Raw genomic sequence first — 141,330 nt, forward strand, 5'->3', positions numbered from 1 at the left:
GCTCTGCCTCTGCCCGCCCCCTTCCAGCCCCCCCCCCCCAATAGTCAGGGTGGGTAAAGGCTGTCCAATTGCATGTCGCCTGATTCCCGTCAGGGGTCAGAGAATGTGGAGGTGCTGGCACGGGTTCTAAAACACGTGCCTTTCTGCGGGCCTGAGCCGGGGCGCTGTTTGTACTGCACATTCCTGACCACCCAGCCATGCAGCTCTCCCCTGTGCACGCCCAGGGTTTCGCTTAACTCGTTGAGTGTCTCGCGATGAGCTCTGCGTCGCAGGGACCGTGGGCCACGGGGGATTCTTGGCGTCCTGGATAGAGGCCAAGCCCTCCTGAGCCTGGGGTGCGAGGCCAGGGCCAGCGTGGTGTACAGTTACGTAGGCTCCAGCGGGAGAGGTACCCTGGCGCGTGGGAGGAAGAGGCTGCCTCCGCCCCCTGCCTCTCCAGCTTCCTCCCTTGAATCTTAAGTTTCACCCACATGGAGCCTTTTTAGGGTTTCCTTGCTCCTCCTGCCAAAAATGCCCTCCCTGCCCTTCCAGCTGAGCACACAAACAAACCCAAACCCCTGTTATAGAAACACCTGCCTGTGAACAGCAGCAATATATTTACACATCGCAGCCCAGATAATTTTAAAATTGGCTGTACCCCTACCACTGCCATGGGCAAGCCTACTAAGTAAAATTTGAGATTTACTGTTGGCAGTTCTTTTTTTTCTTTTCTTTAGAACAAGTCTCCTTGTGCAGAGCATGGTATGCAGGAGTGACTTTCGTGCTTTCTTCTCCTCTTCCCAGTGTAAGGTTACTAGTCTGCCCTGTGATGACGCTCATTTCTTCCTGTTTACATGCAGTGGTAGAGTCCCCATCTTCGTTGATGCAATTTAATTCTCAGATTAGGTGAAACACTAACTAGGATTCAAAGTCCGAAGTGTAGAAGAAGGCGTACCCAGAGATGGCTTATTACCATCTTAATTCTCTCAGCCTTTGTCTACCTCCCTGCAAAGGTGATGGATTTCCCGTTGTTTGTTCATCCCACGTTTTTTATAAAACTACGCAGCTACTTATGTGTGAATATTTGATTCCCCCTTCTTTCTTGTACAAAAAGCAGTAATCTTTTTTTTTAAAATATATTTTATTGATTTTTTATAGAGAGGAAGGGAGAGAGATAGAGAGTTAGAAACATCGATGAGAGAGAAACATCGATCAGCTGCCTCCTGCACATCTCCTACTGGGGATGTGCCCGCAACCCAGGTACATGCCCTTGACCGGAATCGAACCTGGGACCTTTCAGTCCGCAGGCCGACGCTCTATCCACTGAGCCAAACTGGTTTTGGCAAAAAACAGTAATCTTTTTATGCCTTTCTTTTTCACTTAGTAGTATATTATGGAGACTGTTCTATAATCAGTTTAGGGAGATCTTCATATATATATTAATTGCTGTGTAATATTCCACTGTTTGGTTGAACAAACTCCTATATGTAAATACTTCAGCTGCTTCTCATAATTTACAAGTCCTGTCACGTTGAAGAACTTTGTGAGATTTTTTTCCCCAGTGTTTTCCATGTTTCTTGTTCAGTGTATTTATGAGTATTTTGCTCTCACATATGGAATTTTACCTCCTGACTGGCTATTGTTCATGGTTTTGAAAGCCGTTGGTTGTTGTGTTAATAAATCCTGCTACTTTACTGAGTTCTTGGTCGTTTGAGTTAGTTTTTGAGATCATTTCTCGTGGTTTTCCAGGCATATGGCCATATCAGCAGAGATCTTTTGCTTCTTTTCCCATTCTTACGCTGCTCATTGTGACACAGTAGTGGAGAGAGTGGGGACCTGACCTCATGGAGGGTGCTGCTGGCCTTTCCCTGTGGGCTAAGATGGTAGGCTTTAAGATTCTGTGGTCTGTGTGTTTTCGCTGAGGCAGCATCCATCCATTCCTATTTCATGGAGTGTTTTTATTAGAAGTAGGCTGTTTCATTTTATTGAAGGTTTTTTAGTATTTCTTTGGCAATGATTACGATTTTCTCCTGAGATCTAGTAATAGGCTGGAGTATTATATTCATGGATTCTAAAATGTTTTTACATTTCTGGAATAGGTCCCATGATGTGGGTTTTCTTCTTTAATGTGGCAGTTGACCTGTTTTGCTCATGTTATATTAAGATTTTTTTTGTTGATATTCATGAGTGAGATTAGTCCTTATGTTTTTGTGTGCTATATTTACCTGGTTTAGGTGTCAGTATTATATTTGCTTCAGAAAAAGAAATGGATTTTTTTTTTTTTAATTTCCTGTGCTCCGGAATCATTTAGTGTCATTGGGATTATCAGGTCTTTGAAGGTCTAAGAGAACTCCTCTGTGAAATTCTAATAAAATTGAATAGTGGAATTTGATTATGTGAAACTTTAAGGATTAAAAAAAAATTTTTCACCATGGGTTATATGTTCACAATTATAAGTATAAAACAATATGCTAACCAGAAATTTATCTAACACCAATGTCATTTCCAGAGATTCCTTTTAACTGGAATCTTGCAAAATGACATCGATATAAAAAACATGGGGCCTGCCAAGACTGGAATCATTCTGCATTAGTGGAAGCAAAGCTACTCTAGAGCTTTGCCTTTTTTCCTACAAAACTTGCTAATAGAGGCCAGGCAGGTAGCACAAAGGGGTGAGACCAGCTACCTGGGTGTCAGGTACTAGGGTGCAGTGGGGACTGTGGCCAATTGGAGGGCAGCTGCCTTCTCGCTGCCGACCGAGTGTCACGTCTCAGCAACGTCTTAGGAATGTGAGCCTGACGTTGCCAGAGCTCCAAAGTTAGAGCTCCACATTTTTTTATGTGAAAACTTTTGACTTTTAAGATTTGTCAGTTAATTCAGAAATTAAAAACATGCTGGAGGCCAAACATAACAAGAGTCTGAAAAACGTGACCCCGTCCGCTCTCCTGAGGCCGTGCAGATGGTGCAGTTGGGAAGCTGTGAGCAAGCTGTCTTCGTTGGGTCTGCTGTCCCACTTTCTGTCGTGAAGAGGAAGCTCTGAGATGTGTCAGACCCGCCGAGGCCGTGGAGAGAGACCCCGCGTGCTCTGTGCTGGAAAGCCCAGCGTGGGAAAGCCGCATGTGTGTACGGATCCCCCCCAGCAAGGTCCCGGCCGTGCAGAAGTGGTGCCCTGGGGTGACTCAGTCCTCTGCCCTCCGCCGTCCAATCCCCAGTTGGCATGTTCCCCCGTCTCTTGTCCGGTCTTGTTATCATCTCTGTGCCCTGTGCTCCTCACGGCCCGCTCATCCCAAGGAGATCTTGCCATCTGCGAAACTATGTGGCCGCAGGCCCAGCTGTCAATATTTATTCGGTGTGTACACGGCTGTTTTGACCAGTTCCCTAGTAACGGAGTGAGGAAGACTCACTGAGTGCCTTTCTCTGGGGCGGGAAAAGTGCTCCCTTCCGCCCCGCAGTGGCCCTGGTCTCTGACCTCATGGCTTCCTAAGATATTTGGAGGCTTTTGGCTTCTCCCCTCAATACCACACATTCCTAATTATTTGTGTTCTTCTTAAGCCACCCCGAGAGCTGCTTCGGATTATTGAGTTAACGCGGATGATAGAAACCGAGCGCTGGTTTCCCAGTCCCTTCCTCCCTCCCCCCGAGGCCTGCCGTGGCGCTTTGTAGAGCCTGTTTTTGCCCTCAAGCTGGTTTAAGCCAGAGTCTGATTTGAACGTGGATCTAGTGAAACTGACTTTCCTCCGGGGGGCTTATTCCCAATGAAGAAAATCAGGAATCGGACACTTTATTCCTGCACGTGCCGGAAGTGTGTCGTTAGCCGAAGGAACTTCTATGTGGTGCAGTTTGTCTAGAGCAGCGGTTCTCAACCTGTGGGTCGCCAACCTGTGGGTTGCAACCCCTTTGGGGGTCGAACGACCCTTTCACAGGGGTCGCCTAAGACCATCACAAAACACATATATAATTACATATTGTTTTTGTGATTAATCACTATGCTTTAATTATGTTCAATGTGTAACAATGAAAATACATCCTGCACATCAGATATTTACATGACGATTCATAACAGTAGCAAAATTACAGTTATGAAGTAGCAACGAAAATAATTTTATGGTTGGGGGGGGTCTCCACAACATGAGGAACTGTATTAAAGGGTCGCGGCATTAGGAAGGTTGAGAACCACTGATCTCGAGAATTAAAATTGCAGGGGCTTGCTTTACGGATCGCGCTCAAGCACATTTTATGGGAAAGAGCAATCTATGAGGCTACGTAGCTCTGTCCGAGCTGAGTGAGGATGTTCCCTCTCGCTCGATACCGCGGAGAAGTCAGGATACCGTGACCACTCCTGTTGCCATCGCTGTGGCATCTGTTTCCAACAACACGGCCCCGACTTCCCCATGGTGTCGTGCCCATCGAGACGCCGACATGAAGCTTTGTTCAGGACTTCCATCCCAGACACGAAGTCCTGCCCTCCCTCCTCGGATGCGTACATGAGACTCATTTCTCTCTTGCGAGCTCTCCAGTTTTGCAGGCTGATTTCAGAGGGTGACCCTGATTCTGTCACTCCGGAGGCCCCTCAAACACTTCCTTCTCATTTTCCTAAACGACCGATGACGCCGTGCAAATCCGCTGTTCTTGCGGTCCCACAGCTGTGACTGAGTGATCGTGTAGTTGTCATTCAGACCGAGTTGGCCTGGTGACACCAGGTAGGCTAGGGCATCAAGGGGGACTCATTTAATTCATTCCACCCGGAGGACAGAACAGTGAACAAAACCTGCAGAAATGATGAGTATTTTATTTTATTTTTTTTAATATATTTTATTGATTTTTTACAGAGAGGAAGGGAGAGAGATAGAGAGTTAGAAACATCGATGAGAGAGAAACATTGATCAACCGCCTCCTGCACACCCCCCCACTGGGGATGTGCCCGCAACCCAGGTGCATGCCCTTGACTGGAATCGAACCTGGGACCTTTCAGTCCGCAGGCCGACGCTCTATCCACTGAGCCAAACCGGCTTCGGCGAAATGATGAGTATTTTAGTCAGAAGCTGCCCATGCAGTCTGAAGCAGGGATGTAAACCGAGTGCGCTTGAACTCTCTCCACAGCCCGACTATAGGAAAATGCCTGTTAAAATAGGGTTCCCGTTTCCCCAGCAGATTAGGTCCCCTGATGGGGCGTTTCCTCAGAGGCCTGAGCGAAGCCGTTGTTCGCTGAGCGTTTACTCGGCGCTCAGAGTGATCTCGTGCCGCCGCGTGTCAGGCCGCCCTGCACGCTTGGACGCGGTTATGACCTCCCATTTTAGAGACGAGAGCATCGAGGCTTGCAGAGGCGGTTGACTAACTCGCCCAGCATCCCATAGTGGCGAGTGGTCACTGTGTCTCTCTGCCCCCGGAGGGTTGCGCTTGGGGTGGCAGCGCTTTCTCTAGGAAGTGCACGCGTGCCTGTGGGCCGTGCTGAGGACATGTGCTCAGATCCAGGCTGTTGGACGGCGTGGGCGGGCAGGATGGCGCAGTGGTCACACACTCACCGGCCATCCAGAGGGAGGACGGCCAGGGACCTGAGACGGAAGGTAACAGCACTGTTAGCTGTCGTTCTTTTTATTTTATTTTTAAACATGTTTTGTTGTTAATCCTCACCCAAGGATATTTTTCCATTGACTTCTAGAGCAGCCGTGGGCAAACTACGGCCCGCGGGCTGGATCCGGCCCGTTCGGCTGTTCTATCCGGCCTGCGGAGCCGAAAGAGCGGAGGGTTCTCTTGCTCTCCCCTCCGCTCCTTCACCAGCAGCAGTGTTAACATGTATTAGTTCACACAAACACTCCATCCATGCTTTTGTTCCGGCCCTCCGGTCCAGTTTAAGAACCCATTGTGGCCCTCGAGTCAAAAAGTTTGCCCACCCTGTTCTAGAGAGAGTGAAAGGGAGGGAGGGAGGGAAAGAAGAGAGGGAGAGAGAGAGTGAGGATGACATTGATTGCTTGCCTCCTGCATGTGCCCCCACTGGAGTCGGGAATGGAACCTGCAACCTAGGTATATGCCCTTGATCAGCAATCGAACCCGCTACCCTCCAGTGTGCAGGCTGACGCTCTAACCACCAAGCAACACTGGCCAGGCTGGAGTCATGATTTTCAAGAGGCTGACTCCTCTCAGAGTGCAGTAAAAGCCAGGCCCTACCGAGGGGTCATGGACAGAGAGCTACCCTTCCTCCCCCCGCACATTCCCAGGCCTCTTTCTCTCTCCGGTTATTATATTACCTTCATCCTAGTGTGACAGCTCAGCAGCCACTGTCCCGGGAGTGGCTGCTGAGCCACTCAGGCCTGCGCGTGGGGAGGGCGGGCGGGCCAGGCCAGGCCTCACTGCCTCCCCCCGGATCTCAGCTGCCTTGCTCCCCAGAGACCCCGTGGACTCTCCGAAGCGATGACACATGCAGCGAGGGCCCAGGGCTTCCTAACTCAGGACATCTGGCTTTTCTCAGGGAAGATATTCTCTTCCAGCTGCAGCCTTCCAGCCGGCATCTCAGATTTCCAACAGGCCGCCCTCAGGGACGAGGCGTGAGGTCACCGCTCTGGCCAGCGTCTCTGGCTCTGGCCAGCCCCCTGATTTCCTCCCGGGGTCCTGGGAATGTGAAGAGAGCTCCGCCACAGGTTCTGGTTGGGGTGTGAGGTGGGGCAGGGGACGCACAGGTCCAGCTGGGATGCAGCTGAGATCCGCCTCCATCCTGCCTGCCCCTGCCAGGCGGGCCTCCCCGTCCCGGGCTGATGAAGTGTCCAAAGGCTTGGTCCTGAGTTGCTGTGGGCGCACAGAACAAGCCCGCAACCTGGCACGGGAACGCCGGGGCTCAGGACCCACGGCCTGGCTTTGAATGTCTGGCCCAGCTTTTGGGGTCTCAGGTGCCACATGTCTGTGCTGGGCCAGCTGGTTGCACTGAACTCGCTGTGTGCTGGAAGGTCCCACTGGGGACGAAGGAGGAGAGGCAGGCTGTACGGGAGAGGGAGCTCTTCATGGCGGTTATGAGCCTGCTGCCGCCAGCTGGGGACGGTTACGTAAGGCTGTGGGAGCTGCTGCCTCTTTATTCTCTCTCCTTCCCTCTTCGGAGAGGCAGGGATGGGCTTGCGGAAGGTAGCGCGCCTGTGGCAGCAGGATTATTTTTGGAAACGGGGGAATTTGGTCACATGACTGCAGTGTTCATTCATGAGATCTGATGGATGGAGCGGACTGGGCATTCCCTGGGGCCAGTGTGGGGGTGGGCTTGCTTCTGCCTCAGCAGGTTTAGGAAAGAGAAGGCTGAGCCATGGGAGTACGCTGGGTTGGAGTCATTTTTCTCTCATTGCCTTAAGTCAGCGGTTCTCAACCTGTGGGTCGTGACCCCTTTGGGGGTCGAATGACCCTTGGACAGGAGTCGCCTAAGACCATCGGAAAACACATATATAATTACATACTGTTTTTGTGATGAATCACTAGGCTTTAATTATGTTCAATTTGTAACAATGAGAATACATCCTGCATATCAGATATTTACATTACGATTCATAACAGTAGCAAAATTACAGTTATGAAGTAGCAACGAAAATAATTTTATGGTTGGGGGTCACCACAACATGAGGAACTGTATTAAAGGGTGGCGGCATTAGGAAGGTTGAGAACCACTGCCTTAAGTTATGGATATTTTCTTTGAGTGATTCTTGATTTTAAAAAAAAAACTAGGAGGATTCACTTTCTTCAGAGCCAGAGAATGGTATCACCTTAAAAATGGCATTTATTGCCCGGCCAGTGTGGCTCAGTGGTTGAGCGTCATCCCATGCACCATGAGGTCGCTAGTTCTATTCTTGGTCAGGGCACATGCCTGCGTTGTGGGCTCGACCCCTGCAAGGGGCGTGCAGGAGGCAGCTGATCGATGTTGATATATTGATGTTTCTATCTCTCCTTCTCCCTTCCTCTCTCAAATCAATAAAAACATTTTAAATTTAAAAAAATGGCATTTATTGCCTTAGCCGGTTTGTTCAGTGGTTAGAGCATCGGCCCGTGGACTAAAGGGTCCCAGGTTTGATTGTGGTCAAGGGCACCTACCTCAGTTCCAGGCTTGATTCTCAGCTCTGGGGCGCGTGCGGAAGGCAACCAAATTGATGTGTCTCTCTCACATCGATGTTTCTCTCTTCCTCTCCCCCTCCCTCCCACTCTCTAAAAATCAAAGGAAAAATTTCCTCAGATGAGGATTAACAGGAAAAAAGGGCCCTTTTTTTGGGTGTGTGCATATGTGCACATGTGTGCATGTCTGTGTGCACATGCATGTGTATGGGAGGGCATGAGGGTGTGGAAAGGGATAGCAAGGCAGGGAAGGCATGCATGACCGGCCCATGAGTGCAGTCCCCATTCCGCGCCTTAAGTCATTCTAGTGGGAACCGTGACCGCATCTGCCTGCAGGGTCCTGGCCTCTCCCTTCTGAGGGGCCCTCCAAGCTCTCATAGGAGTTCACAGAGGCATAACCGTCGTCCTGGAGACCATGTGGTATCTCCTTCCCTGGGCCTCTGTTACCCCAGTGTGGCTCTCCCTTTCTGGCCGTGGCAGCTGGTACTGGCTCCCCCACATCCTCTTTCCGTTCTGCGTGCCCTCTCCCAAGATGCGCCTTCCCTGTGCAGCGGGAGTGAACATCGTTCGAGTGAATGAGAGAGGCGTCCCAGTCCTGCCTCCGTCATGATCTGAGATAAAATTTGGAGCCAGTCACCTAACCTTGGCTCACCCTGCCTCCTCCCCAGGCCAGGGGGGTTCTGCCCAGCTCTGGCGTGGACTTGCTTTCCCGGGACACGTGGCGTGAGGCGTGAGAAGGCGCAGGGAGCAGGGCAGCAGGGCAGCGGCCGCTCCTGGGCGGCCTTGCTCTCTCTCCCACCTGGCGCCTCCCGCAGACCTGCAGCCCATCTGCCACTCACCCGCCGCCGTCTGTCCGCCTCTGCCGCGCTATTTCCACTATTAGCCTCTTGCGCGGTTATTTCAGGCGCTGGCCTGGCCTGCTGGGACTGCGGGGAGGTCAGAGGAGGTAGGAGAGCGATCAGACGGAAGGGGAGGAACAGACCTGCAGGGCCGCCCCTCAGGTGTCCGCCAGCCCCACAGGGCCCTGGAGGTGGGGCCCCAGCTTTAGGCCGGCTGGCTGGGTGTGCGTGTTCTCCCCCGGGCTGGAGTGGAGGCAGTGGGGTCTTTGCATTGAGTCCCTTTGCCCCTGTTATGGCAAGATGGCTGTTTCGAGAGACAGTGGACGTATGTAGGAGAATGGCCAGTGGTCAAGGACTCCATGGAATGTCTGATTCGCCACTAGACTGTGAGTATCTTTTTTTATCCTCACCTGAGGATATTTTTTTTATTAATTTGAGAGAGAGAGAGGGAGAGGAGAAACATCCTTTAAAAATATTTTTTAATTGATTTTTAGAGAGAGAGGAAGGGAGAGGGACAGAGAGATCAGTTGCTTCCCGTATGCTCCCTGACTGGGGATTAAACCTGCAACCTTAGGTATGTGCTCTGACCAGGAATCGGACCCACAACCTTTAGGTGTGTGCGGCCACGCTCCAACCAACTGAGCCACCGCGGCCAGGACTAGACTGTGTGAGCATCTGTAAGTAGAACGTGACTCACAGAGAGAGCAGCATCCATTCAGACCCAGGTTCACGTCCTGGGCCAATTCTTTCATCTCCCCGAGCCCCTTTGCTCTCCTGTGAGAAGCAGACAGTGGTCGTATTTATAGGTGGTGAACCCTAAACGAGGCCACGCATGTACCTGGCTGAGCCCAGCGCCAGGCCTGTAGCTCACTTCACAGCTACGGGAGTGCTGGGCGGCCTGCACTTTGATATGGCACATGTCTCAGCACCGTCCACGCAGGCAGCAGTGGGCTCAGGCACGCAGCTGGAGGACGGCAAGAAAAAGAAGCTCCCGGCCGGAGAGCGGGAATCCCCAGCACCGGTCTTACCTGAGTCGGGGTCCTTGGTGAGCAGTGCCTCAAGCAGGCATCCAGGTCCCGGAGTGTTTCCCATGATTCCAAGGGGCTCCTTTCCCTTGGGGCCCACCCACAACCTGCCGTGGCCTGGGGTTGTTCCTAAGATCATGTGTATGTTCTGGTGCTGAATGCTCATGGTCCTTAGAGCACGTCTCAGTAGTTTAACCCTTTGCGGTCGTATTCAATTTGGACCTGGGTGTCGTATTGGTCGGAATTAATTTCCATTGAAAGAGCAGTGATACATACCATGCAAGATGATGAAGGAGAAACAAGATTTATTAATTCTTTTTTGGAACTACGTCACTACTCGTAGAATCACTACAAACGTTATCACTTTCTACGTCAGAGTCAGCATTCAAGGTGCCAAAATAAAACTCTTCATCGTTACTTTCAGATTCGCAGTACACTTCTTTCGGTAACTTTCTTTTTGCCATTTTGGAGGATTATTTTGAAATATCTTAACAAGCGAGAATGCCTAATTACAGTTAAACGTAATTTGTAAAGCTTTATTTGAAATTCTGCGAAGTATCTCCGAAGCTTGTCGATTTCTTCACTCTCAAAAGACGACTGACTCGCCACGGGGTTTTGCATGGCGAGTGTGGGACGACCGCGTTTGTTTATATTGAGTTTCGACATCTCCGATTTGTCGGGGCAAGGTTTTGGTTCGTGACAAGGCCGCTTAGCCACTTAAGAGCTTTCAGAGAAATTATGAACTGGTACACGAATGAATAGAGTTAAGATTCGTTACGGTTCCTTGCTGTGGTGGCTGAAAGCAGACATACGACCTGAACGGTAAAAAAGCTTTGGTGGCTAAGAGTAGACAAATGACCGCAAAGCGTTAAATATATATATAATTTTATTGATTTCAGAGAGGAAGGGAGAAGGAGAGATAATTAGAAACATCAATGATGAGAGAGAATCATTGATTGGCTGCTTCCTGCACGTTCCCTTTTGGGGATCGAGCCCGCAACCCGGGCATGTGTCCTTGACCGGAATTGAATCTGTAACCCTTCAGTCCGCAGGCTGACGCTCTAGCCACTGAGCCAAACCAGCTAGGGCGAGTCTCAATAGTTTTGATTAGTCTCAGGCCTGCTTCCTAGGCCTGACAGGCCATCTGCGTTCATCATGTCCGCTTCAGCGAGCAACTTGACAACCAGGTGGCGGGACCCGCATTTTATAGAAGAGAGACATCTTGGAACCTGACCAAGAGGCTGCAGTCAGTAGGTGGTGGCTGAGCTGGGACTCAACCCAGGCCTGCCTGGTCCCCAGCGTTGGATCGAAATCATTTCTGCTGAGGCAGAAAGGGGGGCTGGGGGGCTGGGGGCTGTCCTGAGCTGCCCTCTCCCGGGGTTTGGGGTGACACGGGGGCTCCTGAAGCATCCTGTGTCTGCAGAACCAAAGGCCACGGTGGGAGGCAAACTTCTGAGGTCCTTCCCTCCCGATTCCTGTCCCCTGGTTAATCAGTCAAGCACTGCTCTAGGGACGGCTACAAGGGACTTAAGATGGAATCAAGGTTATTGATTACAAGACTTGAAGATGGGGGATTATCTGGGATTATCTGAGTGTAAGCAGATGAGCCCTTAAAAGCAGAAAAGGAAGGCAGAAGAGGCGGCTGGAAAGCTGTGGCAGGAGGGAGGGTAGGTTCCAAGTGTGAGAAGGATTTGAGGCACCGGTGCTCTAAGATGTGGGGGCACAAGCAGGGACTGGAGAGAGGCCCCAGGAGCTCATGGAAAGTGTGGGAGGGAACGTGGGCAGCCTCGGGGAACAAAGACCAGCTCTTCCCCCCTACTGCCCCCCACCCCCACCCCAAGGGAGATCTCAGTCCTGCAAACCACAAGAAACCGATTGTTTGCAAACCAAACTGATTGTTTGTGGACATCCTGAATAAGCTTGCATACAGCCTGCTCACCTATAGGGCTGTGAATTGACGTGTGATTTCAAGCCACATGTATGGCAATTTGTCACAGTAGCAATAGAGGGCTGATAGGATCTGGGTGAACAATACGTAACAATACGTCCTGTTTTGGAAACTTTTGCTGTATTGGGACCTGTTTGTCCAGAATTGCTGAACTGTGGCAGGAAGTCACAGTCCGTAGGTTTCTTGGATGCCTCTGCCCAGAGAAAGGAACCCTTGAGCTCAGGCACCTCGCTGGCCAGGGAGGGCCACTCCGGCTTCCCCTTGTCCCCTGTGGGGCCTGCAGCCTGGAGCTCGGGTCTGGTTTTCTCCTCACGACCTCTGCGCTGGTCCCCGGGGAAGCTCCTTTTGTAGCCCGTGGGAAGGAGGTGATCTGTCTTCGGCTCTGTCTACGCAGTACCACTTGGCTCTCCTTCCTGCTGGGAGTCGGTCGCCTGTGGGTGGGTGGGAGAGGGTTCATGCTAACAGCAGCCGGGACATGGGGGAAGGGCTGACGCAGAAGGCCCCCCGCAGCTCTGCCTTCCCCGATTTTGGGGTGCCTGGCGTGGCTTCGCTGCAAGGCGGCTGGCTTGTTGATGAGGCATCGGAGGCCCAGAGGAGTGGCACCACCTCCCGTGTCACACGGTTCTTTGGGTGTGAGTTTAGTTTCCCAAGCCCCAAAAATCCCATCCGGAGGGGTGGGGGGCTTGCACACGTGTGCTCTCAGCAAGTTGAATTCGGCAACGAACTAGAATCAGCCTAAGCAGCCTGCCCCGTCCTCTGACCACCGGGGGCTGGGAGTCATTGGCCAGGGGCTGGGAGAGTGAGGCCGGGATCCCAGACACCCATCCCCACCCCCACCCCCCACCCCCCAGCACCAGGCAGGATTCTCAGCTGAATGCAGAGCTGCCCCTGTGTGTACTTTCTCCCACCGCTTTCCCGGCCCCTCTCTTTGCTGGGACATGGACCAGGTTGCAGAATTTCTCACTCCTCTGCTAGGAAACAGTCCTCCTGCCTGCGGGCTCCCCGGCAGAATTCAGCTTGTGGAACAGAGGCGCTTTCATTGCTCCAGCCGGCCACCCTCACTTTACTGGATCCTCCTTTGTGTCATGCCTGGAAGGAGCATGGGCTTGGAGCGCCAGGGTTTGCTGGCGCCAGAGCTCACCGGGCCGCACACCGCGGCTTTGTTCCTGAGTCCCGCGTGGAGCCTTGGAAATGCCTGCGTGGGTGAGAGTGAGGGGAGGCAGGAAGCACGGCAGGCGGCCAGGTGCCCAGATTCCTTTTCCCATTGGGGTGTCATCACTTGGCTCAATCCAGGCCTGGATTCCCCCTTTTGCTGGCTGTGTGACCTTCAGAAAGTTACTCACCCTCTCTGAGCATTCTTGGCCTCAGCTGTAACCGTACCCAGCTGAGAGGGGCAGGTGGCAGCAGTTACAGCTCCCAAAGCACTGGACGGCTTTCTAGCCTCAGGGAGAGCCTCGTCGTCTTCGCACCAAACCCCTTGTTGCCTTCACGATGCTTATTCTGCAGATTCACTCGGGGCCTGCCAGGTGCCAGGACCAGCCCATGCTCCCAGGAGCTCATACACCACCCGTGACAGTTGAGTGCCGCACAGATGCTGAAGGAGGCGTGTGTGTGTGTGTGTGTGGGGGGGGGTGTCAGATACCGAGAGGCTCTTCCAAGTTGCACCCCGGGAAATAAATGCCACTGGCTAGGTGTCTGCAGAGCAAGGTTTCCCGGCGAAGGAGGCTGGGAAATGCTGGCATAGGGATATTACGTTGGAACCAAGAGAGGGGCCAGACTCTGAGAATCTGGACTTGCTCACGTCGATGGCAGTGGTTGTTCTGAGGAGTTAATATGTACCTGGCACGGAGGTGAGTGCCTTCCGTGGATTCTCTCACTTTGCAGAATCCGGTCGTTGGGGTATGCCGTTCTTTGTAACTACTGCTGTCGATGGACATTTAGGTTGTTTCTTGATTTGGGGGGGCTGAGGGCTGGTCCTTTCACTTCAAGGGGGGGCTTCTCAGGACAGTGGACTATTACTCAGCCGTAAAAAGGAGTGGCGCTCTGACTCGTGCTGCCAGATGAAGGAACCCTGAGGACCTTCTGCCACGTGAAGTAAGCCAGTCAGAGAAGGACAGATACCATACGATTCCATTCAAATGAGCCGCTGAGAGTGGTGGATTCATAGAGATAGGAAGTAGGCTGGCCCTCGCCATTTTGGTTTAGTCGATAGAGTGTCGGCCCAAGACTGAAGGGTCCCAGGTTCGATTCCGGTCAAGGGCACGTACCTCGGTTGCAGGCTTGATACCCGGCCCTGGTTGGGGTGTGTGCAGGAGGCAAGCAATCGATGTGTCTCTTTCACATCAATGTTTCTCTCTCTGTCTCTCCCCCCTCCCCCTTCCCTCTTCCTCCCTTCCACTCTCTCTAAAAATCAATGGAAAAATATCCTTGAGTGAGGATTAAAGAAAAAAAAAAGTCAGCTGGTTGGTTGTGTGGGGCTGGCGGAGGGGAGGAGGGGGAGTTGTTGAAAGGGGACCGAGTTTCACTTCTGTAAGATGCACCGCCTTCTGGAGGTTGGTTGCACAACGGTGTGAATGTACTTAACACTACCGAGACGTACCCTTAATGATGCTTAAGACGGCACTTTTTAATGTTACGTTTCAAAAATCATAATAAAACAAAAATGCTACTTTGACAGAAGAAAGTCGTGTGAGAATTAAAACGCACAAATCATGCAGAATAAGGTCTGGAGTTGTCATCATATTCTTAAGGGAGGCCCCCAATTTCTCGCCGTCTCTTAAGGTGGGGGCATCCTTAAAGTTCCTGGAGCCTGGATCAGGTATCGAGGTGGAGAGGGTTTAAGAGAAGCCTGGCGTTACACATCAGTCAGCCCTTGAATAACACGTTTGTGCAGCCTGTCGCGGTAGATCGATGCGTGTCTTCCACAGACCGGGCACGCACAGCCCAGGGGTCCTGGGTATCTTCCTTCCGGGGGAGGTGTCATCCCGTGAGTTGTGGTCGTGTGTTTATTTGCTCAGCGCCGCTTCCAGGCGGGTTTCAAGGCAGGTAGCGAATGAGACCGGGCGCTGCACCGACCCCTGGTCATTCGGGTGGAGCTTCGCCGCAGTCCTGTTGCCGAAACCGAAACCGAGGCATTTGGTTGGCAGGACCCCGGCTCAGCTCGCAGCACGCAGTTGTCAGAATTTGCAACCTGAATGCACATCATCTCGGGGCCCTTGTTTCCTGAGGGTTTTGCCCCTTGTTTCAGACTCTGCGTAACCGTGCTCCTCTCTGCACTGTCCGTAGACGCCCCGTGAGGAAGCCCCGCTGGTGTGCCGGACCCACCGGGGGCCGTCCGCCCGACGGCGCCAGTCTCCGGCAGCGGGACCCCCGATGGCAGTGGGCACCTCCCCGTGAAACCTGCCAAGCTGGACGCCACAGCTCTGCACGCCGACACTTTGGCCACCCCTGTGCCCTCTCCGGAGGCGTGCCAGCATGCAGTCCTAGCCTGCAGCCCGGGCCTCCCCGAGGAGCACTATGTGAGCGAGGCTGCGGAAGATGCTCCCAGCTACAGAGGGTACCGGGATGCCTGCACCATCACAGGTAGGGCCCTTTTCCTGCCAGGAGGCAGGGAGGGAGGGGGGGAGGATTGGGAAGGGGGCGGCCACGGGACTGGGAGAGGAGCGTGGTGGGTGGGGAGGGAACCACCAGACTCTGAGCTTCGGGATGGTGAGATGGGCCATCGGGAACTGGCCTGAGATGGAAACAGCCCTTCAAAGACTTGTCCACAGGGATGCTCGGTGCAGTGTGGCCCGTGCCCCTCTCTCCGAGGCTCTGTCTCAGACACACGGTGGGTGTCATGGGAAGGAGACACGGTGGCGCTGTCGGGTGCAGGCATGGGGACTGCACGCAGGGCCCTGTGTACACTGGCCAGATTTGCCCCCATCGGTCCTTCCGGTGCCTGTCAGTCACGCCTTCCAGTGTCCCGGGAACAGGGTAACCCCTCCCCGTGCAGGCGGCGTCGCCAGTCGGCCCCTCACGCCAGCACCCCTAGGGAGGTGCTTGGAGCCCGCGCCAGGGGACCCCGGTGGCCGTGGTGCAGGCTGGTGTGTGGAGCGGCAGCCAGGAGTGTAGTTAAGTTAAACCAGTCGCATGCGCCCTGCAGTTTGCTTTGTTCCTCAGTGTTGTCTGCAGGGTTTGCTGTCACCCTCCTGTTGGAAGTAAAGCCCAGTGACAGTTTCACACCTGCAGGTCTGCCGCATTCTGACCGTGGCCTGGCAGCGTCTCAGTGACAGGTGCCCCGGCCCTGTGACCCGGCTCCTCTGCGCCCGCCCCACTCCGGGCGCACTGGCCTCCTCGCTCGTCCTCAGACCCACGGAGCCTCCCTCCTCAGGGCGTCTGTTCTGGCAGCCCCCCGGCATCTGGGTCGCCCTACCCCCCCCCCCATGTCCCCATGATTCCCTCTTCACTTTCTCCGAACGGCATTTCACTGGAAATGTGAGCACCCTGCAGAAGAAGGTCCCCCGACCTCTTCCCACCTCCCTTTCCGCTTTGTCTTTCTCCCCAGACTCAGCCGTGAGCTGCACTCGCAGAATGTAAATAGACTATAAACTAACCTCAGGGCAAGGACCTGTGTGCTGCGGCAACAGTGCCTGCATGTGGCCGGTGCTCAGGAGACATTTGTTGGGTAGATAAATTGTCATTTAATTATTACTGCATCCCCGTGAAGGGGTGGGCGGGGGGCGTTGTCCCCTTTTTACAGGTACAGACTAAATCACGAAAGGTTCGGCATCCTGCCCAAGATCCCTGAGGGGGTGGGACACGCATCCAGGTCACAACCCTGGGGCACGTGTCCTCTGTCATCCAGGAGTTTAGTCTAGTTGGAGTGGAAACTGGGTGTGCACTGTGGTTAGTACAGTGATGGGCACGGGCACACGGGAGGACCCCAAGGAGGGTGCCTGGCCAAGCCTCAGAGGGGAAAAGCTAGAGAAAGACCAGGAGGGCTTCCCGGAGGAGGCGGTGTCCCAGCTGCATCTTCATTTGCCCAAACATGTGAACTAATCCCTGGGATTCGTGCGGTGTCTGTGCCAGTGAAATCCAGGAAACGCCCAGCCTATTGGGCAGGTTCGCTTTCTCTGAACGTGACAAGCGAGGGCGAAGACATGGCCGAACGCAGAGCTGAAACCTCAAACCGTGCGGGGCATGGGGACGGGTGTGCCTCGCGGGACACCTGTGGCCAGCTCTGCTGTCACGTTTGGCGGCGGCTCGGCAAACAGGAGGGCAGACACGGGCAGGGTTACCTGTTGGAGGTGCCGGCAGCCAGACCCTGCAGATCACGCTCAGGTTCAAGTCTCAGTAGACGCTCGTTGAGAGAAAGACACGAAACGAAAGACATTCCGGGAGCCACGGGAGGATGCCGAGGGCTTGGCCACGGCCGGGCCGGGGAGACCACTTGGCATCTGGCCTCCGCTAAGGACACTCCGCCCCCTGTTCCCAGGGAGCGCTGAGCTGGACAGGAGACCTTTTGTTCCTCTCTGATTTTTCGGCAAAGCCCAGTGCCCATCACCCTTTTAACCCCTACCCGGGGATATCACATTTTCGGGTGCGTCATCTTCTGTGTGGGGCGGTTTTACAAGATGAGCCGATAAGGTGCCCGGGCCGCCGGGAGTTACGTAACCCATTGTGCGTCCGGGGCAGGTCCCGGGCTCAGGATTCGCCCCGACAGGCAGGCTGGGAAACGCGCGGAGGAAGCGTGGGAGTGGCGGTGCCGAGGCTGCCCGGCTGGGCTCCCGCGGAGAAGAGCCCCTTCCCTCTCGGCATCGCCTGTGGAGCGTCTTTCTGCACATGGCCTTGGTGTTTCCGGACAGGCAGCCCGTGGGGGCCCGGCCTCGGCCAGGCCTGTGCCAGGGCGAGCCCGTGCGGACAGACTCTGGCGGTAAGTGTGTGTGTGTGTGTGTGTGTGTGTGTGTGTGTGTTTGCCTGTTGGGCTGCTGTTTTCGCTGTGATGTGGCCGGAAAGGAGAAAGGACCACAGTGGCCATCGTTTCTCTCCTGCTGTGTGCTGGCCACGTTGTCCTCGAACATGTGACGGGGAAATGGCCAGGTTGAATCACGGACGTGCAGAGCAGAGGGACCTCAGTGGCTGCTCACCCTCGTCCTCTCATCCAGGCTCGGGAGGCAAGGGATGGGGGGCCAGGGGACCAGGTCTGAATTGGGACCAGGCCTGCCGGACTCCCACTCCGTTCCCTTGACAGTCTTTGCAACGGCTGAACGGGGTCTCCGAGGTCCCCGCGATTTTCCTAAATCCTGTGTCTTTATCCTGGTTTCTTAGAGCCCTGGTTGGTGTCTGGGGCGCCAAGGAAGTTTCCAAAAGGTGAAGAATAGCATTAGACTATGCCTCCCTCCTTCCCTCTTTTCCGCCCTCACCTTTAAAAAAACAAAAAAAACAAAACACTACCTGTGCTTGGCCCTGGCCCTCTGACCCACCCACCCCCGGTGATGGAGAGCTTGCTAAGCAGTTCTGCTCTGGCTCGTCTCCCGGGGGTGGCGGTGGGGCTGGTGTTCCTCCTCGCCTCCTCGGAGCTGATCAGAGTCTGCGGCTGAGCCATCTGGCTTCTGTCCTGTCTAGATGCCGTCCCCCCAGGCTGTCTGGGCCGCAGAGCAGTGAATCCCTAGGAGGGTGAGCTCTTCTTGTCCCATGTAGTAGTTTTCGGTGTCAAGTCCTACGAGACGTTGCATGAAAGAAGCTATGGAGATTCTCTGAGTGTGTGTGTGTGTGTGTGTGTGTACCCATGGCTTCGGGTGTTTTCTGTGATTCTGTTCAGCCAGCGTCTCTTCAAGGCCAGCTTTTTCTGGGGGCCCCGGAGAACTGGTCAGGGTCCCGGAGCCCTGGAGGTGGGCACAGGTGTGAATGACCAGCTGTGACCCGTTGAGAATGGCTCCGAGTGCCTCTGGGGCCAGCCCTGCTTGGGCGTCCTCTTGTTCATGGGACCACCGTTTAGGATTTGTTCCCTGTCTCTCCTACGTTAAGCTGTCAAACTCGAGGATTTGTTGTCTGCCAACATGCGCAAATAAAATATCATGGACTTCTTTTAAGAGTTAAATTTAAGGTCTTGCTCATCAGTTCCTGTCTAGAACAAAATTCTTAATGTCTTTTCCATTGAAAATTTACCATCTAATTCAGTGGTTCTCAACCTTCTGGCCCTTTAATACAGTTCCTCATGTTGTGACCCAACCATAAAATTATTTTCGTTGCTACTTCATAACTGTAATGTTGCTACTGTTATGAATCGTCATGTAAATATCTGATATGCAGGATGGTCTTAGGCGACCCCTGTGAAAGGGTCGTTCGACCGCCAAAGGGGTCGCAACCCACAGGTTGAGAACCGCTGACCTAATTCCTACTTACTTGACTAAATCGGAACAGGAGAGAGTGGATCGTTGAAATGTCCCTTTTTTCACGGAGGGAGAAGATATGAATTAGAGTTTCGGGCGGAAAAACGTCATTCTACATTTGTAACTTAGAAATGTTGCAGATGTAACTGAGAAGTGTGTTTTGGCTGCTTCTCTCCATGGAATGACCCCTGTTTAACAGTTGATTCCTTTCTGCAGTGGCGATGCTGGAGTGGGGGCCCTATTATGTGGGTTTCTAGAGCTCATAATCTTTAGCAAAAACACAAAACACGTCTCTTTAAACGTGTTCTAACTGATTTTGGCATCTACCAGCTTTTTGTCTCCCCTCGGTTCCTCTTCATGAGGTAAGGGAGTGGGACTTTGCCACACTTGGTTTTTGACATAAAATGGAACATTTGGTGAAAATGTATTAGTGAGATCCTTGACATTTGATGCGGGCGGGGGGGGGGGGGAGGAGTAAAGGGGGGGGCTACATTTCCAGGTGTTTGATGCATTATCTTCCTCCTAATTGGTTTTTGTTCTGGATTTGCAACAAGTCTTGAATGTATCTAATATGTTGGTGTTAATCTTTGCTCCCTTCAAACCACTTTGGGAAGCTGACAACTAATACATTCTAATAAGAACATCGAAGAGTAATCTTATTAAAGAACGAATCAGGAGTGCTGTGCAGGCCTTCAGAACATGGACCCCAGCCACACATACTGGTAGCATTCCCGATGGTGTTCTTTAAGACGCCAAGTATCATAATGGATTGACATTCATTTGATTTGCAAGTACAGGCGTGAGGGTCACCCCGGAAACACAACCGCTGTGTCAAGGGCTCTGTCTCTTCTCAACGTGACCAGATCGGGGTCCAGAGGCCGTTGCTGGGCAAGGGGCCAGGCACGGGCCTGGGCCTTTATTTAGCCCCCCTGTTCTTCCCACACAACCGAGTTCTGCTGCGGGGCTTCCCGGGGATTCACCGAGGAGGGTGCAGGGGCTCCCCTGCCGGGATCAGGCCTCCCAGGTGGGTCTGGGTGGGCCCCTGGCCACACGGTTCACTGGTGACTCGGACTCATGGCCCCGTGAGGAACTTGGAGTCAGAAACTTGTCGGTGTTCTCTGAACCCTGCTCTCTCGTGTGAACACTGGCAAGTGGGCACGCCAAGCTGAAACGGTCATGAACTGAAACTTTATAGCTGTAATTAGACCTGGAATGAATCAGATTTCATAAATCCTTTATTAGGGTTGTCCAGAGAAACAGAACCAACAAGATACACACACACACACACACATGCACGCACACACACGCACGCACACACTTTTATTATAAGGAATCGGCTCACCTGGTTATGGAGGCTGGCGTTTTGTAACTTCTTCTTTATTAATCTGAAATTAATAGATCCCGAGCCCAGCTAAACACATACTTTCACAAGAACCAGTGCAACGCCTCACTGTGATGTAAAGGAGACACTAAAGGAGGAGGCTGGAGCCTGGGTTTCCGTTGTAATTGCGAGGACCTGCCCAGGGCCTCATTGGGACGTATGCGGGGCAGCCCCTGCAGGCACAGTTGCTGTGAAGGTGGCAGCCGTAAAGGCAACTAGTTGTACTTGGCCGTTCAGGGTCCAAGAAGCGGCCACTGTTTCCGGCAGTCCCCGCTTGAAGGATGCTCTTAGTGTCTGCTGTTTGCTTGTTGGCAGTGCTCTAAGGCGGCGGTCACCCACGGTGGTCCGTGGACCACTAGTGCTCCGTGAGTTCCAAAAGGTTGGCGACCGCTGCTCTAAGGGACATGCTTGCGCGTGTATCTCTTGGGTCACGTCTCCTGCGCGTCTGTAAGCTGACAGAGGGGTGGATGTGCATTTAGGATCTGGTGCACATACGTCACAACACGGCCCCGAGGGAGCCTGCCCGGGCGAGTGCCGAGCCCCCGCTGCGAGGCAATGGCAGTTTCCGGCAATTTCTTGCCAAATCTGGGTATTATCAATCCTTCTCCTCTTGGTTAATCAGATAGTCACGAGAAATGGTATTTCATCTTATTTCCTACTTTTACATGACGAAGGCGCCTGTGCCTCCATTCTGTTGTGTTTCATTTTCTGCCAACAGCTTGTTTTTGTCTTTGCTCATTTTTTTTTTTCTAGTGTGTTGTTGGCCTTTAAGAGGTAGAGTTGCATTTCTGTTGTGTGTACAGAGGGCGGGGCGTTGTGCCAGCTTGAGATTCTTTTCTTTGTCAGAAGAGGGAACTGTCTTAAAAATAGTTCCACAAATTTCTATGTAACCATGACTCCCTTTGATATTCCTAGGAGAAGTGCAGGGTGCGAAGAGATTGTGTAAAGGGGATTTCTGACTTGGCATTTCCGAGGACGCTTCTCTGGAAAAGCAGCATTTAAGCAGAAGTCCGAAGGACATGTAAGAGTTAGTGGGGTAGGGAGGGAGGGAAAGAGCGTTCGAAGCAGTGGAAGCAGCATGAGCAAAGGCCCTGTGGTAGAGAGATACTACCATGATGATAATAGCTGACATTGATAGAGCACTTACTAGATATTGTCCTAAGTGCCTTTTATATATCTCACTTTGTTTAATTCTCTTATCTTAGTCATCTATGGCTGTGCAACACATTTCCCCCAAATTGGGCAGCTTTTAAAACAACACTCGCCTTTGTGGAAAACAGTCTGGCAATTCCGCAACGGTTACACGTAGTTACTGTGTGACCTACCGATTCTACTCCTTGTTATAGACGCAAGAAATGAAAACATAGGTTCACACCAAACCTTATGCGCAAGTGTTCCAAGCAGACTAATTCCCAAGAATTGCCAAAAGGTAGAAGCAGCCCGGGTGCCCGTCAGTTGAGGAGTTGCTAAATGAAATGTGGAATACGCATACCGTGGAATCCTGACCTACCGTGGAATCCTGACCTACCGTGGAATACTGACCGGCAGTTTGCAAAGACAGCGGGCTGCAGGGGATGTCTGTTCCCACACAGTTGAGCAAATATGCGAATTCCTCGCGTCAGGACTTGAGTGGTGATGGATGTTGCCAGAGAAGTCGTACTTTTTGTTTTGTTCAGAAAATGTGGGAGAGCGTCTGGGCCCGCACCCCGGGCGCCCTGGGCATTAGCAAATGTCTTGCTCTTCGCCGGCCGAGATGCAGAAAACAGCCTCGCGCCTGGTCTCTGGTTGGTAGTCCTCCCAGGGTATGGACGTTGAGCATCTTGTGGTGTTTCCTCGAGGAATTTTTTTTTGCTGTGACTTGAGATAAATGCCTCTTAATCGTTTCTATTTTTAGTTCATGGACTACTTACCTCCGTAACCTTAAATCAGATGATTACTATTTATACTTCAGTTACCAGCTGTAGAGCGGGCTCATGATGGTGCCTCACTGGATGGCTGCGAAGATTGCATGAGCTCCTACTCGCAGAGTCCTCAGCATGCTGTGGGCACGTAGTAAGTGCTCACTTATCAGTTTTTTTTGTCACTATTGTCTGCCTCTCTCATCAGTCTATCATCAGTCTATCTGTCTGTCTACCTTCCTCCCTGTCATCTCTCTGCCTGCCTCTTTGTCTGTCATCATCCGTCTGGATGGCCTGCAGGGAAATGCTGGGATTCCTGCTGCTGGGCTGTGGGTGGAGGGGGTGGGGAGGGCTGGCAGCGGGCGGAGATATAACGTCGCCCTTCAGTCTCCCTCCTCCCCACACTCCCCTGCTTCCCGGCCCTTCCCCGTCGGCTGTCTTTCTAGTCTCTGAGCCTGGACCCAGGGCCCGCCTGCATGTTCTGGGCCCAGGCGCGTTCTATTCTTTCTTCCATCAGCACTCCCCACCCGTGTCTCAGAAATGTGCTCACTTTTACTCACCGGTGACTCTTCTCTCCTTCCGCCTTCCTGCCCATGGGGTTCGTTGCCGTCCTCTTCATCTTCTTCCTCAGAGGCTGGCTCACCGTTGTGAGATGCTGCAGCTCGCACTGGGCGTGGCGGGGCCGAGGCCGCGGGGTGTGGCCTCAAGGAGCACAGGCTGGCCAGCTGCGGAACCTGCTGGGGAGGCACGGTTCGCTTCTCTGTTCGTCTGATGCAGTGATTCTCAACCTTCCTAACGCCGCGGCCCTTTCATACAGCTCCTCATGTTGTGGTGGCCCCCAACCATACAGTTATTTTCGTTGCTGCTTCATCACTGTAATGTTGCTACTGTTATGAATCGTCATGGAAATATCTGGTAGGCAGGATGTATTTTCATTGTTACAAATTGAACATGATTAAAGCATAGTGATTCATCACAAAAACAATATGTAATTATATATGTGTTTTCTGATGGTCTTAGGCGACCCCTGTGAAAGGGTTGTTTGACCCCCAAAGGGATCGCGACCCCACAGGTTGAGGAACGCTGGTCTAATGGGAATCATGGGTTTATAGGGGAGAGCAAAGGACCCATTGCCATGAAAATACTTAGAAAAGCCTGACGCGCTGTCAGAAGCCCAGCAGACCCTTCTGCAAGGGTGCAGCTCCTCTCGGGTAACACGCCGTCACAGCCCTGTAGCGCTTGTCTCAGAAGTTCCCTGATGAACTCTGGTGGTTTGTGCTGGAACTGTTCTCTTTTCTCTTATGTATTCTTTTTGTTAGATGATGAGGCGTGTCGTGTGTGTGTGTGTCTCTGTGTGTATGTGTGTGTCTCTGTGTGTGTGTGTGTGTGTGTGTGTGTCTTTTTTGCTTTGGCTTCTAGGAAGCTCGATTGCCCGAGGTTTTCATTGAGGAGCAATTCTGGTAAAACTGTCCTTTGCCAGCTCCCTCCTCTCTCTCTTTCGTAAACATACAGGTTGCTCGTTTGTGCTTATTCTAAAGCAGTGATGGCGAACCTTTTGAGCTCAACGTGTCAGCATTTTGAAAAACCCTAACTTAACTCTGGCGTCGTGTCACATATAGAAATATTTTTGATATTTGCAACCATAGTAAAACAAAGACTTACATTTTTTTTTAATATATTTTATTGATTTTTTACAGAGAGGAAGGGAGAGAGAGAGTTAGAAACATGGATGAGAGAGAAACATCGATCAGCTGCCTCCTGCACATCTCCTACTGGGGATGTGCCCGCAACCCAGGTACATGCCCTTGACCGGAATCGAACCTGGGACCTTTCAGTCCTCAGGCCGACGCTCTACCCACTGAGCCAAACCGGTTTCGGCAAGACTTACATTTTTGATATTTTATAGATTTAAAGGCCATTTAACAAAGAAAAATCAACAACAACAAAAATGAGTTCGCGTGTCACCTCTGACACGCGTGTCATAGGTTCGCCATCACTGTTCTAAAGGCTCTGTTGAAATCCTGTTGGGCATGCGTGGGTTTAAGAGGAAATGAATGAATGGCGGCCCACTGCGGTTTCTCAAGGCGCCGTGGGCTTGCTCTTGTGGGCGGCTACCCTACCCCCATAGTTCGGCCCCCACGGTCCTGGGCCCCCACGGTTGGGGCCTAGAATGTTGGCTTTGGGGCAGAGAGGTCAGGGCGTGACTCCGGCTGTGGCACTTACGGTGTGGCCTCGGGCAAGCCTTCCAGTCCCAGAACCTGTTTCTGCATCTCTAACATGGGGTGACAGCGGGGACCTGGGGCTGTCCTGGGTCCTCAGTGTGTTCATTCCTGCCGAGGGCCTGGTGCAGTGGGGTGTGGAGGGCGTTCCATCCCCGTAATAACCTTTCTTACTTAGTCTCAGCTTCCCTCGCAGTTTCTGCCGCGCTGCCTGCAGCAGCCAGTGTGTCTTCTTCCTCCCTCACCGATTCCTTTCACTTCTCTTCTCTCCTCCTTGGTACCTATTTCCCCTCTTCATTCTCCCCCTCCTCTCCTCCCCTCTCCTCTCCCTCCGCCTCCTCTCCCCCACCTAATAAGAGAAATAATTTCTTTATCCTTTAAAAAATATATATATAATTTTTATTGATTTCAGAGAGAGGAAGGGAGAGGGAGAGAGAGAATCATCAATGATGAGAGAAAATCATTGGTCGGCTACCCCCTGCACACACAGACAACCCACTGGGGATCGAGCCTGCAACCTGGGCATGTGCCCTTGACCGGAATCGAGCCCCAACGTCCTGGTTCATGGGTCGATGCTCAAAATCAGAACTTCAGATGCCCCCCCCCCCCGCCCCGACGGCAACCCCCACCCCCTGATCCCTCCAGTTTGCCTCCCACAGAATTCAGCCGTCAGACCTCCCCTGGGCTTCCTTCCCCGTTCACTCACCTGCGAGCTCCCCCTCGCTGTCTGCTGACCCCTTTCTCGTCTTCCCGCCTCTGGCTCAACCCCAGTGTGTCCCGAATGGCATGCAGCCCTTCTGTCATCACAGGACGCGTGTCAGCGTGAGAGGGCCTGTCACCCACACACACGGGGAGGGGAGAGGCCCGTTTGCAAGGCCAGCTCCCACCGGCCGGCCGGCCGTGTGCTGGGAAAGCACCGAGAACATCTGCCCAGCGCGGCCTGACCCCTCCCGTCTTCACCTGGGGGTTCTGCTTGAATGTGGCAACGCTCCCGAGGTCTGTGCCAGCCTAGCTCTGCCTTGGCGCTGACATTTTATTAAAAAGGAACGAGAGCCCAGCCAGTGCTGCTCAGGGTCACTTTGCCTCTGTCTCTCCCTGGTGACGTGGGGGTTTGTGGTGAGTAGAAATGGGGAGGGGCCAGCCTGAGTTGGAAGAAGGGCCTGCAAATCTGGTGCCAGCTCTTCCTTTGCCGGGACCAGGAGGGAGGGAGTGGGCTGCCCAGGTGCGGGTGCAGCAGCACCACCTAGTGGGCCCGGGAAGCACCAGCAGCGGGAATGGCAGCCTTAACCTTGAGACCCCATACCTGCAGTGTCCTGGCTTTGCCACTTTTGAAAGGGACTGAGAGATTGTCCCGAGAGCCCGACAGGTAAGGCAGGCAACTTGAGTTGTGTGGACGGAACAAAAGAAACCCTCCCTTCCCCACCCAACCCCTTCTCCTGTTTGGATCCATCTACCTTTATTTTATTCGACCCTCACCTGCCTTTTGCTGGAGCTAATCCTGGTTGTTTCTAAGAGAGCATGTGACGAGAGCCGAGTGTGGCCATGTCTGTCTTGTGTAGACTTCTCTGGCGATCCCGATGGTGGTGTAATTTCAGTCCCGTGTGGTGAGCTCTATTCTTCTGGTTCTCAGTGATTGTGCCTCACTGACGTGATTTTAAGTTGGGTGTGTATCAGTCAGGTTTGCTGTAGAAATGCTGGGTAACAAACAGTCCCCAGATCCACCGTGGCAACATTGATTCCCTGATCCTGGTTGTAGGTCACCTGAGGAGGATGGCCTGGCCTTCGCTTCAGGTCTGCCCCACTTGTCACTCATTGGAGGCTTTGGGCTAAAGGGGCAGCAGCTGTGTGAGGCCACACTCTCCCGACAGAGGACAGGAGCTCAGGGGGACGCGCTCAACACACAGGCACAGTCAGAGCCTCTGGTTAGACATGCAGTCATTCTGTCCGCTCACATGTCACTGGCCTGAGCAAGTTCTGTGGCCTGGCTCACAGTCACAGAGCTGCGAAATGGTATTCCATTCTCGGTGAGCCATAGCAAGGCTGGGAGTGAAAGAAGGAAGGGTTGTGAGCAACGTGAACAGCTGGATTTTAGAAGATCCTCGGGTAGCTAAGGAGCCGCCTTGAATGGCGGAGGTGCACAGGTGGTCTTGAGGGAAGTCCCATGGTGCCAGCGACCTCCAGGCCCTTTGCTGATTCTTAGCTCTGCTGGACCAGAGGACTGCGGTGGGCGTGGGGAGGGGAGGAAGGGCGTGGGCTCCTGTGGCCTGGAGCAGGGGTTGGCAGACTTTTCCGTGAAGGGCCAGAGTGTCATTATTTTACTAGTAAGTGTGTGGGTCCCGTGACATCGGTCACAGCCATTCATCTCTGCTGTTGTAGCGGAAAGCAGCCGTAGGCAGCACCTTTCAGGGCAGGTGTAACTGTGTTCCAGCGACATTTCATTTCTAAAAACAGGCAGGGGCTGGGGTCACGGTGGGCCATGGTGTGTGGACTCCTGGCCGAGACCTTCTCCCGCTTGACCTGTATGGGGTCATCAACTTAACAATAGGAGAGAAATAGCCCTTTGTGGTTGGGAAGCAAGAAAAACAACCCCCAGACAAAGGACCTCAAAGGATGGTGGGTGAGTCCAATAGCGCCCCACCCACTCCGCACTGTTAAGCTGTAAATGGTGGCTCTATAGCAGCGGTTCTCAACCTTCCTAAGGCCGTGACCCTTTAATACAGTTCCTCATGTTGTGGTGACCCCCAACCATCAAATCATTTTCATTGCTACTTCATCACTGTAATTGTGCTACTGTTATGAATCATAATGTAAATATCTGCTATACAGGATGTATTTTCATTGTTACAAATTGAACATGATTAAAGCCTAGTGATTCATCACAAAAACAATATGTAATTATAGATGTGTTTTCCGATGGTCTTAGGCGACCCCTGTGAAAGGGTCGTTCAACCCCCAAAGGGGTCGCGACCCACAGGTTGAGAACCGCTGCTCTATAGCATTGAATTCCCTCCACAGCCAACGCTATTGTTCCTGAGCATGAAATCTCATTTCGCTTAACCCATTTGCAGTAGAAATGCCCGCAAAAGGCATTACGAGCTCCGTGGGCTCTCCGAGCAGTTGCTGTGGGAGGCAGTTTGCCTTCCATGAGCAGTGTTTCTGTTTTTGGAGGAGTGGCCCTGGTATTCAGTGAATTGGGTGCGCTCCGGGACCCTGCCTTCCATTCCTCTGGTTGCGTGTGTGCGTGCGTGCGTGCGCCTGCTTCCTGGAGATGTAATTCACACACCGTAGAATTCACCCACATAAAGTTTATCACTCGATGGTTTTTAGTATGTTCCTAGGGTTGTACAGTCATCACCACAGTCAATTTTGGAACATGTTCATCATCCCAAAAAGAAATGCTAGATTCTTTCGCTGTCAATTCCCCCAGCCCATCTGCTTCAGGTCCCCCAATGTGGCTGCATTTTGAATAAGTTTTCAAAACGTCAGCTCTTGGTTTCTGCTGCCCTGGTTTTCTTTTTTTAAAATATATTTTATTGATTTTTTTTACAGAGAGGAAGGGAGAGGGATAGAGAGCCAGAAACATCGATGAGAGAGAAACATTGATCAGCTGCCTCCTGCACACCTTCTGCTGGGGATGTGCCTGCAACCAAGGTACATGCCCTTGACTGGAATCGAACCTGGGACCCTTCAGTCCGCAGGCCGACGCTCTATCCACTGAGCCAAGCCGGTTAGGGCTGCCCTTGTTTTCTTAACTCAAGGCTCAGCCGTGCCTTGCAAACTGACCGAGGGACCTCCCCGAGTGACGGTTGTGCTATTCAGGCGCACGCCTACAAGACACTCACATTGCTTGTATATTGTAACTGCGTCACCTGCTAACTCTAACACGTCCCCTATATTATGGCTTTATGCTTTTCATTTGTATTCTTTGTTTGCTTTGTTAGTCCTCACTCCAGGATATTTTTCCATTGATTTTTAGAGAGAGTGGAAGGCAAAGGGAGAGACAGAGAGAGAGAAACATCCATGTGAGAGACACACATCATTTGGTTGCCTCCCACACTCGCCGGACCAGGGCCAGGTTTGAGCCTGCAACCGAGGTACGTGCCCTTGACCAGAAATGAGCCTGGGACCCTTCCGTCCACAGGCCGATGGCCACTCGGTCCACTGAGCCAAACCGCTAGGGCTCAGCTGTATTCTTTGTAGGAGGTTGTCCTCTGTAACTTTCCACGTTTTGAATTTAAGTCTGTGTGGCTTTGAAACCTGGCTCAAGTAACACGGAACCGTTTCCCTGTCAGGTTTTCCTCGTCCCTGTTGTTTAACTGCTTATTGTCATCTCTCTGTAGTCATCTGGGGAGGATGAGTTTGAAGCCTTTTAATATCCAGATGATCTCACTGGATGTTTTGAAAAAGTAACCATTGTTCACGTATAAGCAGAATTTCCTGTTCAGGAAATCATTTCGATTAACAATAAGACAGCTGACTGCATTGAATGGTGGCGGCACAGTAGGTACTATGGTTGCACAAAATTTTGTTCTATTAATACAATTAAGTTCTCCTGATTGGGCACTTAACTCTTTGTCTCGGAGTTTACCCTTTGATGCTACCCTTTGATGTTTACCCTTCCGTTGCCCCCCAGTAAGGACTAACTTTGGGGAGAAGAGGACAGATGGAAGGATGGATGTGTGTCCTGAACCCGGCCAGGCAGCTGCTGAGGCCTTAGAGCAACGGTTCTCAACCTGTGGGTCCTGCCCCTTTGGGGGTCGAACGACCCTTTCACAGGGGTCACCTAAGACCATCGGAAAACACATATATAATTACATATTGTTTTTGTGATCGATCACGATGCTTTAATGATGTTCAATTTGTAACAATGAAATTGGGGGTCACCAAGACATGAGGAACCGTATTAAAGGGTCACGGCATTGGGAAGGTGGAGAGCCGCTGCTCTAGAGGGTAAACTCTGGATTTAGACACATGAACAGGAACGAGGTGTTGGTGCAGTTCCAGCTGCATGTCTTACGCTTAAGGTCCATCTGACCTGGACGGGAGCATCGGAGATTCCCACACCAGCCCCCGGGAGCCACCATTTCCGAAAGCCGCTGAACCTGGGGTTGACCGGTGGGGGCCTCCCTGGCAGGGCCCTCCTCCTGGGCGCGGCCCCGCCTCTCCTCGCCCCTCCGTTGCACAACACACTGGCCTGCCCAGCGGACGCGGCCTCGCCCCGTTGCATAAGCTTGCACTTTAGCCTCTCGCCGAGACCCTGTCGGGAAGGGGCCGCCGGCGGAGTGGCTCCGGGCTCCTGTCCGCTCCTTTCAGGGTGAGTATCCTTGGAGCTGGTGTCACGTGCGATGAGGCGATCGCCCAGAACCTGACACCCAGCCTCGTGGCATCGAGCTGGTGTCATTGTAGATCCGTTTTCTTAGAAAGAGTCGCTTCTGGTGGCAGGTAAGGCCACCGCGATCCCAGAGAGCACCCCGTGTCGGCCTCTGTGTCTGCCTCGGGGACACAGTGGGCCTTTGCTTCCCTGTTCGCGCCCCGCAGGTTTCTCTGCTTGGCCTCCCCTCTCCTGGGGGCACCCCCACCCCTTTGCTGCTCACAGCAGGTGACTGTGCCTGGCCCCTCGGGGCTGGGATGTGAGCTGGGAGGTGGCACCGAGGATCAGAGGGACGGACGTGGGACAGGAGAATCAGGGGCCCTAGGTCTGTTCCTGCCGCTGCTTAGCCGCAAGGCCGCGCCCACGTCCCTGACCGCTCAGGCCTCAGCTTCCCCTTCTGTAAGGGGTGGAAGAGGACTGGCTGGGCTGTGGGCTCTGTGGGGAGTCCGAGAAGCCTTGCGTGGAAGTCGGGAGAGGGCGGATGTGGGGGGCAGCTGGCTGGGAGACCACCTCACCCTTTCGAACTGTGTAATGTTGAGCCATGTGCTTTACTTACTGATTTTTAAAAATTAAGTCAATTTAGTTCATTAAAACCTCAAAGGGCAAACTGGTCACTCTCGTGTCAGTGTGCAAGTGCCCTCAGAGGCCGAATAGGAAAGCCAGTTCCCGTCCCGCCGCATAGACCTGGGTCAGGGGTCAGGTGGAGCTGCAGGAGCCATTGAAAGAGTGGAGAAGCCGGGTTTGCACTGTGACGCCCAATGTCACCGTCACCCAGCACCAGCCCCAGCCCCAGCCCCAGCCCGGGAGGGTCCTCTGTTCTCCTGAAATCCCTACAGATTAACGGAGGGCGGGGAAATGCCTCCCGGCAGGTCCCTTCCCTACGGGGTCCCCCGAGGGGGCCAGGGATGGTGGGAGTGAGTCGGCGAGTTAGGGTTTAGGGTTGAGAGGATGCGGCAGGTGTGGGGTCCGGCCCAGCCTCAGGTAATCTTCGGGGCCTTGGTTTCCTCCTTTGTGAAATGTGTCCCCAGTCCTCACCCTGCTCTGCTGGCCGGTTCGAGAGATGATGAAACGCAGGAACGGATCCCAGTGTTTGGCGTCGTTTAGCGAGTGTTTGTTGAGCGCTGACTGGGTACCGGGCAGGTGCGGGCTGAGCAGTGAGGAGCCCGTGTCGGGGTGGCCCTGCTGCTTCCCTAGGCCCCTCTGGTGGCGGGCTGAGCGGTGGGCTGAGCAGCGGGCCACGCACCGGTCCTGGGTCTGCTGCTGGCTGCTCCGGGACCTGTGGCCGCCTCCCAGCCTCTCTGAGAGCAGGGTCCTCTTCCATCAGATGAGGTGGTTGGGCCAGAATTCTTAGCTCTAATGGTCCCTTTGTGGATTGTGAAACCACAGCTTTTCTAGGGGAGAGAGCATTTACACAGAGTTCCCTGGAGATGCTTAGGTAAGACTCTAAACGTGGGACTTTACAGTAGGGAGGAATTTTCCAGAAGGACGCTTGTCGGACAACAGTTACAAAGGACTAGAGGCCCGATGCACGAAATGTGTGCAAGGGGCTCGGCCCTCCCAGCTGTGGCTTTGTCCGGAAGGACATCTGGAAGGACACCCAGAAGGTCGTTCGGCTGTCCGGTCTAATTAGCATATTACGCTTTTATTATTATAGATCACTCGTGGCCCTGGCCAGGTGGCTCAGCTGGTTGGAGTGTCATCCCGTACACCAAAAGGTTGTGGGTTCAGTCCCAGTCGGGGAGCTTGCAGGAGGCAACTGATCTATGTTTCTCTCTCACATCGATGTTTTCTCTCTCTCTCTCTCTCTCTCTCTCTCTCTCTCTCTCTCTCCTGCTCCCTCTGAAATCAATAAAAACATATCCTTGGTGAGGATTAAACAACAACAACACAAAAACACAAAGTATCAGTGTGTTCCCAGCACCAGCGTGGTCTCTGTGTGAGTCTTTGTGCCCTTTCATCTTAATAATTTAATAAAAAAGGAATTGCTTCCAGGTCTGTACAGGGTGGCTGGTGTGTGGCCGAGTAGGAGAAGGGTCTTGTCTTGTGAGATCTTGTCTTTAAACCCGTGGGTTCGTGGTCACTGCCAAGTAAAGAAATGGGATCGGGTTGGGATGGGGAGGAAGAAAGAGGAGATGGTGGGCTTTGGGAATATGGCCAGTTTCGATGAGTTAAGGTTTCTTGTGTTGTCCTTTGACTGTCATCTGTAACAGGGTCTAGAACATTCTCCTGAGGCCCAGAGTGAGACCCCAAGATGGGGGAGATTCCAGCATGCACACTGGAGCCCCGCCTGTTTACTTCGGGCCTCAGATGTTTACAAAGTCCAGAACTCGTGTCCAACATTTAAAAACCAGAGAATCTCGTGTAAGAATACAGACCCCTGGCCTCTCGGGAGAAGGCACCCACCTAGGGCCACGGGGCTTCTCGGTGGAGCAGGCGTGCCGAGTGGCGGCTGCCCCCAGACACAGCCCTGGTCTAGCCGCTCACAGACATTTGGGGTAGAAAGAGAGCTTTCCTGCAACCTGACCCTTTGTTCTACGATGAGGAAACTGAGTCCCAGGCAGACCAAGATGTGGCTTGCTGGGGTGACAGGGTGAAGTTGGGTCCCATCCTCCCAAGTCTTGGAGCAGTGCTCTTGCTGCACGCAGGCCTGGCACCTGCCAGCAGGCGGCAGTGTGGTGCCTCCTGGCCGCACACTGTCTCCTCCTGACTTTCCTGAGCCCTTCTGTTCTCTGTCTTCCTCTGATTTTGCCAGTTTTCTCTCACTAAGTTTTCCTCTTAGCATGGCTCTCTCTTTCTCTCTCTTTTTAAAAAATATATTTTATTGATTTTTTACAGAAAGGAAGGGCACAGAGGGCTCCTTTCCTCCAGATTGGTCCTTCCACCTGGGACTTGAGGAAGCTCCCGTCCCGGTGGGGATGGGGGTTGGCGGGGGGGGGGGGGGGGGTTGGGGGGGGCTTGGGGGGGCAGCGGGGCTGTGCTGCTCAGGCCCCATCCTTCGTGGTCCTGCAGACACGGCACCTCAGTTCTTGGCTCTGGAAGGGAAATCGTCACGACACCCCCTCCGTCGTCCGTGTGTGTAACTGAACATCCTTACCGTATCCATGGAACTCGCATGTCTAGCAGAGAAACGTCCAGCTCAGAATACCCTGGGGATCCCCCGGCATTTCGGGTCGGCCCGCCCAGGAGATGGGCAGCGAGTGGCAGAGGGGAGGACACAGCTTTTCGTCTGACAGCTGAGGGTTCTCATACAGGATCTGTCCCCTGTTCAGCTATGTGACCTTGACCAGCAAGGTCCTCCACAGTGCCTATGAATCCCAGCTTCCTCATCTGTGGAGCAGCACAGACACCTGTGTCTCAAGCTGCAGGGAGGGAGGCCAACATTCTGTAGGCCCCTGGCCCGGTGTTTGGCGGGGAAAGCAGGGTTCTGGAAGGCTTTCATCCCGTGTTTACCCAACCTCAGGCTTCGGATGTGTCTTCTCCATGAGCCAATTGTGGCGTCCCCTCTGCAGGAGGTCCTGGTGTTGGCCCTGTGGCCAAGGCCAAGGGCAGCTCCAAGAGGGTCTCTATAACTCTCTCCTATGCCCTAGTTCTCTGGGCCTTCCAGGCAGCTGCAAACTTGCCGGTGTTTATGTGGCTGGTCACGTTATAGAAAAATAAAATATTCAGGGTTTTTAAAAAATATATACATATATATTTTATTGATTTTTTTACAGAGAGGAAGGGAGGGGGGTAGAGAGTTAGAAACATCGATGAGAGAGAAGCATCGATCAGCTGCCTCCTGCACACCCCCTACTAGGGATGTGCCTGCAACCAAGGTACATGCCCTTGACCGGAATCGAACCTGGAACCCTTCAGTCCGCAGGCTGATGCTCTATCCACTGAGCCAAACCGGTCAGGGCTATTCAGGGGTTTTTTTAAGGCATTTTGGCACAGCCTCACCTTTTGACACTTTATCTCACTGGTCATTACATGCTTTCAGGAAAGCGATATCCCATGGGCACGGGGACCCACACTGTAAATAGGTTGACCTTCAACCCTGGAGACGTGGAAGGGAAGGTCAAGTCTCAGCGTTTGAGCAGCTGCCAGCGTGCTCACAAGTGACACGTTATTCTTAGAAGGGATTTTATTTATTTATTTATTTTGGACACCGTTGCCTTCCCCGCCAGCAAGTAGCAGTGACAGCAGAAGGTTCCAGTCTGGTGTGTGGGTGCGTCGTGCAGGAATGAGTGGGCCCGCTCCCCGTTCTAGGGCGGGCTGGCACTGCCTGCCATGGAGCAGGTCCGTGTTTATCTCAGAGGTGTCGCCAGTTGGGCATCAGCCTCCCGTGCCCCCGAGTCCCCTCCGTCAGCTGACAGCCGCCTTCTAGCCACGAGGCCTCTCCCCGAGATGAGCTTCCTGGGAGCTTTCCCGGGATTGTGAGAGGAAGAAACTTAACTACGGGTCCATCTGGAACCTTGCAGATGGTGCTTGACGTTAGTGGGAGATGAGAAGAAGTAGGAGATACCTTCTGTCTTGAGGTGGGGCTGTTGGCTGGGGCCGGGGGAGGACATGAACCTCGCCCAGGGGCAGAGTTGGCCAGGTATGCCCGCTGTGACATTTCCCACGGGAGGCAGAGGATCCCAAGCGTCCAGCTGTTGTGTTCCTTCCAGGGGTGAAGAGCTTCCCGGAGGCTCCAGCTAAACCTCTGAATGTCTTCACTCTCTACGTCAAGCCCTTCTCCTGGGCTCTTGACAAGCCACGGGCTTCCTCGGCTGAGTGTTCTGCAGTGAAGCGTTGCATGTGAATTGAGTGAGATGGTCGTGAGGCGGGGGGAGCCAAAGGGAGACCATTCGTCTCTCCACCTGTGATCCCATATATTTTTTGCCTGCTCTGTGGCTGTCTTTTTTTCTTTAATTTAATATGTCTTTATTGATTTTTATTTGAGAGAGAGAGGAAGGGAGAGGGAGAGAGAGAGATAGAAACACCAATGATGAGAGAGAATCATTGATTGGCTGCCTCCTGCACCCCCCCCCCCGTCCCCCCCCCACTGAGGATCGAGCTCTCAATCCAGGCATGCGCCTTGACCGGGAATCGAACCACGACCTCCTGGTTCATAGGTTGATACTCAACCACTGGCCCACACCGGCCAGCTGTGTGGCTGTCTTATTGAACAGGAAAGAGACGGGGACTTGGGGGAGCCTTTGGATAGCTGTTCTTCTGAGCACAGGTGTCTCCAGAGTCAAGTGAGCGTGAGCGGCCCTGCGGTCACTGCCCTGCTGCCTTCGTTGCCTGGGTTCGAGCCAGGAGAGGAGCACAGGGACTGGGCCTCCCTGCTGTGCTGCTGTGGTGCCCAGGCCCTTCCTGCTCCCTCTCTGGGCTCCCCTGGCCTGGAGCTCCCAGGACTTACCCAGCCTTTGCGTGTCATTTCCCCTGTGCGTTTCCTTAGAGCTGGTCCTTTCTCCTTTAGTTTGATGCCAACGTCCATCTTTTAGCAGTTCCCCATAATTTTGACCTCTTGTCAGCACCCCCTCTTTATTTTCCCCTGCTGTTGGGTTTTATTTCTCTCGAGAGTGTTTTTGTTTGTGTATTTGTTTTTGTTTTCCCATCCTTCATACGTGTTCAAGAGGAATGGGAGACTGAACTGGTCTCCACCCGGATCCACCACCTTGGTTTTCTGCTTCAAGACAGGAACTTGGCGCAACCACCTCCTTAAGAATTGACTCCGTTGTATTCTTCTCTTGTGAATGGTTTTTCTCACTGAAGGCTCGTTTCTAGCCCAGTTAGCTCTTCTCTCTGGCCCAGCTGCGTGCACCGCGGGCGCCTTCATTTTTATGGGTTGACAGAACCACCGCTGCGCACATGAGTCTTTTACCATCATGGGTCCCAAATACTTCCTGTGAAATGGGCCGACACAGTGATTGATGCCAGAATCAGTTGATAGCTACCCATTAGCATTTATTTAATTCATTCCTCCTGGGGGTAGGAAGTCGTGTAGGGCTGGTCCTGGGAACATTGGAGGTTCTTGCCCCATTTATGATTTATTTAAAGGCCTGCATTCGTATGCTTTGTATGGATTGAACCACTGTCACAGGCAGTACCTCAGCCACTGAGCACAGTCTGGGCCAGGAAAGTGGGGTGGATTGAGGACAACCCTGTATGGAGTATGATGATGAGACGTTGAGTGTGATGGTGGTGCGATGAACGTGAGATGTTTGCCATCTCACAGGGAGATGAGTCAGATACTAAAATACCTAGAAGGAGGCAGAACCTCATAAGTGCAGTGATGGACGTTCTGACAAAACGCGGTGAATGCAGTGGTCCCTTGGTATCCGTGGGAGATTGATTCCAGAACCCCCTCAGATACCAAAGCCCAGAAATGCTCACGTCCCTTACAGGAAATGGCATAGTACTTGCAAATGACCTATGCACATCCTCCCTTATACTTTAAATCATCCCTAGATGACGTGTAATACCTAATACAGTATAAATGCCATGAGATGTTTGTTATGCTCTGCTGTTTAGGGAATAATGACAAGGGGAAGAAGTCCATGCCTGTTCGGTACAGATGCAACCTTTGTAGGCCTAACCACAGAGTACACATCAGCAATGGTGTAACTACCCCGCCCCCCCAAATAGTTTCCATCGTGGTTGGCTCATCCGTGGATGCAGAACCTGTGGCTGTGGAGGGCTGATTGTACAGAAGCGGGAAGACAGATGGATTCTGCCCCGAGTGCTCAGAGCACCAGTGTGTCAGAGGAGAGGTGGCATTCGAGCTGTGCCTTGATGGAGAGCCACCTGGTGCTCTTCTGGTGGGAAGGCCAGGAGCACCCAAGCTTTGCAAGGCCAGGCCCATGGCTGTTGCATGTACCATTGTGTCTCCTGTGTCTCGTACCCAGGACATGTTTGGATGGATGCAGGGAAGGAAATGTAGGTGAGTGAACAGATGAATGAATGAATGAAGTGAAAGCAAGACCCTATGTGGAAGGGACAGCTTGAATGGTAAGAGAGCGGCAGAGAGAAGGTAGGCATCTTGGTGAAATGATAACTGGTTTGGCTTAAGCTAGGAGTGATGATGGAGGGAGAGTGGCCAGAGGAAGGCTTGGAAAGAAAGACTTGGCCCAGACGCTGAAGGCACAGGATTTTGCCTTTTCTTCGCAGGAAGTGGGCAGCTAAGGGGCAGGAACTGTTGCAGGCAGTGCTTGGCACTAAGGGTGCATAATTCTAATGGTGAGAGTGGAATTGATTGTTGATAAAGACCCTTGTCTGGCCCCTGCGTGCTGGGGGGAAACAGCCAGAGACACCTGCTCTCAGCCACAAGGTTAGTTAAGTAGCAGCAGCGAGGACATCACCGGGTCTGGGCTCATTTCTCCGTCTTCCCTCCAGACGTGTGCAACAGCACGGACCTTCCGGAAGTCGAGATCATCAGCCTGCTGGAGGAGCAGCTGCCCCATTACAAGCTGAGAGCTGACACCATCTACGGCTATGACCACGACGACTGGCTCCACACCCCCCTCCTCTCGCCAGATGCCAACATTGACCTCACCACCGAGCAAATCGAAGAGACGCTGAAGTACTTCCGTAAGTCCATCCGCTCGCGGGGCACCGTGGCGACCAGTTCTTCTTAGCCAGCCTCACCTGAGGTCGTCCTGGTTACAAGGCCCGTGCCGGCCGGCCAGGAAAGGTGCTCAGGAAGCATGGCTGTGAGGTTTAGTCCCTTAAAAGGCCTGGAGTTTGAGTGTTCTGATGAGAAATTTTAGAGTCGTGGGGAACAAGTACGAATTTCCTTTTTTTTTTTTTTTTTTTTTTAGTTCATCTTCACCCAAGGATATTTTTCCATTGATTTTTAGAGAGACTGGTAGGGAGGGGGAGAGACAGAGAGAGAAAAACATGGATGTGAGAGAGACACATCAACTGGTTGCCTTCCGCATGTACCTTGACCTGGGTCAGGAAATGAGTCTGTGACCGAGGTACGTGCCCTTGACCTGAATCGAACCCAGGACCCTTCAGTCTGTGGGCCCACGCTCTATCCACTGAGCCAAACCGGCCAGGGCCAAATTTCCATTTGAACTGACTTTCTCTTAACTGTACAGAAGAATTTGAAAATGCTCCCTTATCCCTCCAAACCAAAAGTACCCCGTGAGTTCTTACTGGGAAGGAGTGTGTCAGCATTTAAACCCAAGATATGGGGAACATCCTGGCCACTGAGTACTTATATGACATAGCAAGACCAAGGCTGATGGTTTCTGTGTCAAAAGCTAGTCCTTCAGGAGAGACCCACAATGGCCCTGGGGCAGCGAGCCAGGCCTGCGGGGGCCCCAGAGCCCCGCCTGGGAGGGTGGGCAGTACACTAGGTGGGTTTTCAGTGTGTTTGTGATAACAAGGGCGTGGAGCCTGACTTTGCAGGCTTGAAGAAAACGTAATGATTTAGAAACGCCTACCAGTGCTCTTTCCGATGTTCATTCACGAGGTGCCTTTGTAGAAACATGTCACTCTGGAGAGAGTCCCAGCAGCCCTCTGACATTGCTAGCACAGACCAGTCTCCTTTCAAAGTGACATCATTACCTACCCGTGTGTCATTGTGTCACCTTAAAAAGGGAGCACGGCGATCCTGCGTCTACTTGGAGATAACTTGGTTCAGAACAGGCTTACACGGCACCTGTAAAGTCTCCTGTCGTTTTCTCCATGGACGGGTCTTCCGTTTTCGTGAATTCGCGAAATCATTTATAATCAAGTCAGAACGACCAGTTTCTCCGTTAGTGTCTCCCAGGCCGTTTTCACATTCTCTCTATCAGAGGTTAATAGGAAAGGAGTTCTGCTTAAGCCGCCCTGTGTTTTCTTATCAGCACACGCCCCACGGTCTGTCTGTGGGCACCACGGATCGTCAGTTTCAATGGGAATAAAAAGAGACGAGTCCACAGCAAGGCAGCCGGGAAGCGCGCTGGGCTTGTGCTCAGGTTCAAGTTGGCGCGGTGGGCCTTCTGGTGTGTCTCGTAGATGCTGGCATCTCTTTGCGAGTTACTCCCAGTGTCTGTGCTGACAGGGACCTGGGGGACGAGAGCAGCCTCCGCGGTAGGCTCCGGGTTTGGTTCCTTCCGACTGCCTCACAGGAGAATTCACAGCAGGATTGTTTTTCTGGAGATTTCTGCGTGTTACTTTCTCTACCGTGAGATTCTGCAGGAGCCTCATGGCTGTGTCTGCCTCAGGAGGCTCCCGAGTCCCTCCTCAGACGTGCTGCTCGGCCATTGGGTTCATGGTGTCATTGGAGCACCGTCGTGCGCACTATCTCACTGTTTCCGGAGAACTTTCCCCTGAATTGCCTGATGTCATCCTGTAAAGTGTCGACCGTTTGGGCGGGGCTGGTTTTATTCTAGGGGGGGTGCAAGCGTAGGGGACTGGCGGTATCTATCCACGCAGCTTCTAAAATCCGTGAGTAGCAGACTTGACCAGACCCTGCGGCTTATTTTCGGTTGGTTGGCTTTGCTTTTAGTTATCTATCTTTAAGAGAGAACAATAAAAGAAATCTTAATAGATTTGGAAGTGGGACAACACAGATTCTGGTAAAACCGGAGGAACCAGGATAAGCATTGAGCAGAGACTCTGAAAGTTCTTGGAGCACGGTTACACCCAAGCCTCACCTTCATCCTGCATTCTCCTCTGTGGTGCCCGTGCTTAGAGCAAAGGAGGGATGTTCTGGATGCCGATGACATGAGTGATCAGGTGTTACCTTAACCACAGCACTCCCGAGAGCGAGGCTTTCGAAGCAAGTTCTGGGACCCTCAGAGGATCTGGAGAGACAGAGGAGGGGTTCTGCCAACTTGTAAAGGGAAAAGGTACATCTTTAGTCCCATTAGCTTCTAGTTGAAAGGCAGTGTTTCCTTTCATTATGAACGTAGAAAACGGCACCAGGGTATGAGCAGAATCCGTGACTTTGCCGCCGATAGAAATCACGGGTATTTTCACGTCATGCTACAGGAGAAGCTGATACATTGAACCGTCACCTTGCTCCTCATTGCTTCGACAGTACATCTGTTGTTACATGTTGGTATTCCTTGGGCTGACAGGAAAGCACTGCAATCACAGGCTTTCTTCCGGCCTCAGTGCCTGCCCACAGCGCAGCTGGTTTCCTTGCGGTCCTCGGCATTTCATCTGCACACCTTTCTCCTGAGGAGTGGCCTGGGAGCCCTGCCAACCTGGCCGAGGGTTGCTGGAAGGCACAAGCTAGCCATGCTCTGTCTGTGGCGGCTGGGGTTTGTTTGTTTACACGTGTGTCACCCAGGAGATGCCGTGGCCCACAGCCCTGTGACTCACAGGTGTGTTAAGTCATTGGTGGGGTGTGTGAGAACATAGCAGCACCCTTCCTTCAATTTAGATGTTTCTGCACTGATTGGGGCAGGGGTTCTGTGCGGTGGGTGTGAGTGGGGATGAGGGGGCTCCCGTAGCTTCCCCAGGTCCGGACCACTGATGAACGAGTCAGCTATGCTGTTTCTACACAGATCAGAGCAGGGAGAAAACTCAGCTCCCTTCCCTACCTGTCCTCCCCTAGAGAGGAGAAACGACGCTTTGCCTTTGAAATCTGGCCTTCACCTGGAGAAGAGAGAGGCAAGAAGCTTCGGATGTCCACCTGACCACATGGTAGAGTGGCCTTTTTAGAAAAAAATTTCAACACTTCCACAGTCAGGAGGATTTTTTGGCTCCTGATGAGTCTGAGACACACAGAAGGTGAACATGACCCACAGCACAATGTGCCCATAGAGATGGGGCGGTTAGGGCTAGATGGGCCAACAGGAAGTAAAAACCGTCAATGTTTAATCTTACTTGGGCCGGGCGCGGTTTTTAATGCTGTACGTGCCGCTCGTGTAACCCTCACAGCGACCTGGATTTTAATAGTCTCGCTGTCCCCATGGGACATATGGGGACACTGGGGCTCCTGCTCAGTCACACAGCAAGGTGGGTGCTGAGCGTCACACCTAGGCTGACGGGTTTGACTCCGTATCTTAACCACTCTCAAAGCAGCTAAAGGAGAAAAAATTCTAGTTTAAGCATAGAGCTCATTTGGAAAAATTGGAAAAAAAAACACCCTCAGTTTTTGAATATGTCAGTAGCTTCTTAATTTATGAAATATATATCCAACGTAGTCAACATTTATTTGTTAAGTATGTTTTTATTGATTTTTGAGATAGAGGGAGGGAGAGAGACAGAGAGAAACATCGATGAGAGAGAAACATCAATCGGCCCCTGCAGGCGATCGAGGGCGTGTGCCCTGGCCGGGAATCAAACCCGTGACCTCTTGGTTCGTAGGTCAACGCTCAACCACTGAGCGGCATAAGCCGGGCCAAAATTTATTTATTTATTTAAAATATATTTTATTGATTTTTTACAGAGAGGAAGGGAGGGGGATAGAGAGTTAGAAACATCCATGAGAGGGAAACATCGATCAGCTGCCTCCTGCACACCCCCTACTGGGGATGTGCCCGCAACCAAGGTACATGCCCTTGACCGGACTCGAACCTGGGACTCTTCAGTCCACAGGCCGACACTCTAGCCACTGAGCCCAACTGGTCAGGGCCAAAATTTATTTTTTATTCAAGGTCACTGTTCCAAGGGGAGCTCGGCCTGATGTAGCTGGCATTCACGGGGAGGTTTCCTTCTTCCCTGTGAGTTTTGCCACCCTCCTGTGGTCTGCAGGTCACGCCCCCCTGACCTCAGGTGGGCACGACACTGTGCTGTAGATCTTCGGACACGTAACATTCAGCAGACAGCAGACATGAAGGTCGCCGCGTTGATGTGTAGGTGGCTGCGGCTCCTTCTGGTTCCTCTTTCCATGGGCCGTGCCGTGTAACTTTTGTTTGAGGAACATTGATCAAGAAAAGAAATTTCTCTGTGTCTCAGGTGTGTATGATCCGCTGGCCACTCACCTCTGAGGGCACCCAGACGGTTTCTTTCCTAAGGAGAAGAGAAGGTTATGAAGCAAAGAAGGGTTTTGAGACATCATTGTGTTGTTTGCTTTTGCTGGAATGAATCAGCCAAGTATTTATCGAGTGCCTGGTATGCACCCGGAATCTTTTGCGAACTTGATTTGTTTGAGTTCCAGCTGAGGTTTTCTGGCGGAGGAAGCGAAATTGTCTCCTGGACTATTGACTTTCTTTTCTTTCCTAACCAGGGACTTTGCACTGGGTTGGGTCAATGCAGGAAGGTCTCCAGGCCTTTGGCTAGAAGTTTGTACCTTAGAACCACCTTCCTCCAATTCGCCCTCTCTGCCCTCTGCCTCTGATAACCATGGGTCTTATTTCTTTTTCTATGAGTTTGGGTTTGAGTTTTAATTTTTCCCCCCCAAATATAAATGAGATCATAGCAGTATTTGTCTTTCTCTCTCTGACTTATTTCACTTAGCGCAGTGGTCGGCAAACTGCGGACCCTTGAGTGTGGCTCTTCCACAAAATACCACGCGCGGGCGCGCGGGTACAGTGCGATTGAAACTTCGTGGCCACACTCACGGGGCCAAAGAGCCGCATGTGGCTCGCGAGCCGCAGTTTGCTGACCACTGACTTAGCGTAATGCCCTCAACGTCCAGCCGTGTTGTTGGAAATGGTGGGACTGCATAATTTTTTATGGCTGAATAATATTCCATTACACACCACACACACACACACACACACACACACACACACACACAACTTCACCCATTCATCCGTCAGTGTCTGTTTCTGATTTTCAGAGTCAGAAACCGGGGTGCTTGGTACTACTTTATGGATTTCTGGGGCCTACCCCATATCTCAGCCTTGGTGCTTGGCCTGTTAACGAACATGGTTTTTAAAAGAGTTAGGTTTTAAGAGGGCACCCCAAAGCCAGCACGCACGGCTCAGAGTGCAGGCCTGGCCCAAGACCAGGCGGAAGGAGTGTTGTTGTTTTCAATGAACTTTTCAGAGTTTCAAAGATTTCTACTGGATCCCTTGTCAAGATGCACTCTCTCCGAGAGAAGGGGACACGAGCAGATTCCCTCACGGTCATGTCTTGAAGAAACACTACTGCTTCATGGGGGCCCCAGCCCGTCCCTGTGTGGGTGGGGGCGCTCGGATTTTCCTGACTTAAACATTCAACTCCTGGGTGTAACAGGGCGTGGAAAGCTAAGTCAACACTGTGTAGCATTGGGGAAAAAAAGAGTTAGGTTTTAAAAATAACGTATCTTCTGGTCATAACAGCACTCTAATTGTAGATAACTTGGAAAATAAAGACAAAAAGATGACTAATTTAGCAACCACAACTTACATTTTTTTGAGATATTTTTTATTGCTTTTTCCTCTCTAACAAACATGTTACATATTTGGGAACATAAGGCTTTTTTACTTAATGGTGTATTTTGACCATTTTCCCATGGCATTTAAATTCTTGAAAATCCGTATTGCGTACTGTTCCATCATGTATATCTAACCATTTGGTCTATTATAAGGAACCTCAGTTGCTTCTCATTTTTTATCAGTAACACATAAGTGAACATCCTCCTCCATATGCATTTGTCCACCCAACTCATGATTTCTTTAAGGCGTATTTCTAGAATTGGTTTACTGGGATTGAAGAGGTAACGATTTCTAAGTCTCTTTGACCTGTATTATTAATAAATAACCTATGCAGTGATCACCCCTGACAAGTCTAGTACCCACCTGGTACCATACGTAGTTATTACAATATTATTGACTGTGTCCCCAACGCTGTACTTGACATCCCCATGACATGAAATTAAATACAAATTGTCACCATGGCTATGACCTTGAAAAACAAGAACAAAGGGAGGGGAGTTGTTGAAGGGTCTGCTTCACTGAGGGCAACGAGACTAACAGAAATTTGAGAAGAGGCCACATCAGACATCAAGAAACTGCTGGTGAGCTGGACTGAAGACCAGTCATAGAAGTGCATCCCTCTCAGCACCAGCACGATCACAGCCAAAGCATAATGTCTGTGCGATGCTAGGGGAAGGGCTGGCCCGACTGCAGTGTTGAATTGACTGCTTTTAGCTGCACAGATGTCTGCAGAGCCGAAGGCGGGAGCAAAGAAGCCCTGGCTGCACAGTCATTTCCCACATGGGAGCCACACGTGGTCACAGTGCCACATGTGGTCACGGTGCCTCATGAGGTCACGGTGCCTCACGTGGTCATGGTGCCAGATTTATCCACCCACGTGGTCCCTAGGCTTACTTCATCACCTGCCACCTGGCAGCTTTCATTCTTTCTCATCAAACCCGATTCCAACATTATTTTTTTCTCTTTCTTTTAAAAACAAAAATGCTTGGCAAGTGATTCCGTACAGATTGACCGTTTTCCTTTTCATGTTCATCCAGCATCTTTAAGACAAAGCTGGAACGGGCCCAGCTGGGAAATTGACATGACAGCTCAGCTTGCACCCCGTCCACTACTCTTGGGCACTGGGCTCAGGCCACAGCCGTTTGAGAGTCACAGCAGGTGCACGATCGGGGACCCTTGGAGCTGGTGTTTGAAAGCCTGCGACATCTGCTCCGTGACCTGCGGGTCCCAGGAGTAAGGTGCCCAAGTGGCCCTCCCAGGCTGCAGGCGGCAGACTTGGGTGTGCGGCACGTCCGAACCCTGTTCCTTCTCTGCCCCTTCCCCGACACACAGCGATTTTAGCAATCACCCTGAGGCCAGGGGCGCTTGGCTGTGCGGTGCTCCACCGAATGCTGTGTCCCTGCTTTGGGGTGTCTTCTCTGAGAGCCAGGCTTTGTCCTCCCCAGCACCCCCTTCCCCCCGAGGTGGGACAAGTGCCTGAAATGAGGTGGAGACCGTCTGGGAGGGTGGTTGACAGCAAGCTGTTCGTTAGCAGCCTGCCTTCTGCCGCGGGAGCTCCGTGACTGGCAGCCGCAATGTTTTTAAAAATCAGAAGAAGGCTGCAGAAGCATCCTGTTAGGGAATCTTCTGTAGCGAGTGGAAGGAAGGCCTGCCTGGAAGGCCGTGTTTCATGAGGGCCCCGCCGCCCCCCCCTGGAATGGAGGGTCAGGGCCCTTTGGGGCTTCCCCTCTGCCTTAGGCTCCTGGCTGGCTGTCCTCTGCTGCGGACGGAAGACCAGCAGTACTGTTTCCTGGAGGGGGAAAGCTCTGGAGACTGGGAGCATGTTCCGGAGGGGGTTGCGGCCTGAGAGGCTCAGCTTCAAGCAGGAGGGAGAGGCCCAGGGAGCCGGCCTTGCACCACCCGCTGTTCACTGGGCAGCCAGGGCCTCGGCGTGGCCTGTGCTGATCATCGGGGGCACGGAGGAAGTGGCCTGCGGCAAGATCTGTCGCGCCTGGGACCCTTCGGGGCAAACTCATAATTCATAGCTTTGATCCTCAATTGGACGTGTCTGCTCACCTTTCCACTGTATTGAATAACAAACTATTGGAAATTGTCCCATGCATACAACGAGTATATGTATAACATTGGACATACTCATATGACTTTAATGCAGATGCTCACACAACTAATCATTAGAAACTTGAAAATTTTATTGAAGTCTTTTAAACATTTAAATTTGATGACAAATGTATTTATTTAGTTAGATTCCCCTTAGATGGCAGACAGGCTCTGTCAGAGTCTCTGACAAAAGGGAACATAGACTTTACCAGGCTGCACGGCGGGGCCAGGCCTTCCTCCTACCTGGTGGTGTGGTTTGTGACCACAGCGCCAGGCTCTCTGTTCTCTTACCTGCCTCCTCGTTCCCTACCCGGCAGCCTCCCCGGGCACAGAAATGCCAGACGGTGCCGTGTCAAACAGACACACGCCCACCCTCCCCTGCTTCTTAAAGTGGATTTAAAAATATCTTCTCTTCTGTTCCTTTTCCCTCTCTATGTCACTTGCCCTTTCCGTTTTGATGTTCACTGATATTCACGGCCTTTACAGACTCGGCTCGTTTCCTTTAACGATTATTAACTATTTTCTTTTCGATGTTCAAATTGTCACCACCTGGCCCTTGGCTGGCCTTTGAAGCTGGCTTCTGTGCTTCTCGCTTCTCCCCCAGGCCCGTGGGGAGCAAGCGGTCTTTGCCTCCTTGCCAGGCGGTGTTGCAGGCCCGCCTTGATTTTTCCCGCCGTGAGCATGGAATCAACAGTAATCCCAGGACCCTGTTAAGGTTTAACTCAAAGCCCGGGCACTACAGTGTTGAGTGCAGTGAAGGCGGGAGTGGCTTCCTTGTTGGGCTACTTTCTTGATGGAGCTGAAAGTCACATTTCTTTTTAAAACCACAGAGCCACATCAATATTTTCTTTTTTTTTTAATGTGTTTTTATTTATTCAGAGAGAGAAGGGAGAGGGAGAGAGACAGAAACATCTCTGAGAGAGAAACATCGTCAGCTGCCCCCTGCACGCTCCCTACTGGGGCGTGTGCCCGACCGGGAACCAACCAGTGACCTCCTGTCCCCTCTGTACTTATTCATACTCTCTCTGCTTTCTCTCTTTCTCAAAAAGTCAATGGGATCTGTGTAGTCTCTGGACTTCATGTAAGTTTTGTTCCGTAGCGCATTACTGTGGAGAAAGGTCACCCCTCCCCCCCCACGGCCACTCCTGCTCGTCACTGTGAACTCAGTGCCTTTGAATTAATTATGCTGGGAAAATCTAATAAATGAGGTTTCTACTTCATTTCCCTAATTATAGCTTAGAAAATGGTACTCTCTTTTTAATAACTCGCACTGGCTTGTTTCCTATTTGAAATAATTAGTGATGAAGATGATTGCAAACTCGCTTTGTCCCGGGCACTGTGCTAAACGCTGTGCTGCGCATTCATTCATGGAAGCCTCGCCCGTGTGCTGCGGGCACTGTGGCCACCCCATTCAGCAGATAAGACTCGGGGGTCTAAGAAGGTCACAGGGAAGGTGAACGAGGAGCCTGGACCAAACAGGTCATCTTGACTCCAAAAGCCCATGCATGCTCTTAACTATGACGTTAAATCGCCTGCCATTAGTCTGTCCATCTGTCCTTCAGTCAGTCCCTCCATCTGTCCGTCTGTCCATCTATCCATTATTTTTTGTTTTATGGTGATACAGTATGACTAGAACATTTCCTTTTAACACACTTACACACACACTCACACACAATCACTATCGCTATCACTATATCCCTCCCTCTTCCTCTCCCCCTCCCTCCCCCCTTCCCCCTCTCCCTTCTCCCCTCCTCCTCCCCATTCATTCAGCCTACCAGCCTTTGAAGAGCCTTGCCATTCACAGCAGGGTCTGGAGACCAGCAGCAGTGCCTTCCCGTGGGGCCTAGTTGGAATGCCCTAGCAGTGGTTCTTAACCTTCTGGCCCTTTAAATACAGTTCCTCATGTTGTGACCCAACCATAACATTATTTTCGTTGCTACTTCATCACTGTAATGTTGCTACTGTTATGAATTGTCATGTAAATATCTGATATGCAGGATGGTCTTAGGCGACCCCTGTGAAAGGGTCGTTTGACCGCCAAAGGGGTCGCGACCCACAGGTTGAGAACCGTTGCCCTAGAGGGCTGTCTCTCCCTAGAAGTTCATTCCTCGAGGTGCTCAGTGCCTTGGGAAGAGCAGGGGGAGGTGGCCCATGGGTCGCTGTGGGAGAAAAGCATCCCTCCCGGGCGTGGTGTAGGGACCTGTCCTACGGCTCCTCTGCACGTTACACAGTCCGTAGCGGGGAGTTAAGAGGGAACCGGCACCAGGGCCACACCGTTGTCATGGGCCCTGACACCCAGCGACCGTCCTCAGCCAACAGGCCACGGGGTCTGTGGCAGTTTTGTTTTAGAACAACAGCTTTCAACCCGGACGCTTTCGCCCCGGGGGACGTTTGGCAGCATCTGGAGACGTTTTGGGTGTCACATCTTTTTTTTTTTTTTTATAATATATTTTTTTTATTGATTTTTTACAGAGAGGAAGGGAGAAGGAGAGGGATAGAGAGAAACATCGATGAGAGAGAAACATCGATTCAACTGCCTCCTGCACACTCCCCACTGGGGATGTACCCACAACCCAGGTACATGCCCTTGACCGGAATCGAACCCGGGACCCTTCAGTCTGCAGGCCGATGCTCTATCCACTGAGCCAAACCGGTCAGGGGGGTGTCACATCTTGGAGGAGCAAGGATGGTGCTCCTTAGTATCTAAGTGGGTACAGCGGGGCTGCTGTTAAACACCCTACGATGCCCAGGACAGCGTCCTCGCACACACACACACACACACACACACACACACCCGGGCACAGAACGATCTGACCCTAAACGTGAGTGGTGCTGAGCTTCAGAGATCCTGCTTCCGGGGGGATTTGACCTGCAGTGGCTCTGAGCTCTCTCTATCAGCAGCTCATTTTAATGAGGTATTTCAAATATGCCAAACACCAAGAACTAGTAACTTCTAACTCCATTTTTTTTAAAGAAAGTAAAACATTACAGGTGTGTTTATAAGGACAGTTTCAAAGCCCCATTCCCTCTCTCCCTCCCTCCCTCCCTGGGGGCAACCACCTTTCTGAAGGCGGGCAGTCCCCTCCGGGTGTGTGTTTCTGTATGAGGGCCTGTGACATCGGTACGACGAGGCACGGGCAGGCTGGGTTTCCGAAGTTTGAGCAAAGGCGTGAGCAGAGAGCAGGACTGTGTCCAGATGGAAAGGCCTCCCTTTTCCAAGCGATTGACGTGTCCTCAGTGGCAGGCCAACATCTGGAGAGGTGCTTCCCCTTTGAGTTCAGATCGAGGAAAGAAAGCGCGAAGGAAAGAAAGCGCGAAGGAACGGCCGCAGATTTTCGAAGGTGGCCTTTTGCAAACGCAGCCTCTGTGGTGGCCCAGAATCGAGCACCTAAACTTGTCCTGGCGTTGATGGCGGTGAAGCCCCGGCCCCCCCAACCCCCCACCCCCGCCTGCACCTTCCCTTCTCCCCGAGTGGCACCTCGGCATCCTTGGGAGACATTGCCTCCATCTCGACACCATTTTTCAGAGCCGGCCAGTTTCTATGGCAACGGAGAGATGGAAAGATGAGCGGGCGCGAGCTGGAGTGAGCTCTCCGGGTGGTGGTGTGTGTCCCTGACGTCACCCTCCATGCGCCTGGATAGGATGACTCGGGCTGCTCCCATTCAGGGCTGCCGGCCGGGCTGCCAGGGTCTTGGCCAGCTCGGCACAGCTCCTCCGCCCCCCTCCCCCGGAGTTCCCTTCTCCTCGCCCCTCTTCTGGTGCGGTGCAGCCGGCACTGAGCATGCACAGATTACCCGGGGCGCGTTCCCGGGCGCTCTCCCGCCCCGGGCTCTGGGAGGGCAGGGCGGCCGGGCAGCGCTCTCCTTGACGTGGATGGCGCGGTGAAGCCCACCCTTGTCTGCCCCGACTATGCAGAAATTCATCGAAGCGGATTATTATGAGCTAGACTGGTACTATGAAGAATGCTCGGACGGTAATGCCGGCCCCTGCACAGCACAGCACAGCAGGGATGTGGAGGGCATTGTCTCCAGGGAGGGGGGAGGGAGTCGGGCAGAGGGAGGGGGCCCTGGGAGCAGCGCCGCCAGCAGACATGCGTGGCTCTGCCCGGTTCCCAGGCGCCGTGGGGGATGGCAGGTGGGCAGGGCTCACGCCCCCGGGAGGCTCCTCTGCGGCGGCCGGTCTTGGCTCGGAAGGGGAGATGGTGTTGGGGAGCTGGGCTCGCGAGCATTGTAAGTTGCATTGGATCCTCTCCGGGGTGAGGTGTGAGTGTGGTGTTGGTGCGCGTGTGTGCAAGCGGAGCTGTGTTTGCTGTGCTCGCGCTGTCGGAGGGGCGAGGGGACCGTGTGTTTGAGAGGTGGCTCTCTGGACCGGCAGCAGCAGGCCCGGAGGGACCGCCCTTTCCTGAGCTCAGACCTGCCCCGGGGAGGCCCAAGAGGATGCCGCAGCAGCTCCCAGGTAGCAGGTGGTTCAGAGGAATTTGCTTATGGGATCCACAAAGATGGGGGGGGTTGGGATGTTGGGAGGGGCAGGGAGAGATCACATCCTTCCCCCAGGTCTCAGTTTGTGCCCAGAGGGCGTGGCACATTCCAGAGGACGCTGGGTGGAGCTTGTGTGGCCCCACTGGCCTCTGCAGGGTTCAGGCCACAGGGGAGGGGTCCCCATGGTGCCGGGAAATGAAATCATGTCTGTCAAAACTCATCCGTCTTTAAAATGACCCTCAAACCACATGCCTTCACATGCACACGCAGCACACAGAAAGGACACAGTGCGTATGCTCACGGTGAGGGTCTGTCTCCCAGGGAGGACCTGTTCCCAGCCCCACGTGAGTCCGGCATAGGTAAGGCCACGGCTGTTGAGTGGAAGAGGGAGGTGCAGGTGGCTCGCACGGTGGTACCTTCGGTTAACCTGAATGATGTAAGAGGCTGGGAGCTGGCCTCATTAGGAAGCTGAGCAGTTGCATAATTATCTCTGATCTGCGGATATCTGCCCCGACCATGGGCTCCGAAGAGGGGGCCCCAAGGCTCTCCTGGGTTGCTGGGGGGGATTGAAAGGTGCCGAGCAGCCTCCCCAGTTGAGCCCCACCGGCCCCCAGCGTTCGACGAAGACAGTGTCGAGTCGAGTCTGTGTCTGTCTTTCAGTATCTTGAGTCATGATGGTGGTGGGCAGCTCTCGAGGTCTTGGGGGACAAGGTGCCTGGCTTCTTGTTTTCTTTTGCCTCTGTTTATTCTGGAAGCCAGTTCCCATCCCGCCCCCTATAGCGTGCTTCTTTCCGGAAAGCATCACTGAGCTCTTTGTTGTTTCCTTGGTGATTTGTGACTCAGTGAAGCCTCCATAACTTTTAAAAAAATATATTTTTATTCATTTCAGAGAGGAAGGGAGAGGGAAAGGGAGGGAGAGAAGCATCAATGATGAGAGCGAATCATTGATTGGCTGCCTCCTGCACGCCCCCTACTGGGGATCGAGCCCACAACCTGGGTATGTGCCCTGACCGGGAATTGAACTGTGACCTCCTGGTTCATAGGTCGAGGCTCAATCGCTGAACCACACTGGCGGGGCTCCATAACTCTTTGAAGTGTGGGCCATTGGCTACAGCAGAGCACCTGTCCCTGGGCCTGTGGGTGAGCTGGGTGTGGCCATGGCTCATACCGATCCATCCTAGAAGCAGGGGAGGAAGGCTCCTTACAGTCTTGACCTAGTTGCTATGCCGTCCGGCTCTCTTTACACCCTCGTCTGTGGAGATAAGGCCGGTCCCCGGTGCCGGTCAATCTGGAGGGTGAGCGGAGGCTGCTTTATCTGCGAGGCTGTCAGAAGGATTTTCTTACCCAGTAGTTTCTCCATTGAGTCTTTTGGCCCCGAGGCAGCCGGGTCTCTCTTCTTGCAACAGGAAAGGAAAATGGAAGAAGAGGTGGCTCATCTGTTGACGGGTAAATACATGTTGCTTGTAGTGACGGTGTGGATGTGTGTTGAGCAAAATGCATGGCCTTTATCCTCACCCTCATTTGGATGAAGGGAGAGAGCCATTGGGACGGGATTTCCTGGGACAGCTGGCATTTTCACAGTCCCGTTGTACAGAGAGTTAGCAAATCACACCACGGTTTATTGGGCACCGAAGGGTTGCTGGGCACCGAAGGGTTGCTGGTTTGATTCTCGGTCAGGACACACGCCAGGGCTGTGGGCTTGATCTCTGGTAGGGGGTTTGCAGGAGGCAGGCGATTGACGTTTCTCTCTCTCCCTCTCCCTTCGTCTCTCTCTAAAAATCAATTTTAAAAAAAGATAGCAAATGGGGATGGAAGGAGAACAAAAGCCCAGAAATACATAGTTCAGGAAACCCACCAAAAATGGGGTGACTTTCAAGGACACACTAATGTTGTCATCATTCCCATGGCTCTAACCCAGAGGTTCTCAACCTGTGGGTCGCGACCCCTTTGGCGGTCAAACGACCCTTTCACAGGGGTCGCCTAAGACCATCCTGCATATCAGATATTTACATGACGATTCATAACAGTAGCAACATTACAGTTATGAAGTAGCAACGAAAATAATTATTTTATGGTTGGGTCACACCATGAGGAACTGTATTTAAAGGGCCAGAAGGTTGAGAACCGCTGCTCTAACCAGTTGGACTCTGTCCCGGCAGGTTAGTCTGGAAATGCCGTTTGCCTCTGTATCTCTCGCTTCTTTGAAGTTGCAGACCAGCCTTCACCTCCCAATCCCGACCTTCCCGGGGAGGAGGCCGGAGGTGGGAGCAGACACACAGCTTGGCGGAGCCTCCCGTGTCCTTTGGCATTGGAGTCCTTAATGAGGAAGACTTCTAGGGAACTTCCCATTCGAATACCAAAAGCTGAGTCAGATATGTAGAAAGAGATGCGAAATCATCATCTGTGTCCCAGTTACTGACGGGTACTTACCTCGCAGGGTCAGCCCTGAAAAAGGTGGTGGGACAAAGAACCGCAGGGCAGTTAGGGCCCCCCCTTGAACGGTGAAATGAGAAGTGGCCGCCGCCGTTTTTTACCGCTGAGCTTTAGGGGAGTTTTGCTCCATGTGGGATGGCTGCAGGCTCCTCCCTGCCCAGTGTTGGCTGTGGCATCTTACGCCCCACCCCCCACCCGTCAAACACACAGGAAGACCCCAGAGGGACACGAAGGGCCGGGACTGAGATTTTAAGAAATCGGAGGGGTTGGCTGCCCGGCACCTTAGGCGATTTTTAGAGATTTGAATTAGCCAGCCGTCACAGAATGTCCACCGTGTACAGTTTAAACTCTGGTGCCAAACAGAGTCATGGTTCTGGACACTGCACGTGCCCCATCTCTATTGGCAGAACCTCGAAAGCCTGGCAGATCATGAAAAGCACCCGTGCATTAATACAGCAGGAGACGCACGCCAGAGCAGGAGAGGCTCTGAGAATTTTTAGCACCTGCTTTCGGGGATGCTGACATCCGGCGTGTGGAGGAAACTTGGGGCCGTTGTCAGTGGCGACCAGCCCCAGGCACGGGGGTCTGGAAATAATGCCTCAGGTCTGCTGCAGAATCTTATGCTGTTTCTTGCCTATGCTGGCCACTTAAAAAAAATGTATTCTTATAAAGAGAAGGAGGGCTTTTTAATTTTCAAAAAGGCTTGGGTTTAAGCATGTGCTCTTAAAGAAACAAGGCGCACTTCTGCCGCTATTTGAGAAAGAGATGGGATAGCAGAGCACTGGCCTGGCGTTTCATTTGAGGTCTGTTTTGTGCCCTGACCGGGACTCGAACAGCAACCTTTCGGGGCAGGACGATGTCCCACCCACTGAGCCACGCGGGCCAGGGGGGCAGTTATTTTTGCCATCATCCAGCCTCCTTTCCTCCTTTTACATGTTATAGCTTTGAAGGTCGGGGCAGGGGATGGTGTAGCTAATAGCGATTTTCTAAATGGGGAGACTCAGATAGGTGGCTGGAGCTGGTCCTGTGACCTCTGGCTTTACGGTGAAACTCCACGGCAGTGCGCCAGGGCAGCCAGGCGTGCCGTTGCTCACTGGATGGCAGTGACCTCTAACACGCCACCCCAAGGTCAGGGTGGCTGGCGTGTGAGGGAAGCTTCGTCAGAGGTATCGTCAGCGTGAATTGAGAGCTGTTACGGGGCCTTTGAGATGATGTTTCTAATTTCCCTGCACTCTGTGACCAACAGTGTCAGCAGGCCTCACCCCCTTTTTCCATCTCGTGTGCCGTGGAGGTACCTTTGGAGGTAGGGGCTCATGTCTCCCTTCCCAGACAGCACTCTTCTGATGGCTGTTAAGGTAATTTTTTTTTTTTAAAGGGAATGAAATGTAACTGTAAAATGTAACTGAGTTTTTCATCACCAGCTCTGCTAAAAGGGAAGGGTTGTTTTCCCACAGATGTAGAAGCAGAGGGCTAGAGCAGGGGTGGGCAACCCCTGGCACGCGTGCCAAACATGGCACGCCAGTAACTTTTGCTGGCACGCGAAACCCTCTCTTATAATCTTCCATTTACAGTTTTTTTCTTAATATCGACTTTTTTATTTTTCAGATAAATTCAGTGTAGGTGCATCTGAGATAAATAAATAATTTTACATAACAAGTTCTCTTAAAGACCATAGACATGGATTGACGAGAGAGGGGAAGAGCAATTTCTATGCCTCTGCCTTAACTCTCCCTGCCTTCCTAGATCCGACCAGTGTTTTGGTTTCATCCACATGCGCTTGGGAATCTTTGGTCTCAGGGATGAATTTTGTTAAGTCTCGTAATAGGAGTAGCGTACGGATGAAAGTGGTAGTTCGTGCATATCTCTGAAGGTCACGAAATAGAAACCTGATGTAGAATCTCTGTCATCAGTGATGCAGCAGCAAAAGTCCCACTGATAATATCAAACGGAGTCATAAAGTTTTCTGTCGACTATCAGTGTACATGTATACATTAAAAAATAAATGTATTTTTCATCATCATATACTGTGTTTTTGTCGCTCGAATGAATTTTATTATTTCTTCAAGGTTCTTCACATACGTACACCTTAAGAGATCTCAAGTAGGCGTAACATGTTCTCAAAAAATTAGGGTTGGCACGCAGAAGGATTTTGAGTCAGAGATTTTGCTGGTTTTGGCACGCACTCACAAAAAGGTTGCCCACCCCCGGTCTAGAGTGAAGCCACGGTTTTAGAGCTGTGTTTCTGTAGAGGACAGGTGTGTGTGTGTGGGGGGGGGGGGCGTCAGGTGGGAGCAGAGGCCGAGGGGAGACCCAGGCAGGGAGGCCAAGGAGCGTAGCCCTCACCTCCCGAGAGGAAGGGACCCCTTTGTGACGATAGACGGTCTCCCCCGTGCTGTTCAGAGTGGCTGTGGAGCGCTCGGAATGTAGCTGGTGTGGCTGCATTTTGGATTTTATTTACATTGAAACACGAATGGCCCCAGTGGCTTGTGGCCCCTCTTTGGTCAGTGCAGGGTGGAGGGGATCTGGAGAGGGACGCGCACGGAGGGACATCCCTCTGCCCTGCAGGAGGCGGGTGGCACCTTCCTCCTCGCCCTTCCCATGGGAGCCGGTCAGGAACTCACTCCCCGCCTCCCTGCTCTGGGCCCCAGGGCTGGTCCTCGCCTCTGGGGCAACAGTCACACCGGCTGCTGGACTCTCCCAGGGCCGGGCCGGGCCGGGCCACCCAGGCTCCCACGTCCTGTCCTGGTCTCTCCCTGGCACGGAGCCCCAGGCTTTCTCACTGGTCCTCAGGGGTCATGTTTGCCTTTGGCTTTCGGACAAACTGCTCCATCAGAGAGGACCCTCTCTGGCCCCTCCCTGCCTCTAACCGTGGAGTGAATGCAGTTAGAGATGAGGTTTGAGAATTCCCTCACACCCCACAGGGAGCAGGGGAGGGAAGGAGGGGAGATTTGGGTGGTGGTGGGGGATGGATAGCCTGAAAAATGATGAAACCTAGAGAAATGGGGTGACGTGGAGAGTCTTGTGTTCAAAATGCCACATCCCAAATGTTGTTTTTTCTAAATGTGATATATTTAATCTATATTATGTAATAATAGATGGAGGCTTGGACACCATTTGTTCAGGGTAGCCTGGATTTCAGTTAAAGGGTGAATAGAACCAACTTGGTTATGGCTAAAATCAGTTCACACTGATAGGAAACCAGCCCTTGTTTTCATTAACCCACAGGAGGCCCAGCCCAGTATCCTGTGCGTCTTACCGCCAGCCTGCTCCTCGCGGAATGAGAAATGCGCGCGGCGAAACCCTCCCTCCTCCCCTCCCAGGGCTCCAGCCCCACCGCCGTTGGAACTGATTGAATGAACAAGTCCAATCTGATAGCATTTACTGAGATGAAGGAGAGATCATTTTTCCTGAACGCGTATCTTTATAAACATTGTGCCTAAAACGTACGCAGGTGTTTCCTAAGGTGATGGCTGAATTTCTAACCCTCCTTTCTTTTCCCCACAAAGAATGTGTCTTCCGTGCGATAAAACGTCGCCGTTGTGTTCAGGTTCCCAAATATTAAGCGGGCGTTCCGCCGTCTCTGGGTTTTCATTTTTAAATAAAACCCGTCTTGCGTTCTGGCTCTCCATGTAGAGGCCTCGTCTGTGGTCTCCCGTTCATTCGTATGGAGGCAGCAAGGCGATTTAGCAGGCGTGTTCAGCTGCCTGGGCAGGCTCCTGGGCCGCAAGGACTCGTGGGTGAGAGAGACCTCGTTGCTGAACTGGCGCAGAGAATTCCTCAGGGTGAGGGAGGTGAGTGGGCAGAGAGCCGGATAGGTGTCTCCGTGTGGCTGTCAGGAGCAGGGAGCCCTGCCACCGTGCAGCCGGGAGGCGGCAGAAAGGCCCCAGATTGCAGACTGTGCAGTGATGCTCTGAGACAGGAGCGCCCTTGGGCCGCGTTTTAGCGGGTTTGATGGAGGAACCTGCCATCGTCGCTGCCACAGACAAAGCCGAACGGTGCTGAGGAATCGGCAGTGAGATGCGCGCTTAAACTGCGGCTTCCTCTTCCAGGCAACGTTGCAAGCCGATAGGCTATAGATTCTTGTTTTTTTTTTCCTTATCCCAGCAATTAAAGCGCTGTGAATACACCAGTTGAGGGTGAGATTTATAGGAGGCACTTTAAAAAAGAGCACATGCAATGTATTATTACCAAAGGAAGACGGGGATGAATTACGCTTAGCACGGGCCGTGGTTACGTGCTGTTTCTTTTTCCTTCTGCCGGAATTCAGAATGATCGCTTCCTTCTCTGTTCTGCACTGAGCCAGGTTTATGTCTGCTTCTGAAGCAGCCCGCGGGGAAGCCCTCATCTGAGGGCGTGGGGCAGTCCCCCACTGGCACCTCCTCGCCAGAGCCCCACTTGGTACGCGTGTACCTGGCGTGTACCTGCCTGCGGCCGGCGTGGTGTTGGCCTGCGCAGTTGCTCTGAGACTTCCTGGAGGCTACTGTTCGTCCCTGTGTCTGGCTGGGGAGGAGGGGGGAGGACAAGCCTCAAGGCGGAGAGCTTGCTCTGAGATCCTCACCTGCCTGCCCGCCTCCCCTCTGAAAACACAGCACCTGGCAGGGTCGCCCCAGGGCGGGGCAGGGCATTTCCATTCCAGGCAGGTGCTCTGCCCCACCCTGCCTCGCCCCTCCTCCCAGCGCAGGGGAGCCACCCCCTTCCGGGTCTGTCTCGGGCGATGCTGGGCCAAGGGCCCTGTGCACACCCTCCCCTCCAGCCGAGCCGGGGCACATCCCAGGCCCCGGCCAGGGCCCAGCGAGAGCCCCGGGGACCTGCCCCGGGGACCCGGATGGCCCAGCTGGCCCAGCTGGGCAGGCAGCCAGGAGCTCCCTCCACGACAGCCCCTTAGGGCGATGTGTTGGCTTTGGGGCGACTTTGGCAATGTCCCTGAGAGACGAGGGAGGGGAAGAAGAATGTTTTGAGTACGATGGCCAAGATGAAGAGAGGGAGCTGGCCCCGGCGCAGCAGGACACCCTGGATCTGGCGGAAGAGGGTAAATTCTTGCTTTGCACCCATCGGGTGCTTTTGCTGTCAGTGTCGAGGCGGGCTGGCTGCTTCGCTGAGCTCAAGCGCTCTTTCCTTTTCTTATTGAGCTGTAACGTCAAGCACAGGGAGCTCCCGTGGAAAGTGGCTCAGTGACGCTCATGTGAAGCCACCTTGGGAGACGCACATGCCTGGCCCCCGGGGAAGTCCCCGGGCTCACACCTGCCTCCTGGGAGACCACTCGCACATGGGTCACCTGAGATTTGTTCTGCCTGTTTGGGGATCCATGTAAATAGAATCAGACCGTGTGTGTTACTTTATCAGGCTGCTGTGGCTTAACCAAGGTCTTTGAAATTCATACGTGTTGTTGCAAATCTCAGTGGTTGCCTCCCCCCCCCCCCCCCCGCCCGCCCTTTGTGGCATTCCAGTACTCCATTTTAAGAGTTTTAATTGTTTTCTTGGGACTGAACGAGTTTTCGTAAATTAATGGGCAAGAGACTGAGTCATTATAAATAAAGCATGTTTTTGTGCTGGCGTTATTTTAAAAAATTATTAATGACTGATTTGAAATAGGGATTAAAAAAAAATTTAGAAATATTTCAGATAGAAAAGTCCAAGGGCTGACACTGATGTCACCTGGGAGCCCACCACCAGGCTGTATTGGGGTGCTGTTCTGTATTAGGGTGCTGTGCTGTTCTGTATTGGGGTGCTGTGCTGTGCCATATTGGGGTGCTGCTTTGGGCGAAGAGGGAGGGTGTTAGTTAAATAAAGGCGTGCCCACGTGCTGGGTGTCAGTTTCCTAATTGGGTTTGTGGGGCTTTAACCCACAGCCCGGAGAAAGGGATTTGGGGGGTAAAACAGGACATTGTAACAGTGACTGCATAGATGTTCTTTAGGTCTTGAGCAGAAACAGTTGGAATACCCTTTCAGAATTCTGCACCGTGGTGGCCTATTTTCATGTCTCAGCACAACTTTTACTTTTGAGATTATTTGTAATTGGCCACATACAAAAAGTATATATTTTGAAAATATTACTAATGCTTCAGGACAGTTAAATGGATTGAATTGGAAAAAGGGGGGAAGTGGGGACAACAGCCAGAGGCGAGCAAGGGGGCTCCGTGCTGAGGGCTGGCACCCGGCCTGGCCTCTTCACGAAAGAGATGGAGACAGGGAAGGAGGGAGGGGTGACAGACTGAGGGGGACTGTGCATTTGCCGGGTTCCTGGAAGCGCTCAAGGGAAAGGCACCCATCTGCTCCTGCGGAACCAGGGCCAGCTTCTGCCCCTCAAAGCCAGGCTGCCTCGCATGCCGCCCGTGTACCCGCATCACCCGAGAGCTTGCTAGAAATGCAGACTCCCGGGCCCCCCCGGCCCCCTGCATGTTAACAGGACCTGGAGCGGGTCCTTGTGTACATGAAAGCATGAGATGATGCGCAGTTGCCTTAAAAGATACTGAGATGATTTGTAAAACACCAATCATTGGACCTGACGGTCCTACACTGAAGGCTGTGGTTCTGAAGTGTTAATAATATTTTCAGCACAGTCACCTTTAAAAAAAAAAAAAAAAGACTCTTTGGTGCCAACCTGCTTAGCTTTCTTTGTAAAATGGAATTCGCCAGGCTTGCTCCTGGCCGGAGGGAAGTGTGTGGCGTGGGCCGGGAAGGTGGAGTTTGGTGTGGAAGGATCGGTTTCTGTGGCCAGTGTTCCTGGGGACCTGGGCAACCCGTTTTTCTCTGACACCGTCACACCCCCCTTTGTTGAGTTCACAGGAAGCAAGTCCCATGTGTGGGAGAGAAGTGCTCTGTGAACAGTGAAAACGTGTGTGGGGTGTGGACATGCCCTGTTTTCTACCCTAACTGGTTGAAAAGAGGTGCTTTTGGTTGAACACCAAAGAGCAAAATGAGTGTTTGGGTTGCTCTGATAGCTACGGGTTCAGGAGACACCCGTCCTCTCCCGGTCACCTTGTGGGGTGATAGGCACTATTTTTTAAAATATATTTTATTGATTTTTTTTACAGAGAGGAAGGGAGAAGGATAGAGAGTTAGAAACATCGATGAGAGAGAAACATCGATCAGCTGCCTCTTGCGCACTCCCCACTGGGGATGTGCCCGCAACCAAGGTACATGCCCTTACCCGGAATCGAACCTGGGACCTTTCAGTCTGCAGGCCGACGCTCTACCCACTGAGCCAAACCGGTTAGGGCGATAGGCACTTTTTAATGTCAAAGCAACAGAGGTTTGGTAGGTCGTCCCTGTCCCGAGTCCCAGAGCTGCAGGCACAGAGCAGGCCCTCACCCTGCCTCCTGCCACCCCCAGGCCCTACGCGAATGGAGTCCCTTTCCTGCCCACATCTGTCTTCAGGGAGAGAGAACATCCCTGCTCTGTCTCCGGAGACTAGCAGGTGCAGAACCGGAATTGACCTCAGGCGGGTTCCTGCGGAGTGGCGCCCAGGAGGGCGGCCTTTGCTTCGCTTCCCCAGGCCCAGGGCTCAGGGGAGCTCCAGCCGCTCCAGCCTGGCTGCTGGGAGTGAAACTGCAGGTCACACCCCTGGGTCCCAGCCCCACCCCTGGTGCCAGCAAAACACTGGCAGAGAGTGAATGTTGCCCTCAGTGCCTGTGGTTTGCACGTGGCAGATTCCCAGGGCTTCCTTAAGGAAGTGCTTAAAGAAGCAGCTTGGTGATCTTTCCTCACCTGGACGCGTCTGAGGCTGCTACCCGGTGGCAAGAGCAGTCACTCCGTCCCTGGCAGGACTGGGGCAGAGCCCGCGAATGGTCTGCATTTCCCAAGTGCCCTGAGCGCAGGTTTAGTTTTTCTGAGCCGCTGGCTGCAGGAGAGAGTGGGCCCGGCCCTTAGAGGTGACGGAGAACGGGGGGTGGGGGGGGGTGGGGGGGGGAATCAGCCCTTTGCACAAAGGGTAGCTCTCAGGTGTTGAGTACTAGCCAGTCATTGTCAAGAGAAGCAGAGATGAAAATATGCCAGTTGGCACCCAGAGCCCAAGGGCGTGCCTCGGTCCAGGCCCACACATCTCTGTCCGCAGCTGCATCTGCTGGGCCATCCACGTTCTCCAGTGGGTTCCAAGGCCAAGCCTGAGAATCGGCACACACAGAGCCCACCCTTCTGTTTGGAGGGCAGCCCTGGCCTCACTGATGGGGCTGCATGCGGGTGTGCTGAGTCCCAGAGGTGACGCCTTCAGCCCTGTGGAGTGGGAATCCAGCCCAGAGAAAGGCCATCGGCCGCCCTGGTGGCTGTGTTGACAGTGTGGCCTGCGGCACATGCGGGTGCCCTGCAGGACTCTCTCCCCTCGGGTCACAGATGAGGAGAGAGCTGACCCCGCTTATCAGTTCTGCCCTCAGCACTGTTCCAAAGGTCTCTCTGCTGATGGTGTTTATCACCTAAGTCCAGCCTGGGGTTTCGTTGTTAGTATCCATGGCAACTCCACGCAGGGCATGGAAAATTGGAAAATGATGTCAGTTGCTCAGGGTGGTCCTCTTCCTAGGTTGCGGGTACCAGTGTTACCCCATGGCTGGCCATGAGCAAAGCTCACCCGTGGTCTGTGTATGCTGGTCCTCTTGCTGCTCTGCCCAAGTCTGGTACCTGCCCCCTGCCCCCCTGCCATTCCCAGCCTTCTCTGAAACTGCCCTCACCATGCACTTCCTACTAGTGCCTCTGAATTATGCTAATTTATGCATGTTTACCTTCTCAAAGAGGCCAAGAACTCCTTGAGGGTAGGATTCATTTATTTACTCAGCAGTTTAGAGCGTCAGCTTGGGGGTCAGACAGATCAGGGCCCTTCCCTAACAGCTCTGTGACCTTGGGCACTTTCCTCAAGTCTCAAATGTGGACAATAGTAACACTTTCCTCCCAGGATGAGTGTAAACAAGAGCCCTTTGTTATCATAGGCAGGCCCAGGCCGGCCCTCCGCCCTCGTTAACTACCCTGGTGGTGAGTGGCCACCTTAGATCAACCCTGAGTGTTCCAGCCTGGGCGGGGAGGGCAGGTTTGGGGCATCTAATAGACCAGGTTCAAGTCCATGGCTATATCCTGCCTGACCTTGGACAAGCCATTTGGCCTCTCTCTCTGTCTGGTGTGTTCAGTGGGGATCATATTTGTATCATGGGGTTGTCCTGGGTTTTAAGTAAAATGATATTTGTAAAATGCCCGGGGTGGCAGTGGGCATGTTGTAGATACGCAATAGTCATTTCGTTTCTTCTCCCTGCTTCTTCAATGACTTGCCTTGGGGCCCTGGCACGCAGGCTGCTGTGGCCTCTGCTAGTGCCTGTGAATTATGCTAATTCTTGCATGTGTCTTACCTTCTCAATGAAATCCTCACACTGAGATTTCAGCCAATGCTGCTCATGAGCAGGAAAATGTAGCCAGAGCTGTATTGTCAGGTCGCTTCCTCTGGCATGTGAGTGAGGCCTCTCTCCTGCCTCCCAGGGCCCAGACCAGGCCCCGTGAGGGCCCAGCAGACTGCTGTTGGTAGTGGGCCGGCCTCGGGGCTGGCTCTGCCACCTGGGCATCCCAGAGGCTGCCGTGATAAACCAGCACCTTCCCTCGGCCTGTGGGCTTCTGGCTTCAGACCACAGGTGCTCATCCGTGGATGCCTTTCTCGTTGATGCAACTTCTTTCTCTCTTTCTTTTTTTATTGATTAAATTATTACATATGTGTCCTTATCCCCTCATTACCCCCTATCCCCCCCACTCATGCCCTCACCCCCCTGTTGTCTGTGTTCATTGGTTGCAGCGTCTTTCTTAGCAACTGTCTCCCCATCTCTCCGTGTCACCTTGGACCTGAGGTAGCCCCTTTGTTTTTCTCTCAGGACTGTCCTGGACACGTGCTTATCTCGGGGTGATAAGAAACACACCCCTCTCGGGGGGTTGGTTGGAAGTGAGCCTTTCCTTGCAAAAACTGGTCTGAGAGCAAAACAAAATCTTCCCCCCTTTTAAAGTATCAGGTGGGAAGGGACACGGGACACTAGTTATATTTTGTTTGTTTTCTAAACCAAATAACGTAGTTTTTATGGATCTTAGTAGGTTACTTGGGCTATTGGGTCAAGTCTACATTATTTTGATATGAGAGGACAATAGCTAAGCAAGGGATCGGCTGAACCTCCCGGAGGTGGCCCTGACTTGGGAGAAGGCAGGAGAGTGTTGTGCCTGAGAAGAGAGTCCAAAGTCAGACTCTCCCCAAAAACCCGAGAGAGTCAGCCCTTGGTTCTCTTCTGGATCATGAAATTGTTCTGCCATCGGAGCTCATTTTGATGACAGTTGTCTAATTAACAATAGCCTGGTGTCTGTGGGGCAGACTAGTAACTTATGTGTGTTTCATTGGGTGATTGGCTATTCCTAGCAGTTACCTGCGAACACCGCTGAGGAGGGCTCGGTCGGACTTGAGATAATAAAGAATGCTTTCACACTGTTGTGTAATAGGGAAGGGGTTGGGATATGGCATATGCAGCTCAGGGTGGCTTGTTTGCGTATTATTTGATAACTTAAAATATTGAGGCACATGCCCTAACTGGTTTGGCTCAGGGGATAGAGAGCATCAGCCTGCGGACTCAAGGGTCCCAGGTTTGATTCCGGTCAAAGGCATGTACCTTGGTTGCAGGCACGTCCCCAGTAGGGAGTGTGCAGGAGGCAGCTGATCGATGTTTCTAGCTCTCTCTCCCTCTCCCTTCCTCTCTGTAAAAAATCAGTAAAATATATTTTTTTAAAAATCGAGGCACAATGTACATACCATAAAAGTCACCCATTTTAAAGTGGACAGGTTGATGATTTTTAATAAATTCACTGAGTTGTGCCACCATCACCACTTTATTCCGTTTTAGGGCATTTGTATCCCCCTCCTCCTAGGACAGTGATGGCGAACCTTTTGAGCTCGGCGTGTCAGCATTTTGAAAAACCCTAACTTAACTCTGGTGCCGTGTCGCATATAGAAATTTTTTGATATTGGCAACCATAGTAAAACAAAGACTTATATTTTTGATATTTATTTTGTATATTTAAATGCCATTTAACAAAGAAAAATCAACCAAAAAAATGAGTTCACGTGTCACCTCTGACACGCGTATCATAGGTTCGCCATCACTGTCCTTTGAGATCCCTCATGCCTGTTTATAGTCCAACCCGTTCCCACCCCCAATCTAGGCAACCATGGATCCTCCTTCTGTCCCTCTAATTTGCCTGGACTGGCTACCTTATACAATGTACAGTCCTTTGTGTCTGGCTTATGAGCAGGAGGTGTCTGAGGTTCCCCCATACTGTCGCATGTATGGGTACCTCATCCTTTTTGTGGCCGAGTACTATTCCACTGTGTGGATATACCGGATTTGTTTATTCACTCAGCGCTTGGGGGTCATGTGGGTGGGTTCCACTTTCTGGCTATAATGAGTCATGCTGCTGTGACATTCGTGTGCGGGTTTTTGTGTGGACATGTTTTTGTTTCTCTAGGGTAGGCGCCCAGGAGACTTCTAAAATTTTTGGAACCTTAGGTGAGTCATCTGACCTCTCAGAGCCCGAGTTTCCCTGCCATCAAGTGGGGGAGACACGTGTCCCACCCACCAGCACGGGCCTGGCGGGATACGCTGGCCTGGCTGCTGTGCGGTTGGGTGATGGCCCCTCCAAAGCACTTTGCCGGTTTGGCCCCGCCTAGATGTCTGCAGATGGCTCCCAAGGGCCCAAGGGGCCTGTAAACGGCACGGGTTTTACCATAGTGGACCCCAGAGGTGAGACTAGGATAGGGGTCGGCTACCCTCTTCCTGCTGGGCCGTGGGGAGGGGCAGGAGGTCCCCGGGTGGAGACGTGGGAGAAGGTCCCCACAGAAGGAAATAGCAGTGCCAGGCCAGACACCTGAGTGGCATCACAGGGGGTAGATGAGCGGGGGTGGAAAATGGGCACAGGTGGCCAGTGAGGAGGCGAGAAGGCTAGACCGGGGCCAGGGAAGGGTGGTCCCCGTGTCTTAGGCGTTGAGGCTGCCGCTTGTAGGCGGCGGCAGAGCCGCAGAAGGTCTGTAAGCAGAGCATTGACACATTCGGTTCAAGAGCGTGGAGGCAGCTTTGAAGGACAGCTCGTAACGCCCGGAAACTTGGCATCGGGGCGGCTCATGGAGAATTTATGGGCAGCTCTCTAGCTGTGGCTCTCGGGCTGGGAGCCTTCCACCCCTTGTTCCTTTGAACAGGGCAGACGGGTTTTACGAGGTGCGTTTCCTGTGGGATCAGGGGCCAGATTTAGGGGAGCTTTTTCTCCTGACACCTGCTGCTGCTGGTCAGAGTGAGAAGGGATAGGTCACTGATCTGTGGACCCTCCTTTGCTCTGACACCCAGGTCCCAGCTCCTGTCTCGAGCAGACTCGTCAGAATTTCTAGGGCAGTGGTTCTCCACCTTCCTATTGCCGCGACCCTTTAATACAGTTCCTCATGTTGTGGTGACCCCCAATTTCATTGTTACAAATTGAACATAATTAAAGCATAGTGATTCATCACAAAAACAATATGTAATTATATATGTGTTTTCCGATGGTCTTAGACGACCCCTGTGACAGGGTGATTCGACCCCCAAAGGGGTCGCGACCCACAGGTTGAGAACCGCTGTTCTAGGGGGTACACGAATATTTTCAAAGTTATTCAACATGCCTATACTTTTTTTTTTTTACAACAAAGAGTGTAGAAAATAAAATGTACTTTAAAAACAAAACAAAACACGGATGCTGAGGCACAGAAGATAGGCCAGGAAATAACTGGGGAGGGGAAACTGGAGGTCGGGTTCTAAAAAGTGGAAAAACAATGTTCTAATCAATCTGAAATGACCTATCCGTAAAGTAGGGGCTGCTGAGTTGCGGGGATCAGTCTAGAAAGCACATTAAATTCCAGGGCTGTCAGGGACTTCATAAATGATGTCTGCTGCCCCTGCTGGGAGGCCCTTCTTATGTTGAAATTCACCATTTGCTAGCTGTGTGGCTTTGGATGCGTTGTTTAACCTCTCTGGGCCTTTGGTGACTGCTGTGGTCCGTTCGCATGCTGCTGCCCACCGCCAGCTGGCTGGAGGGCTCCATGTACCTTATCTGCTCTGGGCAGAGCATGGCAGCTCTACATCTTGAAAATTAACCATTGTCGGCGGCCTAGGAGTCTTCACTTGAAGATTTCTCAGGACCTCAAACTGATGAACTTTTTACAGCAGTTTGAGCTGGACTCCACCTCCATCAAGTTCAGTTCTGGTTTAAACCAACCCTCACGCATTCTCCTTGCCTTTTCCAACCTGGCAGCTCCAAGGGAGGTGAGGGGAGGGGAAGGAAAGGGCCTGAGGCCGGGGGTGCGGCGGGGGGGGGGGGAGAGGCTGCGGGGGGACAGGCGGGGAATGGGAGCCCCCGCCCCTGGCTGCCAGGGCTCTGTGTTGCTTGGGTTTCAGATTTGGAACCAGATTTTAGGTCACCTTCTGAAAGCTGGAAAATCATGCCAGCGGGTCAGATTTCTCTGAGCGCCTTCCCTGAGATGATCTCTACTTGGGTTTAATAAAATATTTAGAGGCCGATTGCATTTCACTTGCAGCTGCTCCTGAGGTTGGCAGGTAGTACAGTCCCCAGATGCCTCGCGTGGGCTGTCACAAAGCCGAACTCTCTAGCATCTTAGTTGAGAAGAGTTAACGAAGAAGTTATTATTTAGCCCGAAAGAGGCAGGTTTCAAAAGAGTTCATACTTTGGCCCTAAATCCGTTTGCATTCACTCCTTCCTCCACCGAATAAAACCCACGCTACCTTCTTGGTGTTTGTCGAACTGCAAATCAGTTCCTTGCCATGGACTTAAAATAGAACAACCCTGAGATTTTTCATCAGAATAAAGTCCTCTTTCATTGCATGAGCCTTTTTCTCCAGTGGAAGGGAGAACAAAGCCACACCGTCCCAAAGTGGCCTGCACGGAGCCTCCTATGAGCCCAGTAAATTATACATGTTATGAAACATTGCTGTGTGTGTGTGTGTGTGTGTGTGTGTGTGATTCAAGGATCCTGTGCCTGGCCTTTCATAAAGGCCAATATTCACAACATCAGAGTTTGGAGTTAGGAAAAGTTTGTTGATCAAGAAGGCTCCAGCTTGAGAAGATGGGAGTTGCCTTAAAGTGTCTGCAAATCCATCTTAAGAGAGCCCAGGATTCAGGCTTCTTTTATGTCAAGGGAAGGGAGCATGGGCAGGGCAAGAGTGTGTGACAGCTTGGCACCAACAGGGATCCAGGGAAGAGTGTGAAATTTGTAAATCTCCTAGTTCCCTGGTCCCTTGACCCCTGCTGATCTGTGTCTCGTCTTGAGGCTCCTGCAAATCTTTGCAGAAAGCTCAGCCTCAAGCAGAATTCCTCTGTAATTAGCACATAGATAGCAGGAGCTTCTTCCCTGAAGGCCCTGGGAGAAATGCAGGCTGGAATTAAGATGGAGTCAGTGAGAGGGAGCGTTTCACTCGGCTACATGTGCCGCAGTAATAGTAGAGGTCTTCGGGGTGTGGATTACAAACCTCTGTCACCCTAGTTTTCATGGTATGGAAACTGGTTGCAAAGCCTTAGAATTTAGGCCATTTGGGGAGCGGGAGGGCTGTGCCATCATGAAATGACCAGCTAAGACTGTTGCTTAATGACTGTACCAATAGCTGCTTTCTGAAGGGTCCCTTCCCTCTCTGTCCCCGGGGTTGGGTCTCTATGGTTTGTGAGGTCTGGATTCCTGTTGGTCTTGGTGATAATTTTGGTGGCTGTGCCGCTGACCCATTTAATTTGCTCCGTTTGTAGGAGGCCAGATCCCTGTCCACCTAGTGCCGTACCCCCAGCACCACCTCTCAGTATATCACACACCATGTCAAGGCCTTGCAGAAATTTGAGGCCACCCCTACTCCCTCACCCCCTTAGAGCTTCGGGCTCTTCCCTGGAACTGGGAAATGAAACCGGGTGGTACTGAGTGCTGAGTGGGTTGAACTTGGCAAAACCAACATCCTTTTGTGCCTGATATACAGGCACAGTTTTGAAACTGCTTTTTTTTAGATGGGTCATTGGTAGTTTCATGGTCATTTGTTTTCTTTTTAAAAATTAAATGTAGCTGTAACCGGTTTGGCTCAGTGGATAGAGCATTGGCCTGCGGACTGAAAGGTCCCAGGTTCAATTCCGGTCAAGGGCATGTACCTTGGTTGCGGGAACACCCCCAGTAGGGAGTGTGCAGGAGGCAGCTGATCGATGTTTCTCTCTCATCAATGTTTCTAACTATCCCTCTCCCTTCCTCTCTGTAAAAAATCAATAAAATATATTTTTAAAAAAATTAAATGTATTGGGGTAACTTTGGTCAATAACATTATATAAATTTCAGGTGAACAGCTTTATAACACAATGTCTGTATATTCCATTATGTGCTCATCACCTGAAGTCCAGTCTCCTGTCACTATGTATTTGACCCCCTTTACGCTCTTCACCCTCCCCTCACTCCCTTTCCCCTCTGGTAGCCACCATTCTGTTGTCTGTATCTGTGAGTTTGTTTTATTTGTTCATTTGTTGCTTTTTGTTTTGTATTTCACATGAGAGTGAAATCATATGGTTCTTGTCCTTTTCTGTCTGACTTAATCCACTTAGAGCGATACTCCAAAGATCCACCCATCTTGTCACCAATGGCGGCATTTCATCTTGTTCGTGGCTGAGTCGTATTCCATTGTGTATCTGTACCACAGCTTCTTTATCCAATCATCTGCCAAAGGACATTTAGGTGTTTTTTTTGCCATGTCTTGGCTACTGTAAATAATGAACAGAGGGTACATATATCTTTACAAAGAAGTGTTATCAGATATTTCAGGTAGATGATACTCAGAAGAGGGATTGCTAAGTCATATGGTAACTGTAGTCTTAATTCTTTAAGGAACCTGCATTTCTGTAGTGGCTGCACCAACTTACATTCCCACCTGGGTTCCCTTTTCTTGACACCCTCACGAATACTTGTTATTTCTTGTCTGATCGTTGTCCTATTTCTTGCAGTTTTATGTGCAGAAAGAGTTGGCCAGATGACTAAGACGTATAATGACATTGATGCTGTCACTCGGCTTCTTGAGGAGGTAAGTGTTTCGGGGGAAGGGAAAGGGTCGCTCAGAATTGACCGTTGTAATTGGTATTGACTAAAGCGTGCATTACCGTGAGTCTCAGGGAAGAATCTCAGAAACGGGGCCTTCTCAGGGGATCACTTAGAGCAGCGGTTCTCAACCTGTGGGTCGCGACCCCTTTGGCGGTCGAACGACCCTTTCACAGGAGTCGCCTAAGACCATCCTGCATATCAGATATTTACATGACGATTCATAACAGTAGCAACATTACAGTTATGAAGTAGCAACGAAAATAATTTTATGGTTGGGTCACAACATGAGGAACTGTATTTAAGGGCCGGAAGGTTGAGAACCACTGACTTAGTGGCTTTATTTTTTGTGTTGATAGCTTTGTAGTTCTTTGTAGCGGTAAGTTTGTTTATGGTATTTTAGGTTTTACAATGAATGGATGAATGATACAGAATTGGGTAAGCACGGAAAGAATTGCTAGAATACCCAGTTTCAAGATTTTTAAAAACCCTTAAAATACATTCCCACAATATATTTTCAGTGCATCCAAAAAATATCAGGAAAAAAAATATCATTACCCATATCTTTGCAATGTATTCTTTTTTACTTACAGCAGGTTAAGGGGATTTTATTATGGATGTGTGTATTGGGGTGTTTGGTCTCCGCCACTCTTCCCCTTGTCCTGATAGGAATCACAGCTGAGTCGCTGCCTTTCTTTGGAAGAGGCGGGTTTCCTGGTGAACGCCTCGCTGCCCCAGGCGTGTGACCTTGTACTGCGTGTGCTTGTCTTGGCTTTGGTTCCATTCCCTCCCGCTGTGATTGTTTGCTTTGGTTTGCACGCCTGCCGCATGCAGATGGGGTGCTGGGAGGTGGGGGGGGGCGCACAGGGCCCCAAAGCAGGGCCAGTGTGGAGCGTTTGCATCTGGGGGTGCGGGGACAGGATTCGCAGCTTGCCCTAGCTCGGAATTTACCTCTGGGCAAGGCTTGCCTCCTCCCCGGTTACCGAGAGGGTATTCCGAGGGCTCGCTAGTCACGCTTTTTATCCTAAAATTGGTGAATGGGATGAGTTAGCTGCCTGTGTGGGCGGCAGGGTGCTCTCCAGCTCCAGGGTTGTGTTCATTGGTTAAAGGGGCTGAGCAGCAAGTCACCCTGTGTTTTCAAACAAAGCCTGTCTGGGAAGAGGGAGTGAGCAGTGAGAATGAGTCCACCCAGCTACCTTTCCCGGGCACTAAAAGAACCCATTCTGTAATAGCCTGTCTCCAAGGGCCTAAGTTATTTAGTTGTAGTCTTCTCGCCATATTTGAATCCAGTGGTCCTTTCCTAGCTGCTTCCCTGCATTCAGAAGTAAACGCTGTTGGCTGGTGGTAAGAAATGGGAGTTTTTTCGTTCTTATAATTCTCCAAGAGACACTCGGCCAGCCTGCCACCTTAGAAAAGAGAAGCCAGAGACACTACCTACAGGAACTTTTTTGTTGTTGTTTTCATTTCATCCGTAACTATTTTTACTAGAATGTCTTGCCCTTTTATCCCCCCCCCCCCCCCCAGCAGAGTTTTCTTTATGTTCCTATAAGGATTAGGTTTTTGGTGCAGAGGAGGTGAGAGCTCGGGTCAGTGGGGCAGGGCCCAGTGGGGACGGGGTGCAGTGAGGAGGGCGAGGGGCGTGGTTGTTGAGCTCCCGCCCACTCGCTCTTCTTCCCCTTCCTGTTTCCTGGTCCTCCTGGGCTCTGGCCTCCCCCTGCTCTCGCACTGCCTTTCCCAGCCGGTCTTCCTTGTTATCGTTTCTGCTTGACTTGTTTGCAGTGGAATGTGTGTACAGAATGTGGCTGAGGCTGTGCTTGTTGGAACTCTGCAGCTCGGAGGTGTGGAGAAGGCACAAAGTTTCCTCCACCCTCAGGGTTCTTCTGGCTGGCCTAGTAACCAAGTAGACGTGAGACCGGTCAGCAAGAGAAAATAACCCAAGCGGATACCGACATATGCATGGGAACCCCACATACACGAGAGAGTCCAGGACCCCACCTGCAGGAGAGGATGGGAGACAGAAAGGGACCATGTTCATATAAGACATCCTGAGCTAGGACGAGCCTGGGTGCTTCAAAGGGTCATTGTCGGATGAGAAGAAGAGCAGATGCTTGGTAAATAGAAGTTTGTCCTGAACTTAGTTATGTCAAAAGAGGTTACCTCTCATAACCTTTTGCTGTGGGCAATGCCCCGAATGTAAGTTCTCGATAGTTAAGGGAGGGCCAGGAGTTGCCTTTAGCTCAAAACAGTCTGCATACTGCAAAGGCACGTCTTGAGGTGACTCGTTCTGAACCCCTACGGTTGCATGCTGGAGATGCAGAACAGTGAGGCAGCGAGCCAATGGGCATTAAGCCCCTGTTGGGTACAAGTCTGAGGACTTGCTCTAGTGAAATCGAGTAGACTTGAGTGAACTTGGTGGAGACCACACTTCTAAGGGACATGGACTTGGTGTTGCAGTTTTAGCTGAGTGTCCTCCGGCGGAAACCACTTGGACTATAGCCTCTAGGCAGGTAGGTGTGCAAGTTCCCTCACACAATCCCTTTGGGTCCTTTCCTCCAGGTGCCAAACAGGCACCACTGTTGAGTCTGAGAAGTCATCCAGGGCCATTGAGCGAGGACCCTCCTTGGTAGACACTGTAGCTGGCGTGGATGCCTACACAGAGATGAGCATCTTGGCTGAGTGGGCAGACTCACTGGCCACCTTTGTTCCATGGGAGGGAGTGCTGGGGAGACACAAATTGTGGGAATGAGCTGGGGTATTTACGGCTCACTTCACGTGACACCCGGCTGGCTTCTGGGACAGTGGAGACAGCAGTTACGGGCCTTAGCAACGTCAAGGACCTGGGGCGGGGTGCAAATCCCTATCAATCCAGAGTCTTCCAAAATTACACTCTGACCTCCAGTCATTCAGTGAAACGCCTGTGATAAGCCAAGGGAAGGCGTGCTGCTGTTGCACGGAGGAGTTTGGTGGATGTGTAAGAAGTTAGAAATAAAAGCTACTGATTTTTATTTATTTACTAGAGGCCCGGTGCACGGATTCGTGTACCAGGGGGTCCCTTGGCCTGGCCTGCGGGGATCAGGCTGAAACCGGCAGTCCAACATCCCCCGAGGGGTCCCGGATTGCGAGAGGGCACAGGCCAGTCCGAGGGACCCCACCAGTACATGAATCCATGCACCGGGCCTCTAGTATTCATATAAGATCTTTGGTTACTCTCTTCCCACCCTTCACTCTACCCTCTTCCCCCCTTTCCTCTGAGATTCATCAGTCTGTTCCATGTTTCCATGCCTGTGGTTTCCGCTCCTGCGTTGAGCATCTGCCCCCTGGTGGTCAGTGCAGTCATAGCTACCGGCCAGTCAGCCAGTCGCTTAGGCTTTTACATATATCGATTTTTTTAATGATACAAGTCAGTGAATCATTAAGCTGGAAGATTTTTTTCAAGGGTATCTCAGCTAGTCTGCCCCTCTGCCCTCCTCCATCTGACAGACAACCAGGCCCAGGGGTGTTCCATCAGAACCCGAACTCCCACAGTTTCAGAGTTGAACATTTCACCTGCAGCAGGTAGACTGTGGACCTGTACCCGCTGTGAGACATGCACCTTAGGTTGTGGCCCAGGACTCACATAAGTACATACATGACAAGCAAAAGCTTATGTGTGAAATCGTACCCTTATTACGTGGAAGGCACTTTGGTATTTCATTTCTGCGCTGTTGAATTTCTTTAAACCGAATCGTCAGCTGCCACTACTACAGTGATTCTCAACCTGCTCAAGGGTTATTGCCTGTCTTTGGAGAAAGCTAACCTGGCGTGTGCCTGATCCTCGCGGAGCGGGGACCTTGACCTGAGGCCGCGTAGTTAATAGCCGATCAGAAGCTGCGACCGACTCCTGCCCAGCTTTTCTTCTTTTTTCCTGATCTTAACTACATGAACCTAAAAATAAAAGGCTTTTCAAAGTGAGAGGCAACAAGCATTTATTTGAGATTTAACAGACAAAGAAGAATAGCTATTCGGGAAGCACTGATTTAGGCAGAAACCGAAATTATGTTCCAGTTTAGGGGTAGTTATGAGAAATGGGGACAGTTCCATCAGTAGAAGGAAGACACTCTTATTGGTGCAGACAAGCTCACATGGGGATGTTTATTCTAAAGCAGGGTTTGAGTTTCCAGTCCAGTCGTCCGTCAGTCCTGTTGTCATAATATCTGCTTGCTTGTTATCCTGAAAACAGTTCTTTGGGACACGAGGTTACCCAGGCTCGTTCTAAAGGGGATTGTGCCCTGTTTTAACGTCTCAGAGGTTTGAGGCACGAGACATGCAAGGCAGTGCCCCTGGGGTGGCAGCTCCGGCTCCATTTAGCGTGGCTCCGTTTACATTGTGTTTCTTAACAACTACCCGCTCCCATTCCTCTGCCCTTCACGCCAGGTGAGCAGAATAATTAGCACAGGCTTCTGAAATCATTTCGTTCCCAGAGGTCTCCTCCCCTTGCCAACTGCCACCTAAACGTGAGCAAGTTGAGTGTGACCCCGTGGCCAACAGCCCCTCCGGCGGGCTCAGGGAGTCTGCTTCTGGCGATGGCGGCCGCCCACTGTCTCCACTGTCGGGACCCTTGACAGGCCCCGCAAGGCTTTCCTCGGCGTCCTGCTCTGAGAGATGTCACCAGCTGAACCAACAGACACTTCTGTGTCAGGGACACACCTCTGATTCTGAAGTAGGGCAACTTTTATGCCTTGTTGCTCCAATTGGAAAGTACTTTAGAAAAATAAAGCCTCGCCCGGCCAGCGTGGCTCAGTGGTGGTTGAGCATCGACCTGTGATTCAGGAAGTCATGGTTCAATACTCGGGTTTCCGGCTCCATCCCCAGTAGATGTGCAGGAGGCAGCCGATCAGTGATTGTCTCTCATCGTCGATGTTTCTCTCTCCCTCTCCCTCTCCCTTCCTCTCTGAAATTATATATATTTAAAAATAAATAATTAAAACAAAGCCCAAGTAGATTCCCATTAAGTAAAAGAAACGTGTTGCTGCATTTCAGAGTATCCGGAAACATTTTTGTTTCATAGGAGGCAAATCCAAGAAACCGGGTCAATTCCAGCTTAAAGTGTGCTGAAGAGGCTGCCTCCCTGCTTCTTGCTATACTTGGCTCTCTCACAGAAACAGTCTGGAATTTCTGGGTCCATTCATTCATCCAGCAGGTGGCCACTGGGTGTTTCCATGTGCTGGTACCTGGCAGTACAGGTAGCCCAGCCGCAGGCCTCCCGGAGAGATGGCTATCAGATGACTACACCAATACCAACAGCAGCTGCAGAGAAACGTTCTGGAAGCAGGTTTTTCCTGCTGGAACAGAGACTTGTTTTCATCAGATGTCAAGGTTTCCTTCCAGGGCCGGGGCCTGCGTAGCTCCTGCAGGTTACGTGGGCAGAGTGGACACCTCTTTGAACGGGTGTCCGGTGCTGGTGAATGGAGGGTGAATTATTAATCCCTTTGTCATTTCTAAATGCCCTTGTTTTCCTCTGTGGGCTCCTTCAGGACGTCTGAGTTTTTTTTTTTTAAAAAATCTCTGCTCTCCCTCTGCCTTTCACAGAAAGAGCGGGATTTAGAGTTGGCTGCTCGGATTGGCCAGTCGTTGTTGAAGAAGAACAAGACGCTCACCGAGAGGAATGAGCTGCTGGAGGAGCAGGTGGAGCACATCCGGGAGGAGGTGAGGAGCCGGTGCTGGGGCCACAGGCGCCGATCAGGGTGAGGGAAAGGGTCCCATTCGGAGAGGCCCCCGAGGGCTCACCCAAGCCCTGAGCCCAGAGCCGCCTGCTCTCGCGTGGCCACCTGGACACAGAACGCTGCCTCCCTGCAGCTCCTGTTCACTGTGTCTCCTGCCCACAGTGGGGCCTCGTCTCCCATTTGGTAAGATGACCCATGTCTCTGGGCATTTGCCCAGCTACTGACTGGCTAAGCTATCTGCCCCCAGACATCATTCTAGAAACTTCTAGTCCCCTCTCATCTCTTCTCCATACCAAAGTAAAAATTGTAAATTGAGGCAGAGGGATTTTTTGGCCAAAGAGTAATTCATTGTATTTTTCTCAAAGAGGATGAAACGTAACTGTTTGTTTTCTTTGAGTAGAACAAAAATCATTTAAAGGCCTTCACTTTTAAGGAGGATCAATGTATTTTTTTTTTTTTATTGATTTCAGAGAGGAAAGGAGAGGGAGAGAGAGATAGAAACATCAATAATGAGGGAGAATCATTGATAGGCTGCCTCCGGCACGGCCCCTACTGGGGATCGAGCCCGCAACCCAGGCGTGTGCCCTGACCTGGAATCAAACCGTGACCTTCTGGTTCAGGTCGACGCTCAACCACTGAGCCACGCTGGCCGGGCTAAGGAGGAATTTTTAAAACGCTGTCACTGAGCAGCAGGTGTTTGAGCACGAGTGGGGACGTGGTCCTGTGAGGGGCGTGAACGACGGGCCGGCTGTTTGTGCAGGTGTCTCAACTCCGGCATGAGCTGTCCATGAAGGATGAGCTACTCCAGTTCTACACCAGCGCCGCGGAGGAGAGCGAGCCCGAGTCTGTGTGCTCAACCCCGTAAGTCCCTGGGGTCCGGGGTCACAGCACAGGCTGGCTGCCGCCCATGTCCTTGGAGCTGCCTGGGCAGGGTCGGTCACCTTCTCCAGCAACACAGGTCAGCCGCTCCGGCCTCCTCCGACCAGGCACCTCCCAGTGCCTGGCACAGACCGTGTCACCATTGCAGTGGGATGTGGAAGGACAGGTTTTTTGTTTTCCTCTGACTGGGGCTTCTTGTTCATTTGTCAGTTCAGACTGACATGGCCTGGCATGTTGGTAGGTCACAGGGTGGGCTCTGGTGATGGGGTTCTGAAGCCTGAGGTGCTGTGAGGGGACCTGGGGAACAGGAGGTGTGGGGGCTTCTCTGAGAGTCTGCAGAGCCTCATGTTAGCGGCATGGACTCAAAAGCCAGATGGTCTGAGTTCAGTTCTCGACGCTGTGGCTTCTTAGCTGTGTGTTCTTGGCTAAGTTACTTAACCTCTCTGTGCTTGTTTCTTTATTTGGAAAATGGGGATAATAAGACTAGCACTTAGTTCATAGGGTTATGCGCAGTAAGTGACTTAATACCTGTATTTGAAACAGCAGTTGGCACCCAGAAGCGCATTATACATTATACATTATACATTATACATTATACATTAAACTCCCAGGCATTCAGAATTGTGTGGGCTTTAGATAGAGCCCGTTTCCCTGAATTCTGAGACAACGTGACAACTGCGAATTGTGGACAAGGGTTGGGTTGTAAGTCTGAAGTGGGAGCGAGCCTGTGTATCCTGGGGGTGCGGGAGCAGCCGGATGGGCCATTGTCACGCCTGCACGTGTCCTGACGCCCCTGGAGACGGGCTGTGTGCCTCCCCGTGGTGCACCGGGCGGCGGGGGGAGTGTGTCTCTCCCTAGAACGCGATCTTACCTTCTTCCCAGGTTGAAGAGGAATGAGTCATCGTCCTCAGTCCAGAACTACTTCCATCTGGATTCTCTTCAGAAGAAGCTGAAGGACCTGGAAGAGGAGAACGTTGTACTTCGATCCGAGGTGGCGTCCGCACCCTGCTCTTGTCCGCTCTGGGGGGTGGCGGCCCTGTTCCCCTTATCTGCCCTTCGCAAAGGTTCTCTGTCAGAACCACCTGAACCTTGGCTCATTCCTGTGCTGGGTGTTGCCTCCCAGGGCTGGGGCGGACCCGCTGGTGAATTATGCAGCGTGTGGAGGGGCAAGGGTGGGTGGCAACCTGTCCCCCTTTGCAGGGTAGAAGGGGATCTTTCCAGGGTGTTCTCCAGCTCTACGGGCATGACGTGGAGGCCCAGTGTGAAGGCCTCGTTTTCCTGTCCCCCCAGGTGACACCAAACAGTACCCGAGGAAATAGTGCCTGAGAACTCGGAGACACATTTCTTAGTTGAGACTGAGCAGACACACACTGGGAGCTCCTGCTTCTGAGGGTCCCTAATTGGCTGGGTTTTGTGCTCGGTACTTTGCCTGCATTATTTTTTACTTTATTTATTTGTTTTTAAAAATATTTTTAATTGATTTTTTTTAGACAGAGAGGAAGGGAGAGGGAGAGAGAGAAACATCGATGTGAGAGCAAAACATTGATTGGCTGCCTCCTGCAGGCCCCCTGCCAGGGATCGAGCCCAAAACCCCCTGGGCATGTGCCCTGTTCAGGAATGGGACTGGCAACCGTTCCGGGCACAAGACAGTGCCCAGCCAGCTGCACCACGCTGGCCAGAGCTGCCTTGCTTTTTTAAAATCCCCACAGCAAGGCTGGGAGCTGGTGACTTGCGTCTCATTTCCGTTGGGAAGGCAGGACCCCGGCTGCCGGAAGTTTTGATTTCCCAAGGCCGTGCAAATCAGTGGATGACAGACCCCGGATTTGCAAGTCTCCGTGACGCCAGACCCCACACTGCTTCCCCTCACCCCCCGTCTCTATCTAGAAACGCTGCAAATTCAGTACCTTTTGTCTTAAGTATCAGTGCGTCTTTGCTCTCTAGCCAGAGGGGTGGTGCAGCCTGTCCATCAGGCCCTTGTTTGTCAAGTCGGGGCTCATTCCCACCTGAGCTGGCTCAGCCCTCTCCCCACCCCACCCCCAAAGCTCATCCCATAGGGCAGACCACCCGTCACCTTGAAGTTGCCCACACGTTGGAAACAATCTCATGTCTGGGCTGAACGGGACACTGAGGCATGAGGAAAGGGTCAGGCTGTCTCAGAAGTCACCTCTTCCAGCCCCTCGTTTACTGAGCGGTTGTCTTAACTCTCTGCCAGCCAGTGGCCCAGCCAAGACTCGCCCAGTGCTCCCCATTCTGAGTCTGGTGCTGCCCCTCCCAGTGTGGTCTGCCCCAGGTAGACACTAGTCCTGGGCACACAGCAATGGCCCCTCCGTCAGTCTTCACCTAAAGCAGCGGTTCTCAACCTTCTGGCCCTTTAAACACAGCTCCTCATGTTGTGACCCAACCATAAAATTATTTTCGTTGCTACTTCATAACTGTCATGTTGCTACTGTTATGAATCGTAAATATCTGATATGCAGGATGGTCTTAGGCGACCCCTGTGAAAGGGTTGTTCGACCGCCAAAGGGGTCGCGACCCACAGGTTGAGAACCGCTGACCTAAAGCAACCAGGGAACCTGATCCCAGCCAGAGTCCGCTGCCCCTCCTCGGCTTTCAGGAGGGTGGTGTCTCTGTGGGGCCAGGACCTTCTGTCTAACTGGGGTGTCCAGATCTCTAGCCTCCCACCTTGTTAGCCGGGAGCAAGCTACACAGAGTCCTGGGATAGCTCCTGGGCCTCTGAATTTTACTGCTTTCACCTCGTACCTTGTTTTTGTTCAGCGGAATGCAAGAGATTTAACTCCAACTTAGTAGAACCTCATAGGACAGTGCCCAGCACATAGTAGGTGAATGTGTTAGCCATTCTCCTTGTGGCTAGCCTTAGAACGCCCATGGTAGGCAGAGCTGTGTCCTAGGCACGTTTTGAGTCACAAAGGGGTTCAGGCTCTGAGCCAGGACAGACACAAATGAATAGACAGACAGACTGGACCCAGGGATGGCTCGTAGAGTTATGGTGAAGCAGGGTGTACAGCTCCTGTGCGCATGGCTTTGAGGGGCGCCCTCGGTGGTACGTTTTCCAGCTTTGAGAATCTGAGATGCACTCACTAAGGAGGGGATTCAGATGGACTTTCTGTCTTTGAGGGTGCAGCAGGTGACAGGTGGGGAAATGCCGAAGGGTGACTTCCCAGACCCAGGTGAGCCCTTGCTCCAGGGCCCAACCTCGCCTGCCCCAGCCGTGCAGGTGTGAATACGGGGCCTCTCACCTGGGCCTTGTCCACACACAGGCCTGCCAGCTGAAGACGGAGACCATCACCTACGAAGAGAAGGAGCAGCAGCTGGTCAACGACTGCGTGAAGGAGCTGAGTATGTCCCTGGCCCTCGTCCCACTCCTGTTCCCTCTTTTTTCTTTCTGCACCTGCCCGCGTTATGAGCACACAGGTTCACATCCCCTGACCAAGTCCAGTCTCCCTGCCAGCTGGGGCTCAGTGGCGTTTTCCTTAAAGCTAGAGGTCCCCCAGACCTTCTGTGGCACCCTCAGAAGTCACCCTATTTGTGAGAATTGGGACCTAGGTTGTCAGTCATACGTTGTCTTAATTTCTCGCTGGTATTTAATTTTAATTTTGTTTTCTACTGGAATTATTTTATTGGTCAGTTAGGTATAGCTTCAGAGTCCTATGTTGGAGATATGGAAAAACTGCTTTCTAGTCATCTGATTTGTGAAAGTTGAGGCGAGAGTTCTTTTCACCCTCCCCATTGTGAGTTAAAATTAGACAGAGCGGTAAGGAGAATATTTTGAGTTTTGTTAACATACTAAGTAAATGAAACACACCCTCTGTTCAAACCGAGTAAAATGAGTTCTGGCTCTGATTGTGGGTGGAAAACACCCGAGGGGTTGGGTTGGGCACGTATTTCCTTTCCAGAGCAGGGTTGACGGGAGTTCCTGGGAATATAGGGACTTGTTCACGGGTGGAGAGTGAGTTTTGGCCAGACTCACCTTGGTATGGGTGTGGCACCTCCTGGCTGGCTCCAGGAGCCACCTGATTTCCTATGGGGAGGCAGCTTTGGTCAGCGGGTTAGGCTCTCACGGTGAGCCTGGGAGCCCCAGCTGGGAGCCAGGCTCCCCCTCATGGCGGAAGGAGCCAGGGGGAGCCGCTCTGCGCTGCTTCACCATCGAGCAGAACGGGCACTCTCAGGCCCTTCATATGCCCTCTTTGCTCCCACCTCCCCCGCCCCACCCCCATCTCAGAATAGAGGGGCTTTCCCTTGTACAAGCCACCAAGCAACCATTCTCTCTCGGTGTGCTGGGGGGGGGGGGGTTCTGACTTCGCCTTGCGCTGGTTGCTTCTGGGCCAAAGGGGACGCCAACGTGCAGATCGCCAGCATCTCGGAGGAATTGGCCAAGAAGACGGAAGACGCTGCCCGCCAGCAGGAGGAGATCACGCACCTGCTGTCTCAGATCGTGGACCTGCAGAAGAAGGCCAAAGCGGTAAGCCGCCGTTCCTCTGCCCGACACCGGGGGCCGCTCTGGGGTCGAGAGGGGCCGCTGACCCCGGAGGCAGTGCCCTTCCTTTCATCTCTTAGGAGTGACTGCCTTTTGGAGAAAGAGCTTAGCGCATCGGTTCTCACCCTGTGGGTCGCGACCCCTTTGGGGGTCGAACGACCCTTTCACAGGGGTGGCTGAAGACCATCGGCAAACACATATATAATTACATATTGTTTACAGTAGCAAAATTACAGTTACGAAGTAGCAACGAAAATACTTTTATGGTTGGGGGTCACCACAACATGAGGAAGGTTGAGAACCACTGGCTTAGTGGCTTCAGTAGCGTACTCCTCATCACCACTTTCCTCCTCGGAATATGTTCACATTGATAGGCTCCACCAGGACAGCTGCTGTAGATACGGCGTTTGGGAGTCGAATCATCTAGTCTCATAGTTGTTACACCCGCACCTGTGTGCTCTGCAGCAGCCGGTGTCCCCTTTAGCTTGGAGATGAAGCAGCCAGAAGGCAGTCTGGTTTCCCGTGTTTGGCCTTTGCTGGACGCGTGGGGTGAAGCGCTTCCGGAGAACAGCTGTCTGTGGGGGAGGGGTGGGGAGAGGCAGGAGTGGGGTGGGCCACAGGGAATGAGCATGAATGTAGGAAAGACAGCCTTCAAAGTGATCACAGACGGCATGTCCTCGGTGTAAGATGACGGTCCCTGTGGGAGGGCCCAGGTCCTAATGGAGCAGATTGCTGGGGGAGTGGGACGTTTCGGAGCCGCCTGCGGGAGCAGCCTGCGGGACAGGAGCAGCTGACTGCCTGTGCGTTTCAGTGCGCAGTGGAAAATGAAGAGCTCGTGCAGCACCTGGGGGCCGCCAAGGATGCCCAGCGGCAGCTCACGGCCGAGGTAAGCCGCTCCCCCTCATTTCATCGGGGCCCCCGGTGCCAGGTCGGGGGCAACAGCCTCTCCCCCTGACGGGCCTGGGGTTGTGTTCCCCTCAACAACCATTTTTATATTGAATGGAAGGTTGTTTTGACTCCTAAGCTGATTCCCGCTGAGGCACTTACCGGTTGTGAGCGTCTGCGAGGCCGGGCTCTATACCTGCTCGCTAAACAGTCCAGTAAGAGATGGCACAGAGCACACCCGTGAAGGGAGCCCAATCAAAGGCACCCTTGAGACCGGGGTGTCTTGATGAGCTCTCCCGTTCGGATATGGATGTTGCTAATCTTAGTTGCCCCTGGTTAGAGGTTTAGGAGATTTTGGAGCCGGAAAGCGTGCTCCCCGTGAGGACTCAGGTGTTTGGCTTCAGAGGCCTCCCCGAGTGCACGTGTCTGGCTGGCTGTGCATGTCTTGCTGGCTGTGCGGGTGGGCGGGCAGGTGCCCGGTGCTCACGAGCTGCCTCCCTGGTCCCCCGCAGCTGCGCGAACTGGAGGACAAGTACGCCGAGTGCATGGAGATGCTCCACGAGGCGCAGGAGGAGCTCAAGAACCTCCGGAACAAGACGGTGCCCAACACCACGTCCCGGCGCTACCACTCGCTGGGCCTGTTCCCCATGGTACGTGCCTCCGTGCCTCCGCTGCTGCTGCGCGGGACACCCCGGGCCCACCCAGAGGCGGGCTGGGGTGGAGCCTGGGGGGGCGGCCTCTCGTTTTGCAGCGTGGATTGGGTTCGAGCTGCGGGCTCCTGAGCCCAGCCGGCAGCCTCTTAGCCACGTGAGACAGACGGGTTCTTCACTTTCCATCCCTCTCACGCTCACCTTTTCTCCGCCTGCTTTGACGAGAGAGATTTTAGTAGGAACTAGATGGAGTAGGAACCTCGGGTGTTGGGAAGGTGTTACTTATCCATGATTTTTTCCGATCTGATGAGGGTATGGGCTACTTCGGCTGCGCCAGTGCATCCCAGAATTCCCGAGTGGCCCGCGTGGTGCTGCTGGCTCTCTGTCGGCCGGTTAATCGTTGTGCCGGTGGCATCAGTATCTGTGATCTAAAAAGATCTTCCTCTCTGTTCCGGGGGGGAAGGGGGGGTTATGTTGTCCATATTTCCCCGCCGTCTCATTGTTCAGCCCTGGCCTGACTTGTTCGCTGTTGGGCTGTAGGGAGCAGGGCTGAGAAGGGGCTTGGCAGGAGGTCAGCTCTCCCTCTGGTGCTTGGGCCGTTGCCCTGGCTGGTCGCGTCCCTGTGACACGTGGTGAGCTCCCTCACTCTGTCCCCTCTCCGCCGCGGCCCTGGGAGGCGAGCACCTTGTCTCTTTGCCGTTCCCTCCGCCCCTCTCTCTACCACCCTGCACCTAGAGCTGCAGGTGCTTAATAGATTCGGGTGGTGGGCGGACAGACTGGAGAACAGCGGCCCAGAACGTTTGTATCCGGGCTCCGTTTCCATGGTTTGATGAAATACCGGGTTCCGAGGAGAGAACGTTTGAGAGAAGCTCCCCTGGACGTGGTGGGAGTGGACGGCCGTGGAAATGTTTGTGGAACTCAGTCCTTTCTGAATTTTCCTTGGGGCTCTTTCCCTTCACCCAGCCCTTGTTGTCTGGCCCACTCTTCCTAAATCAGGGGCGGGGAACCTTTTTCCTGCCAAGGGCCACTTGGATATTTATAACTCATTCGCTTAATATCATTCACTTAATATAAACTTACGTTGCTATGGAAAAAAAAAAAAAGCTCCTAAATTTATTGAATTTAAAGTCCTGCTTGCAGTTACCTGGGCAGGGCCAGACCAAATGATTTCGAGGGCCTTCTACGGCCCGCGGGCCAGACGTTCCCCACCCCTGTCCGAGATCATGACCTCTTTTTCCTTGTTGCTCTCATACATCCAAGTCAGGCTTGAGCTCTCTCTCTTCTTCTCGCGACCTGATTGAAATCTACTGCGACCGAAAAGGCACACAACCTAGTCAGCTCCCCAAGGAGCAGGCCGGCGATCCAGGATTCCAGGGATCCCCATGAAGAGCGTTCTGTCCCCCAGTTCCTCGACTAGAGCTGACCACACCGGCTCCCAGACTCGCCTGTGTAGCTTTACACACTTCCCGCCTCGGTTTCCCTCCTTCCTGGCTTCTCACTGGGGCGCAGTGGTCTCCAGGCCCTAGGACCGTCTCCATTGCATTCCCCACCCTCCAGGACAGACCTGTGTTTTTTCAGATCGAAACCATTGCCTGAGGAAAGTGGGGTTGGAAATCTGCGGCCGGGTTTCCTCTGCAGAGAGCCTCAGCGTTCCTGTTCGCTGAGATGAAGCTTTTGTTTGTCCCTTTCTGTAGCTGATGGCACAGCTCTGTGTTTGAAGATGTCTATCTTTAAAGTGCATGATGCATTAAAGGTACTTAAATCAAACTAACGTCAATCCATTGGAGTTAAATGCAATCAAGAATTCAGTTCCTCAGGCACAGGGGCCCCATTTCCAGGGCTCAGCAGCCCCGGGTGGCTGGTGGCCCCTCGCTGGACAGAAAGGGAGCATTCCTGGCATCGCGGGGATGCTGGTGGTCAGCGCAGTTTTAGCCCTTACATTGACCTCCTCGGAGGCCTTCGCAGGTGCTTTTCTGCCTGCACCTGGTTCTGTGGGCGTCTCCCTATATCCGTGTGTGGGATTGTCCGTAGGGCTCTACCTCACACAGTGAGAAGTGGTGGGCGGCTCAGAACCTGTGTGAGCTGAGCAGTTAGCAGCCCCCAGACGGGGAGGACAGTAGCTTAGTGCAGCCCCTGTGGGCATGACCTCACCTGGCTGCTCAGAAGCGGGGCTGCTCAGAAGCGGGGCGGCCCATGGGAACTTGCCCGTCAGTGTCATTCAAAACAGGCCTCTCTCCCTCCCTAAGTTCCCCGCCTCTCCTGTGGCCACAGTTGGGGTTCCGTGGTTTGGCCAAGGGAGCGTAGGATTTGCTTTCAGACCCTCAGCCGCATGGAAGCAAAGGGGCTTTCGTACACTCGGTGCCGTTCGGTGCCTGCCGTGTTCAGAACCTGCCTGGGGATGGCTCAGCCGGGGCCTCTGACCATGGCAAATGCTCTCTGCCTTGCATTGTGGGACGTTTGTGGTCTCTGAGGCCTCAGTTTACCCTTCTGTGGCCAGCCCGAGCACGAGCCTCTTTTAGAGATAGAGCGTTGGAGTTGCAGCTCACACGGGTGTCTTCTGGCTTTCCCCAGGACTCCCTGGCAGCCGAGATCGAGGGGACGATGCGGAAGGAGCTGCAGTTGGAAGAGCCCGAGTCACCAGACATCGCGTAAGGCCTTACCTCTGAGCTTCCCTAAGGGACCACCTGGCGCCCGGTGGTGGTCAAAACGAGCCATGTTTGGGCCTCAGGCACCAACAGTGATCACTGTGGTCCCTCCACAGACTAAGGGAAATGAGAGGACACAGCTGACATCCCCCCCAGCTGTTAAAGATAGATTATGATCTTCCAGGAGGTTGGGACCGGAGAGATGTATTTAACATCTCCACACAAGTGCCGTCTTGACACCTCCACTCACTTTCATCTTCCCTCTCAGTGAAAACCATTGTTTTTAAAATGTTAACATCTTTTAGGAAGAGGAAAAGCAGAATGCGAGATACACCTTCAGGGGTGTGAGCAAGGCGTCCACTCCCTTCTGGATCCGTTTAGGGGTGTGGGCCTCCGCCATCTCTCTCCCTAACTCGCGACCTCGTGCTGAGGTGCGAGGAGGAACCCGTGGGTCCGATTTCACCGTGTTTTCTCTGTACCGAAACCCCAGAGGCAGAACCGAAGAGGGATGATGGGTCCTGCGCGTGGCTCGTATCCAGAGCCTCGGCCCCATCCCAGAAAGACGCGTCCGTTATGGAAACGTGCCTTTTCTCCTTAGAAGGAAACAAATGGGCATCAAAATGTGTGGCTCTGCTCAGAAATAGTTTCTAAAAACAGACTGATCTGATGTTCATCATCTCAGAAGTTTGACTGACTCGAAGTCTTGCTTTTTTTATACAGTCACGTGCCACCTAATAATGACTTTCAGCCCGTGACGGACCACACATACGACGGGGGTCCCCATACGGTTAAAAAGGAGCTGAAAACTCCTGCCACCTCGTGACACCAAAGCTGTCACAGCGTCACAACACAACGCGTCACGATCGTGGCGGTGCTGGTGTAAACAGACCGACGGCGCTGCCACGCGTATAAAAGCGTCACATACAGTTGTGCACAGTATTGAATGCTGGACAATGACAATAGAGGACTCGGTTACGGGTTTATGGATTTATTATACTTTTTATCATTTTTAGAGGGTACCCTCTCTACTTAAAAAAAGTAAGTTTGCTGTTAGTGTGCCGTGTGACGCCGGCAGCAGCCTCACATACCCCTGTTTCACCGCGTCTCTTGATCGCATTGTTCGCTTGTGTTTGCTTTAATCTCCGGTGGTTTTGCACAGCAGCAGGCGGGACAGGTTTGCGGCCTCAGGGCCCTGGGCTCCGCCACCTAGGCGTGTGTCAGTGCCCGCCGCGGCGTTCGCACAGCGACCAAACTGCGTAACGAAGCGTTTCTCAAACCGTGGCCCTGTCATGGAGCAGCACGTGACTGTGGGGGAATGGTCAGGACGTGCTCCTTCTACAGATCCTTGCTGAGCCCTGTTAGGTGCAGAGCAGTACACACTGCCTCCTGGGGTTTGCCTTCGGGCGACGCTCATGAAGGAGAACTAGCCGGGAGACAGCACGACTTGAGTATTTTTATTTGGAGGCCAAGCTGGAGGGGGGCGGAAAGCAGGATCGCTCCTGCTAGCATCCCCGTTAGGACACAAGCATGAGTGAGAGCCCCGACGTCAGTGGGTGGTGAGTCTCCTGCACTCCAGCCAGCACCCTGAGAAACACGTGCAAGGCCCAGGAGGGCAGGCAGGTTGTTGGGTGCTCACGTGGGCCGGCTACCTTCCTGGCTTCCCCGTGGATCCTTTCGGGAGGGTTTAATGCCAGGGTCGTTCCTACACTTGCTCACTCACGGATGGTGTTGTGCATCCTCCCCAGTCACCAGAAGCGAGTCTTCGAGACCGTGAGGAACATCAACCAGGTGGTCAAGCAGAGGTCCCTGACGCCCTCCCCCATGAACATCCCCGGCTCCAACCAGTCCTCGGCCATGAACTCCCTCCTGTCCAGCTGCGTCAGCACCCCCCGGTCCAGCTTCTACGGCAGCGACGTCGGCAACGTCGTCCTGGACAACAAGACCAACAGCATCATCCTGGAGGCAGAGGCGGCCAACCTGGGGTGAGCGGCGGGCGCTGGTGCTTTTGTGTGCGGGAGACGGATGGGTGTGGAGTGAACTCAGGGTCAGTCCTCAGAGTGGGGAGACCGATAGGAATCGCCTGGAAGATACAGACCCTTCAGTTCTCAGATGCGTTTCACCGACCCGAGGAGCCCAGGCTTAGCCCTGACGCCGATCTTGTCACCGGTCGGAAGGGTGTGGCAGGACGCGGAGGGGAGTCTGCCGCTCTGTGAAGTGCCGAAGGGCGGGATACGTGAATGTGTGTCTGTTCATCTTCATGGTGAAGGCTACAGCATAGACCCTTTTGGTGGCTGGGATGTTCGGAAGGTTGAGGAGCACCCAGGCTCTATCTCATGAATCTGTTTGCTTCGGAAGGTGGGGTGCGGGGCACCCCGCAAGTGCCCGCCACACCGAGTGTCCCCGGGTGGCCCTTCCTCCGCAGGGGTCGCCCCTCTCCAGCCTGAAGCCCTGCAGAACCCCGCCCCCCGCACACTGTCTACTGCGTGCACACGAATCCTGTGACTGCATAACATCGTTTTTTCTGACCAGTTGGGTCAGACCGTTGGGAAACTGCTTGGTCAGAACAGCTTGGAGCTTTCAGCTCCTTAAATTTAAGAAGAAAGAGGGGAGTCCCTTGAGCCTGCGGCCCTTCCTCTAACTAGGAGCCGCAGCTGAAGAAGGCTTCTTCCCCGGGAGGTGTTGAGAGGCCTGGATTTTACGTCGTGTATGCAAGTTTTCATTCTGCCTCAGTGCCTTCTTCCTCTGTTCCCTCTTACCCCCACTCCCACCCCCCCAACCCCAAAAAACCAGTAGAGGGAATTAGTTCTTCAGGTTAAACATTGTTTCTCTTCTTTTGGGTTAATCCTCACCAGAGAATCTTTTTTCCGTTGCCAGAGAGTAGAAAGGAGGGAGAGCGGGGAGAGAGAGAAACATCTGTGTGAGAGAGAGACACTGATCGGTTGCCTCCTGCACGTGCCCGGTAGGGGCTGGAGAATGAACCCGCAATCCAGGTACGTGCCCTTGACTGGGAATCGAACCCAAGATCCTTCCGTTCCCAGGCCGACGCTCTAACCACGGAGCACACCGGCCAGGGCCGTTTCCCCATTTTTGCCTCCATCTCAACAGCCTGCTGTGGCTTCCTTAGAATACCCACAGTCACCCTTGCGCATTCATCAGGAAGGCCTCATTGTGTGTGGTGCAGCGCCCCCTGCTGGGCATGCCACCCTCACCCGTCTCCCCCTCCTTCCAGAAACAACGAGCAGAGCAAGAAGCCGGGGACACCGGGCACCCCAGGCTCCCACGACCTGGAGACGGCGCTGAGGCGGCTGTCCCTCCGCCGGGAGAACTACCTGTCGGAGAGGAGGTTCTTCGAGGAGGAGCAGGAGAGGAAGCTCCGGGAGCTGGCGGAGAAGGGCGAGCTGCTCAGCGGCTCCCTCACGCCCACCGAGAGCATCATGTCCCTGGGCACGCACTCGCGCTTCTCCGAGTTCACCGGCTTCTCGGGCATGTCCTTCAGCAGCCGCTCCTACCTGCCCGAGAAACTCCAGATCGTCAAGCCCCTGGAAGGTGATCCCCGGGGCCCCCGGCCCCTCTGTGTCCTGCTCGGGGACTCCCTGTGGTCCCTGATCCACCACCGGCCCGCGGGGAGCGTCTGTCACGCCTACTCCTTCTTCTTCCGGGACAGCCGCCCGCGCTGCTGGTTTGAGTTCCTCTGAGGGACCCTGGCCCAGGCCCCCAGCTCGGTCAGTCCCGTGCGGGTTGGGATCAACACACACAGGCGCCCGCCTCTAGCCTCGGCCGGGAAGCCAGCGAAAAGGACGGGCCCGTGTTGGCTCTCTAGTTCTCTTCGCGTTTGCATTTAGAGCCTTAGCCATACAGATATTTTGCGTTTAGATCCTTAGCCATACAGATATTTTGCATTTAGATCCTTAGCCATACAGATATTTTGCATTTAGATCCTTAGCCATACAGATATTTTGCATTTAGATCCTTAGCCATACAGATATTTTGCATTTAGATCCTTAGCCATACAGATATTTTGCATTTAGATCCTTAGCCATACAGATATTTTGCATTTAGATTCTTAGCAACACAGATACTGTTGAGAGCCAGAGGCACTGCTCACGGGCCTGCCCGCCAGGTCTGAGCAGCGTAGAGAATTCACGCTTTGGCTTCTCAGAAATGTTGCTGTCAGGGAGGGGGTGCAAAGCTCACGCCCTAAGTTTTCTCAGTAACCACAGGAAAGCGATTTGCAGTTTGTCTTTGCAGTTTGTCGGCTCCTGTTCCGCTTCGACCTTCGAATAGGGTGGCTTTCTTCCTGTGCCCTGTTCTGAGCAAGGCCCCCAGACTACCGCTGTCTGGGGGCCAGGACGGGGTGGCTGTGGAGGCCTGTGAGTTCTGTGCCTTCTTGATCCTGCCTTTTCCTGGGGCAATTCCCTTTTTTGCTACCAGGGACACCCCAGGTGATTAAACTCCTGGAAAAACGCACCTGTTTTTCTCTCTTTTTCCTCTAAGCTTTATAAAACATCTGCCCTTTCCCCACCACTACCCGGCCACATCTTTGTATTTCTCATTTTTTACCCCTGTAGTTTGGGAACCCCGGTGAGTTTGAGAAGGTGTCTTGGAATTCTGAATTACATTTCTGGTGAAAAGCCAAATCAGAATTTCTGTGAGGCAGTATTTCTCAACTTTTGAGAAAAATTCCCCCCTTTAAGGGAATTTAGATATCTATTCCCCCTGAAAATGTCATACCACAGGTATACCGTTCATGTACTATATGTATATCTGGGCTCTGTGCCTAAGAAGAGTAGATTCTTTTCACCCCACAAGAACCCATCCTCAGCCCCTTGAGGGTAGTATCTTCTCTGTTGGGAATTCCTGCCATAAGATGAGGTTCTGCTTGTTAAAGACCCAAGACAACTGGGGTTCCATATTCTCCGAAGGAAGGAGGGTGGGTTATGTTCTTCTTTTCATGATTATTTTTTAATTGTATAAGTGAGGTCCTTCTTAGATTTCAAAAAAGGGACGGCTTTTTTTTTTTTCTTTTCATGTTTATTCAGTTGTAAGCTTGGTGATTGTTTTCTGATCCACGATTATGTCTGTTTTTCTTTCAATAAAATCTTCCATTTCTGCAATTTTGCTTTCTGCCTATCTTTTATTTATTTTTTTTCTCTTTTGTCTCTCAAAGATCATTGGCGTTTATCATCTCTATCTTGTCTGCTTTCTATATTTGACTTTGTGTTTCATTAAGTTCATCGAAGAATATGTTTTTGGATCCATTTTCCAAGCATTATTGCAGGAAGAGATTTTTTAAAAAATGCATTTTGACCAATGCATCTTTTTTTTTTTTCTTTTAGTCTTGTGACTTAGGCAGCAGTATTTTTGTGATAAGTTAATGGAATAAGAGGAAATCCCTTTAGACTTGCAAGATAAGTTTCATCTATAGTACCCTGCTTACCCGAACGCTAAAACCACTATCATTAAGAAGTCATCTCTTATTGCTATGGCCTGTAACACATCCGCACGATAGAAGTCCCTCTGGCTCCATTTGGTAGCTCTTGGTCTTTTTTTTTGCTGTTTAAAATACAACCAATATTTTATTTCTTCCTTCCCTCCACGATTATTTTTTGTGTTACTAAGCTTACTTTGCTCAGGTGTACGGCTGGCATGGGAATCTGCCCGACCCTGAGTTCAACGCAGCTGTAACCATGACCTTGGCTAAGCCACCTCACCTTTCTGAGCCCCCTTCCCCTTATCTGTGAAGTAGGGCTCCCGTCTCCCACACGATACTGTAATGAAGAGTAAACGTGATGTGCTTTGTATTACGCTCAGCACCCTAATTGGTGCTAATGAAAACTTAGGCTCCCCAAACTTAGCCCTGTTCGAGCAGCTCAGGTCTAACGGTGGCCTTACTGGTGTTGAGACCTGGGCCTGCGTCGTGTTGGGTCCGTGCTCTTACATCACCTCTTTCCACTGGCCCACTAAGAAGCTGGTAGGATTCCCGTCCCCTCCAGCGACCCCGGTAACTGTACCTGCGGCGAGGCCCCTGGAGACGGGTGGCTGGGATCACAGCAGATAGCCAATCTGCGTCTTCCATCGGCATCTCCCTGCCTGCTTCATCAGTCTTGCCGTCTGCTTGTTGGAGTCGGCCAAGATCGCCGGCTCGGTGTTGAAGCCCGCGGGCACTCTTGTTTCCTCCGCTGACCTTACGTGTGTTAAGCAGGTGACAGACAAAACAATCAGACTAGGAGAGATCTGTGTTACAAAGGTGAATCAGGCAGTGTATTTCCCTCCCTGGATTTTGCTCTTCCTTTCGGATTAGTTATAACCAAGATAGCATTTCCAAATAAACAAGATAATATGTAATTAGGGGAAAGCGCACACTTCTATGCTGTATGTTACCCAGCAGGTTTAGTTCTAACTTTTAGGCCCCGGGTGCTCCTCTGACATAAATGGATTTGCTTTTTTTCTTCTTCGATGATGTGAATACTTATTAGTTTCAACAGTGGGGTGTGAAAGGAAGGCAAACGGGGGAAGGGGCGGTGACCATAACTGTGTTCTCTGTACTGCCCATGCCCGTGTTTCATAGAATTGCATCTTGGTGCCAACTAGAAGCACGACGGTTCCTCTCTCCACCTGCCCCGTTGTCTGACCGCAGCCTCATTCTCATGGGGTGGGCGGGGGGCGGGGGGGGAGGGGGGGTAGTGGTGGGAAGTAGCTGGTAGTGCAGTCAGCCCTCACTTCACGTCGTCCATAGTTTCTTGGAATTGCCGTGCCCGTGTGTCGTTGACCTGACTCCCAGGACTTGCCTCTGGGAGTCCGAGAGGCAGTCTGTGTGGTTCAGAGGGTGGGCCCTGGAGCCAGCCTGGGTTTGAATCCCAGATTGGCCATTGGCCAGCTATGCAGCCTCTGGCAAGTTACTTTACCTCCCTGTGCTCGGTTTCCTCCTCTGTAAAGTGGGGACAACAGGGTTATCGTGACGATGAAGTGAGCTCATACATGTAGACCTCTAAGGAGAGTGCCTGGCACTTCGTACAAGTTAGCTGCTTGATGAGTAAGGGAGGCCTGAGTCTTGGGGTAAAAATCCAAGGCCACGCATCATCTTGCAGCATAATCTTCCATTTGTCATCTCACTACCTTTCCTTGGCTGTGCGGTGTCGGGGAATGCAGATAACCCCCCGCACTTCCGTAGCCTCTTTAATGCCCAAAGCAGACCCGTTGCAGCCTCATTTCCCTCGGTAGCCCTTACAGAGGGGGGAGATGGGGGCAGTCCGTTGAACAGGAAGATCAAGGTGCATGGACTCTGAGCCCATCCTCCAGCCTCACCGAGTTCTTCCCCAGAACATTGCAAAGGTCTCGAGCCCCTTTCCCGACACAGTGTCGACTTGCCCGTTTTTCCCCTTCCAGAAGTAGAGGTGACACGGCCACGCTGCTCCTGGGGGCTTCTCATCATCCTTCTAAGACCCATACGTGCAGTCCGAGCTGGAGGCCATATTCCCCATGTGCTTTTGCTGCAGGAAAGTGTCTGTGCCTCCAGCAAACACATAAGCAGGGGACCATTGTGGGTGATGAATGGGGGTCCTGGGGTGGGTGGGGCATGAGAAATCCCATCAGCAGAAGTGTGTGTGTGTCTCCTGGCGGGCACTGGGCACCCACCTGGCAGTTTTACTGCCCACCATGTATGCTTCTTGCTGGCTGGGGCGCTGATGTCCTTGCTTGTTTGCAGACCTGTGGATTGGGGCATTGAGGGAGGGGGCAGAGATTGCTGAAAAAACCTGGCCTTGAGCACTGAACCCTGGCTGTGCCACCCCTGGTTCAGTGACTTGGCAAAGTCATGTCACTTCCTTGAGCCTCAGTGGGTAATAATTCTCACCTCGTAGGGCAGGGCAGCTTTGAGGAGTGAGTTGATGTAACACCTCTAAAGCTAGCTGTCAGGCAGGCGTGCCTCAGGACAGGGGAGCTCTTTGTAAACGTGCTGCTGCGGCCCCTGGGACTCAGGATCCCACCAACGGGTCTCGGCGGGTGTGCAAAGCCCTGGCCGTGTGCACACAGCGGCGCTTCTAGGTGAGATGCCTTTGGGGAGAGGGTTCATGGCTCCCTCCAGGGTCCCAAAGGACGGAGAATAAGGGCCACGGGCAGAGGCCAGGGTTCCCCATCGGCACTGCTGGCGTTGGGGGCCAGGTCATCCTTTGTCGCGGGGGCTGTCCTGCGTGTGTGCGATGGACATCAGCGTCCCCGGCTTTGCCCACTGGATGCCATGAGCATGTTCCTCCACGGTTGTGGCAACAACAGTGCCTCCGGGCAGTTCCAGATGTCCCCGTGGAGAACCACCGCTCTAAGGGAGAGAACAGCTGTGTGGTGCCCTCAGTCACGCTAGGCATCTCTTTCTTACGATACTACTTCTCTTTTTTGCATTTGGAATATTTTCTACTTATGGCCAATAGATGCCGGGTAAGTAGGCTGCTGCTGTTCTTGTGCAAATGAGGCAGACCTCAAAGCGGGGTCCAGGGAGTCTCCTAAACATGTGCAGGCAGTGCGGGCCAGTTTTTCCCTCTCTTACTTACGTGGATCCGAAATGGCCCATTGACGAAATTCTTTCAGTGCTCCTTGGCTGAGATTGCTCCCCCCGGGAAGTTACTTTCCAGCTGTGATGAGAGATGGGGCCCTCGCTGAGCACGCGCCCGCCCCCAGATCTGGAGCTCCTGATCAATGAGCTAGGGTTCTCTGCTTCTTGGTCACATTCCTGGTTGGCTTCCTGACCTCACCCCCCGCCTGTCCCTTCTGTTCCATCCTGACTTCCTGAGCTGCTGGCTCCTGCGTCCGCTGCTCTCCTTCCTGACGGGGCAGCCTGGTGGCCTGGAGGGGTTCTTGCCCACCCAACAGAGGACACCATTGGTGACCCAGCAGTGACCGTCTAGGAGGCCATGTGCGCAGAAGGCTCTTGCTTGCCCGGGCCCGAGACCCTCTCACAGTCTGCCTGGCGTGTAGAACATGTATTTGTGTGGTTAACTTCATCTGGAGAACGGGGCTGGACCGCCCAGCCTCCCTGGCCGTGAACCCGGCGTACCAGGGCCACACCAGGTGTAGCAAGTGTTCCCAGGGGGGCAGAATCAGCCCTGAGCAACATACGAAAGGTTCTGGGATGAGCCTCCGTAGATGCACGCCTGAACCCAGGCGTCCCAAGCACACCTGGTCTTGGCACGCTTCTCCCTGTGAGCACCTGTGACACCGCCAGGTCCTTAGGGACACGCGCTGGTGTCATTACAGACCGTGCACGGTGTCATCTGAGTCCCAGGCTCCGGTGTCACTGAGGAGATCGGCTCCTCGGCCTCAGGCCCCGGTGAGGACTGGCCAAGGGCTTCCATCACCACCCTTTAGGCCGGACCCCATCCCTAAACCGGGGGTCGCTGGCAGACACAGAACAACTAAGCAAAGGAGGCCATGGCGGTGTCCTCCACCCCCCACCCCCACCCCCACCCCCGCAGCATGTGCTCCACGGTCAGACAGGCTGTCCCCGGCCCCGACACCTTTTGTGTCAGCTTTGCTTATTTTCTACCGCTTCCGTTCCTAAAGTGATCCTGTGTTGGATCTGGGGGTTGACATCAGTTGACTTAAAATAAAGGGTTTGTCCCAAACACAGTATGGCATGAATTTCACTTAAAAAAATTTTTTTTAATTCCTTAAATCGGTGCCCCTTCCGGGCGCGGTGGGTCTTAGCTACTGTGACAGAGGGAGGGGGAGGCAGCACCCCCGTGTCCCTCCCAGGGCCCGCCTGCTGCGGGGCTCGCGTCCTGCTGGGGTCCCCCGAGGGTGGCGAGCGGCCGTCGGCTTAGACGTGCATCCTAACCCTCTCTTCTCCCTGCCCCCGTTGTCCGCCTTCTCTCCTGCAAGGTTCTGCCACCCTTCACCACTGGCAGCAGTTGGCCCAGCCTCACCTCGGGGGCATCCTGGACCCCCGGCCGGGTGTGGTCACCAAGGGCTTCCGGACGCTGGACGTAGACGTGGACGAAGTGTACTGCCTTAACGACTTTGAAGAAGATGACACAGGTGACCACATTTCCCCCCGGGGCCTAGCTACCTCCACGCCAGTGCAGCACCCAGAGACCTCAGGTGAGAGGTCCCGAGCGCACGTGACTGTCGCAGGCGGCAGAAGCTCCCCGAGCCGGCCTCAGGCTTTCCCAGAAGAGATGCAGGAGCCAGCGGCCGCAGAGGAGCAGGAGGAGGAGGAGGGGTCTGGTGAGGGCACCGAGATAAGTCCTATACACCTGGCACCTTCACCGGAGGCAGAGTTCTGGGCCATTCTCACCTCTGTTCCGAGCTCCATCCGTAGTGGCTCTCTGTCTGTAGCTTCCGCGCGTCCGTGTGGGTGATGATGGAAGCATTCCCATTGCGCAGCTCTGTTTCTAACACACAGTCTGATGCCTCCTTTCGTAACATGTGGGCACAGCTCCCTGCCCATCTTGGAGGCACACGCCCAGTGGGGCTCTGGACATCGGAGCAGGAGAGGCTGCTAAAAAGAAGTGGATTCTTGTCCCCACCCACCCTCCCCAGAACACCACTCCTCTCCCCCTGTGTCTGAGGGACAGATCCTTGAGTCTCCTGGCCATTTCCACACTGAGCTGAGCTGGGCAGTTTCAGGGAAATGAGTTCCGGATCGTTCCGAAGGTGAATGAGACCCCGTTACCTGCATGCTGCATCGGAGCAGGAGAGAGCCCAGAAAGTGTGCGGGATTTTAGACGCCCCTCGGTCAGCCTTGGTCCTTTTCTAACTTGGATGCAGGTATCTGTGCCCCTGCCCAGCATGTTTGTTCGGAGTGGGTTTTTAAGAAGTGTTGTAGCCATGCTCCCAAACCACACCAAGCCGATGATGACGGGAAGCTGTCCCAGAGAGAGGCGCAGGATGAATCTGGAAAGCTCATGGCTCGTCTCCCCCCTAAACCGCCCCCACACTGTCCCAACAAGCATGAAAGCCATGGCCGAGAGTTGATAGAACTGCCCATGTCCCAGGTACACGGGCTTGAAAAGCTTCGTGCTCGGGGCCTGGGACCCAGGGGCCATGGGGTTAGGATTTGCCAGACCTCCAGGACCGCCTGGCTGCTTGGCTAGGAAGGCAGGGGAGCTTGTATGGGATAAGAGAAGAGACCCAGAAAAGGAAGGATCAGCCAATGTCTTCCTCCTCATGACAGTCCCGGGAGACCAAGCCTGAAAAGAGGATGTTCGCTCATCTCGGTGGGTCTTGACTTTCATTCGCGAAGGCCGCCACATCCCCTGTGCAGTGCAGGCGGACAGGGCCGGGGTTCCTGGTGGCATCTGCCAGCCCCTGGCTGAGTTCAGAGGCCTACGGCCAAGGGACGTTAGGGGGGGCCAACGTGTTTTTTTTTCTCTAACATAAACTTTAGAGGCCTCATCGAGTTCAAAGGATTTGTTTAGCAAACAGGTTTATTTGTGGTTTATTTTCTTTTCCGTAGCAATTAAGTTACCAGATTAAGCTTGGAGGGGATGACCATGCTTGTTGTGTAGTATCTTCACACCTAAGAGGGGGAACCCAGCGCTGTTGGTACCTCCCTTTGTTAGGGGCACCAGGAAGGCAGACAACAGTTCAGGAAACAGCGTCGGCTGATCCTTGTGGCTGACGTGGGAGGGAATCCTGTCGCGTGTGAGGGCCCCTCCCTGCAGCCCTACACCTGGAACGGGTGTATCTGGAAGTGGAAAGAAGCACCTTTAAGTTGTACAGAAGGAGTACAGCTCAGCAAGTCAGCTGAGAGAGAACTCCTCTCGGAAGATGGAGGGAGAGAGGGGCCGAGGAGGAGGGCCTGAGTCCTGACTGCTTTTCTTACTGAAATGGAGGCGTAGTTCTTGCTTCCTCCCTCCATACTCAAACCCGGCAGCAGATCCATCCCAGCCCCTCGGGGCGGTTGGAAGTGAGGGTCCAACAGAAGTGTGTGGATTGCTGAAGGGGATTTAGGAAAGGTCTGATTGTTTAGACCAGAGTTTTCAGGAGCTTGTTTTCTGGGTGAGACCCCTGAAAAGATCAGTGCAGAAAGCAAAGGCACAGACAATGGTCTGGCTCTTTGTTTTTTTTTTTTTTTTTTTCCTATTATTGGGAAGGACAAGACCCTTTCAATTCCTGGAATGAAAGAAGTACTTCACTCTGAATACTGACCCCAGAGGCCCCGAGGGGCACTAGGCACACAATCTTGGAGTCAAGGGTGGGCACGGAGCGTCCGCAGGAAGGCCTGGGCATCTTCCATCTTGGCGTTTGTAGCCAGGCTGGTCTGGTCCCCACCCTAGTCCACCCTCCACGCTCTGGCCCTTGTGTCCCAGGAGCTGCCACCTGCCTGGGAAGACTGAGTAGGGAGAAACTTAGAAGTCATTCACCCTTTTTTCTTGCAACTGATGATGTCAGGAAATTGGGAAGTCTTTACACCAGGCACTTTTGTCTAGAGTCTGCTGTCTCCTGGAGAAAAAGTTTTGAGTGCATATTGAAAAAAAAATTTATTAACATATTTTCATGTATTATTTTTGTATCATTATTTGCTGTTTTTTTTTATCATCCCATGTCTTGAAAACGATGAGTCCTTGTTTTCATATTTGTAAACAATTTAGATAATTAAAGTGGATTGTTTAAAACAATTTTAGATTATAGTTTTACTTTATTTCAGTGACATTTTATGATTTAATTCATCTAGAAAGGGCACTTTATCAGAAGAAGGAGTTTGCTTGCCTTGCTTGTGCTCTGAGTTTTATGTAGTCATGAGCAGGGAAGCGCCTGTGTGTGGTAAAGGATTAGATCAGAGTTTTTAAAGTGCGCAGCTATGATGGTAGATGTTTGGACAGACAATTTAGTTGAATTTTCTTGGATGCCTTGATCTTTAAAGGGGAGAAGGAGGTGAGACAGAAGAAAGTGAAGATCAGTTTATTTTAATACTCAGACATGTGGAGCCCATTTAAAGGGGAAGGGGGTATCCTAAAATAGGCTCCTATAGGTATACAGATCACGGCAGCCTTCGCACAGCGGCCGTAGGGGGCTGTGCCTCATCTCTGGTTGCATTTTCTATCTGGCAGCTGTGTGGGCTCACGTGAGGGGTCCTTTAAGGACCAGATGCCACAGTGGACTTTAGAGAGGAAAGTTTCTGCTCTCCCAGCACCTTACCAGCCTGTCCTCCCTGTGGGTGAGGGAGGACGGGCACCATTCAAAAGGACTGACGTGCATGAGCCGGTGTGTACACATCTGCCTCGTGGCTGGCCAGACTGAAGAGTTCCAGGCGTCCTCAGTTCCCCACCAGAGTGTACTTGGCTTGTCCCGTCTTCCTCTTCTCACCATTAGTGCCATGGGCCGTGGGGAGAAGGTGGACTTTCCTGCCCATCCCCCCTGAAAGCCCGAGTTCCATCAGCAGCAATCACCAGGTCTCTGCATTAGTCACCAGGTCTACGTAGCAATCATCGAGTCCATAGCAATCACCAGGTCTACGTAGCAATCACCGAGTCTATAGCAATTACCAGGTCTAGTAGCAATTACCAGGTCTAGTAGAAATCGCCAGGTCTAGTAGCAATCACCAGGTCTAGTAGAAATCGCCAGGTCTAGCAGCAATCACCAGGTCTAGTAGAAATCGCCAGGTCTAGTAGCAATCACCAGGTCTACATAGTGTACTTGCAGATAACCTCCAGCACAGTCTGCAGGGGCCTCTGGGCCATCGCTGGAAATGGGATGGGGTAGGGTGCCAGGCCCCCCCATGACTGGTGCAGCAGCAGGATCCCAAGCACCCAGTTTTCCAGTTGGTACCAGGTTTCACAGGCCCCCAGAGGAGCCTAGCACTCCGAACCCTTTCCCTAGTGCACCTCTCCAGGCAGAAAGAGACACGTTGGGTGGATCAGAGAGTGGTGAGCAGGGTGCCTGTCGCCCGTACAAGCCCTCCAGCGCCCACTGCAGCTGCCTGAAGGGCATGTGCTTGCGCGTGCCAGGCTTTCAGAACAGAAATCCGCACATGCACCACCGGTATGTAGTTCACCAGCGGAGACCTCGAATGATCCAGGACTCATTAAGTGTAAAGGTGATCTCCGATCGATGAGGATTTTGTGCCAGTGTCAGGACCTGGGGAAGGAGGAACACACCAAACTAATGGAGGACTAGGGGGTTTACTGGGCAGTGTCCCTTCCTTCCTGAATAAAATCCCGATGAAGCCGGTTTACTCTCTCCGCACAGCTCTGAGGAAAAGTCAGGCTGAGAAGAAGAAGGAGGGCTTAAGTAGGAAGTCCCAGCACTGAGTCCAAGAACCCGTGTCCTCGGAGCCCGAGTGAGCAGCACCGCGGACAGGCCCCATGCGGTGGGGACAGGGGACTTCAGCAGTGAGCCGCCCCGCCCCTGCCCTGTGTCTTTCCTACGAGGACAGCTCTCTCCTGCTCGCAGGGTGGTAGGAATCGACCTGGAGCTGCTCTGTGGCCGCACAAGGAGCCCCGGCGACTCACTCACTGTCCCTGTGTTGTGTCCCAAGGAAGGGAGGTGCTGCAGCGGCCGGGCAGGCGGTGGTGACACATGCGGAGAGAGCTGACGGGCCCCGGTGTCCCAGCGGTATTTCCAAGGGGTCGAACCTCTGGCTTTGGCACTTTTGATGCGGGTTGATCTTCCTTGGTCTTCTCAACCCATCTCTTACTTCTGGGGGACAATGACTTCCGAATTTTAGCAGCCTTTTCCTCTCCGCAAAATCCATTCGCATTCGATGGGTTTTGCTTCTGCTGATGCAGCTGTGTCTCTGAAATGTCCATCTTATACCCCCTGTTGCAATCGAAGGTCCAGATGTGATGGGGGAGGAGGAAGTGGGCATCGAGTCCCTTTGATTTGATGTTCTGGCCATGCGTTTAAATGGGGCGCGCTTCTGGTTTCAAATCCAGCCTTGCTTTTGTTTGCCATCTTTTTCAAATGTTATCTGTCTCTCACTTCTTTCGTCTTAATAACTTCCGTGTACCGCCTTTTCCTCCCCTCCCTCCCGCCTGAATAACTCCCTGCGTTATTTGGGTGCCTTTCTCAGCTCTTCTGTTGCTTTTGTTTCTAGACCTTGTGGCAGGCAAAGACTCGTGATTGTTCGGTTGCCTTTTTCCGTAGCTTATTCCATTTTTTGTTTTGCTCGCAGCAGTTTCTCGGTTATCCGAGTGCCTAAGCCATTCCATCTATTGGTTGAGCAGCACAGATTCACAAAGGCTATTTTTATGTGCCTCCCCCCTCGCCCCCCACCTTGGCCTGGAGCTCCCTGTGGTTGAGCGTTTGCTTCCGTGGCCGTGGCACTGGCTGCCACGCCAGGGGCCACGGAAGCCTCCCTTGACCCAGAGAGGTGGGTTGGACCATAATAATCAGGACGAACCAGTCCCGTGTTGCTCCTTGAGTCACCACCGCCATTTTTGTGCTCTGGCTCTGTCCTGCCTGCCTTCAATTTGCGTGTCTCCAACATATTTTGTTTATTTGTTTCATCGGGTTTCCAGTTGGGGTTTTTTGTTTTTGTTTTCGTGTTTGTGTTTTTAAAGACACAATCACTCGTGTGGATCTGGGTCTGGAGCACCAATTTCTTCTGTTTTGGACAAATCCAAGAGAAAACTTGCCATAAAGAGCTGGAAGATTCTCATTCGCTGCCTTTTGAATCTTCAGGGTGCTCATGGCCTCTGATACTTGAATCTGTTTTCTCCCAGGAGGTCTCTGGGGGCTGAGCTGCTGCAGGGGGTGGGGGGTGGGGCGGGCAGGGGGTACCTCGGTCCTTCATCATGCATGCTAGTTGGAGCAGCATTTTTTCCTTTTTTCTTTTATTATTTTTAATGTTTGAGTTATGAACGAGGATGACCTCTACAATCATGATGTCTCCTGTAGACCTCACTACCCATCACTCACCAGCCTGCTGCTGCATGGTCCCTACACTTCTGTGATCCACTCTGCTCCAGCTCACAGCCTCCAGCCGCCTTAGCAATAACTCTGGAGACCTGCAAAAGGAAGTCAATGGGAGGAAACTTGCCGTCTCATTTTCGTTAAAATCAGGCATCCTGGAGACGCAGGAAAGCGGCCTGGCGTGGGGCTGGTGCTGCCGGCATCACCATGTCAGGCAGCACCACACGTGGCCCCCGGGCTGGTCTCAGCCGCGTTGTTGCTGAGGCAGCTGAGCTCTCATGTCCCCGCTGCAGACCACACACAGGCAGTAGTGGAACCAGCCTGCCCAGGCCGCGCCCCTTTTGTGTCAGCAGAAAAGGGAGCCCCATGAGCCTTGCCCTATTTCCAGGGGGCAAGCGCCTCTCCCCACCCACCCCGCGCCCCTCCCCTCCGTTTGGCAGAGCTTGGCACCCGTTTGCCAGTGGAAAGCAAAGCAAAGCCACAAAGACAGAAGCCGATTCTGACCTCTGAAGAGGGAAACCAAATTGACCCCCGCGGGCCTCTTAGCCCCTCACACTGGATCCACTACTGACCCGAGAACGCGATGCGCGGCCCTGTCCGGACTGGGTCGGAAGCTGGGGTCCGGTGCCCCGCACGCCAGTGCTCAGAAGTGTGGCTGCTTTTGAGGGACCACCTTCGAGCCAGAACATTTGCGTTGCACCTTCCTGGCCCAGATCCGGTTACCAAGGTAGCTCATCGCTTCTTGCACCTGTTGAGGGCCAAGCTGGAGCTCTCCTTTTCTCCTGGGTGTACTTGGATGCGAGAAATATGTTTTGTCCCTTCCCCCTCCTCCAATCTAGCACACCACCCTGGGAAGTGCATGTCGCAGACCAACTCCACCTTCACCTTCACCACCTGTCGCATCCTGCATCCTTCAGACGAGCTCACGCGAGTCACGCCAAGGTAAGGGACCCCAGGCCTGGGGGGGAGCGGGGGTGGGGTGAGGTGGGGGCTCTCCCTGAGAGACATAATGCCGAGGAAAGCCCAAGTAGAGAGGCTCATTCAACACTGCCTTGTCCAGCTGGCGCCATCTCGTAAGTTCCTGCAGGCTCCTGCTCGGGGTCCCGTGTTTCCGTTTGTCCTGAGGTCCCTGTTAATTCATATCCAGGCAGATAGAGGCTGGACCACCTTCTGTTGCCCCTTTCGTTGGTCATGGAAGATTCCCAGGCCCGAAACCCACATCTACTGGCATTTTACCCCAAAGTTTGCCAGTAGAACCCGCAGTTTCTTCCCTGAGCCCCCCAAACCCTTGTGCCCCTGCCGTAGACCACAGGAACCATGCCCACAGCTCCACTGATGGAAATGATCACATTTAAAGACCGGACCACGTGCCCAGCATGGTCCATTTCCCTCTGGTGCCTCCGAGAAGCAGTAGAAATTGGCACCTTCTGGCAAGGGGACTTGTATGGCACGGGGTGGTCTGCGTGGCTTGATTTCAGGCCTTCCACAGCTTCCAGTGAAAGGGAGTGACCGTTTTCTCTGTGGTGCAAGATGCCAGGGGGGTGAAGGTAAAGCCGAGAAGGAGGGAGGCGAGCAGGACCAGCGTGGAGGGAGCAGCCGCCCCGAGGCGCACCCTCAACTCTGAATAACTCTCCGCAGGTCATGTGAGGAGGACGGCGAAGCAGCCCCATGCCCCGTTGAGCTGAGAGGAGATGTAGGGCAGACAGTGAGCCCACGGGCGAGGCAGGGGGTGAGCACCCGCCAGCCGTGCCTGCCCCGGCAGGGCCACGTGGAAAGGGCTGTGTGTGCACGCGTGGCCGCCACTAACCCGGGACTTAGGCGTGGGTGTGCCTCTGTGGTTGCGCCTGGCTAACTCGGCTTTGACGGTGGATACCCCTAACCATCTAAACCCCCCAGTCGAGCCGAGCGCCAGCACTAATACAGGCCTAACCGAAGTTCTCACCGGAAGGGATCTCCACATGGTAGCTTATCTTCCCCATCTCCCTTCCTGCCTCCGGACAACCTGGCTTTCCCCATCCTCTTAGGATGGGATTGTGTTTCAAACCGTGGGACAGGGCTTCCTCCGGGGGGAGGCTGGCACCGGGCCTGCACACCGGCCTGCATCCCCAGGGCCTGGGGAGTCAGGAGCAAGAGAAGGCTCCTGCCTGGGTTTGAAAGAATGGCAGCTCAGCACAGAAGGAGACGCCCCCTAGGAATGGCCCTGGAAACAAGATGTCTGGTCCAGAGCCTCTTCGCCCTCCGTTGCTTGTAGATCAGTATTTTATAGAATCCTACCTGCACCCTTTGAAGAGGCCACCGTTTAACCTTAGGAATCGCTGTGGTTTCTAATCTCATGTCCCCGAGTGCTCCCCGACCACCAGCATCCTTACCTGAGCTTGGGGGGGGGGGGGGTCGGGGGCAGCTCGGTGTGCCTCTCCCTGTGCTGACCAGTCAGCAGCGAGGTCACCTGAGTGAGGAGCCGGATGATGCTGCAGCTTGGACCTGCCTGTGATGGTGCTGCCCGAAGGGGCGGGGCCCCCCGCTGTGGTCATTCCGGGAACCGGCTCCGGAGCGTGTCCCCTTCCTTCCCTTTCCCTACGTTGGTGCTTTGCCGAAGGTATCTGGTCCTTCCCCCGTCGGGCTGAGGAGAAAGGGCCCTGTCCCCAGCTCCCAGGCCACCCAGCTGGCCTGCTCCCCGGGGGCACCTGCAGTCACAGCCACATGCGTGGGCAGCACCGGGAAGGTCTCATGAGACTGTTGGGGTGCTGCTTGGCCCCTTGGCTGTTCCTGTAGCAGCCGCACACGGCTCCCATGCCCGAGTGGCCTCACCCCTCCGCCGCAGCTGCTAGAAGAGGCCCCTCCTGTCCTGGAAGCAGACAGCTAGGCCTCCCCCTGCTGGGCCTCTACACTGTCTGTCCTCATTCCTGGCCCCAGCTTCTGGAACATGGTGGGTCCTTAGTCAGCATGACACGAGTGGACGTGGGAACCTTTGCTGTCCTTCAGTAGTAGGTCTAGACACCCACTGGGCCTTTGTCTATGTGGCTCCATAGATGCAGATCTGCTAACATAGCATGGCTTCCCCCGACCCCGTAACTTCTCTCGTCGAGTTATGGATTTGGGCGACCACGGGGAGGACTAGGTGCCGCTCCCTGCAGAGGAAAGAGCACTGTCCTGGGAGTCAGGGGGCGGGGTCTGCCGCTGACTTGATATGCACTTTTGGCCTCTGTCTCCCGTCGCCCAGGGGCCCCCTACCTGGATGTCCCGCCTGCTCTGGCCATTCCGAGATAAACTCATAGCCCGTAGTCTTGGGTAACTTCTGCCCTCAGGGAAGTGGGTAGTGGGAAGGAACTCTGGAGTTTGAGTCCATTTGGGGGGGAAAGAAAACCTCTCTGTCAAAGGGCTTCCTCCCCCATTTGGGGGTCACGATACTTGGGTTCCATCCAGGGTCTTCCCCTTCCTAGCTGAGTGACCTTGAGTGAGCCACCTGACCTTGAGCCTGTTTCCTCACCGGCAAAGGGGACAGTTATGTGCACCCTGTGCAGCTTCCTGTGAACTGAAACCGTGCCCCCCCCCCCCTCCACACACACACAAGGGAATCCGAGCCCTCTGGGTGAGCGGGGCGCAGACATGGAAGGAAAGGGCCATCCAGGAGCCTGGACGGGGTGGTGGGGGAGGGCATCCTCTCATCATGTCCTAGGCCCGCCCTGCGCCCCTGCAGGAAACTGCCCTTTCCCTGGAGCTCGGGGCATTTTCTGATGGATGACCGCTTGTCTCTTCCTATCAGCCTTAACTCAGCCCCGACTCCAGCTTCTGGCAGCGCCAGCCACTTAAAGTCCACGCCGGTGGCCACGCCCTGCACACCCCGGAGACTGAGCCTGGCCGAGTCCTTCACCAACGCCCGTGAGTCCACGACCACCATGAGCACGTCGCTGGGGCTGGTGTGGCTGCTGAAGGAGCGGGGCATCTCGGCGGCCGTGTACGACCCCCAGAGCTGGGACCGGGCCGGGCGGGGCTCCCTCCTGCACGCCTACACCCCCAGGATGGCCGTGATCCCCTCCACCCCGCCCAACTCGCCCATGCAGACGCCCACGTCTTCCCCACCCTCTTTTGAGTTCAAGTGCACGAGCCCGCCCTACGACAACTTCCTGGCTTCCAAGCCGGCCAGCTCCATCCTGCGGGAGGTGAGGGAGAAGAAGCCGGTCCGGAGCAGCGAGAGTCAGACGGACGTGTCTGTCTCCAACCTCAACCTCGTGGACAAAGTCAGGAGGTTTGGCGTGGCCAAGGTGGTGAACTCGGGGCGAGCCCACGTCCCCATCTTGACTGAGGACCAGGGGCCTCTCCTCTGTGGGCCTCCGGGCCCCGCACAGGCCCTTGTCCCTGGAGGCCTGGGACCCGAGGGCCTGCCTCTCGGATGCTCCACCGTCACGAGTGCCATCGGCGGGCTGCAGCTCAGCGGTGGCATCCGGCGGAACCGCAGCTTCCCCGCCATGGTGGGTTCCAGCATGCAGATGAAGGCCCCCGGGACCCTCACTTCGGGCATCTTGATGGGTGCTAAGCTCCCCAAACAAACCAGCTTGCGGTGAGGGTGGCAGCGGGGCCCTTCCTCGGAGGAGACCAATCTTGTCCTTCCTCCCTCGCTTCCCCCCCTGCACTGCGCTCTCTCCCTCTTCCCTCCTTGCCCATCCCCTCCTGAGCTTGACAAATCAACCTCGTGCCTAATGGGGGAAGAGTGGAGACTTTGTAAAATGTGTACATAGGACTTGGAGACCAGTATCCGACCTGCCCTTCCTTCAGATCCCGCGGGCAGTGCCCCTGCACTGTCATTGCTCTCGTGAGGACTTCACCTGTGCTGGCCTGGGGGCTGGGCAGGCCCGTGTCTTTTCCTCCTTCTGTCCTTGAGAAGCACTGAAACTCCCCAGGGCATTCTTATCCCATGGATAGGAAACCAGGGAACTCGGGGCTGGCTGCCAGTGTGCCCGTCATGAGCTGTCACACGGCACAGGGCACAGTGGGCCTGCCACCCCCCACCCCCCCACCCCGTGTCGTTGGGCACCTGCCTCGCTCACCCTGTAAGAGCGTAAGGAACCTCCATCCACAGCCACATGCAGCTGGCGTGGCTTTCAGGACCGGAGGGAGAGCTGTTCTTTCTTTTCTGGGTGATCCAGCTCCTTCGAGACCTTCATACTCTGCCTCAGTGGACGGTTGCTTCCTTTTTGAGGTGTGACTTTTGCTTTCCACGCCTTCAACCTGAAGTCATCCTTCAATGTCTTGTGATCAGCTGTCAGGCCAGACACCTGGCCCGAAAGAGAATGTGTTTACACTCCGCTGTGCGTGTCCGGTTCCATTTTTCTACGTTTTATAGGCAGGGAAGGCGTGGTCCCAGGTGGGAAGTCCCAGGGTACGTTCTCTCTGTGGTTCTGTGACACCGAAACACAAGTGGCGGACACACCAAGCCGCTCAGGAGATAGCTTCTTTCTGGGACCCAAGTGCACAACCCAATTGAGTAAGACCAGACCCAAGACAACCTCAACGATAGCATTACAGGGAAAGGGGACGGGGAAAAGGTTATGAATGAAATACATCAACAAAGGGAAAAGAACCAGAAGCAAACGTCATACCAGACTGGTTCCCGGGAGAAACGAGGCTTCGGCCTGGGGCTCGCTCCTTACTCTGAAACCCGAGTCTGGTCCAGGCGCATACCCTTCCGTGGTCTTTTGTGGCAGCCATTCGAGGCCCACACATTCTGCCCCCCAAAAGCCCTCTGTCTCCCGGTGCCACTTTTTATCCTTAGGAAAAGATAAAGGTGCTTGTGACACAAACATAAGTGAGCAAGGGGGCCCCGTCCCGTTGCTGTCGCCGACTGGGTCTTGAACTCGTATTTATTATTTATGTGTGCTGTATTTTAGACAAGCACCCTCTCTCCTGCTCCAGTCACAGAGTGTCTGGCACTCTCGTCTAAGCAGGTCATTTATTTATTCTGATCTGAAGACTACAGTGTACCTCATGTTGTCCCGTGGCCATTTGTCCCCGACATTTATGCAAGGGTAACATCACATGCAAATGAAATTGCCATTTTGCACCCCCCCACACTCCCCTCCCACTTGGCAAAGGATGTGTCGTTCAATTGAAGGCGTGTAACCTTATGTCCACCGGAGATACTGTAAGGAAGTCCCCAGGAGCAAACCCCAGTCCCACGATTTCAGACTATTTATTCTGTGAACACGAAGGTGTTGGTCAGTTGTTCTCAACACTCCTCGTGGCTGTATGCGTGCACTCAATGCAAGAAACGTATATCTTTTTATCTGAATGTATTTTAAAGCGGTAGGTAGATTAACAAAGGAACATGAAAACCATGGATTGAATGGACCACTTTATGTATTCAGAGAGAGGAACCACCCATCATCACAAAGGAAAAATCAGCAATTCAGAGGTTGCAGTATTTAGTGTAGTAAATGAAGGATCAACATCGGGCAACCATTCTGAGAAAGTGTGTTGTAATGCATCAAAAAATCAATAATAAAATTTTATTTGCTAAATGAATATCAATAAAATAAGTTCAAATGATGGAAACCACAATGGTATTCTGATTTGCATTTTTTGATCTTTCTCATTGGTAGGTGATGACCTCTTTATGTAAGAATTGAAGTTTTTCAGCTGTTTGGGGAAATTAAAAGCCATGCAGTTCTTTACATACTGTTATTCCTGTCCTTTATCTATATATATAAAAGCCCAGCGACCAAATGGCAGAATGACCAGTCAACCAGTTGCTACACAGGAGCTGCCCCTGGTGGTCAGTGTGCTCCCACAGTGGGAGTGCCGCTTGGCTGACTGGGATGAGCCGTGCTCCCACAGCAGGCTGGTCCCTGCAGGCCACAACCCCCCACCAGGGCATGAATCCATGCACCGGGCCTCTAGTTTTAACATAATACAATATCTTAGACAACTTTCCAATCAGAACCTGAAGCTCTTCCCTACTTTTCAGGGCTGCATACTACTACACCATGTGCACATACCCAATATGACCAGTATAGACCAGTATTCTATGGCTGGGCATTGAGTTAACTTTGCTACCACAGCACTATCATGAAAAAAACCTTGCATATATGTAATTTTACACATACGTGAGCACATCTGCAAGATAAATTCCTTGATATTACCAAATTGCTGTAGAGTTGTGTTAAGAGACTTTTAAAAACCGAACACCATGGAGGATCACCAAATGGAGAATTGTGAGACAAGGATAAAATAGAACTTATTCTGCCACCTCCAAGTTGGCAAGCAGTGAAATTATGCCGGCAAACAGTGGGTGGCGGCAGTGTGGATTTTATGCCAGGTGCACCCATTTAGTAGTGGTGTGGCCTTGGACAAGCCACTTCTTTGGGCCCTCCATTTGTTAACCTGGAAAATGGGCACAGGAATCCTTAGGATGAATTGGCCGAGTAAGAACATTTTGAACACCTACCATGTGCCAGGTTGTTGGTCGGGGGGATCTGGTGATAAACCAGCGAGCGGCTTCTCTTGTGGAATGTGCCTGCCATCAGGTCACGGGAGAGAGGCAGCACTAGACACGGAAGCGTGGCATGATGAGGGCGAGCAGGGAATGACAATAGGGTGGTGGGAGGGAGTGGGTGGCTGCCTTGGGATGTCAGGGAAGGCCTCTTCGGGAGGTGGCATTTGGGCCAACCCTCTGAGATGTAGCACAAGAGCATTTGCGCAGAGAACAGTTGGTGCCAAGGCGCAAAGGTAGGAAAGCCCTCGGCGTGTTTGGAAAGCAGAGAGAAGGGCGTCGGTAGAGAAATGAATCACGGTTGTGGCTGGGAAACCATGGTGTTCGCCCAACGGGCCATCTGGTCTACATGTTTCCCAGCCATGCAGTGGGCAAGGGCACACGACTGTTCTGGCCAGTGGGCTGTGAGCAGAGAAGAATCCATGCCGCTTCCTGCCCCTGAAGCCACGTGTTGAAATGGTGGTGACACAAGTTGGCGGAGACCCGTCATCCTGGGTCCAGACTCCCTGCCAAGCCGCATTTGATGTGGTCTGAAGGAGAAACAAGTGTGTGCGGGCCCTGGGACGTAGACGCCACCTGGGGAGAAGTTGGTGGCAGTGGGAAGTTATTCTGAATTATCTGAATGGACTGGCTGCTCATAAAAGGGATTCAGTCAAGATTTAGAAAAATATAAAATTCATGTTTTGCACATTTGGGCTCATGGCTGGAAAACATCGTATCCTGGGAGAATGTATTTTCTGTGGCCAGTAGAGGGCGCTTGGAGACAGCAGAAAACTGGAAGGAACGGCCCTGAGCATCCAAGCCTGGCAGTCAGGTGTGTTGGCTTTTCCCTGGGAAGCAATTCAGGCAGGTGGCTGTGCCTAACCGAGACGCTGAGGGAAGTCATGAGGCCTGAGCCAAGTTTGCCTTGATGAAGGCACTCCAGGCCAAGGGGCAGCATACGCACAGGCTTGGGGTATAAGTGAAGAAATTGAGCACAAAATGGGGAGGAAACAGAGGAAAGCAAAGCATAGTTTACAAAACATATTCTATACGAGGGTGTCCTCCCCTTTGGAAATCAATCCACCCCATCTTAATGCCTCTTCCTTGCAAAAATAACTTTCCTCTTTGCTTTTCCCAGAGACATTTGAAAGTGGGTTGTAGACAGCATGGCGCCTCACTCTTTAATACTTTAGCCCGTACTCCCAAGCTCCACACGGCCGCAGCACACTGAGGGAACCCAGGGTGGTGGGTACTTAGCCAGTCACCCTAAGAAATACCCAAGGTTTTGGCTAACCCTGCTCGGAAGTCTCAGGGGAAATTAGCGAGGCAATATTTTTTCTCTCTTTTGGCTTGACTTCTGGTTTACTTATCTTCAGGACTAGCAATAATTTGAAGATGCTGATAAAAAGCACCAATATGCTAATGTGGCTCAATCTGGAAATCTAGCTAAGAGGTCAAGATTCTTTCCTTTTTCGCTTAAACCCCGAGACAAGAAAAAAAAATGGTGTTTCTGTGTTGCTGTTTGTTAAAAGGATAAACACAGATTTCTCCCACCCTCCCTTCCCTTTTACCTGTGACTGACAACCTGAGCACAAAGGTTCCGTTGGGGGCCAGATGTTGGGGTGCATTGTGTAAAGATCCCCTCACTTTAGTGTTACAGTCGGGTTAGGAAAAAGCAAGTCTTGGGAAAGAGTTCTGTCCTCCCTCTGGCTGCTGACCACGTTGAGACTTGCGTGGTCACCGGTCAAGGCAGGCTGGGCCTCTCAGAGCTGAGGTTCAGAGCCATCCACAGGTGCAGGGACCACGGGCAACTGTATGCCTCAGCCAGGCAGGAGCTGACTCCCCAGAGGGCTGCAGGCTCCATCCTCAATGCATTGCGTGGTCTTAGGCAAGTTTGTTCCCTATAAGACGGGAGTGGGGGTAGGGAAAGGGTGTGTGTTGGGCTAGAATGATAGCTGTTGTTTTTTTCAACTTGTAAATCTCAGTGGATCAGCAAAAAGGAGTCCATAGAGCAGCCCTAATGGGCAGAGCTGGGGGTGCAAAGGGCCAGAACAGCTGGAGGAGTGGCCTGGGGTGGAGGCCCTGCCAGCTGGAGGGATTCAAGCGGGGCAGCTGGCAGAGGGGGGTGGGGGGAGAGGAGTGAGCCGGTAAGGGTGGGAGAGAGGAGGAAGACGGGGAGGCAGGGGAATCGTGGGGGTCCCCAGGCTCCCTGAAAGCAGAGCTCACGAGCTGCTGTGAGACTCACTAGCTTAGCTGCAGAAGTGCGACCAGAATCCCGAGACAGGGCCAAGGGAGAGCCAGGCTACATGCCCCGGTTCCTGGCAGAGACCAGAGCAAGGCGGGGCAGTTAGGAGGGGCCGTCCTGAGTTCCGGGGTGGCGTTGAGTGAGGGTTAGGGGACCAGGGCTTCAGGCTCCCTTCTCCCCCTGCCCAGGAAACTCCACCAGGTCCCCTCAAAGCCACCTCAAATTCCACATACGCTACTGTGGCTCCACTTCCAGCTGCCACTCCGGGCTCTACCCAGACGCATGGGGGCTCGATCCAAGAAGGGAGGGTTGTCTGTCTGCAGTGGTGCCCAGATGGGGCCCGGGAACCAGGGTGCAGCTGTCACACATGTCCTTACACACACACACACACACACACACACACACACACACGTCCTCCCCCCCCCCCCCACCTGCAGCATTGAAGTCAGCTCTCTGCCCTCCCCCCAACCCCCTCATTTCTCTCGCCTTGCCTGGGACCATCTGCAGCAGGACTTCATCCCTGGGCACGGGAATCAGGCTTCTCTTTCCCCACCTTCTGGGGGGCCCTCTGCCCTCGGGAGACACAGGGTGCAAGGGCACAGAATGAAATCACTTTAATAGCATAGCGACACTGGGGGACCAGGGGTCATGGGGAGGGAGACGTTCGCCTTCCCGTTTGTACAATTCTGCTGAGGTGCGTGGCTGCGCCAGACAATCTCTACAGGGTTTTCACATTGAGAACTTAATAAATAGGCATTTAAAATGCCAGACTTCAGAGACAATGAGCTGTGAGTGTGAGTGTTTTGTTATTCTGCCTCCTGGGGGCCAGGAGGGAGCTCTCCGTGGCCCTGGCGAGGGCTGGGGCCCTACGAGGGGTACTCGTACTCCTCGGCGCTGCGCCGGCCGAAGTCCATCCAGCCCATGTAGTCCCGGTCGCTGATCCGGTGGCTGGGGTCCCGGCTCTGCAGGTTCTTGATCATGGACATGCGGCCAGAGGGAGCTATAGGGGCAGGGAGGGAGGAAACAGGACCGTTACACCTAGAACATCGCTAGTTCCGTTTGCAAAGGAGAGCAATGGAGTGAGCCCGGCAACAGGTGTGTGCACCCTCTTAAAGGTTCGCGATCTGCAAGGATCAGGTGAATTCTCAGCTCCAGCCTCTCACAGCTGGGACCTGCCTCGGGGTGTTTCTCCTCACGCAGCTGGCCCTCAGCAGACGCCCACCGAGCCTCCCCCAGTCCTCCCCCATATCTGTCCTTCACTCCTTTCTATCCCTGAGCACCCCTGGCTCTTGTCAAGGTAAAGCGTTGACAATATTTTGTTGTTGGAATGGTGAAAACGAAGGGAGTCAGGTCCTGTTGCTAGATAAAGACTGTTTAAAAATCATTCATTTGAAAGCTTCCTTCTTTTTTAAAAAAAGAGCTATTAAGAAAAAGGCACCGTCAGACCTCAGAACTCAGCACATCAGTAGCATCGGAGGAGGGTGGGCAGAGAGAGAGGCAATAAAAAGGTGATTAAATTCAGCCATTTTGACCAAAATGCAATCACTGAACCTGAAATGGGCCCTTTGGGATGGCAGTTAAGTCCTTAGGAACAGAACGAGTCTCTCTGTGTCTCAGCACAGCGAGGGCGCGGGGACGTGAAGAGGGGGTTTCTTCGGGCGCATGTGACACAGTCCCAGCCCAGAGAGAACACACACAGTGCCTCCTGGGAGGAAACCAGCACCAAGCTTCCTCTTGTGCAAACTCAGGGGCCTCCGTGGGCAAAGCCAAGGTGGCTTCAAGAGTAGAGGGACAAAGGCCCACTCAGTGGTCCCACTGTACTGGGAGCACTGTCCCCACTCTCTGTGGCACCGGGCGGGGCCTTGCTGGGCTTGGGGCAGGTGTCCGTTACACCCCTCATTCCCCAAGGGGCCCGCTTCTCCTCAGGACTTTGAACCTCCGCAGACAAGTCCTAATGCCAGACTTCTCAGTGCCGCCCAAAGAGTCCATTACCTCTTTAGACTCTTTAAGCATAATATATCCCACAGTTGAGTAAAAAATCTGATTCCATCTCAAAATATGTCAAATCATCCAAGAAACGGTATAGTATTTATGTTAGTAAATATTTGTTCTTTGTTCATATTCTTCAGGTAGAAGAGCATGACTCCAGGCTAAGATGTGTGGGGGAAAGTCAAGGTCAGTTCTAGGGAAGTGGTTTGGTGACTAACTCCCTTCCCAGAACTGTTTCTTGGGCATCTTTCCTGCAAGTGGGGAGGAGAGTCCAGATTATGGCTCAGTGAAAAGCCAAGGACATACCAGACTGGCCCGGCTGAAATGCAACCCACACCTAAGGACAGATACTTCAGTAACTTTCAGACAGACAATCACTAGGCGCCTCAAAAGTTTTCAGGCTTTCTGACTGCTGATTGGCAGTCCACCTCTTTCAATTTAATTAGCAGGGAAGTAAAACAGAAGATGGTAGTTGGGCCCAGCCGGTGTGGCTCAGTGGTTGAGTGTCGACCCACGAACCAAGAGGTCCCTGGTTCAATTCCCAGTCGGGGCACATGCCCCGTCTCTAGGCTCCATCCTCAGTAGGGGGCGTGCAGGAGGCAGCCAATCAGTGACGTTTCTCTAGCCTTGATGTCTCTATCACTCTCTCCCTCTCCTTTCCTCTCTCTCTAAAAATCAATAAAAACATATATTTTTTTTTAAAAAAGAAGATGGTAGTTGAGACAATTTCCCAAAGAGAGGACGAAATATAACAAATCATCTGTTCCTTCTGAAATCGCCTGCTCTCAAAGGCCCTGGTCTCACCTTGGCAGGAAACCATAGGAGACTCTGGAGAGAGAAGCCCTCAGGAGACGGGAGTGAGGGTTCAAATCGAGGCCCCGGCACACCAGTAGGGTAAGTGAGCCTCCTGAGAAGGAGCCACCCCTGTCCCTCCCAGCAGTGTCTGCCGTGGTTTTATTGTCCAGACCGCCCCACCCATCGCTGTGTTCACCATCCGCGTGGATAAAGTTGGTAGAAAAAACCTGCCTCAGTCGCAGTCATGATCCCTTAGGACCCTAGATGTGGACAAGCTTCCCTCTGAAACACACCCAAAGTGGCTCTCTCACCTCCTCCCTCTTTAAAGATGAGACGGGTCCAGGAAATGGACGGGTTGGCGGGGAGGGAGGAGGGTCCTGTAAGCCACTCAGCTGGGGAGCCCCTGGGTCACCTTATTCCTGGAGAAGAACTTTGCTGAGGCTGCACTTGGGGACATCGCTCCAAAGCAAAATCACAAGCGGGGCTCTTGTTGGGTAATGATGCTACATCACTGCCAAGAGCTCAAACCTGCTACTGGCCCTCTCCCCGGTTACAGACGTTGGCGGAAACGGACTCATTGTCACTCCTTTCTGCAGTGGGCACTCAAGTGTGCGTAGCAGGGGCCACTTCCTGCTAGAGGGTTTCGGAGTGCCAGGAGCTGGGCGCCCGTCCCTCTGCATTTACAGAAGAGGCTATTGGATGGATCTGCGAGCCCTTTTGGGGGCAGCCGTTTGCTCAGGAATTCTCTTTTCATGTCTCCAGAATATGGTGCAGCACTTTATCAGCAACACCACGCCAAACATTAGTTTAAAGAAAGCTCTTTAAAAAAAGTTCCCCTTACTAATAACTCTCCGTTTGCTGCAAAGGGCATCCAGGAAACTGCACTGCCGGGCACAGTTTAACGAGAGAGAGAGAGAGAGAGAGAGAGAGAGAGAGAGAGAGAGAGAGAGAGAGAGAGACCTTTCCTCTGGAAGGTTTACCCGCCTCGATCAGGCAGCCGCTAGAGAAGTGGGCCCGCATGGGGAGTCCCGCAGGAGCGCAGGTGAGGAGGGCAGGGGAGGCAGCCTACCTTTCCGGGCGTGTTGGATGTATCTGGCCAGCAGCGCGCCCAGGTGCGCTGGGGGCTCGCCGTCCACCCTCTGCACCGCCCTCAGCTGTCGCCGGGGCGCCTCCTCGTCCCGCTGCGCCCCAGGGCCCTCGGGGTCCGGGGGAGGCACGGGCTGCGCCAGGGTGCCCGCCGCCAGCGCCGCCACCAGCACGCACAGGCACACGCCGCTTTTCATGGTTGCAGAGCAAAGGGGAGCTGTGAACGAAGAGAGGAGGCGGCTTGTGCTTTCGCGGCGGGTCGGGGCACCCCGGGAACGGAGAATAGGGTTCAGTCCACAGACTCGCGGGCGGTGCCAGCACCAGGGCTCCCCGAGCGCACGGAGCCCAGCGGCCCCGGGACGCGCGTCGGGGCGCATGCGGCTTATCTTTTGGGTGAACGACACCGCCGTCTGGGGGCGGACAGAGACCCTGCCGTCTGCCCTGTTTAGCAGAAGGAACCTCCTGTTGTCTTTAACTTTGGGGACGTGTTTGCAGCGGTCTCTCTTCTAACGGCCAAAGCAAAAGATGAAAGACAGTGGGGGGACCTCCTACAGGGAAGCCGGGATGGGAGATCCCGGACCCCGGAAGAAGGTAGCACCTTCCCAGGCAGCTAAGAAGCCGAAGGGTGGGGGGGGCGGGGGCGGAGAGAAGCACCGTTTAAAATGTGGGAGTGATAAGTAAAAGCCATCTTTACAAAGTTTCTTCAAGGTGGACTAGGGGACGGGCACAGGCAGGGTTTGAACAAAAGTCAGGACCGTGGGCTCGGTTCCGGTGGCTGGCGAGGCTCCGCTGTGTTAGATCCGCGGGCAAATAGAACACACGCCTCCCCCAAGGAACCGCGCCGCAATGTCCAGCGAGATGAACTTCGGTCTTAGGCGCTCTCGGCGGTGTGTCCGAAAAAGACTGTAACCACTGCTCCATCCAGCAAACCAGCCCCAAGGCGCCCGCTAATCCCAGCAGACAGACGTCCCCGCGCCTCACCCGCCTAAGGACGCAGCGGCTCAAACCCCCACCCCCACCCCCGCTCCCCTGACCCCCCTACAAACCTCACTGTCAGACCCGTCTTTCCAGATGCAGGAGAGACGGCACAGAAAAAGGAACATAGAACGGAAGGGGCTCTTCGGGGGCTCGCCACTCGGCTCCCCTGGGAGAGGGGAGCGGGGACCTACCTGCAGAGCAGGAGTCGCCGGCTTCGAGGTTCTGCGCGGGAGCGGCGGGCAGCGGCCAAGTTCAGGGGCCGAGCGCGGCGGCCGCTTAAATAGCCCCGCCCGGCGCCGCCGGCCAGTCAGCTCCGTGCCCAGCGCTGACGCAGCCCCGCGGCGGCACGTGCTCGGGGGCGGCTGCTGGGGCGACAGCCCGGGGAAGTGGCTCCTGCCAGAGAGGGGGCCGTGGCTCCGTGAAATCGGGTGAACCCCTCCCCGCGGGTGTCCGGTGCCCAGCCCCCGCGCTGCCTCCCCTGGCTGGGTCCTGCTCCCTCTCCCCTGCCCCGTCCAGCAACCGGGCGCTCCAGGGTGGGGAGCCAAAGTCTCGGATCTCCTCCCGGATGAGAAGCTGCCCGCGTTTAGACGCGAGGGGCCGGACAGGAAAGTGGGGGCGGGGGGGGGGGGCGGGGGGAATACTGGCCAGGGCTGGGTGTCAGCAAAGTGCAATGCTGAGCGCGAGGGGGTGTTGGCCCCTCTGAGCACCCCAGGCTGCGGCTGGTCTCTGGACTAAGGAGCTGCCTCCTGGGGGCAGGGAGGAAGGTCTTCACTTTCTTCTCAGCCCCAGGAAAGGCCCTCGCAGACCTCCAGGGCCCTGAGAGTGCATACGCTGGGTCAGTGGGCCGGGCCATCTGGTCGACCCCGCTCCGCCACCGGGGCCTCTGTTCCCGCAGCTGTAGAAGGAGGGCGCGCCTTCGGGCTTTGCTCAGAGTTGGGGAAAGGGCTGGGTTCTCTTCGGGACCCAGGTACCTCCTGGCCTGGGGCGCCCGCAGCGCTCGCGGCTTCTGGTCGCCAAGCGGCGCCAGCGAGCGTCCCGGAGAGCCCCCCTCTCCTGGTCTCCCGCTGCCCTCGGCATCTACCCTGCCCTCCTTCCCCAGTACCCGAGCACTCGCACCCGGCCCAGGCTCGCCGGACTAAGGTTGCTCCGCTTTGAGATGAGCCCGGCCTCACTGGCCCGGCCCCGAATGAGAAGGGGAGACCCCCAGGCACTGGTGTGACCTTCCCTGCGCATCACGCCCTGGCTCGGAAGTGGGCGATCGGAGCCAGACAGCCGCGGGGGGGGGGGTCCACACCCATCTCCCCTTTGACATCTGCTACCTGGTGCCAGAGTTCAGAGACCCTGCAAGGGCTCTGCCAACCCCATTTCTCCAATGGCACACAGTCTCAACCTGGGACCTGAGGGTCGCTACCCATCCGCAATCCATCCGATCCATCAGGGGCCCTCAGCTCCTTCCTGCCCTTCCTTTGCCTCCTGGAGAAAGATTTGGAGAATTTCTTTCAAAATGGGAATCTGTATTCAGCCTCGGGTCGGTCCGGCATGGAGGGACTGTGTGGATGCTCTCCTGGGGTCTTGGGGTGGGGGTGGGGGGCAGAAGCTTGGTGGGAGAAGGTGGAGCAGGGAAAGGGTCTGGGAGCCTGGGCATGGGGTTGGCATGAACCCATGCCAGCCCCTGCCAGAGGCCCCCGTTAGGCTGTTTGCTATGTAGACCTCACTACTAAGAAAAATGAGTTTGCTTTTCAGTGCAAATGAAGACAAGGGGCGTTACCATGGGTTTTTACCTGGCTTGGAGGTTTTGTATGTCACCAAGTGTGAGATGGTAATTCAGTTTTACCCTACGCCATCCTCTTGTCTCAGAAAAAGGACTATGAGTCATGCTGGCTGGGGCCCTGATGTGGGGGTCCCTGCCTTCACCCAGGGGGCTGACAACATGGGAACCATATCCACATGCGGCATTTGAGAGAGAGTAGCAGTGAGAGGAAACTTGTGACTATTGACTGGCTTTGGAATCTAGAAATTTCCATCTGATTGTGGGTGAAAAGAATTCCCCATTTGTTGAAAACTGAGTGAAATTTCCAGAGTCTCCTAATTTATTATTCATAGGATTTAAACTTGTTACAAGTGATCCCCATTTAAAGGAGGTCAGGAGACTGTTTGCTGTCATTAGAGACGTGTTCGTTTGAGAACTTCTATTTTGGGTCTGGAGTTTTTTTCTCTTGGACACATATTAGAAATGCCATTATTTGTCTTAGAAGTTTTCGAAGGCCCACGTAGCCAGTGCCATCTGCCAATATAGGGAACGATCGATGGAAAGAAAGCAGTCACTGTGGTTGTCGTGAACAGCATTTCCTTTTCGCAAGGATGAGTTCCTTTAGCGTCTCTTATCTTAGTTTGTGTGCTCACAAAAGCAGGGCTGAGACGGGCATGTGGCTGCAGGAACTGCCTTTGGGAGTGATGTCATGGAGCAGGGGCGAGGGTGCAGGGGAGAGAGGAGACAACCAAGTGCATGTTGGTGGCAGGTCACTGCTGTGGCCTCAATCCCATGGGGACTCTGTGAGTACCTCTTGGAACTTGCCCCATAACAAGCCCACCTGAGGCCGGTAGAGAGCCTGGGGCATCTACCCACCAACTCCCATGCACGTTGACTGGCTGACTGGCTGCTGCGAAAGGGGTGTTAGCTCTCCCTTCACTTCCAGATATGCCACGAAAAGCCCCGACCAAGATGGGAGGAGGGGTGCACAGTCAGGTCCTGGTGAGATCTCTCTTCCTGGCTTACAGATGCCTGTCTTCTCGCTGTGTCCTCACATGGTGGAGAGAGAAAGCAAGCTCCTTGCTTTTCTTCTTACAAGAGCTCTGGTTCCATCACCAGGACCCCACCCTCCTGGATCTTAGCCAACCCTAGTTACCAGCCGAAGGTCACACCTCCTTTGGGGTTAGGGCTTCAACATATGAATTTTGGGAGGTCATGAACATTTAGTCCATGACAGACTGCACCCTGCCTGGGTTTGGAAGAGCGCCTTATTCTTTCACTGGCGTTTCTATAAGGTGGGTGGACTCAAGGAATCTTAAATCTGGGGAGGACCTTGGAGACTGTCATTCCAGGGTCACAAATCCCAACGCCACCAGGAGGAGTGAAGCAGGCTGGCTTAAGAAAGGCAATAGCAACATCACAATGACAAATGTCCAGTGACACGGGTGGGCAGTACTTAATCCCACTGGGAAACACACGGGGCCGGTGTGGAACATATTCGTCAGAGTTATGTCACCTTTGGGGCCAAGGGAGCTGAGGCATGTGTACATCAGCTCCGGTCCATGGCTGATTGAGGGCAGTTCCGGGGAGGGGTCATTAATTCCCTAGCACCTCAGGCCTGCTGCTAATGCTTTGTAGGTACTCAGTGTTAGAGCTACCATATTTTACCTTCATTTCCTTGGTACATAGCAGTTGCCCAATAAATATTTGTTGACTGAACCCTTCAGTTATATGAACATATCTGCCAATGTGGCAGATGACAGGCACTGTGACTTATTCACTCAGGGCAAGGATTATGCTGGATACATGTTTGAAAAATAGTAGTATTAATAATATAAACCATAATAATGATAAACAACTCTTGGTTCAGTTGACTGCATTGACAAGGCATCCAGTGGTGAATAAAAAGCCATTTGCTGGCCTTCCTCTGGGTCACTGACTCCCAAAGAGCCACCCAGTAAATTGTTTTTAGCACTGTTTCTTACAGCCAGGGGTGTAAGAGCCATCAGAAATGAGAAGGGGTTAGGAATAGGTGACAGGAGTGAGAAGAGGTCAGCTCCCAGCCAATCGATCTCCATGCAGAACGAGCCTTCGCTTTTCAAACTAATGCTGGAAAGCCCTCCAACGATGGTTGCCGGGGTAACGGGCAGCCAGAGTCCGCAGGCCCGTTTTCTGGCTCACTTTCCTTGGTAGAAGTTTTAGGGGAAGCTCCCTGGTCGTACTTGTGGAAAGTGAATGGAAAGGGTGCAATTCCTTGAGGGGCAGTCTGGATCTTTGTGGTCCTGAAGTCGCAGCTTCCCTTGGGAGCTGACTCCTTGCAGCAGGGGACAGGGGTGTGTTGCTGACCTGCGCCAGCTGCCAGCAGAGACATGTCCCACCTACCCGCCCACCAGGTGCTGGATGGCCGCCATTTCCTCTCCTTTGCATTAAGGCTTGAGGGCACAGCTGTTCCAAGACAGCCTTATCAGGAAGACTCTTCGTCTTCACAATGAACTTAAAATGGCTTGAATTGGTAGTAAATGCAAATAATTCAAAATTTAAAGGGTAGGAATGGTATAGAGTGAAAACTAAGTCTCCCTCTCATCCCTGTGCTTCCACCATCCAGTTTCTCCTCCCTCGAGGCCAGGAGTGCCTCCAGTTTCTGGTAAATTCTTCCAAAGAGAGTCCATGCACATACAAGCAAATCAAAGAAGTCTCTCTCTCTCTCTCTCTCTCTCACACACACACACACACACACACACACACATACACGCACATACACACACACCATATATAATCTCCACATGGAAGCACAGAACATGTGGTCTCTGCTTTGCTTTTTTCACTTAAAATATGCAATTGAGGTCATCCTGCATTATTGGCATCACTCTGCCTCAATATCTGTAGAATACTCCATTGACTGGATGTGCCTTCATTCAGCTAGCCATTTGCCTATTGATAAAAATTGAAATCGTTTCCAATACTTTTCAATAATAACGGAGGCTCTTTGACTATCCATCATTCTGCACATGCACAGTTTACCTATGGGATGAATTCCTAGAAGTGGACTTGCTTGGTTGAAGGGTGGGAACATTTAGAATGTTGGTAACTGTTGCCATGCTGACCACGGAGGCAGCTGTTCCCAGCTGTCAAGGTCAGCATGTTTATCCTTTCTTGCTTTTAATGCTTCAGCTCCAGCACCTTGGCCAGCTCCTCGGCCAAGCTCACGGCTGGAGAGCCTTTGCTCTGGGGTTGGAGAGCTGGCCCCACTGAGCCGCTGGGGTTTCACCTTTGAGCCACCGTTCTGTTTTCCAAGACTTATCCATGGTATTTTAGGCCAGTAAAGTCAGAATGCGAAACATCTATCATCCAAAGCAGGCGTTGAATCAGATGGTCTTGGGGATCCAGCCTTAAGAGCATGGACATTTTAGGCTTCATTCTTCTCTACCTGTTTCTTGCTATCCTGGCTCAATCCAGGAGAGCAGGAGGGCAAAAGCGGGGAGCAGGGCTTGAAGGGAGGGGCTCCAGAATGCGGTGGAGTGTGTGTGCGCGGAGGGAAGGGGGCAGCATGTGGGGCCCAAAGAAAGAAGCGGTGCAGAGCATCAGGGAGCTGCCATGCCTTCTTCACCACACTGCTGACCGCCGGCCTGACCACACCATCGGGGCCACACTGGCTTCCCCTGGACAAGCCCGAGACCCGAGTGAGCGGGGACAGGGAGCTCCCAGCGGTGTCCGGAACCTACTGAGCTTCTCCAGAGGTTGGGGTTTTCGGAGCAGCCAGTTTGGGGCTCCCTCGCATGGGGATAATGCTGAGCAACGCCCAAAGGGCATGCTGGTGGGAAGGTAGCCAGAAGAAAAGAGAAAGCCATTGCGTGCCGAAAGGCAGTAGTATCCGGACGGCAGGGATTTTACCGTGAAAGTAAAAGTTCTGTTTGATTTTCCTTCAGGAATAGCACAAACCTGCGGCAAGCGCAATGAAGTGCTAAAAACCGGCAGCCTGGAAACGAGGGATCTGGGCACATATTTTCCCAGCACCCGGAATGATGAGCGAGGGAAGGCGCTTGTTTACCAGCTGCCCAGACTTCCCCGGAGATGGCCAGGGAGCTGCCAGCTGGGCCCAGGGGCTGCGGGGACTTGCAGAGGAGTGAGGATATGGTCATATCCGCCAGCTTGCGTTGCTTATGTAAGTTTCTGGAGTGTGGAGAGGGGAGGAACAAGAGACTCAGTCTTGAAGCAAGACTATTGCTTCTAGTTGTCTTAGCTATTTGTCCCTGTCTTAGCTTGGGTCCCCCCAAAAACAGACCCTGAGACAAAAACCTGGATGCAGGAGGTGCTGGGGGAAGGGCCTCTCAGAGAGCTGAACTGAGAAGGTAGGAAGTAGGGGAGAGAAACGCTGATGCCGTGTGTGCGGGTCCATAAACAGGCCACTGCAGCGGGGGGGCACCTGGGGCTCGGTCTTGCTGGGGCCCGTCTGGGAAACTGGACAGAAAACACCTCGATTTGTCCCACTGGAGCGTTTACCCATGACTCCTCTGTGTTACTGTGGGAGGGTCCCTGTGGCAGGTGGAGAAGGGGGGCAGGTGCTTGGTGCGGGCAGCCCTGGGCATGGACAGGAACCACCCCGGCAGCTGCAGGTGGATTCAGGTGGGCTGAGGGGACATGGTGAAGGAGCCACAGTGACTCACCCACTCGACGTGGGAACCTCAGGAAAGCTCCCATTGCATCACGAACTGCCGGAATATGCATCACCCTAATTTGTTCTTGTTCTGGGGGCGGACATGTAAACCAGGGAGTGCACATACTTTGACGTGGAGAAATGTTCAAGACACACGTCCTTTTCTCAAGCAGGGCACGTTTCTCTTTCTCCTCTGGCCCTGGGAAGCCCATCGTGAAAACGGTGCTCGCTTTAAGTCCTAGGCTTCCTCCCACCCACGGGATGAGCAGGCCGCTCTGGTTTCCTGGCCGTGCCTGGCTGCCAAACGAAAGGGTAGGTGGGGGGTGTGCATGTCCTGGAATGCGGTCAGCTGTCAGAGGGGAAACCTTCCCCGTGTGGGGTGAGGCCGGGGACAAGGACACCTGCATTGTCAGCGCCTTCCCACATTCAGCTCCTCTCGGAACAGAAAGACTGAGCTCAGGATGAGAGGCTGCGGAGAGAGGCACCTTGGGATGGTCATTACTCGGCTCCGTGCCAGGGCGCCCCAGGGTCACCCCTCCCTCCCTCCTCTGGGAACAGTGGCTCCATTGAAGTCAAGGTGGAGGAAGAAAAGCCCTAAAAGTTCAAGTCTATGAAAACCGTCCAGTTTTAGGAGGTCTCTCCTGGGCTCCCCGTGGACGACCCCTTGTATAACAAGAAGCTAATTTTAAAGTGAAATCCTGGGTGCAGGAGCGGGCGTGAAAGTGAGGCAACCCTAATCCCCGCAGGCGTTGCCAGGCTGCTAAAGGCCTGCGTCTGTGCTGTACACACAGCTGGGAAGATGAGAAGCGAGGAGCTGGGTTTGTTTCCAGCCAGGATCCTGGCGCTCACAACGCAATCTGCTTCCCTTGGGAGATCCAGATGGACTCGTCTGGGGAAATGCTGCTGGTTTCGGGGCTGTGGTTGCGGTTTTCTTTTCCTCCACCCATAGCGGTTTTCTCTCTAGCTGTAAAGAGGATCAGGCAGTGGGCCTGGGGTGGGAAGGAACTTGCCTTTCCAGAGCAGGCCCTCGCAGAGCCGAGATGCTCCATCAGGGGCCAGGGGGGCCTCGCCTGCATCTATTCAGCACCCACCTTCCTGACTTGCAGCTCCCAGCCCCTGAGACTCTTGGTGGAGTGTCCTTTCTGGGAGGGGGAGCCTGCTGCCAGTTCTGTGAGTGAATGCCCGGCCCTGGGAGCAGCCCTCCACCAATGACTAGGAGGCAGTGGTCAGCACAGCCCGCTCTCTCACCCTGAGCTGTGTCCCACGCTGGCTTCCATGGCTCCCCGGCAGGGGTCTGCCCCCATGGCCCTTGGTGACACCATGCTCAGGAAGACTACCAGTTCAAGAACAGGGCCCTTTCCCTTCATTCTTGGGACGGAGACATCACAGGAATCACCAACCCTGAGAAGGCAACCCGCAGCTGAAGTCAGCGGCAGTCCCTGCTGCAGAGAGTTGCTTTGGGATGATTTATACTCTCCCAGCGGGGGTAGGGGGGCGGGTGAGAGCGAGGGGTGTCCTTCAGCGTGCTCACACTGTAATCACTTTCAAATCCTGCACAGTGTCCTTAAATTGTAGTCCAGTTTGCAAAACTAGGCCAGCGAACAGGTCAATGGCAATGCAACTCTGAAGTGCACTTGACGTTGTCAACATGGGAACAGCTTTTAGGAGGCCTTTTGTGAGCAAAGCATTTCCGGTACGGTTTTGTCATCCAGGTGCGTGTATGTGCATGTGCACGTGTAATTTATGGCACCATATTTTATCCGTTCTAAGATGTGGCTATTTTTCACATTGGGAAATAGGCCATGTGTTACACTCGATGGCATCTGACCGTCGCGGCAGGGCTGTGGTTGTCACTGCGCACCGATGCGTGCGTTTGGCCTTGGTTATGCACACGGATGTCACTTCAACTAAGTAATGAGGATCGTTGCTTGTTGACTTTAAACGCTATTTAAAATGTCTTTGGGGCGGTTACACCACAATTCGGCATCGTGTGCATAAAAGGACCCAGAAACTTCGGTGACACCTAGAGATACTGTCAGTAGAGCATATACTCATTGTTGGAGAAATAATTGCAATTCCATATTCTCTCGGCAAACAACAGTCAAGAACTTGATATAGGTCACAAAAGGGAAGACGAAGCTGGAGTGCATTTTGCATCAAGATACTTGCAAAGGATTGCTCAGTGCCCCCAGGCCATGCAACCAAGGCAGGAGGGATGGCCAAGCTTCTTAGAACAGATGAAAGAAATGCAAAGCAACAAGAGGCAGGTGTGACTGGTACACACATCATGCAGGATGATTATGAAGGAATGGTGTTTAATCAACAGCATGTTTTTGCTTCGGTGTTTTTAAAATAGCAGCGCATCTTCCAATCAAAGAGTCTTAGAGTCCCTGAGAAATGGTATATTGGAAACGACCTACCCAGTTCATTAGCAGCAAATGTTGACGCTACCCGGAAAATATGTTCAGTATATTACAATGCTTAGCAAATAATAGGCACTCCCCCCACCCCCAAGAAAAACCCCACAACATACATCCTTTGTTTGAACCCTCCTGTAAGTAATTCTAAAACTATGAGGCAGCTGGTATTAGCACAAGATAGCAGGCAGTGCAAGATTTTGACTCTTGAGAGAAGAAAAACTGGCATTTGAGTTTGGGATTCTGTTTGTGGACCGTCACCTCTCACTCATGGGCTTAGACTATAATCTGACAAACAGTAGATTCAGGTACCTTACTGTTGTATGGATTGAACCAGGAAAAGTAAAAATAATGACCAAATGCCCATGGAAAATTTGTCCAGAGGGTTTAAATTTGTTCCACTTCTCATTTTCCTCCATGGGGAGAGACGAGGGTAGGGATTAGTGGGAAGTGGTTGTGATAAAGGAATAAGTAAGAGAGAAAAGAAGGAAAAACCCACTAACAAAATCTGAATCTACCCCTTTGGTTAGTTTTAAATTAAAAAACACTTAAAATCAGCTTCCATGTGTGTGGACTTATTATTTAAACTATCGATCCAAATGCTTCTCTCTCTTTCCAGCTGTCCGGGTCGTGGTTATTATTTTTTCCAGGTGAACGTTTCAATTTCACTGACATCGTTATCTCGTGACCTTGGGTGACAGGGAAGTTCCTTGAAATTAAAGTTGGTCCCATTGTTTATGCTATTCATCACTTGACGATGTAACCTGAGACTGTGCTCTGGCTTTAGGCTGAATAAAAACAATATTGGGCCACCTTATCACACCTTAATAAAATTACTGACCGTTGAGCCAGGCAGAAATATTAGTTTACTGGAGCAACAGTGGTGATGTAGTGTTTCTCAACCGAGGGGGAGGTTTGCCAATGGGAATAATGAAATAAACTGTGCAGGTAGGTGTGGAGGTGCCATTGTCCTAAAACGTCTGCCTAACTTCCACCAACTCTGTGCAGCTTTCCTAATCACCCCAGCCTATCATGCACTTATCCTGGTTTTCTCTTTAGCGATCTTTTCATGTGTGGCTATTATATGTCTTTTAAAATGAAGGTACTGTCTGTCCAGCTCCTGAGAGTAGGGACCATGTTTTATGTCCTTTTCTATTCCAGCATCTAAGTGCCTGACATACAAACATTAGTGCTACCGATGAGCTTAATCTCTTTATGAATATTATCATTATTAAGTCTAATTACAGTTATTTATTCAAGATATGAATGTGAGAGATCACCTGCAAAGAGACTTATTATGGCAATTTAGATGTTCAACTGAGTAATTTTATAAATAATTAAGAAGTTCATTTTTGTTTAGGTGATTATAGAAGAACAATCATAGTTTTTCAAAGCAAGAAAGGAGCGATTGTGATGACGTGGTTCCAGCATCCACTTTGGAGTCAGACAGATGGGGTCTGACCTTTGGAGGTCAACACTTGGTTTTGCTTCTTAGGTTTGTGATCTTGGAGGAATTTGTTCCCTCTTTTGCAGACGTGTACTTCCTCTCCAAAGAGTAATAGATAAAATGTGAAGAGTGCACACTAAAAATAGCTTCAATTAAAAACAAAATCTACATATCCATGGACTGGGGCTAAGGGTTCAGCCCTGATGTCCCCAAGTGCAGAGGCGAACAACAGCAAAAGGGACTGGAAGTTCAAAGTGTGTCATACAAGAGGCAAGGCACCTTATCCAGGTTCCCCAATGGGAGCCACAGGCTGGGCTGGGGTTCCCTTACTCCCAAAAAGGTAAAGAAAAAAAATTCACATCCTACCACTTCCTGGAGCCAAGGCTTGCTCAATCTACAGAGCTTCATAGGCAGGCGTGGCCAAGCCTACGTAAACCAATATGTGACATCTCATAGCATCAGCGAGCTGGGTGTCCTAGGAGGCTGAGTGGGGCTACAGAAAAGCAGTTAATAGGCAGTCAAGCACTTAAGGGGTGGAGAGAGAAGGAGAAAGGAGAAAGGACCGAGCAATTCAAGCTAAGCTGACAGATAAATTTGAAAACACATGAGGAAAAGCGAAGTCTAAGAAAGGCAGCCAGTGAAATTAACAATCAAGAGATGAGTTCATACTAGATAAAATGAAAATAATAGAGAAATCTTAAAAAACACTTTATGCTAAGAATTCTTAGGAGATGAAGAAATAGTCATAAAAAATGAGAAATATCTGAATAAAAACAAACCAAAACAAAACAAGGCCAGGTAGATAGGCTAAGGAGCCAATTAGAAATCTTAGACATAAAAAATAATTTATGATCATTGAAGTAAAAGCTCAATAGACAAGACAAACTCTAGTATTAATATATCGGAAGTGTGTCATAAAGGACGAACCCAGAAGGTGGCCCAGAAAGAGGGAAGAATAAAACTCAAGGAGAGGCCAGGCCGGTGTGGCTCAATGGTTGAGCATCAACCTATGAACCAGGAAGTCACCATTTAATTCCTGGTCAGGTCACATGGCTGGGTTGTGGGCTCAGTCCCCAGTGTGGGACATGCAGGAGGCAGCCTATCAATGATTCTCTTATTATTGATGTTTCTCTCTCTCTCTCTCTGAAATCAATAAAAATATATTAAAAACACCCACCCACAAGAAGAGAGGTTAGATTGAGGCTCTTTAATGAACACCTGAAAGGACTCCTAGAAGAAGTGAACTAGGAAGGGGAAGAAAAGTAATATTCTAAGAAGATGCTGAGGATTTTCTAGAATTAAAGAAAATCTTAAGCCATTGGACTGACAGTAGGTGCCAAAAACCACGCAGGATAAAGATAAAGTCACATGTAGACACAGTTGAGGAAAACTTCAGAATATTAAGGGTAAGGAGAGGATCCTTATTAATGAATTCCAGGAAACAATGGGTTACTCTCTTCAAGGTGCTGAGGAAGAATAAGTGTCAGCATAGAATTCTATCTATAGCTGAGTCCCTGATCCTAACAAAGTTCTCCAGGGAAGGGTCAAGCCACACACCCACTTCCCAGTCCACACCAAGCAAACATCCAAAGATACAGCTGTGGGTCTAGGGATCCCCTCATCCCAGTCCAAGAAAAGACATCTGCCTCTGCCTAAGCCCAGGGTGGTAGAGCCCCCTCCCCGACCTTGTCTAGAGAGAGAGACGGAGAGAGAGAGAGAGAGAGAGAGAGAGAGAGAGAGAGAGAGAGAGAGAGAGATGATCCTGGTGCTAGCACCACGGAGGGGCGAGAGCGCTTCTTGAGTTCAGTGCTCACCCTGCCCTCAAACACCAAAGCTTGGGATCCACCAGTAAAACCAGTTCACGGCCATCTTTCCAGAACTCTTTCCACTTTAAGTTCTTCTCACGTGTGATTTCTTCCAGCGTTGGCCCCTGTGACTGCTGACCTGTAGAAATACAAGTAGGATAACCAACTTGCCCCATTAAACCCTTTGAGACTATGGTCTGTTTCCTGCTGGGACCTGGTGGATCTTCCCCAAGCCAAGAAGGTGGGAATGGGCCTCGACTGGAGCAGGAGGCTGAATACCACCAGGCCTGGGTCTTGGCTGGCGCCTGTTTCCACCTCATACATCTCATTCAAATGGATCGTTTAAACTGGCTTCCTTTGGTCGGCACCCCAACCAGAAAGGCTGTTGTCTGAAGGAAAAAGCCCCCTCCCACTCGCTGCCACCTGGAGGGTCACGGAGCTTGCCTTCTCTCAGGTGAACCTCTGTGGTCCTCCTACGTCTGGGGTGACAGAGTCTACAGTTCTGGTGGGAAGGCGAACGCCCTGCCTCTCTGCCTGTGCTATCTCACCGCTGCAGCCGGAGGAGAGGCCACTGGACTGCCCACCCCACTCGCAGGAAAACAGCAATGCCAGCTTGTAATTTATTCAGAGCAGAAAGAAACTCGACCTTCACAGAGAAGAAAATAACTCTGAGGGGAAAAGTGTTGATGAATGAAATGTCATCATTATTGGCCTTGACCTGTAAGACTTCGCCATATCGTGATAGACATTCATAGACGAAAGGGGCACCTATAATCACCTTCTGTTACTGCCTAAGGTTTAAATTCTCAGAAAGTCCACAAGTGCGGATTCCTTCTCCCCCTCCCTTATTCAGTGCTAGTCCACCAAAGGGAAAGGACATTTTAGCTGATATGTTTGTTGATGCAAAAGCAAGTTTGGCTGGTGCTAACACGTCTGCTTTTACCATGGAGCCCCGTTTGCCTGCTCCCTGCTCTGCCATTTATTGGGTACGTGGCCATGGGCAAGAATTTTAATCTCTCTGACTCTTCTCTCAGGGGCAGGTGGTAATAATGATCACTTTGTAGAAAAACACACCCTAAAATGTTCCCAGGAAGAAATAGTTTTCTCTTAGGGTAAAAAGAATGTTTGTGACTAGAATCAAAGACCCACACGCCTCCTCGGAAAAAGCATGTGGGTGCCTGTGTTCATCATCTCTCTTCTGTCTCACCTGGGAGACAGTGCAATTGGTGCATTTGCTCTGGAAGGTTCTGGAGTTGTTCTCCACGCTCAGCGTTCTCACCATCTCCCTTCACTGCTCCCCCGTGAAGGGGATGGGGAGAAAGGGCTGATGGGGACTGATTTGGAATAAAGAATCTTAGATTCCCTTTCCTTCAAAACAGCTGGGATGCTGCTGAGGACACACGGGGTGAATCCCAATGCTCCCCAACAATCCCATTCAGAATGGAAAGGGCTTAGTCATGGCCTGGAGGAGGTCCTGGTGGGGGTGGGGGTCCACATCCACAAAGTTGAATGTCCTCTTCTGAGTACTCATCCGTGAAATGGCCATTGTACTGAGCAGGGCCCGCCTCTGCAGTGTCACAGAGCGGCCCACGCCTGGCTGAACTGCAAGCACCGCGCTCTTGGCAGGAACAAGTTGCAATCGAGCTAATTTCTGAGTCTCATTGACAATGAAGTGGTTACATGATTACAGGGAACTAAGGCCAACTTACAAAGCAGGGCTTATGTTAGGATGTTCTGCTCTGGATTCCAGCTCTGGGCCTAGGAGATAAGAGACTGGCTTTGCAAAGTTTAAACCAAGGCTTCTGAGATTAGCCTGGGTCTGAAAGAAGTTGACCTGACAGCTAATAAGAATTTATTAAATAACTTTATTGAGGTATCAAGTACAATAAACAACACTTAGTGTGTACAATCTGACCCCTTTTGACCAATGTGTACACCCTTGTAGCCATCACCACAGTCAAGATAACAAACATTTCCTTCTCCCCCAAACTTTCCTGGTGCCCCTCCCCAATCTCCTCTCCATTCCCACGTCACCACTGATCTGGTCTGGTCCCCACAGATTTGTTCCTATTTTCTAAAATTGTTAATAAGAGTTTTAAAGTGACCTGAAAACCATGTCCAGATAAGACAGAGCTGCCTTCTTAAAACAGGTGGGGTAGCTTCCTGAACCAGCCCAGGTGGGAGCGGAGGCCTCTGGGCCCAGCAATACATTCCTGGAAGTTGCTTCTCACTGTCCTTTGAGAAACGAGCCATATGCTAGCCCAGGTGGTGGCGTGTGCCTTCGAAACTTTGCAGTAAGAGTTTGCCAAGTGAAGCCAAGGGTTCCAGGTGGACAGAGTTGAGGATGAGGGCGGCAAGATGGCCAAGGCACTGATCCTGATGGCCAAGGGCATTCATCTCTGCCAAGATTAGAACCAAAAGGCACGAAGTTTCAACTGAAGCACAAGGAATGTAGGAGGAGGCCCTTACATGCCAATGTCTCTAAACAATGGAGCAGATTGTAGCAGAAAGAGTGAAATAGCTCCTTGGGGCACTTATTATGATCACTGATTTTTAAAATAATATTCTTATCTTTATGAATTGAAATAGCCATGGACCAGCCTAAAGGCAGAGGAATCGACTAAAGACATTCTAAATTCTCATCCAGGTTGGTTCAGTCATAAAGAAAGTTTTCAATAATCCCATGTTTCAATAGAAACACGCTTTGAAGAGTAGCCTACCACATGGGCATTTAAAAGGGTTTGAGCCTAACTTGACAAGCTCCACTTTGAGACTATGGGCAGGAAGTCTTTTGTCAAGAAGGGTCGGCGCTGCGCAGGTCCTCTGACATAGGTTGTGAATCTGCTACCCCTGGGACATAAGAAGGCATAATTAAAAACTGATGTGATTTACATCAACAAATAAATCAAATCATGGCCATTTCCCCCACCCCCACTCCCACCCCAAACATCCTCGCTCAAGCCATTAATACTTAATGGATACAATTCTATCGTTGAACAAATATCATCTCCCATATCCTCGGACCTTTCAATGATCCAGGGCTACAGGTGATCAATATGTGCTACCGGAAAAATCATTTTGTTTCTCTTTTATAAAACCACATTACAATTACATTGGGAATGAATGTCAACTGAATGGGAAATCAATGCTCAGACATAAGGGCATCCTTTGTGGCCATCTCTATTGGGGCCAATAGAAAGCCAAGGGACCCGTATAAAGACCCTGGGACTCTGTAGTCCCGCCTAGCCAGGCCTTGCCCTGTTGGCCTCTTGTTACCTTCCTGGCCTCTCTTCCCACTGTGTTAGGCCACCTCATAGCCTGTCGCCTCTTGCTGAGTGAGTTTTGCCAGCTTCTCCTCCGTTACTCAAGCCATCTCTTCATTTCTCCAGCGTGCTCCCCAGGGCTGGTGTTCATTCAGGCCAGTTGGTAGGTCCCTCTGCTGACATTTCTAGCCCTCAGGTCACCCTTTCTTCCACCAGCCCTCCCCCCTTCCTCTCTTCCTGGGCGTTCTCCTTCAAGGGTGTGGTGGTTCCACATGGAAAACCCCAGGTTGCCCTCTGGCAGAGGTCTACCTTAACCTGGCCTTTGTTTCCTGAGATGCTGGAAAGGTAGCCATGGAGACACAGCTGTGGGAAGCCCAGGCCGGGGTCCTGCTCCCTCTCCCCTAGGCCATAGAGGCCTTCCATCTGCTGGAAAAGGAGGCACTACCTCCTTTTCCAAAACAGTCTCTGCTTTCATTTGAGTAGCATGTCTTCTGGGAGCAGAGGACAGTCTTTGGATTCCCTCAAGCTCAGTCTGTTGGTTCCTGGCTATTTCACGGGTGAGAAAACTTAACCCCAAGCTCCCTGGGCGAGGGGCATGGAGAGGATGATGACTGGTCTCCTTCCTCTCTGGCCAAAGGTGTGAGCAGGGCCCCGGTTCGCACACAAGGCAATATTTTAAAAGGCGCCCCTTCTGGGCAGACTTACTGCTAAAAGCTCTCCCTTTGACAGTGGAATGACACAAAGGAGCCTCTCAGGAGATAGCACAGTGGGATTTCCGCCCACTCACCCCTCACGGTCTGGTACACAGTGCAGAAACCGAGAGGTGAAAGGTGGGTGGGTGTGGACAGGGTCCCGGATTCCTGCAAGCACACTTTTAAAGGGAAAGATGGCTTCAGCATTGCTCCACTGCGGGGGGAGGCTGGAGGGAAGCAGAGGAATGTCTCTGGAGACGCAGAGAAGGCTGCCAGGAGGGGATGGTACTTACACTGAATTTTTTTTTTATTGTCTAAAGTTTTACATATGTCTCCTTTCTCCCCAACTGACTCCCCCCCCTCCACAGCCATTCCCACCCCTGGCAAGCCCCCACCGCCCCAGTGTCTGTGTCCACTGCTTATGCTAATACGCGTGCATACAAGTCCTTTGGTTGTTCTCTAACTTAAGCTGAATTTTAAAGCACATTTGGATGCATCTATAAAGGCAGGAAAAGAGAAAGTCGTGGGCCTTTTAGACAGAAAGAATACCACCTGTTAATAACACAAGGAGGATGAGGCAGCCTGGCTTTCCTGAGGTCTGAAGGCAAGTTTGGTATCACTCACTAAAACCAAGGATGCTTATGAAAAGTGGCAGGAGGTGAGGTAGGGAAGTCTAGATCCTGGGTGAGTGTGGGGCCAACCCCAAGAGTTCCTGAGGCAGCAAGAGGGCATGGGAGGTGTGTGGGCAGGAGAGTGACGTGGTGAGCTGTAGAAAAATCACCCCGGATGCAGAGGTGGGGAGCGAGACGGAAGTGAAGGAGATCACTTGGGAAGCAAGTATAGCCATCCAGCCACAAGGGGATGGGGACCCGAACGGAGGCAGGGACAAGGAAATGGCCAAGATGGGACAGGCCAGAGGTGTCAAGCAGGTCGAGTCTACAAATGTCAGTGACCAATTGATGTTTCAAGTGATGGAAACAGAAGGGTCTAAAACATTCCTGGAATGATTGACTGGGTTGAAGGGTAATTTGTGGTCATTCGCTACCACACCCCTGTGAAACTAGCACAAAGGTAAATTAAAACTTGGACTTCTTGTTCCTGGGGTGTGAGTTATTTATGGCTGTATAACAATTACCCTTCTTCTCCATGCTAGTCTTCAGCAGCATGTCACTAAGTTCACCCATGCTCAGAGAGGAGAGGATTAAGACTCTACCCTTTATAAGAACAAGTTTTGAAGAATTTGGGAACATATTGTAAACATTATTGCGCTGAGGTAATGGAGCTCCTCGCAGAGGTGCCCAGGACTTGGGCTCTACGGGCCTGAAGCTCTACAAACTGGCTGGGCTGCAGAATCGACTGGTGACCCGAGTGAGGACAGGAGAAGTTTGGAAGGACAGGAGGCTGCAGTCTGAGATTTTAAGGTTTTAAGGCTTTGGAGCTCAAGCACAGGCTATGCCAAGTTCTAGGGTGCAGACAGGATGTTGTTTCTAAAGCGGGAGGTTGAACCATATGAAACAACGGACTGTCGGGAGCAGTAGAATATCAGGAGTTTCGTATGGTTCAACCTCCATAATCAGGAATGACAGTCACTAAAGTCTGAGTTTCTGAACTGGACTTCAGGCTAAAGAATCTTGCTTATATGGTCTCTGTCCTCCTAACAGAAGGACTAGCTGGTTTTTTCTTTGCATCTTTCGTGTCCCCTCGGCTGCATGCCCACTGCCTTCAGAAAACCACTGTCACACAGGGAAACGTGGATCCGGCTGCCTTAGTCGCTGAAAACCTGCTTCGAGCTTTCCTCGTCTGGGCTGCGGCAAATGGCCCCATGTGATATGGCGTTATTACTCCTAAACGGAGTCAGAAATAACATTTTAAAACCATTTCCTTAACAAGCCTTTAAGTGGCAGCCAATGCATCCCAAGTTAGTGCCTGTACTCCTGTGAGCTCCCGCTAAGCTCCCGGTCCCTTTGCCACAATATCGCCCTAACAGGAAGAGAAGCTTCTCATAGACCAGACACGAAATGAAAATCACCCAAAACGATTACCATAATATCCTTTAGGTCGCATAACGTTATGGACTGACGCAAGCCGCTTCGTCCGTGCCCATCAAAGGCTTTCTAAACGGCACGCGACAGGAGCACCCTGTGGCCGGCATCTATTAACAGGATGAGCAGCCTGGGCACGCTGCCTCATCACTCCCACTGGCTCCCCGAGGCATAATTAGGGTTGAATTTTTCATGAACATAAACATCTTCTTCTTTGTCCACGGAGCTGTGCTTTGTGCTCGACTATTTCCAGCACGCAACTCAGGAAAACAGGAAAGGGGAGAAGTGAGGCACAGGCTCTGTGAATGCAAGCGATTCTGGGGCTGCTGTAAGCGCCCCCTAAGCACCTACCATGTGTGGGTAAACATCCTTCAACCAGGCCCCCTGAGCAGGTTGGGTGAGGTCTCGGCACTGTCCCCGGAACTGAATCTTTCCTCTCAGGTTTGGAAGTAGAAACAAATAGAAAAAGTCCTTCATGTTTAATGCTAAATGGATCTGCTTACTACTCCCTAAGTCTAAGTGACATGGCAGCAATATTTTTTCTGCGCCCAACTTGTTCTTCCTCCTGGCGTATCCAGTTGCGTGGTGTCTGGTTTGATCGGCAGTCATGCTTGAAATGCTTTGTCCATGGGATTCATCAGCCATTGTCCCCGGATGAGTCTGACTAAAATATACGTCTAACCAGGCCATCCCCCTTCTTAAAACCGTTCAGTGGTTTCCTGCACCTACAGAAGGAAGTCCAAGCTCCCTGGCCCAGCCTCCAGGGTCTTTGTGATCTGCTCTGAATAACCTCCATCTGCATTTCCTGTCTTTCCCATAACAGGCAACCTACACTCCTGACACAATTCTTTTCAATTGCTGACTGTTCTCTAAATCTACCCTTCTTTTACATAATCCCCCAACACAATTTCCCCCATTCTCCAGCTGGCTGAAAGAATACTTCAGAAGTTAGGTCAAGCACTCACTACTAATGAGCCTGCTGTCAGCTGTTGCCGGCATGATTGATGGACAGTAGAGGACCTGAGCCCCCTGGCTGCTCCTCCTGCGTATCCCAGCCAGAACCCTGCAGGTCTCTTTACCCGCTGCCCCCACTGGAGCTCCCTCTATGATAATGCTTCCTTTTTCAGAGTTCTCTCCTTCGCATGTTGTGGGGGTGGGTGTCCTCCCTCCTTCCTGACCATTTTTCACCAATGGCACCCTCTCTTACTTTCCAATTGTTAGGAAATTTTTAAAATACATTTTCTTAAATGTATAGGGATTTGTGTGAGGAGACTACAGTGGATGCATATGGTCCTCCTGATCCAGGAGATGTCGTTTTTAAAAAGTGTAACCAGACAATTAGGCAGCGTTGACAAAGACGTCCTTGGGTTCCCAGAGCAGAGCTTTGGAAACTACAAAATTCGCATCTAGCCTATTTCCCATGAACATCTTAGGACTCCAGAGAAGGCCTCTAGGGAAGGGTTGTGTTCTTGAATCCTATTCCTGTCAAGGGTTCACCATTGTGGTGACAATGACTTGATCATTTGGTGATGCTACCATTGGCTGGAACGCATTCAGATTCATAGCGCTGAGAAGCTAAATCAATATCATTGATTGTAAGATGATAAATGATCCTGTGGCACAAGCCCTGTACCTGATAATTGCCACTTTATCAAAGGAAGATATCTTTAAACAAGCTTTAATAAGGCTGTTAAATGTTTCGCAGGTAAGAGCTTGAAGTAGTCACCATTATGGAAAGAGGTTGAATTTATTTGCAAACTGATAGGGAGTTGTGTGATACAAGAGAAATTGCCCATGAAAAACAGGACAGATAACAAGAGTACCCACACTGTTCTTACTCTGCCTTCCCTGGCTCCTCTCAGAGGGAGCAATGGACAGCATCTCCCACCATCCACGGGCTCCACCTGTCTGGTTCCTGACTCTATCGAAGGTCACAGTGGCAAGGGTTCCTACGTTTTTCAGAGCTAAGGTACCCATTTGAAGCTATCTGAAAGTAAGGACCAAGGTGGTCTACTTGATCTCCCATTATCTTTGATATCTAAGATGGTGTCTCGGTGTCCTCTTGGCTAAGGACCTTACATCCTCCTGCAAAGACAGTGGAAACAGCATGGATGAAGACCCAGTTCCTATCATGGCACCAAAAGCCATCTGTGACCTGGCCCTTGCCTATATGCCTGAGATTGTCTGCCCGCTTGTCATTCAAGGAAATACCCTACATCCATTCACTTGGAAGTCTACAGGCTGTGAGTCTGTTGTCAGGATTCAGGAGAGAGACGATGAAGGTCTTAACCGTCAGTGGTCATCAGATTGAAGAATCAATAGATTCTAGAGGTGTTCAGGAGTCAGAATCAACTGAGCATGGGGACAACAATGGTATTCATTGTTTTATTTTCACTACGTACTCATCAGGGCCAGAGTGATGACACCAGCTTCTGAGCTGGCCAGTTCCCAAGTCAGGTAGCAATTTTAAAGGAAAATAAATTCGACATTAGAAATGTTTGAGAACCCAAGAGTAGAGATGTCTAGCAGACCAATGAAATACAGACCTAGAACGTGGGGAAGCTATTTGGTTCTGGGAAGTGGATTGAGAAGTATAAGCATATGCAAATTGAAATGACAGGTCCCCTCATGGATAAGGAATGACTTGGTGGGCCTTTAGGTGTGCATTTTCCATATTTTTAAGTGACTAGTGCTCACTTTTTATCTTCAGGATCTTGAGCTGAGTTAACTGCTCAATTGTGTATAATTTTTTTTTAAGGAAAAATACATGGTTGCAGAGTTTAAGTTTTTCTCCAAAACGACTCTTAAAATTTAAGCTGCCAAAGAAGTTCAAAGTCCAGAACCTGAACAGAGCAAAGCAAGGAAATGGAAATGAGGAAAATTCTGTTTCTAGGCACTGCTCTCTGCAGTTTTGATATTCACAAGTGGCAAACGATGTGCGGCGTCAGAGCGAGGGAGTGATGGTTTATCCAGTGTGCCTGGCCTTAGGCCAGGTGTGTGCTATCAAGCAATCTTCCCAGTAACATGGCTCTACGTGGACCATCAACTGATCTGTCAATCAAGCAATCACTCAACAAAAACTTTTTGAACTCTGACGTCCAGTGCTTGGCTGTACAGAGCAAGACCGTCCAAGACCACAGGAGTAGACCAAGTCCCACTAGAACTGGAGGAAGCAGCAACCATGGTTGGCTGCTTCTGTTTCTCTTCTAAGCCCTGAAATTTGCAAGAGCAGGTCAATTATTCCAGAAGTTTCCTGACCCCCCAAGAAAAACTCACAGGAGGTTCCCAGAATTACACAGCCTCTGGGAATTTTACCATCCCCTCTCCCATCTCACCCATAACTGCCATGAGCCCATCACCAAGCCATTCCAGATAAATCATCTAAGTAAAAAGAGTTCCCTTTTTATGCAAACGTATTTCACACAGTCCCTCAGTGACCCTTTCTCCAGGCCAATCCAATTGCTGCCCTCTTCCCCACCCACCCCCAGTCAGCTCAGGAAGGAATCCTGCAGCCACAACAGTGAACCATAAATAATCAGCAAGTTGGGATCATTTAATGCTGATTTTATTGTTCATTTTTACTTTTTACTATGGAGATTTTTGAACACATACAAAAGTAGAGAAACCTGTATAACAAATATAACAAATTCTCATTTTTACCCTCTATTTGCATCCATGCTTTGCCTTTTTTTTTAAAGAATTTTTTTAAATTGATTATTTTTGGAGAGAGAGAGAGGAAGGGAGAGGGAGAGAGAGAGAGAGAAACAACATCGTTGTGAGAGGAAAACATCAATCAGCTGACCGCTGCACGCCTCCTACCGGGGATAGAGTCCGCAACCCAGGTGTGTGCCCAGACCAGGAATCAAACCTGCAAGCTTTCGGTGCACTGGACGACGCCCAGCCAACTGAGCCATAGGCCATCCTTTACTTTTAAGCAAATTTCAGAGCAGTTATCACTTTACTAGTAAATCATTCAATATATGTGTCTAAAATACAATGGTTCCTTTATTCGAAGCTTAACCATAATGCTATTATCAACACCAAAAAATTCTCAATAATGATCTCATATCCTCAAGTTTTATTTGTTTCTTTTAGCAAGTGGCACTTTTCTACAAAAACAAGCATTGCATTTCCATCTACTTTCTCTTCCCTCTCCTGGCCCAGAAGCAGCCCCCTAGGCTCAGGTAAACCACCTCCGCCCCAGCTGGGGGCCGTGTCCTCATTTACATCCTTCCCTCCCAGGGCCAGTCCTCTGTTCCCTTACTTGAGGCTGTTTAGTACATTTAAGGGAAATTCTGAACTGCTTCCATAGCTCTCCAGCTGGACAGAAAGTAATTATAACAAATCTGACATTCCAGCTCTGGCTTCAAGATCCCTCCAGGGTATTCATTAGTTTATTTTCATTGTGGACTCTAAACATTGGGTCCTTTACTTAAAAGACATCCTTGGGTTTTGTTTTTACCAACAGCCCAGCAAGCAAGCCCAAATACTGCAATGCAAATGATTCAGAAGAGCTTGTTAGCAAAAGCCTCCTGTGATCAGGCTGGGAAGCCACTTAAAAAGCAAACTCTACCCAGTGGCCTCATCCGCTCAGCAGAGACATTAATGGGGCACCACGGACATGCATAGCAGCCATTGCAGAAGGGTTGCAAGCACAGTGCTCCCAGAGACGGGCCATTCTGGTGGAGAGGTAAGGTGTTTGCACAAATCGGATGACTAGCACTCGCCAGTCCTCAGGGGCTAACGGGACAGCTCCCAGTCAGGCCTGAGCTTGTTCCTGAAGTCGGTGGGTGCGACTCATGCCTGGAAGTCTGGGGCCAGCTCTGAAGGGAGAAGTGGTGGGTTTGGGGCTCCAAGCTGTGGGTGGGTTATAATGGAGGGCAGAGCTGTCAGGCAGGGAAGCTGTTCTGAAGGTCAGATGCTATCTTCTGAATGTGGGGCCAGGTCAAGGAGGGAAGAGAGCCCTCAGGAGAGCCAGGTCGGGGTGCAAGACAAGCTGGCCTCCCCCTTCCCCAGACAGAAACGCCTGCTTGTGACAGGTGTTCCTGTCATTGAATCCACACTGTTGCAAAAATCAGCCTCGTGTTATAGGGCGACGTGTGACTACAAGTCCCGGATGTGGGTGCCTAGCCCTGCTCAGCCCTGGGTGAGGAGTGGGCTCCATAGAGATTTTCTCAAGACCCAGCACACCTGTGTGCCGAGTTGGGCACCTCTTACCCACACAGGTTTATGTAGCTGAGAAAGTTCTGGAAGATACGTTCCAAAGTAGAGTTGGATTGAAAACCAAGCAAACCCTACTATGAAAGCAGGCTGCCCATCTTGCTAGAAAAATCGGGATATTTTTAGTTGTGAGAGAAGCTCAAATTAAAATGTATTAAACAAAACAAAGGCATTCGCTGGTTCACATAACCAGGAAGTCCAGAGAGAATATGGCTCCGGGCCTGGCTGAATCAGGGGCTCAAATAACATCTGCAGGAAATTTTCTCTTTCTTTCCTCTTGGTGTTGGCTTCATTCAGAAAGAGGCAAATTTGACCATGAGCAATTTCAAGTTTTTGTTCTGCCAACTTAACATCAAAGGAGAGAGAGAAACTCTACTATTTTCTAGTTTTTGGTTTTGGTAAGAACTTTCTTGATATACAATTCACATCTTAAACAGTTCACCACCGTAAAGTTCATCCACTTGTGTAGGCCAGTGGTTTTTTATGCAACCATCATCACAGTCAATCTGAAACACTTTCATCATCCAAAACCCTGCATCCTTTAGCAGTCATTCCCCATTTCCCCCAACTCTCACCCCCAGCCTTAGACAATCACCAATCTACTTCCTGTTTCTACTGATTTGCTTATTTGGGACATTTCATATAAATGAAATCATACAGTATATGGTCTTTTGTGACTGTCTTCTTCCACTTAACATAAGGTTTTCCAGAATCATCCGTACAGTAGCATCTATCAGTATTTTATGTCTCTTGATTGACTAATAATATTTCCTATTATTTAGGATATTTCCAATATTTTAAACATGGATATATGACATGTTATTTGTCCATTCATTAGTCAGGGGACATTTGAGTTGTTTCTGGTTTGGGCTGTTGTGAACACTGTTGCTGTAAACATTTGCATACGAGTTTTTGTGTGGACCTGTGTTTTCATTTCCCTTGGGTAGGTCCCTAGGAGTGAAGTTTCCGGGTCAGATGGCGATTCTATGTTTAACCTTCTGAGGAACTGCTGGACTGTTTTCCATCGTGGGCGCATCAATTTACATTCCCATCAGCACTGCATGAGCGTTTCCGTTTTTCCACATCCTCACCCACACTTGTTATTATCTGTCATTTTGATTCCCATCACCCTAGGGGGCGTTCAGTGGTAGCCCCGTGTGGTTTTCATATGTATTCCCTTGGGAAGGAAAAGGGGTAGGAATAATCCTTTGAGAGGTGAGCATCATTTCAGAGAGGAAGTTCGAACTCAGCATTAGCTGAATATTTATGCAAAAGGGACATTCAAACTAGAAGAGATAGAATTGTCTTTTGATTAGTGAATGTAAAAGTTTTCTGCCCTCAGAGGGAAATGACTTTAAAATAAGAGGTGGTCGTATATTATCCCATATGCATATCATGCGTACACACACATTCACACACACATGCATAAACACACACACATACATATATGCATGCTCAGAAAATTGCAGACAGGCCTGGATCTTCCCATTGCTTCACCAGGACTCTCCCCACCACACCACACGCCCATCCTCTGAATCCCTGGGTGGACGCTGGCTGGTATGATGAGCTGGATTTGATTCATTTCTAACCGTGAAGCTCTGAAAGGTAGAAAATTGCATAGGAATAAAAGCCTTGGAGGATGACAAAGAGCGATTGATGATAAATGCTAACTCTTACAGGAGAGAATGTTCCTTGTTTTTCCTGTACGGATCATCGGCTCCCACTGGCCACCGCATGAGTGTGCACTTCGGGTGTCCAGCCTCGGGCATTATGGATGAAGATGTCATGTGCACACTGCAGGGACTGTGGCTCCTCCAAGGCAAAATCAATGCTCAGCTCAACCACCACCTACTAACAGCTGCTGTCCAGTGCCTGCAAGACAGTAAAAACGAAGCTGTGATAAGAGGCAGGCTTATCTTCAGGTCCAAGGGCGAGGCTGAAGGCAGGAACTCCACCTGGGTTATCACCTGATATTCTACAGCCCCCTGGGTTTCTTAGCAAAAATTAAAAGCACCTGTGGAAGCAGCCATCCCCCAGGAGGCGAGGAGCCCCACTCAACCCTGCCTGGTGTTGACCCGGTACAAGGGAGCACTCAACTCTTGCCTAGAACTGCCCCCCCCTTCCCTGCACACTTTCCTGCCTCACTGTGGAGAGGATGACGTGAGGATCCCAAGGACTCTTCACGGATAAGCCATCTCTGAAGCCTTCCCAAGTGAGGGGAAGACTGGGAGTTCCTGGCTGAGACCTCAGACTAGGACTGAGGGGGCTCATGGGGTCCCAGACGTGCAAGATATGGGCAGATCCAGGCCGGGAGGGTGAGGATCTATAGCCAGGACAGCGCCTCAGGGTTGTTCCAAGCAGAAAAATCCCAGGACTCCAATTAGCTTTTTTGCTGCTTCTACTGGATGTTTAGCATTAAGATCTTAACTTGAGCATGTCACTAATTATTCTCATGTTTGTGTTTCAAGAGTTTATTCCCTTTTCCCCTTTGTTTTTAGAAAAACTCTTTAAAATGTCAGTCTGCCACAGTTGTGCAAAAGGGAAAACCTGTTTCTATTGACTGCAGTGTCTGGAGGCCAAGGAGCAAGCCTGGAGCCTGGGGCTGAGACGGGGCGGGGGGATGCTGGGGGCAGAGGCCGGAACCAGTGACGTTCCACGGCACCAAGTGGTTGAGCGTCAACCCATGAACCTGGAGCATAATCTTGAGAAGAAATCTGAGATGTAGCCGATTAGGAAGCCAGGGTAGTCACACCTGTCAGCCATTGCGTAATTCCCTGGCTCCTCCCACTCCCTCCCACATGCAGGTCCGGGGACTCTGTAACAGAGATGGCTGATGGAAGTCAGGCCGACATTGTGCCCAGAAGCGGTAAGGGTCTTCCACTCCACAGCACCGTGGAGACTTAGTCTTGTCAATGGGTGTGGGGACAGCTGAGGTGTCCATTCTGCCTAGTTCTCCATCCCCACCCACTAGCAGGCCTCTCGCCAAAGGTCCTGGGGCGCTCAGGCCCCCTCTGCTCTGTCGGGCTCAGATGAACACTGTAGGGGACAAGGGGGTCTAGCCCTGGTGGCCCCCACTCTGGCACCACGTTTATCCACCACAATTTGACTTCTCCCCCGTTGTGCAGGGAGGGCCCTTTCCCAAGTCTCTGTCCCGTGTGTTCTGAAATGTCCGTCTCCTGATCTAAAGGCACCGAGTGCATCTGCCCGCAGAGGGAAGAGAGGCGTCCCCGACTCCAGCTCCTGAGAGGCCCGGGCGGCTTCCCGCAGAGCAGGGACCTGAACTCCCCGTCCTCTGGGGAGCCAGCTTCACAAGAGCCTATAATTACAGCCACCGGGCGGGGAGACTTGAAGTGATGATTAAGACATGAATGCAAAAGCAAAAGGTCTCATTGTCTTTGTGCTCATTCTGCCTCTTTTTGATGACTACACCAAAAAGCTCTGTTCGGACAATTAGCTTAATTAGCAGATTAGAGAAATTAATGGTTTTCTAGTTTCATTCCAGGCCCCACGCCGTGTGCCCAGCGGTTGGTCATAGCTCAGCAAGGGTACACATATCCGGCCTGCTTCCTCCTCCCACGGCCCCCTCTTCCGGGAACACTGGCACCCAAGACTGGTCGCGGCAGACAGAGATGGCTGTTCTTTCACCGTTTCTGGGTACGTTAATTTGTTTAATAACGAAAAGTTGGAAATGCAGTTGTAAAAAGCAAGCACTAACCCCACACGCTCAGTAGGAGAAACCAGGGGGCCCCAGGTGCTGAGGGGAAGCTTGCTTCATGGAAGAAGGCCAGCCAACGGGTCTAGGCGGACTGCAGGCCGAACACGCCGTTTCGCCAGCACCATGAAAGCAGTCGACTCGGGCGGAGATTATTCATCGTCGCTGCTGCGTCAGATGAACG

The 141,330-nt window shown here is 52.3% G+C and overlaps 2 protein-coding genes across 8 annotated transcripts; one reads left to right on the top strand and one right to left on the bottom strand.

Annotated features, from left to right (window-relative positions):
• Positions 1-17,690: 17,690 nt before the first annotated feature.
• TRAK1 (trafficking kinesin protein 1) lies at positions 17,691-106,249 on the top strand (the record flags this gene model as incomplete). 7 transcript variants are annotated; one of them, XM_081106077.1, is made up of 16 exons in its annotated part: positions 17,691-17,781; positions 37,472-37,666; positions 68,391-68,467; positions 74,050-74,166; positions 74,944-75,044; positions 75,945-76,053; positions 78,341-78,419; positions 79,412-79,542; positions 80,369-80,443; positions 80,955-81,092; positions 83,664-83,740; positions 85,483-85,719; positions 86,967-87,283; positions 93,608-93,826; positions 100,423-100,525; positions 103,347-106,243. In XM_081106077.1, the coding sequence occupies 16 exons, from the start codon at positions 17,691-17,693 to the stop codon at positions 104,143-104,145; spliced, it is 2,865 nt and encodes a 954-aa protein (XP_080962203.1). In that variant the 3' UTR covers positions 104,146-106,243. The 7 variants fall into 7 exon arrangements, with proteins under 7 accessions (XP_080962203.1, XP_080962202.1, XP_080962200.1 ...); XM_081106076.1 differs by lacking the exon at positions 17,691-17,781 and having other exon boundaries at positions 37,477-37,666; positions 93,608-93,952; positions 103,347-106,249; XM_081106074.1 differs by lacking the exon at positions 17,691-17,781 and having other exon boundaries at positions 37,478-37,666.
• A 3,646-nt stretch (positions 106,250-109,895) lies between these two features.
• Positions 109,896-114,487, bottom strand: CCK (cholecystokinin). The gene is made up of 3 exons (XM_081105565.1): positions 114,336-114,487; positions 113,150-113,383; positions 109,896-110,296 (listed from the first exon to the last, which is right to left on the bottom strand). Exons 2-3 carry the CDS (start codon positions 113,361-113,363, stop codon positions 110,163-110,165), a joined length of 348 nt encoding a protein of 115 aa, XP_080961691.1. The 5' UTR covers positions 113,364-113,383; positions 114,336-114,487; the 3' UTR covers positions 109,896-110,162.
• Positions 114,488-141,330: the final 26,843 nt, after the last annotated feature.

The sequence above is a fragment of the Myotis nattereri genome (assembly GCF_964212035.1).
Source record: "Myotis nattereri genome assembly, chromosome: 14".
In the NCBI taxonomy this organism is placed as follows: Eukaryota; Metazoa; Chordata; class Mammalia; order Chiroptera; family Vespertilionidae; genus Myotis; species Myotis nattereri.

Bases quoted from the DNA above. Each gene is read 5' to 3' on its own strand.
- CCK (XM_081105565.1), bottom strand. From the start codon at position 113,363: ATGAAAAGCGGCGTGTGCCTGTGCGTGCTGGTGGCGGCGCTGGCGGCG. The intron at 110,297-113,149 runs GTAGGCTGCCTC...CTGCCCCTATAG, and splicing joins CATCCAACACGCCCGGAAAG to CTCCCTCTGGCCGCATGTCC.